At 45.5% G+C, this 130,963-nt stretch overlaps 1 pseudogene; it reads left to right on the plus strand.

Moving 5' to 3' along the window:
- Nucleotides 1-9,971: 9,971 nt before the first annotated feature.
- Nucleotides 9,972-97,612, plus strand: LOC113194596 (rho GTPase-activating protein 20-like; annotated as a pseudogene).
- Nucleotides 97,613-130,963: the final 33,351 nt, after the last annotated feature.

Consider the following 130,963-nt stretch of genomic DNA (forward strand, 5'->3'; position numbering starts at 1 on the left):
CCCTGAGGTTTTCCAAGTCTCCCAGTGATTTTTATGGACTCCCATCCAACCACTGGATGGCTCCCTTATGTAGTTCTTGGTCCCCCTCCCCGCCATAAACATTGTCTAGCAGTCAGGTCATTCTAGGAGACCCTTCCTCCCAGCCCCACTCCTGCTCTGCTTTCCTCACAACACCTGTCACGGTTTGATGACACTTTCTTTTTTATTATTTGTCCTTTGTCTCCCCCCAAAATGCACATGCTCCACTTCGGAGTCTCTGATGTCTGCTTGCTCACAGTTGTACCTGGGGACAGAGGGCAGAACAGGTGCCCAAGGAAGGGACAATAATAGGTCCATCTTGTGGCCAGAGCTAGCAAGCTCAAGAGATGTGCAAAAGAGACCTGAAGGCAGAACACACCCTAAAGGGGAGCACAACGCCCATGCCTGCTTTCTTTTTTTTTTAAATTTTGATTTAAGCAATAATTTGATTTGATTCAATCTGTTCATTCATAGAAATCACAAAGACAAAGAACAAACACACAGATGCACCCACAGATGCACACACACACACATGAATACACGTAAACACACAGATTCAGAAGCACCCAGACACATACAGACATATTCAAAGGGCCTGAATTGCCATCAGGCCTCCACCTCTTTCCTCTGTGGGTAGAGGCTCCACCAGGCCAGGCACAGCATCTTTTGATGACATGTTGCCCCATCCAAGACCAGAGATGGTTCTGGGCTTTTTTTGTCCTCAGGCTGAATCCCCAATAAACGGCTGATGGTTCCAGGAGTTCCAGCTGGTTCCAGGAGTTGTGGATTCAGCAGAGAGGGTGATGCATTCTGTGAGGAGTCTACACTATATTGTCCAGGGAAGATTGAGAGTGATATTTAGATAGAAACTTGCACATTTGAGTAGAATGCCATACCAGGAAATATGTCAGTGGTGCTCCAGGTAGACCCAAGTGCAAGGTCCCTGGACATGGTCAGCCTGACACTTGGGGAAGTGCAGGGGCCCTGGTGACTAGAGCTGAGTGAGGGACCTGGGGCTGGGAAAGAGGACAGGGCAGGGGTAGTCTGTGGGGTGATGGTAACCCTTGTGAGGCCTGCAAGTGGCTGCCAGATGGTGGGTTGTGTCTGGAGCATGATGGGCCTTTGGAGAGTGGTGACAGAGGGCACCTGGGCTCAGGAGAGGCAGATGCCTGTCTACTGTGCTGGGGAGGTGACCTGGGTGGGAGGTGGCTTGAAGGTGGAATAAGCAGTGGACTTGGGAGAGCAGATGCGTGGAGGAGCAGACTTGGATGCTGGAGTCGGGGGGTGGGGGATGAATCATCTCCAGGAAGGATGCAGAGGAGAAGACCAGAGGCTGAAAACACCCTACCCCCCGTCAGGCCAGGAGGTACAGGAGTCTGTGTGGGGATTCAGGAAGCCCAAGAAGCCCCAAAGGTGTTCCTGGAAGGGCCAGAAGCAGTGCTGGTTTCATGGGCAGAGGAAGGAGAGACCAGTGGTCTGGAGGAGGCCATGTGGAGGTCACCTGGTCTTTGTCAGATGATCCTGGAACAGCTTGGGGGTACAGTTGGAACGGGCCCTGAGAGGGGCCAGGAGCCTTGTGATGTTGGGAGGAAAAGTGATTTTCTCTGATCTGTGGTACTGGGAGGCCTGGGGCAGGTGAGCAGGCCTGGAGACTATGATTTGCTTTCAGATATAAGTATCCTTGTCCTTGAAAACAAAGAAGGAGGTATGGGGGAGATCCACCATCCAGGTGCACAAGGATGACATCTCTGTTGGGTTCAGGGGAAGAGTCCTTTAAGGATGTGAATTTCCCTTACAAAAGGGTAACTTCTATTCTTATTCTCAGAACTTTTTTGGTGGCTCCTGTTTCTCAAACTAGTTCAACATAATCCTATGCTAAGCAGGCAAAAAAATTTGGGGCACATATTCTGGTCGCCATAGTCATATTTGTGGACATATTCTGGTCTCCTACTATCATAATTGAAGACATATTTTGGTCTCCTAAATGTGGAAGGGAGCAGAGAAACAGTAGAGGCTGGGGACAAGAGCAAGATGACCTTCCAGTTACTCACAGGGTCAGGGGCCCTGGACACCTCTGGGGCTCTCCCAAGGAAGGTCTGAGAGGACACAACTCCTTCACACATCTCGAAGTCAGCTCATGCCAAGGGAATCTACCCTAGGAGAACTGGGCTGGGTATGCTCAGCTGCTGCCCTGCAGAGATGGAGGAGGGGGGTCAGGTTTGCAGTGGTGGGTGCAGGTGTGTTGAGAATCCATTGGGAAGTTCTGTGACAGGGCCAGAAGACACACTTCCCAGAGAACTGGGAAGGAAGAGGAACTTTCCAGGCAGAGGTTATGGGAGGGGCTCAGGTGCAGAGGAGAGCCTTGAGGTCCTGTCACCTGGGTGGCTGGAAACTGTGGCATTGAGGAGTCATCTACACGATCTTTCCCCCCTAGTTGATTGCTCTTTTGAGTCTGGGTTGAAGCAGGACTCCTGGGAGGAGCGGGTAATCCCTGAGCCCCTGGTTTGCAAAGTCCCCACTGGTTTGGCTAAGGGACCAACGCCTCAAGAAAAAGGCTGCTCACAGGTAGACAGATGGCAACGGGGAGTGCAGAGCAATTAGTATTCTGCAAGAAGAGAGAAGGAAGCACACGTGTGAGCAGGCCTGTTGGGGCACCGGAACAGAACTGCAGAATCCATGTGATCGTTGTTTAGTAAGTGGGCATTGATGTACAAGAGTGGGAAGGGATTGGGCATGGAGTGTGGGGTGCATGGTGGGCAAGCACAGAAGGAACTGGAAGAGAAAGCCCTCCTGGATCAGAGGCCAGGGGCCTGCAGTCCGCAAGCAGGTGCAGCTCTGTTTATCCCTGTTCCCTGGGTATCCTCAGGTCTCGCTGAGGGATTAGCTGCAGGATGGCAAGCTTCTACCTACTTGGCCAGGGAACATTCCAGAGGGCCCAGGACTCCTTCTTGGGTTGGTAGAGGGGTACAGTACAGTCTGAGAGATGAGACAGTCCCCTGTGCCTTCCACACTGGCAAGCTGGCATGGCCCAGCCGTCGGGTGTGGAGAGGGAGGCTGCTGGGCTCAGAGCTGCACTGGCACCTCTGCATCCTCACATGAGCTCTGAGGCCCCCTCAGGATACTCACCATGAGCTCTGAGGCTCTGGAGCTGCTCACCCCAGGCAGCTCTGCTCAGACTGTTCTGGGGACTTGGGGTGGTGCAGGGGCCCGGACTAGGTGGAGAGGCAGCAGGTGGTGTCACCTCTGTTGAGCATCCAGATGTTGTTCCAGGTACTTTACAGAGTGTGTGACTTACTCCTTGTCTGAAACATGACTATACCCCCATCTCAACCTCCCACCTGGCTTCGGGGTGCTGGTGGGGAAGTGGGGAAGTGGGTGGTAGTGGAGAAGATGCCATTGTTATGGGGGAACCACTACAGAAAACACTGTTAAGTCCAAATTCAAATCAATGAGAGCTTTATTTACCTGGCCAGAGACTGTCACCCACCCATAGAGACTGAAGCTCTGTGGGAGAACAGCAGTTTCGTGGCCTGTGTCCTGGGAACTTAAAGATGAAAACCACAACTCAGGGGCTTTCCTTAGTGTCATGCAAGCAAGCCAATCATAGAAGTTAAGACAGCAATTAACACAGCAACTCACAATTGCATCTTGGGTTTGAGCAGGTGGTTAGCAGGGACAAGAATCTACTTCAAAGTCTTGGTCACCAAGACCACCATATCCTGGGTTGAGTACACTTTGTGGGGTACAAAGTACAGAAAACAATATAAGAAAACAGCTTTCATTTCAGTTTATCAGAAACAGCACTTATAACAGTTTTTTTAATAGAAGGCCTGTCTATGACAGTTCTTGCTTTATAATAGTCTTATCTCACATGTCAAAATCTTGTATCTATAATCTATATTTTTTTTTACTATTTTCTATTACCTATCACTTATACTCTTATTGATTGTATTTATCAGTTCACACCACAACAGCCATCAAGAGAAAGGGAGCTGGATAGGAGCTGGGCCCTCTGGGCTGAGTTGGGAGGAATCTGGGGGCTGGCTGGGGAGCATCCTGTGGACCCTCACAGATGTCACTGGCAAGCCTCCTTGTTTGTTATCTGGGCCGTTCGTCCCCCAACCACTGCCTAAGAGTCCTAGGAAAGTAGAACTTGGCTTTAAGAAAAAGCAGCAGATCAAGAAACAGGCAAATAGAACAATTAAAAAGCTGGTTTTTACTTTGTACACTTTATATCCTTCAACTTGGTGATTTAATTTCTGTGATACATGGAATACTCACAAAAAGTGACCCACTTTGTACCGTAAGGAAAATGTCAAGAAATTCTAAAAGGCAGATGATCTACGTCTGCCCCTGAAGCTGCGCATAAACACGGGAACACACTCGTGTAATCTAGTGTGCTCAAGGAACACACTGCAGGATGACAAAACCCAATGTTAAGCTTTAGAAATATCTCTATGTGGAAGAATGAATCCGACATTATTACCCTATGTGCGTATATGGTTATGTGACCTGTGTAACTCTACATCGTGCAACCAGATGAATGAGAAGTTATACTCCGTTTATGTATGATGTGTCAAAATGCATTCTACTGTCATGTATGAGTAATTAGAACAAATAAAAACAAAAAGAAATACCTCTACTTGGAAATTAATATCACAAATAAAGACACTCATACATAATTTGGGGGGTTATAAAGGAAACCAAAAGGGAAATTATGGACTATTTAAAAATGAATGCAAATGAGCACAATACCTATTAAAACCTGGAGCCTGCCACCAAAGTGGCCCTCAGAGGAAGCCGAGCGCAACTGCACTTATTAGAAGTGCTAATGATTGAAAATAGGTGAACTCAGCTTTCAGGCTGAGAAATGAGAAAAGGAGCAATAAAAGAAGCCCAGATGAAGGCGAGCATTTACACGGAACAGACAAAAAATGAATTGAAGGGAAACAAGCCGTGGTGGTTTGATTAATAAAGTGAATACTTCTCAGAAATGACCAGTGAATCTCTATGTGAGATTAAACGCTTGGTGGGATTAAGAAAAGAGAAGGCAAAAAAAAAAAAAAATTAGTGCTGGAGGAATGAGAAAAGAATTTGACCAGACACCAGACAGGCAGAAAAGTCAAAATCCTTTATAGACAAACAGAGATATGAAAAATTGTGGTATATATGTGTAATAAAAATTATAATGCATTCCACTGTCATTTATTTTTTTAAATCAATAAAAAAAAGAAAAAGAAAAGACAAGACACCCTAGACTTTTGTATTTGATGATGCAGAGGAAATCGGTGCTTTGAAAGAACATTCAGATCACTAGCATGCGTTCAAGAAGTAGTGGAGAGTAGAGCGAGGGCACCCCTCAGAAGAAACTGGAAGGGACTAAACTTGGATCCCTGGACCAGAAGCAGTTCCACCTGTTGTGTCAGACAGAAATTGTGTATGTTAAGAAATTGTCCCAAAGAGAAAGGGGGAAGTAGAGAATGTAATTTCAAGAACTCTGGTGACTGCTGTTGCCCGGATGAGAAGCCATGAAGGCCTTTTGTGGTTCACAGACTAAAGAAGAAAGCATCTGACATCGTGCCTTAGAACCCATGAACAGCAGGCTGTCACCTTCTCTCTTACTGGGGCATCTGCTGGAAACCTGAGCCTCCTTACACTCTGCTAACAGAGACTGAGGTACAACCTGGGCATGTCATTGTCCTCCAGGAAATTTTCCTTCAGGAAACTGCCCACAGCTTCTGGTCCAGGGATGCAAGTCTAGTCTCTTCCAATTTCTCCTTTCCTTCATCAGGTCTCTTGGCTGCACCTGCTCACCTGTCTTGGTAACCGGATATCTGATGATCCCATCTCCTCATCCTCCTTGTCTCTCCCCTCTGGGAACTTAGTGGCTTCTCCTTGGCACCCTTGCTGGTCTTTGCACCTCCTTCCAACCTCCTGACCTGGGCCGATTGGCTCAGTCCCAGACCTTCACTCCCCCAAGCTGACTCCTGGGGTCCTTGTCAGTGTGATCCATGCACTGACAACCCCACACTGATGTCTCACAGCCTGGGCTCTCCCCAGAGCTCCAGAGCTCTGCTTGGAAAAACTGATAAGAACCTTGAACCCACGACTCCCAAATTGAAATTTTCCCCAGCACTGCTCCTCTGTAGATTCTGCTAATCTGTGAGTTGCTTAGGCTCCACATTGTGGAATCATCCTTGACATGTTAACATGAATTTTCAAAATGTGTCCCAAATCAGCATTTCCTACCACCCTCTCTCACCTGAATTCCTACAGCAGCTCTGAGCTGGCCTCTTGGTTTCCCACCGCCCTACATCCCCAGGGTCCCCACCTTCTGTTTTCCACCCCAGCATCTTGTTAAGACAAATAGAGCAGGTTGTTTTTCCTGCTCTAAGACTTTTAACTTCCTTCTCAGAATGAAGTCTAGGACTATGGCCACCAACACTGTCCAGGTCCCATATTTCTCTGCCCAGCCTTGAACGTCCCTCCCTCTACTACCAGGAAAGCAGCCCCACTTCAGGGCCTTTAGGATCCCCCTCTGCCTAGAGCAGTCTGTCTGCCCCCTTTCTTCCCCCAGATCTCAATTGCAAATGCCACCTCCCTGGTGCCAGCCCCACCCACAGGGCCCTCTCTGTCCCTCACCACTATAACCTTATCACCAGTAGACACTGCTCTGGATTTTGTGGTTTTATTTACATGCTACATATTTATCTGTATATTTATCTTCATTGTATCTAACTAAGTGGGAGCATAGAGGAGACAGACTTCATGGGTCTCCCAGCATCCCTGAATCTACCTTGAGAGAGCAGCTCACATCAGCCAGGCCCCAGAGGTGGACCCCACGATAGAGCATTTTTGATCCTTTTCATGGAGGGAAGGCATAATCTTATACAATAAATGATGTGCTAAATTTCATGAAAGAACCACCTTCTCTTTAATGGGAAAATAAATTGAGAGGACTATGGAGCAGCAGGCAGGGATTCACAGAGGCCTAAGCTGGGGTAAGGGAAGGGTGTCTTATGCTTTAGACATCCAATCTACAGGATGAGTGATAAAAATGAGTGATTAAAACTGTTACCAACCATGGGTTCTTGGATCCAGAGTCGTAGAAACAAATAGTGGACCTGGGGAGACACAGCTAAAGCTTTATTAAGGACATCTGCCTGAGCTGGAAGAAGACAGCACAGGAGGACAGAGACCCCAGGCTGACCCAAGCAGGAGCAAATGTACAGAGCTTTTATGGCATCTACGGGGGGCGGGGGCAGGACCTGGTCTCTTGATGTAGCCACAGGTGGAGGTGGGCCTGTCCCACCTGTGCTGTTCTTTATCATACCTCCTTAGGCCTCGAGTGTCTGGTCACTGATCACTACCTGGGTGTGTGTGTGTCACTGTGCTAGCAAGGTCCAGGTGACTGCTCTATGGCCCCTAATACCTGGAGTGGCCCTTATCATCTGGGACAGTCTCTGATACTGTTATTTTCTGAATAGTGCAGACCCTGCTTTGTCTGGGTTCAGCGGGGGTTTCTGCTGACCACATAGTCTTGGAGGGCTGGGCTGAATTTCCCTGGCACGTTATCTCACTCCTGTGACTTAGAGATGGTCGCCTTTTAACTACTGATTTTTTAATATGGCTATTAGGCCGTGAGGCCAAGAGTTGGCTTGGCTTCTTATTTCCTCTGAGATCCCTCCTAGGTCCTGTTTTTCATGGGGTCTTTGTGTCAATACCACAGGTCAGGGGTTATAAAAACATGCTCACTGGTGGGTTAACCAAATTGCCCTCTGCAAGCCAAAATGGTGTCACGAAGCAGAAAATCACCCACAACCCATAATCACAGGGCAGGAGAGCATCAACAGACCACTTTGGTGAGTTTAGTCATGGGGACCTTGCCGCCTCAGTGCAGGAATGAGGTCCCTGCCCCTGTACAGAGCAGGTTGCCTGGCCCGTGATGCATGCCAGCAGCTCCTTGAAGAGCAAAGCTGGAGTCTCGGGAATTTCAAGGAATATGTTACCCTCATTCCTGAATCCACCATTGACTCCCACAGCTGGCTCCAGCGAGCCATAGATGAAACTCGCCAATTCATGGCATTAGCCCTGAAAGACAAGGGGGAGGACTTGGGCTTTAGGGTCCACACTGTTTTCTGGGAAGTGGCTGGACATCAGACTGGTCTCTGCTCTGGGCAGAGTGACCTTCCCCTTGAATGTGCCTCTGCCTTGTGCTCTCTGCATCCACACTGTGGATGCTTTTCTTCATCCTCCTAGACTAACTTGCCTCCTCTCCTACCCTGGACCCCTCCACCACTGTGCTCTGCAGTTTCCTTCTCCATTGTAACCTGGGCAGGCTTCCCCTGCCCCAGCTGCTGCAGCCCTGCCTGGTGCCCTGTGCCCGGCACCACCCTGCAGGTACTCAGCCATGGGCATCCAAAGAACTGATGGTGGGAAAATCAAAGGACACTGACGCCTGTTTATCCTGTGCTCATTCATTGTTGGTCACCTGTTCTCTGTTAGGGACAGAGGGAAATAAGGACATGATCCAATGTGCTCAAACATTCTACAGCTGGAATAACTCAAGACTTGAACCAAGAAGTTACTCATAGCAAAGACCAAACTTACAAAATGCTCTTCTTGTGAGACCTCAGCTTGGGGCAGGAGAGGTCAGGGCTGGGACGGCAGCACCTGGAGGTAGGATATAGGCCAACCCTTGGGAGCCAGAGCTGTGGGGAGGGAAGAGATGCCTGGTGGTGATGACCTTCTGGAGGATGCCCAGGAGGGGAGTAATCAGTGACCTTTACAAACAAGGGAATGGACAGAGGCTGCCCAGCTAGGTGAGATCTCCCCACTAAGAACCATCATAGACGACAGCAGCCCAAAGGTGAATCCTGGTAGTATAGGGCAGCAGCAAGTTGAGTGTGACCCAGAGCACTGTGCTGGGAATGGAACCCAGGGCCTCACACATGCAAGGCAAGTGCTCTACCACCGAGCTGCATCTCCAGCCTTTGTGACCGTTTTGTGTAAATAAACACAAACCCCTTCCATGCTGCACTAGAGTCAGGGCTGGGGTCTGATGTGAACTGACCACTTGCTGTTCACTGTGTGTGTTCTTGTAGCTCTTTTTGCAGCATTAGCATTAGGGGATTCCATGGTGTATCTGGGGTCATTGGTCACCAACGGCTTGGCAATGCTGGAAAGAGCCACATTGGGAAGCATAGGATTGGGGATGGGACACCAACCTATGGCCTCATTGGTGGATTTTCCATCTTCCTGTGGGTTTAGCATATTGGGACCCATCCTAAACCTCTGAGGGCCTTCCCTGGGCCCTGCTGAGACAGGCCGGAGAACCCCCATGCTGCAGGGCCTATGAAGAGATCCTTAGTTGGGCATAGGGCTCTGGGCCTCCATTCAGCAGGGGAGATGGGCAAGTGGGACTAGACCAGACAAGAGGGGAGCCAGAGGCTACCTCCACCTCCTGGCCAGGGCTCACCCCAGAGTCAGCCTCAGGGATACAGTCCCTGTGCTGGGCTTAAAGCTTTTTGAACAAGGAGCCTGAATCCCCACTGCAGTGACCGGTCAGGGCTTCCCAACATGCTGAAGGGACAGGTGGGGTGAGACGAAGGGACAAGGGTGAAGTACTGAGGGCCTGGGTAAGATGTGGCCACGTGGGTGAGTAGGGTTGAGGAAGGCCATGGTCAGCAGGGAGCCCAGCTGCACCCCTCACCAGCTAAGTGACCTTGATTATAAATCTCAGCCTCAGGTCCTCCAGAGAGGAGCTGTCCTTGTCTCACTTGTCATAAGACAAAAGTGGCTGCCAGCCCCAACTGCACATGAAAAAAGCGAGGTGTCCCCTGGTCAACTGCGTGGCTCATCTGTGGCTTTCACTGGGCCACGTCTTCTGCCACATGATGCCATGACTGGGTTGGGCTTTCCTGAGCAGGGATGATGCTGTTGCCCTAGGGACCATGGGAGGTGGCAGCATAGACCGGAAGCACCCTGAACACTGTGGGACCAATGAGTAGGTGAGTGCCCAGTAGCTTGGGGCTGCTGCTTGCTCTGCTTCCCACATGTGGCTCTGCTAAGCAGAGTTCAGGTGCCTCAATAATGCATAAGCATGTTCAGACTTCTGCCAAACTCCAGGTCCTGGACTAGGAGCCAGGCCACAGGGAACCCTGTGCCTGCCTCATAGCGGGGAAGTGCTGGCCTCTGGGAAAGAAGACAGGTAGATGCAGAACTGAGAACTGAGATTTTGGAGTATTGCTTCAGGACAGCTGGAGTTGTCCAGAGGCCATGGCCCCTCAGCACAGAAGGACCTAGGTGAGGACATAGTTGGAGATGTTATTTACAGTCTCTCTTTCCTTCAGGTAGATCAAGATTCTGGTGTCCTTGGGTGCTCACTAACTAGCATATAGAATGCAAAGGTTGATGAGATTTATAAAATAAAATACTCTCATCTCCCTGTTGCCAGTGACATCATTCTGTCTTCCTCAGTACAGGGGAGTTCTTTCACAGGAGGCATTTTGTAAAATTAAAAGGCATTTGCCAAACATTATTTTTAGCATGAATGCCATCTATGGACTTGGTGATCAGAGATGATAATGTGAATGTTAGACAAATAAGACTGAATATTTAGAAGCAAATGCAAAATTGGAGTAAGAGAATAAATTATAGGGAAATGTATTCAAGGCCTCAGATTTCTGGGTCTGGAGCAAAAGTCTTGGATTGACACCATGTGACATGGAGGGTGTTGAGGAACGGCTCAGCATTCAGACTCCCTTTGCCCTCAGAGTGGCTGTGCTGAGGGTAGGTAGGGGTGTAGGGTGGGTACTGTTCAGGCTCACATCTGCCCCATGTCCTTCTCTGCAAATCATAATAATTGCACTTTTCCTCCACCCCCCGATTGGGGGCAGCCCATGCACCTGCCCTTGGTTCCTCTGGACCCTCTTGCCGTTCTATATTCTATAAATACCAGGCTCTGCCCCAGCCCTGGGGAGTCATGGACAGAGGGTCTCCTGACAGGACACTTTCCAGGGAGGACACATACCTTCAGGGTTCCCTAGTGAGGGTCACATGTCCCAACAAGAAAACATGCTTTTGCTAACTTTACCATGGGTAACAGCAGCTGCAGGACAGGGATGTCACGCTCCTCCTGCACTGGCAGATCTGGAAGAGAGACAGAACCTCCCTGGCATCTGTGTCTGATTGCAAAGGTAGTGGCAGGTGAACACACACTGTCACTTGTCACCAAGCCAAGAGGCCTCAGAGCTGAACAGCATATTATAGACGCCTCATTGCTGCTAGCTGAGAGGAGAAGGGGCCCTGGAGCTGACGTGGTGGTAGAGGCAGGTGTGAAGAGATTGCAAACAGCAGCCTCAGGTAACCTTCCTGTTGGAAAGCAGGCCGAACTGTTATTCAGGATCTCATGGCCATTGCCTGGCTTGCCTAGTATGGCTTACGGCTTTGCTGAAAGGCAACATTGCCTTTTACAAATGGGCTTTTGTCACAACTCTGTGTGAGGTTCAGGGATAGAACTTCGAGGCCCTATAGGCAAGAACCCAGGTCGTGCCTGGGTAGAGCTAATTCTCTGACCCTGTATCTGCCCTAATCCTCCTGCTGGTCTGGTGGGTGTCACGGGAACCATCACTGAGCTCCAGGCTCCACAGCCCTGGTGCAGCCCAGCCCCAGGGGGACTGTGTGCCAGCCTTGTCCTTTGCCTGTGCTCCACCTGCGTGGAGTCCTGTGGCCAGATTTCTTGTCAACAGATCAATCAAGTCAATTCCTCTTTGTCAACATCCAGGCTCCCTGTCCAAGTCTTCCTGGGCAGAGGCTGCAGCCACTCTCTCTGCTCACTCCAGCTGACTGCTCCCTGGACAGCTGCCTGACCCTTTGGGTTCATGGTGATCGTGGCTCAGATCTGCACCCATCAGCATATCCTTGCTGGTCTGGTGACAGACTTGGAAGGAGGATTAGCCCTCTGCGTCTGTCCCAAATGGCCAGTGGCTTAAATGACTCTGAAAGTCAGTGCTCCTCATTCCTGTTCCTCTCCAAAAGCTTAAATACAAGTGTGGGGCAGATGGTGAGACTCCTGTTGGGCGGGGGGGGGGGGGCAGATCACTCTTGGTTTTACTATGTCCCTTGATTCTCTTGGGTAGCACTGCATGGACCCCAGCAGAGAGGGGCTCCTGAGATGACCACCCTGAGCTCCACAGAAAGCCCATGGTGTGATGACCTCTCTCCTGTTCCTCTAGGCAGAGCGTAAAGAAGTTTACTGTCCCCTTAGAGGACCTGATCATTGTCTACATTAGTGCCAAGGCCATCTGTGTGCTTGATTTTCTCAGTGGGACCCCTGGACAGGGCTTCAGGGTGCAGGTTCTCCTTACCTACCCCTCAGGTGACCCAAGGGGGTGGCCCTGACTACTGTGTCTAGAATGGGTGTTGTGTTGACCCTCCCTGGAGAGCAAATTTCCGACTCCTGGCTCTGCCTCCCTCCTCTCTCTCTATGGCATTGTCCCCCATTTGTTGCGACCTCTACACTGATTAGCCCTGGGGACAGGGCCGAGGCTGACGAGTCTGCAGAGGCCTGTCAGGCAAAGGGAAAGTGGGGTTCTGGGTGGGGTAGGGGATTAGGCCACACAGCAGAACAGCTGATCTTCCTAGAGAGCTCTGGTTCATTCTTGGGGTGGGGGGCAGGCAGCAGCTAACAGGTCAGTTCCTGCCAGAGGCCACAGGAGGAAGCTGCCCTCTAATCCTCCAATGCCAGTGGTTTGGGCAGGGCCACGAGGGTTGCACAGAAAGCCCAAAACCCCGACCCAGCAGGCCCTGGGTTCTGGGAGAGAAGCCCACGCCCAGCCCAGGTATGCGTTGGAGGTGTGCCAGGGAAACAAAGGCGTAGCCTGGCACAGAGATGAGGTCAGCATAGGAATGGGATGGGGCAGAAGCAGGTGTGGAGAGGGGCCACTGCAGGGTGCTCTGCTCTTTGCTGCAGCTGCCAGTGGCCCCCCTTCCTTTGCTGATGTGCTGTGCCTACTCCTCAGGTGCCGGCCATTTGTGCTGCTGTTTCAGGTGTTGAAACCACATTTTGGGGGGGGGGGTCCTTTATCCCTTTTCTAGTGAGGGGAGAGACAGCAAAGAAAGGGATGGACAGCCCAAGTGCCAGGGTCCATACGCACATGGGGATCCATGCAGCTCAGAAACAGGGGCTGCTGGGAGACTTCCCCCTGGGCAGGAAGGAAGGGCCTTCCCAGGAGGGGAAGGAGGAGCCGAGCCCGTGGGGCTGCTGTGTTCAAGGGAACGTCCCAAGAAGAGGATGCAGTGGGGTGAGGAGAGGTGGACAGCGACAGAGAGGCTCAGGTCTGGGTTTCTGGCTCTGAGGAAGATGTGGCTGCCCTGTGCGGAGCTTCCTCAGCCTGGGAGGTGGCAGGGGAAGGTTGGAAGAGAGTGAGGACCAGGGGTGGTCGCTCTGGCCAGGACAGTGGGGACAGTTGGATGAACTTGGCAGGACAAGGTTTCCTTGGACTGGTTTACATTGGGAAGCTGAGGACACAGTCCAGTCACCCTTCCTGTCTCCAATACTGGGACACAGAGCCCTCTGATAAAGTCTGTCTTCCTAGATCAGAGTCTAGTCTGAGTCCCTCAAACAGAAGGCCCCATGCTAGTTTTGGAGTAGATTAAATCCCATCCTCTTGCCCTGAGTAACCCAAGGGCTGGCTGCTCAGGGTGCCACAGCCTCCACCCAGTAGCAACAAAGTCAGCTTTTTACAGGAGAAGAGTTCAATTCTGTAAGTGGTTTCCTGAAGACATCCCCAGAGGCCCATGCCCCGCTCTCCGCTGCTGCAGAGGCCCTCCTGCATGCTGCCCCAGTCCTGGCCAAACCTCATCAATGGAGTCCGGGTCCACTGAGTCTGGGCCCACAGCCTGACTCCTCTGCTTGCAGGGTCTGCTCCTTTCTCACCCTCTGCAATGTACTTACCTTTTCTCTATGGAGACCTTCCCCATTTCAGAAGCCCCTCCTGGTAGTCCAGTTGCCCCTCTGAGAACCCCCAGCACCTGCACAGCCGAGAGGGCTCTCTTGAGCTCCCCTCCCACTGATTTGCACCAGCATGTGACACAAATGGGATCCTTTTCCAAACAAGGGCCCAGATTGGGCACAAGCCAGGCTGCCCTGCCGTATGGAAGTATAGTGGGGTGGGGAGATGGAGAGACCCTGGCTCAGCCTTCTGGCAGAGTAGCAGCTTCTGATAGAGGTCCCTGACATGTCATCACTGGCCCCAAGGCCCTGGGGTGCTAGAATTGGATAGTTTAATAAAGTTAGTGGTGCTGGGGTGCTCAGAGGGGCAACTGGACTACAGGTGGTGGTTCACGCCTATAATCCCAGTGGCTTAGGAAGCTCAGGCAGGAGGTTCGAGAGTTCAAAGCCAGCCTCAGCAAAAGCGAGGCATTAAGCAACTCAATGAAACCCTGTCTCTAAATAAAATACAAAATAGGGCTGAGGATGTGGCTTAATGATCAAGTGCCCCTGAGTTCAATCCCCTGTACAAAACAAAACAAAACAAAACAAAACAAAAGTTAGTGAATTGAAAGCTAGGGGTGGGTAAGAACTGTCCCTCAGTGGCCATGATAACAGTGTCCTAGACTGAGAGGCCCCAGAGCACAGCCTGAGGAGGAGAGGCCTGGGCAGGCCAGCTGCGGGAGGCCTCACTCTATCCTCTATACCCTGAGGATTTGCTACATGCAGAGTTGTACCTCCACCTCATCTCTGGGCTCAGGGTCCTGCTGGGGACCAGGCCCAGGACTCAGGGAAGGTGGAGACACAGCCAGGGCCATGGTAAGGGCAGGAGGTGAATCTGCCCAACATGGCCGGGCAGAGGCAGGTGGAGACAGGGCCTCGTTGGGACATGGCACCTTCAGGGAGGGGTGTATCCGCCTCCTCCAAGCTCTGGCACCTGAAGAAGGGGCACGTCCTCTGCCACCCATCCCTGGGCAGTCAAGGCTTCCAGAAAGAGTCATTCAGTCCATGTAAATTCACCAAGGACACTAAGGGCCAGATTTCTCCTCAATGGGTTTGCTCCTCCCTCCTCTTAGGGGGTCCCAGCACAGCAGACCCTGCCCAGTGGTGCCGGGTTTCTATTCTCGAGACTAAAAGGCTCAGGGGTCACTCCAGTTGAACTAGGCTGACTGGGCTGCGCAAAATAACCGCACAAGAGACACAAATACCTTTTTGTTTGGGGTCGCAGTGACGGCTCCTCTGACCTTAAGGGTCCACAGGAAGAAAGAGAGCAAGAGCACTCGCTGACCACTTTTATTGAGGAGAAACTATTCAAATGAGGCAAGGGGTCAGGTTTCAGGGAGCTGAGTCTATCTTCATGATGTCCACTGTCAGCAGGTTGACTGACACCTGGGTAGGCCACACCCAAGGGCACAGTAAGAGGAGGGGACACACACAAGGCACTTCCATGGAAGATTCTATCCTAAACAGGGCAAGGGGTTATATTACAAAGGAACAGGTCAACGTAGCTTCACCCATGGGGCTGCAGCAAGACACACTCAGGCATGAGACACCGACCCTCGAACCCAAGAAGGGTGGGGAAAGCTCTGCCACATTTCTGTGACTGAGCGCCTCAGCACCCAGCTGGGTTGTGACTCAGTCACGTGTAAGGTTGGTCTCTCACACAGTGGCAAAACCACCTCCCTCTGTCAGGAGGCCCTTGAGGGTGGGGACCATCTCACCCACTTGTGTCCTCCAGCATGGCCCAGGGTGCAGCCTACAGCTGGGCATCAGTGAGGACACTGGCTCTGTCCTCTTGTGTTTCCCAGGCTGCCCCCTCATCCACCTTGAGTGAGGGTCTCTGTGCTGCTCCTGCCTCTATGTGTATATTCTTCGTGTGTCTCCTGCCTCCTCCCTTTTCTCATTGAGGCCCAGCTAATGTGGCCTCTATTTCCAACACAAGAGCACTTTTTGGGAAATAGAAATGACTTCTTGTCCCAACCAAATAAGACCACAAACAGTCCAACATTACCACTTCCTGCTGTTGTGGCCCCACTGGGACAAAGTCTGCAGGAACAGCCAAGGCTGGTGTCCTGGAGGCCAGGGGAGGCCACTGTAGGAAGGTCGCTGGAAGCTGTCAGGAGTCTGTCTGAGAGGAGCCTGCAGTGGCTACAGTTAAGATATATATATATATATATATATATATATATATATATATATATATATATATATATATAACTGGGGATTGACCCCCTAGGGATTGACATGTTAGGCAAATGCTTTACCACTGAGCCACATCCCCAGACCCTTTAAAAAATTCCACTTTCACCAGGTGCAGTGACACTTGCCTATAATCCCAGTGGCTTGGGAGGCTGAGACAGGAGGATCAAAAGTTCAAAGTCAGCCTCAGCAATGGCAAGGCACTAAGCAACTCATTGAGAACCTGTTTCTAAATGAAAATACAAAATAGGGCTGGGGATGTGGTTCTGTGGTTGAGTGCCCCTAAGTTCAATCCCCAGTACCAAAAATAAAAATAAAAATCTACTTTTGAGACAGGGTCTCACTAAGCTGCTGAGACTGGCCTCTCAGCAAGTGCCATTCTCCTGTCTCAGTCTCCAGAGTTGCTGGGATTACAGGTCTGTGCCATTGCACCTGGCTAAATCACAGTTTCTAACTTCCAGCTGCACTTGGGGCTGCTGCTGACATTCCTACCGGAATGAGTGTTCACTGTCTTAATTACCTCTGGATGAAGGGTCCTGTCAGCATGAATATAATATTCCTGACAGTGGCTTTCAGTCACGGGGATGACAATTTCCACCTATGAAACCTCAGTACACAGAATCTGGCAATGGAGGATATGTACCCTCAGCTGTCACTGCCAGCTCAGGTCTCAGGATTTGATCCTGCATACCCCACCCCCTGATGCTCCTGGAATCCCCCTGTCAAGGGTCCAGACAGACAGACTGCTGTGAGAGAGTTGGGTGGGCATGCTGGGACTGGGATTAAGTGTTCACTGATCACTTGCTGAACCAAAATGGGACACGACTGGTGTGGGCAGAGTGGGATCCATCCATGGATGTCAGAATTGAGCTGACCTGGCTTCCTGCAGGAGGAGCACCTGGCTGCCCCTAAAAGTGCAAGAAGGTTTTAAGAATAAGGAACAGGGTGGGGGTCATGTGTTGGGGGTATCTAGTAGCCACAGGATCTTGGGCAGGACCACCTTGTGATGACGCCCTGAGGAGGGAGGGAGAAGTGTGGTTGCCGTAGACCTCAGCTAGAGGCATTGCTGGAGGCCATGGAGCATCCCCTAGGCCTCCCCGGGCCATCACTCAGGCCTGCCGAAGGCTTGCTTGGCTCCCCTGGGGTGGCCTGATGCTACCGGAGACCCCTAATTGTCTATGAGGTGAACCAAAATGCCTGGTTCCTATCTTGAAGATGCCTGGGCGCTGAGCCCCATTGTTCAAGGTCTGCTTTCATCTCTGGTGCGCCCAGGTGGACTGGCCTGTTAGGATCACACACATGTGTGCACATTCCTCGGGCATATTCAGTGTGCAGCGGAGCAAAGCATAGCTGCCTTGGCTACAGACAGAATTCTAAGCACGTGTGGACTCTCCAGAGTTTGCAGGCTTCTTCCTCCCCTTCGGTTGCCTGCTCTGGTCCACGGATGGCATGCTGGTTTCCTATCTCCAGCCTCTGTACATGTCTTTTTCCTGAGAGAGCCTGGGCGTGGCTGGCACTGCTCAATCCACATTTGGGGCTGTCACAATGGATAGATGAACGGAGTTGGGGAGTAATAACTGGAAGCAACCTGCTGCCTGGCCTGATGTAACCTCCCACTGTGCACTCCCATCTGGCCTACCTACCTGTATGTAGTTGCCCACAGTCCTGCTCCCACCTGTCTCCCTGCAGGACTGAAGCAAACAGGATCCCTACTCCCTTGCAGTTATGGGACATTTGTTTAATATCTGGAGCAACCTGGTCAATAGTCTAGGCACCTGTGCCCAAGACAACCTCACCCTGTCCTGGGGAGGCCTTGAGCCTTTTCCAGGACAGGGTAGTTTCTTGGATTCAGAGGAGCCCCTGATGCCATGTGTCCTGATGGCTTTGGCTGTAAGAGGCATTATCCTCAGAGCTGACCAGTCACCTGACTATTCAGAATCTGAAAAGGTGGCCAGCTCTGTGGTGCTGGTTGTGAGGCTGAGTTGCTGTAGGGCCATGGAGATCTGTTCAATCTTTCCTCCTACTGTCTTAAAAGGATTTTGAACATGAACCTTTGCACAATGTAAGGAGGATGCTTATTGTATCTTCCTGCCTGACAAGAGGGACTCCCAGGAGTCTCCAGGCAGGATGTTTTCATTGCTGCTCCCCTGTGCACTAAGACCACTCCTCTCCATGGCAGCAGCAGAATGTTACCAAGGACTGGCCTTTCGATACCTGATATGCTAGAGTTGAGATACAGGGTCCAACAGAGGGCTTTAGGGCAGAGAGTATAGGTGTGCAGGTGGACATCTGAGCTTGTAGGCATATGTACATGTGTGCACACACCTATATACATGTGTACAGATATATGCTCATGCATGAATGCACACAGTGTCATGTATGTATGTACACAGGCAGAAGTAACCTATGAGCCTCCATGCCTATATTGCAGAAATAGGAAGATATGTACACTTGCACATGTGTGCACTTTTGTATACATATACCTTGTGTTTGCCACACAGGTATGTACTTGTGTACACACATCCACATAGCCACACTCGGCAGGTCTTGAGTGTGCACAAAGGCTAGGGCCAGCAGGAAACATGTATCATAGGCAGAACTGGGGACTGATCCAGAACTTGCATGGGGTACCATGTAAAAGACAGGAATTAAACAGGCTCCCCATCTCCAGAATGCCCCAGCTGCTCATATCAGCTGGATTTCCTTGCAGCTTTCTCTCTGGGTGGGAACCGACCCTGGAGACCTGGGCCTCCAACCTTACCCCACCTCCTTCTCCAACATCCTTACTTGCAATAAAGTCCTATGGCTTGCTTCCACCTGAGTTTCTCCTTGGAACAAGGAGCCGGAGAAAAGCATGCCCTGTGTTAGCACCTGAAGGCTGAGGTGGAACTGTGAGTCTTGAGCTGAAGCCTGGGGCTTGGATACATCAAGGTACAAATCCAGGGAGACTGAGCTCCTAGGATGGAGGACATCATCCAGCAGCCAAGGCCCAGGTGCTGTAAGTCGTGGATGTCAGCCTCTCTGAAGACCCCCTGCCTCTCTCCATGGCCTGGAGGCTCCTCTTGGAGTATCCAAGTGGCAGGTGGTGCCCAGAGTGAGGGAAGTACAGGGAGGCTTGAATCCTCTCCTTGAACCCTCCAGGGAACCCTTCAGGGTGAGGTAGCTGGAGAGTCCAGGCCTTTTCTGATGCAAACTTTACTTGCATCCCCAACTTACACTTGAATGCCTATTCCTCAGGGAACTGGGACCTATGGCAGCCAGATGCTGGTCATTCACTCCCCAGCCCCTCCCTGTGATGCATTCCTTGGAACATGAGGGAGGATGCCAGTATCCAAGGGACTCAGCCCTGTGAGGTTGCTTCTCACCTCTTGCCTTGAGGAGCAGGGAGCTGGGGGGGGGTGGTCATCGTGGGCACTGGCTTCCAGCTGGCATAGATGGCATGAGGCCCATGGGGGCATCTGAAGAAGGTCCCACATAGCACTGCCAGGCAGAGAGTGCAGGGCCCAATGCCCAGAAAAGACCAGGCAAAGCTATTAGGCCTGGAATATGTTTCCAGCTTCCCCCCACTCAAAAAAAAAAAAAAAAAAAAGGCAGAAACTTTCTCTAGGCCAAGGATAAATTGGCTAAGGACAAATGCAGCGTGATGATCATTCATCATCGCCAGCCTGGAGAGGACCTGGGAGCCCGTTCTGGCCTGCGACTCAAGGTCAGAAGCCTCTGCTTCCCTCATTATTTCTATTTTTAACAATTGCATTCAGGCCTCCTGCAAAAATAGCAAGAGGTGAGACCATTTCAAACACTAGCATGCTCACTTTTTGTCAGAAAACCACGGGATGCAGGAAAAACTGGCCAGGATTTGAGCAGCATGGCACTGCATCCTTCCCTGCACAGTTAAAACACACCCTTAGTGATGCTCCAATCTGTTACCCAAAGAGTAGACTGAGGCCAGAGGCCATTTGGTAAGCAAGCCCCAGAACAGATGTCCTGGTCCCTCTAAAGTGCAGGGCTGGGGGCCAGGAATGGAGGCCTGGCTGCAGAACCAGGTTGACAATGCGGTTTTGGGCCCCACCAGGCAAAGAACCCTCCAGGGCAGAGCCACTGTCCAATGGCTGGCCAACTTCTTGCCCACCAAATGCAGGGGATGTGCCTCCAAGCAGCTCTGAGAGCTGGGCACTGCCCACCATCCCTCACAAAGAAGTTAGCACATGTCCCTTTGGGAGGTAGCTGAGGAAGGTGGATGCACTTGAAAGTCTCCTTTGTGCACACAAATGCACACATGCGTGTATGCATATGTGTATGAATGTGTGTGTATACATATGTATTCAAGTGCATTTGCACACATGCTAGCACATCTATGCATGAATGTATACATGTGTGTGCATTTAAGAGTATGTGCTGATGTGTGTGAATGCACATGTATTCAAGTGCATGTGAGCAAGTGTGAGTGCATGTGTGTGCACACACTCATTCTCAAGGCCAAAGGAACCACTTCTTTGAGAGTGTCAGGAGGTTCCAGCAGCAAAATGCTTCCCGTAGCTGGGGGTTTGGGCACTGGCCCCCTCTCAAGTCTGAGTCACTCTGGGATGGCAAGATTCTTGCCTGTGTGGCTGTTGGTGTTGCTGAGCAGGTCACACTCTTGAGTGATGGGTGTGTCCATGTGGCTAGGCCTATGTTCACCTGTGAACCTGGAACCCCCAGCATCCTTCTGCCCAGGAACCATGCCCCACAGCTCACTGACTCCCTGTCAGACTCTCTAGGATTGGGAGGCCCAATTCAGCTGGGGAGAAGTTTCCCTCATGGGGTGTTGCTCTCATTGCGGGCACAATGCTCTGAGGCCCTCGGGGTCCTTGGAGAAGGTCCGTCCTCTGCATGGGCAGTGTGGAGTTCCTGTTGGGCGTTGGCTGACCCTGAGACCACCTGCCTGGCTGGTCTCTGACCTGCTCTGTCAATGGGCATTTTTCTAACTGCCCACATCACCCTTCCCACCCAGTGGTAGAGCAGATGTGAGGAAGGGGCCTGGAATGGGCCATTTGGGAGCTTTTGCCAGTGCCTGTCTCCACATACCTGCTCCCGGGGCTGCTGTGAGGCCATGCAGGGTATAGCAAACCGTCATCATGTCAGTCAGGTGCTCCCCGTGAACAGTCAGCCACCCCCCAAGTGCACAGGTCCTCCTGAAAGGGCTGAGTCTGGAATCCTCCAAGTTTGCCTGGCCTGACTCCATGAGTCTCAGCCTTGCCACTAAAGGGAGGAAGCCAGACACAGGAGAAGGATTTTCTGTGGATCCCTTAAAGGAAAACCTTTACAAGAGACAAAATGCTTCTGTGGTGTGGCAATCAGGACAAGGAAAGTGGGGAGGCAGGTGAACAATGCCCAGAAAGAAGTGTCAAAGTAACCAAATTGTGAGTGTGTGGCACCTCAGATTTAACAAAAGCACATGTGTTTGCTAACACAGAGTTGGGCAAGGGTCCTGGTGGGCGGCTGGCCTGCGGGGGCCCAGGTGAGGACAGGCAGGCAGGCCCAGCTGGGAGGGAGCAGCTCGCAGCAGGGGTGAGCAGGTCTGCAGTCTCACTGGGCCACCAGCGCAGGCTCATGGTAATTAAAGAAACAGAGATCGATGGTGCTAACATTCTCCTAAGATGATGATGGAGAAACTAATTACCGAGAAAAAAAATTGAGATAATGAGGGTAGGGTGTGTGCGCATAAATATTTTTACCTTTTAATCACTCATGATTGGAAAAGCCGATGCTTGGGACTCGCATCTGGCGGGAAGATGCACAGCCTTTCTGCACCATCCTGGCCATTACTTAACCAGGGGGCTGACGGCAAGGAGCAACCATCCAAGGGTTCATTTTATGGCTCATTAAGCAAGCAAAGCAGACACCCATTTCTCCTTTTTGGCATTAAGGAGATTTTGAAACACATGCATTGCTAATGACGCTGGAATTAGCAAAGGTCAGAGCGAACATTAATGGAATTCTTAGAACATTAATGGAATTCTTATCCGCTCAGCCTAAGTGGATCCATTTCCTCCTCCTGGTAATGGTGGAGTGCTATTAAAAGCAAGCTGGAACCCACACAGTGAGGAAATGGCACCCCTGGCAGGAGGCACCCAACCTACTTAATGCACTGGCCCCCACCCTGGGCTCTCACCCTGGGCGTCCCTCTGGGAGGTGTGGGACAGACACTCTCTGTCCAGTCGGACATGGGCAGAACTGATGTTTTGGGGTTGGTTGGTTGTTTTTTGTGGTATTGGGGACTGAATCCAGGGGTACTTACCAATAAGCCACATCCCCAGCCTTTTTAAATTTTTTTTTTTAATTTTGAGACAGGGCCTTGCTAAGTTGCTTAGGGTCTCATTTAATTGATGAGGCTGGCTTTAAATTCATGATCCTCCTGCCTCAACCTCCCCAATTGCTGGGATTACAGGTGTGCCACTGTGCCCAGACTGACTTGAGATTTTTATCCCCAAGAGCCCCCCTTAGATCTTTCTCCCAGGGCTTCCCTGAGGCAGGGGTGGCTCAAGCCCATCTCCCTTTGGAATAAGTTTTATATACTGTTTCATTTGCTTTTTGAATTCTGAGAACCTGTAAATAAAATTGAGCAAACATGAAAACAAAGCTTCTGGGGAGTTGCCAAGGGTGTGGGCTGAGCTGCCCTAACTGAGTCAGACCTTGGATGCCAGGACATCCCTGTAGCTCTGTGGGATCCTGAACCCCTTAGGGTCCCTGCACTTGGGAAATCCCAGCCGTGACTATGGATGGGCTTGGCCCAACCCTGAGACCCATGTGAGCTTCCTCCAAGTAGACACTGGTTGGAAGGGCAGCTTGATGCCCAGCACCTTCTCCCAATATGAAAAGCCCTGTGCTGCTAGAGATTGGACCTGCTGCTGGACAGTCCAAGGCCACAGCCAGCCTGGCATCTCCAGGATGTCCACCTCTACCCTCCGCAGCAGCTGCCCCGTGGTCAGGGCTTGGTTGGTACTGCTGGCTGAGCTCCTCCACTCATCACTGCCAATTCAGGACCAACCAGAGGAAGTGACACTCTCCCAGAGCCTGGCACACAGGGTGACTGCCTGGCTCAGTGCCTCCTTGTCTCCTTTGCTAGCCACAGCCAGCGCTGCCCTCCCACTGCAGAGCTCCCCAGTGCCCTAGGGGGTGCTGACCCTGAGCTATAGCAGCCTCCAAACAAACAGCCTCCAGCTAGGTTCACTTGGGCCTTCGTTCACTGCCCAGGGCCCCAAATACCAGGCCGAAAAGGATGAAGGGTGCGTGTTTAGATTTGACAAAGCACTCAGAAGTGCACTCAACCAGGACAAAGCAAATCCTCTTCTGTTTGCCTTTTCTCATGGGATGTCCTGAGACTGCTGTCCAGGCGAAGCTCATAGTACGAGGTGTGAGGGCTACAGTGCCCACTGTCCTTGTGGGCAAATGACATTTGGCTACAGAGTGTGCTGAAGGTGCAAACCTGGTAGGAAGATTGTCAGAACCATAGGAAGCTCATTTTAAAACTGTAAGTTATTATGAGTGACCAAACAAAAACAGAGCCATTCTCACATGGTACTTATCGGAACACGGATGTAATTTTGGCCAAGCCTCAGCACCTCCCACTGAGTTCACCCAAACACTGCACCCTGCAGACAGTCCTTGGCCTCCTTCAGCTGTGTGTGTGTGTGTGTGTGTGTGTGTGTGTGTGTGTAGGGGATGTGTCCTCCACAGTCCACTTCTGATGATGGCAACTCCTCATAGGCCTGGGGAAAGAGGCTGCTAAAACTGTACCTTTCTCCAGGTCTTTCTCTGCCACGAAGGGGCAGCGAGGGCACAACTCTCCGGAGAGCTTCAGGGGTACTTCAGGGCTGGGAGAGAACAATAGCACACTAATGTTGACCTGAGACCACTTCTGGGTCCCCATTGTGGCTGCCTGTGCACTTGGATACTCCAGCTGATGGGGGAGCCCCAGTCCAGTAGGAGCTGCAAGACAGATCCTCAGGAGCAGGGGCTGTGAACAGAGGGGGCCCCTCCCCAGAGGCTCCCGCTAAACCCATGCTGCTCAGAGACCCAGCCTCTGCTCCAGTGCAGCAGCAGCCCCAAGGAAGGGGCTGTGAGCCCTGCCCCCACTACCTTATTAGTGACTGGGTAAGGTGGGCCTTTTAGGCTGCCCAACCTGAGACATGGAGTAGATGGGGTCAGTTTTTAAGCCATGGTAGTCACAGGGTTTGGAATGAGCAAATCGCCATCACTAGGGGACTGAGGCAAAGTCCTCATGCAGAGCACAAGTTTTCACAGAGCTGGGACAGCCACATGTGGGGAACCCTTTTGTCACCCTGCTGTGAGACTGGTTGGCAGAGGTGGTCTGGCATGGTGTGGTCCTCCTGTCTCTGTCCCTGTAGCTCCTCAAGGACCCACCAGGATCCCATACATCCATGTACCCACCTAAGGCAGGTCCCATGGACCCCCAGGTGATGCCAGGTGTTCTCAGCACCAGACCATAGGTGTCCCACAGAGGTGACAGGCGGTGACAGCTCCTGGTCTCTAGTGAGCCCGGTGCTTGGATGTGGACAGGGAAGGGTGAAGCTGCTCCAGGGCAGACCTCCTTGCCCAGCTGAGTGCCTGGCCCTTCTCCAACTCCCATGTCCCTCTGGCCCCTTTGGTACTCTCTTCCTCATTGTTTCCTTGGGAAGCACGTGGCACTTGCTCCTTCCCTATCTCCATTATTGAAATGGTCCCACCCCCAGTGTGCAGATGCCATGCTCCAGAACAAACCTGCTACAGCTGCTTGGCATCCCAGCCTCCTGTCTCCCAGAGCCAGGCTGAGGGGGCCCTGTGGGCTCCTGGGGAAACCACCAGTGGGACAAACCCTGTGGGTGATAGGCACATAACGCAGCAGCCCATAGGGGGCAGCCCATAGGTGGCCCCCCATTCGAACCTGCCCTCTGTGAGTGAGGCAGAGATGGGTCAGAGGCACGGCACACTTGCTTATGGCCAGAAGCAATATTTGGTCCTCTCTGCAGCTCCTCAGAGGAGTGGATCCTGTCTGGGGTATGAGGGAGAGTCTGACTACGGGCTAAAGCTTCAGATGACCCTAGTCTGCTAGAGTCTTGAAGTTGAGAATTCCCCACAAACGAACCTCAGTCGGAGAAACCTGCCGTCACCATATACCTGAAAAGGAAGCAATTTCCTCTAGAAGATCCACTTTTTAAGACCATGTGTTATGCTCGATAAAAAAACTAATAATATGTTATGCTCGAATTCGGGACCCCCCCCAAAGACCACCAGAGACCAAGATGGATGTAAGCAGCAAAGAGGTGTTTATTGCAAGCTAGCTCGGTCCTCCGCGCGCACAGCAACTGGTGATGCTGAGAGGCCCCGAGCCCAGGGTTTGCAGCAGTTTTATACACTCTTTGGGGAAGGTAGGGACTTCACACACATCATAGCATCTCTTAGCAAATCATCACACACCTCGGGAAAATCATAAAACAACTCTAAAACATGACTAGCACAGTCACTGGTGGGAACAAGTTGGGTAGGGCTGATGGGTTAGTACAAGAGGGGGATTTGTTTGAACTGATTGGTTTAGGCCACGAGGGGAGTATGTGCTGAACTACATGGTTTCCCAGCATGTTATCAACCACCATAAACTACTGGGAGGGACATCTGGCATCCCAGGTATTTCCCTGTCTCATGCTGATTGGTGGCTGCTAGGGGGTTGCTATGGGTCCCCACCTAGCCTAACTGAGTCAGGGGCACCTGGGCACCTGGGCAGCAGATCTCTCCTGTTATTTGTAGATAAACAACTCATCAGGGTGGGTGTGTGCCTAGGAGTGCTCTGTGGGTCTTTCCAAGGACAAGGGTCATGCCCCCTTCCTTGGACAGGCTTTGCTCTGAGGTAGAGGCTGTTTTTTCACATGGATTTATCAGAGGCTAATGAAGAACCAACTTCTCAATTTATGGATCAAACTCTTCACTGATCGAAGTTTCACTCTGGGGACCCAGATCTTCCGGAAAAGGCTGTCCAGAGTCAGAAAGACATTGTCAACCTCAAGGTTAGGGACACATGTTTGCCAGGAAAGCCCTGCATTGGTATTGCAGCAGCATCTGCTCAGAGGATGCAGGGGACCTGCACACTTAAATTTTTGCAGATGGATCCACCTTCCAGAAGGACCAGACTAAAAACAGCTGGCAGACGTGTCACTCTGTAGATGCACCCCTGGTGTGATGTGCACCCCTGCACCCTAAGAAGCTTGCTTTTCTATCACATGGGCTGGATGGGAATGAAACAAGAAGCCCAGGGAGTACAGCCCCCACTCCCAATGCTAACAGGAGGGGTTCTGCTCCCGTAGCAGGGGCCAGCTCCCATCATGGGCGGGTCTAGGGCCACTGCTGCTGCTGCAGAGCAGAGGTCTCCACCAGTGTTTCTCCTTCAGCATTGACGTGGAAATTCCCTCTGACCTTTCTCTAGGGTATAAGCTGAGCTTCCCCACAGGGGGCCAACGAAAAGGCAACTGAGAGAGATGTCCCTGTGCTGGTGCCCATTAGGAGTACCCACACGATTCCAAAGTGTGCTCTGCTCTGCGTTTAAGCTCTTTGTTGCCTTGATCACTACGATTTCTTCTTCATCAATCTGTAAGTGGGGACCAGAAGCTTCTTATTTTTTACTTTGCAGATAAAATGTTGTTCGGTGGTCCTTGCCTGGTAGTGGCCCAGTTCCATCTGCCCTGCATGTCCTTGGTGGGAGGTGCTGGTCTCACCTCTGGAATGCTCATTCCCAAGTCCCCCGCAAGGAGTCGTTCAAGCCCGACGTGGATGTGAACACATGAAGGACTACATGTTCAGACCCCTGCGTCTTCAAAGCAGCTGGGGCCACAGGGACCTGAGTGTGACACCAGGGCTTGCCCACCAAGGTCCAGCAGGTCCTGGAACAGCCCTTGATCTGAGAAAGCAGGCTGAGGCCCTCCCATGCACAAATTCATCTGTTATCCTGGGTAGAGGGCAGCTGCTGCTCTGGGGCAGCTGCTGCTCTGAGAAGGTCCAATCAGCTCCCGGCCCCAGGGGGTCACTGGCTCTGGAAGGACTGAGCCTGGAACAATGGTGCAGCCTGGTTGCTACTCTCAGAGCCAGCAGGAGGGGAACTCTGAGCGGGCAGGAGGGGAGGGAGGCCCTGCTAACTGCTTGGCTCTGCACATCCACCTGTCTTTGTAAGCCAATCTTTATTATGCCTTAACTTTTGTCTGGCTTAGTTTCGCTTTGGTTTTTATTGCTTTGGAACCAAAAGAATATCTGGAATCTGGAGCTTTGATGGGCAAGGTGACTTACCCAAGGTCACCAGAGAGGGGCAGGCACCCCGCCCCCACCCCCACCCCCACCCCCCAGGAACTCCAGCAGTCCTGATCACTCATCTAATGCTTTTTGCTCTCCAATGGGTTCACAGAGGGGCTTGTTATGCAGATTGCAGGGCCTGCCAGCAGGGATTCCAAGCAGTAGGTTTGGGCAGGAGGGACTCCTGTCCTCTGCTCACCGCACCTCCATTTCTTGTGTGCCCTTTTTGTATTGGGCACTGGGAAGCTTATGGGCATTTAAGTGGTCCACGCTGGCAGCTGAATAAGAACCCAGGAGAAAGGTTCATTCTGCAGGAATTTCCTCAGGCTGCATTAGCTTTCTTCCTCTCTTTTCCCCTCCCTTAGACCCCTCCAGTCTGTTCCTTGTTTAGTAACTTGGGCATCTCTGTAGGGGCTTTCAAGGGGCCAGTTTGGGGTGAGGAGGGCACCAGCACTGACTAGCACGGTTCTGTTTATACCTGGAAGTGGGCAGTTCTGATGATGGAGACTTTGCCATTTGAACTCTTTCTGTAGAAAAGTGAAACAAATAGTCATTAATAATAAATCATTAAAAGATAATTGTCACTGGCTGGCGCGGTGGGGCATGCCTCTAATCCCAGTGGCTCAGGAGGCTGAGACAGCAGGATCTCGAGTTCAAAGCCAGCCTCAGCAAAACCAAGGCGCTAAGCAACTCAGTGACACCCCTGTCTCTAAATAAAAAGTACAAAATAGGGTTGGGGATGGGGCTCAGTGGGGTTGAGTGAGCCCGAGTTCAACCGTAAATACTCCCCCTAAAATAAATAAATAAATAAACAAACAACAAATAAATAAATAAATAAAAGTTAATTGTCTCCATATCTGCTGGATAACACAGAATGACCACAGTGCTTCACGAATGACATAGCTTCATACAGAACTTCAGAACTCTCAGTTTGAGGGGATTTTAAAGACACAGACCAGTTTGGTGGGTGGCCTCAGAAGGAAGAGGTCAGCCACTGACCTCATGGAGTACCCACCTCCCGGACATGCCCAGCTCTGCTCTGCCCAGCAACCCTTGATGAGCTGACTTCTCCCCCTCACCCCTCCAACTGCTGGCACAGCAGCCCTGTCCCCCAGCCTGTACCTTCCAGAAATGTTCAGCTGCCCTTCAAGTCAGCCTTCCCTGCTCGGTTGGTTTGATCTGGCCTGTCTGGCCTTTTTTTTTTCCTTCAGAACCTCTCAGCATGGGGTTCCCACAGTACTCAGCCTTTGGACCCCTCCTCCTCCCAGGGCCTCTTCCGCTCTGCAGCCATGACAGGGCGCAACTTCTTCATTTAGCACCAGAGAAGCCTCCCGTGATCCCTGGCTCTGCCCACTGCCTGTGCTGTCTCCCCTGGGTTATGCAATGCACCGTGGTCCTCTGAAATCCGTCCCCAGCCTGTTCTGCAGCTTCCCCTCTGCAGGGAAGAGTGACTTCACTTTTTCCAGACCCCTCTTTCTGATGACTCACATCACTCTGTCTGAGGCACATCAACCAGCTCTCTGCCTCCAAGTTTCTTATCTGGGCAGAGCCCCTGTCTTCCTTGCTTTCTACCTCCTCTGCCCTTGCCCTGGTCTGTCTCCATCCTGGCAGGCCACCTCTCTCAGGGAAAAATCCAAAGGAAAGAAGTTTGTGAAATGGCAAAATCTTGTGACAAAGATTCAGATGCCAGGTGCATCTTCCACTCCTCCTTTCTCTTTAGTGATGGATCTCCTGGCTTTCAGGTGGGCATACACAGTCACCTGAATTACAGACATGTTTCTCAGCCCTGGCAGTTGCCAAGGTGGGCAACTAAGTTATGGATGATGACCCACAATAAGCAGGAATGTTGTACAAGAGTTTCTGAAACCTCCTTTCAAGCTGGGGAGTGGCCAGATGTGAGAGCTGGAGTTCCAGCAGCCACTTTGCAAGGAAGAGTTGGGGCCATGATTGGGAAGGGAGGAATGGAGGGACAGAGCTGTGTGTTTCCCACTGTGGTGCCAGCCTCAGCTTTCTGTACCAGAAGGCAATGCTCTGTGTTGTTTTAACCACTGCTGTTTTGGGTTTCTGTTTGTGCAGATGAACTAATCATAAGGAATACTGAACCACACTGACCAGCTTGCTGGATTACAAGGCAGTTTCTCCTCAGCATAATGACCTACTGCCTGCAGCAGCATCTGTTTATGTCCATCCCGTGGTGGCATCTCCATGCCCAGGCTGCTCCATCAGGACTGCGATGACTCCCACCCACACTGGCACACTCAGGAGCAGCTCTGGCATGCCCTGTAAACACATGGCGTCTGTCTCTGGTTCTTAGAATCATCCCAATCCCACTGACCTGAGAGAGGGCATAATTATTCTCACCTTATGAGTAATGCAATTCAACACCTGGCCATCACCTGGGGGTGCCTGGGAAGCTGCAGTCTGCACTCACCTACTTCCAGCTCTTCCAGGTCGCCTATCATTCAGGGAGGGATGCAGAGGCTTCAGGGATGCCTGGAAGAGGGAGAGGTGGCTGCCTCCTGGCTGGGTCTGTGGGAGGCCCCCTCAATGCAGCAGCATGTGGTGCTTGTTGCCCAGCAGCCTGCTGAGGAGGGTTTGTGGGCCAGTGGGGGGTGGCTGCATGTAGTCACTCGTGGGGGTCACTATTGTGCATCTAGCACTATATGACCTGGCTTTGGCTGTGGCCACTGGAGCCCAAGTCTGTGTGATGTCAGTACCCACCTAGGGACACATTTGACATTAATGAGGCCCTGAGCTGCATGAGGGAGAGCTCCACCCAGGCCAGATGGGAGCTGGTGGGCATCAAATGCCACAGCATTGGCCCAGTCTGGCCACCAGCCTTGTTCTGCAAATGCAGCAGGGCTCCCAATGACAGAAAGCCCTGCATGAAAGGCAGGTCCAGTAGGTCCCAAAGTACTGGCCCCAGGATGCCAGGGAGAAAGCAAAGTGGCTAAGAGAACCTGGGCTCTGAGGCCAACTTACAGCCCAGGGCTTGGCTCTCTGGTTGACTTTATGGCACAGGGTTGGGCTCTCAGGCTGACCTAATGCACAGGGGCACCTCTCAAGCTGACCTTACAGACAATTGTCCATTTCTGTGTCCAAGTAGCTAAGTAGCTGACCGTGACCCATGATCAACTGCTCACTGAGAGTTAGGCTTTGTTGGAGTTCACAGGCTGGTCCATCGTCATCCGTCACAGTGATAGCTTCAGATAGATAGGTTGCAAGTATCTGGTCCTGGAAACACCCCCACCCCCCAGTAATGTTTATTTTTTTCTTTAAAAAACAGGGAAAAAAAGAAAAAAAGCAATGCTGAGAGCTGGAAGGGAATATGCTTGGTCACACTGACAGGACTTGAAGGGTGGCCCACTTCAAAGAAAGAACAAGACTGAAATTATTACAAAATTAAAAGTAACAAATATATATATATATTTTTTTTTAAAAAAAATACAACAACAACAACAATCAGAAAGCTGTCCCCTCCTTTCTTGTAGTGACTGCAGCTGGCAGTGGGGCCTTCTGGGTCAATCAGAGAGGAGGCTGCCCTCATCCTGTTTCTGGCTTCCCCACAGACCCTCATCTGCAGTCGCCCATCTGGTGTCCACCCATCAGGGCCTGCCAAGTACAAACACAGGCCTCCATCCAGAAGCAAATCACTCTTGCACCTCAAGGTTCAAGTTCTCACCTCTGCAAAGGGGGCCTCTGAGGGAGGGGACCGCCTGGACCTGGTATGTGCAGGGGGAGGCCACTGCGCCTGTGTCCTGGGTAGGGTCAGGCTTCTGCCACTCTCAGGAGTGCCTGGAGCCAGGCTCCCAGCTCCAACAGGCCTGCAGTTCCAGCAATTTCTCAATCCATTGCAGTGTTGAGTGGCTTTCAGCTCTGAAAGTGCTCTGTGGGCCAGGAGAGGGGCAGGTACAAGCAGGGAGGGCAGCAGTCACAGAGCTGAGGCCTGGAGAATCAGCAGGATGAAGACAGGTCTGGAGCAGTACCAGAGACTGCTGGAAAGGAGACACGGTGTGTATGTCTCCTTGCGACCTCAGTCATTCAACTTTCCGAGGTGTCAAAAGCAGGGAGTGAGGCTGATTTCTTCCAATAGCAATGAGCCTTCCTGAAAGAAGAGCCCAGAACAGGCCCAGAGCAGTAATGAGGATACTAGTGACAGACCCTTCCCATCACTCCTCATCGGCACTGAAGCTGGGTCCAGAAAGCCAAGTAGATGGCAGTAGATGGTAGTCACCTCTCCCTGTTTCCAGGGGCTTCTGGAGTATGGAGCAACCCGGAAGGAGGGAGCTGTTGGAGCCCTTCATGAACCAAAGCCAATGCCCTGTACCTGCCAGGAGGGCAGGTCCTCTCTTCCCAGGCAAGGAAGGTTTAGTCTGTGGGGTTTTAGTTTGAGAAGGTTCAAATACACTTAAGCCTCAGTTTTTACTTGAAAAGAACACAGCTGCAAGCCTCTAGCTGTAGGCACAGGGACTTTTCCCAATTCAAAGACCTCTTTTTTTTTTAATGTTTATTTTTTAGGTGTAGATGGACACAACACAATGCCTTTATTTTTATGTGGTGCTGAGGATCGAATCCAGTCCCGCCCATGCTAGGGGAGTGCTCTACCGCTGAGCCACAATCCCAGCCCCTCAAAGACCTCTTAGTGTGTTAAGTTCCCAGGTTAACCCAGGAATCAGGCAGGTGGCTGAAAAGCCCAGGACTCCACCCCTGCCCCCTATAATGTCTCTTCAAGATGGACCAGAGAGTTCAAACTCACTTTAACACAACCCCAGGAAAGATAAGGCACTCAGTTACGAGAAGATCAGTCTCTCAGTTACGAAAAAATCAGTCTCTTAGTGACAGCTGCACATCTCAAGGGCAGGCATTTGGAGACTTGACCACCCAGAAAAACTATTGACTCTGATGTCCAGAAAATGCCACTTGGTGCATCAGCAAAAGACCTCCCCTGAGGCAAAAGGATGCCAAGTGACCTGGGTGGTGATTTGATAGGGAAGGTGGATCTCACTTGGTGTGCACTTGGCCAGGGTGGTTAGTTGACTGCTGAGAACAGAATCTTCTGTCCAAGTGCCAGTTTTGGCCCAAAGCTTCAGAAACAAAGTCACTCAATGTGCAGTTTTCAGGTTAATTGTACTTTTAAAATAAGAGGCTTGGTTTTATCAATGGCTTCCTGGTTGCCTCTGTGTATGTAAATGATGCCTGGCGGTCTCCAGGGTATGTTGTGTGACCTACAAGACGGTCAGTGCCTCAGCCCTCTGGGTCTTTGCAGGTGCTGACCTGCCTGCAGGGCTTCTGGGAGGGTCCAATCTTCTAGGTGACATCTAAGGTCAATAATTTGTCACAATTATGAAAAGAGTTAAACACAACCACTGAAAATCCCCCCAACTTTGTAAATCAGGGTGTATCATGAATTCAAGAAATCTCCTTAGAAACCAATTGGATGAATAATTAATAGCTGAATTTTGCATAACTGCAGATACAAAAACTGCCAGTTTTGGGCATAATATGGAATAAAGATTTACTCATGGGGTAAAAATAGTATAAGGATATACTGTGCTGGTAAACATTTAGCAGCAGAATCTCAGGGACAAAATGTATGTATGCAAGTCCCTTTTTTTATAAGTTCCACATAACCAGCTGATTCTTCTTATGTTTCCTGCAGACTCCTGAATCTGTTGGGAGCCTTGGCTGTTTGCAGGATGGGTGGTTCCCACAAACACCGGGAGATGTACTCACTTACCAGTTTCATAAATGGGTAAGACAGAGACAAAACAGAAAGGGAAATCGGCCTGGTGTCTTCTTTGGTGAATTGTGGTCCCATAGACTTGGAATCTGCCAGAGATTTGCTCTGGCACTTCTGACCCCAGAATTGTAAGAAGTAGACTTCTGTTGTTTATAAGTCCAAGGCATTTTGTTACAGCAGCCCAAACAGACTGACACACTTTTATCAGAAAGATTAAAACAAGAGCAATTATAAACCGCCAGAAATAAAAATGTCTTAGTATAAATATGAAAAAAAAATCCTAAATGTGCCATGACTTCTGAGAAATAACAGAGTTTTTACAAAAACAAAAACCTCTTGCTGGGTATGTCTCTTCAGATGGCTGTGGGGAGATGCTTGCTGTCCTGGCAGAGGGCGTGGCCTGTTGCACATTCTTCTTACAGATGTGGACTGATGGAGATGGCTACAGGACCACAGTCATAGCTTATCAGCTATACAAAATGAAAAAATCATCTGATGGGATTTGGAGGGAGGGAGGGGAGTGAGCTCCCATTATAGAGCAGGGACCATAAGAAAAACTTAGAAATGGATAGAACAAGATAGGCATGTTGATTTTAAGTTACAAAGGACAGCAATAGACAAATTGCTGTACCCCTAGCACTGAAGCCACTGGACATGTGAGGGGAAGACAGCCGAGTCCCCATCTCTTGGGCTGCTTCAGTGCAGATGTCTGCACATTTCTGTCTGCTCACCCCTCTGTGGTTCTCTCTTTCCTGGTGGCTATACTTCTCATTTATTGGTCTCCTATTTCCCAAGACCCTCTTATGATGAGGCACGGTAAAATAGCATTTCTTTATTAAAATCCATTTATCCCAAAGCTTTTAGGCAGTGTTATAAATATTGGTTTAAAACATTAGCTAGGGATTATTGATAAAATATAAAGTAGAAAATGTTTCCCAAGGAGGTTTCATCTAAAAATACACTGGTTTCCACTCTCACCTTGTCTTAGTGGAGCTCAGAGGAGGGGACTCTGGAACCTGTGTCAAGACGAAGGTCATTTTCTTGTGTCTCTTCTACAGTATTCCCAGGAATTATTCAATAGGTTTTTAAAAAATCTGTAAGACAGTGTGCAGTTGTCTAAAAATAAATAAGCCTATAAGCAGGCTTCCCAGTTGGGAAAAAACTATGCATAAATAATTCAGATAAGCTGGTTCTGAAGGTGTGCTGCCCACTGGGCACCTGGGGCCTGGCCATTGAGTGGATATTGAAAAGCTGTGCTGAAGGATTCTGTGGATGTCCTGTCTGTGTGTTGCCCCCTTACCCTTTGAGAGGCTGCCGACTCCCCAGAACAGTGAGTGGTTGAGGAAGCAGGAGTCCTTCTGCCCAGGGCCATTGAGTTACAGATGACAGATAGGCTTGATCTGTCACATGCCCTTGATTTCATTCTCTATTTGCAACAGTGGAAATTCCATAACAACATTGTCAAATACTCCAATATTGTAATTGATTCTAATTGGCCAATAAAATCTTAGTGTACTATAAATCTTGATTAGCCAAAACCGCTATGGCTATAATTGCCAATTATTAAGAGAGATGGGCCAAGTAGAAATATAATAAAAACCCAAATTATAATACACATTCCAGCAGCATTCTGGGTTTGGTACCTATCTAGATTGGTCAAACATTGCCCACCCTATAGTGCAGGACGAGTTTAAATGTCCCCAACCTCTTCTCCTGGGCCCAGCCTGTTCATTCTCATTTTAAACACTGGGCTATTGGCTTGGCCATGATTCCTTGACCTGTATTTGCTGTCATTCATGAATATCTCACTCCTGCCCCATGAAAGGTTGCAGACTCCCTGTTTGGGTAACAAGTGGGTCAGGACTCTTCCGTGTCTTCCTAACCAGTTCTTGACCTTGGCCGGTTCAATCCAGGTTCAGCAGGAATCCTGCTGGGCCACTCTCCTGAACATCTTGCACCCCTAACATCTGATCCAACGCCTCACCCACCTGCATTAAACCCTGTTTACCAGAACCCCCATATTTCCTGTCAGTGACCCCCACTACAGCTATAACCTCACTTACTGCAGGAGCCACTGAGGCTCTGCTTGAGGAATGTCAGCGTCACCATCTTCAACAGCATCTGAGTATTTTTATTTTCTTAACAGAGATTTCCTTAATAGGACCCCCCTCCCACTGCCCATGCACCCCAAGTCACAGACCCCACATCTCAAGAAATACAATGAGTGAGGGCTAGTCTGTTGGGAGAGGGGTTTGGGAGATTTGGACAGTTCCAGGTAATCCCCTAAGCTCACCTGCTACATACAAAGCCCTGTGGCCTTCTCTAGTCTCTCCATGAGGAGGTCTCTGCCTGTCCTTCTCTGGCCCTGCCTCCCACCCAGCCTAGCCTCCAGAAGGTGACAAATGTGTCAAGATACTGACCCCTTGGCCTGGGAGCAGGGCCACAGGGGTAAATTCCCATGTACCCCAGCTTACTCTGTGCACTTTCCTCTGCCACCAGCCCAACAGCTGGGTTGAAGCCCCCAGGACCTGTTTCCCCATCTGCAAGTGAACAGGACCCCTTAGGGCCCTTCTGTTGTGACCCTGCCAGTGAGCTGTCCCTTGGTAACTGCTGCATCCTTCAGGAAACTCTTCCCCTCCTCCCTGCCTCTCCCCAATTTTTCCCCTTACCATATCATGTTCTCTCACCCCTGACCTCCTGCATCCCTTCTCCCAGATCCCCAGAGCCCTGCACAGCTCAGTCTGGGAGGCAGTCAACCTGGACATGCAGGACATCCCTTGTCACCCTGGACCCCAGTCATCCTGAACAGCTCTGGCTCAGGCTGGCACCCTGACAACCCAAACAGCGCAGGCGCGCAGGGTTTGCTGTTTGTGGCTTTTGCACTGCACGAACAATGGGTGCTGCCAGGTCCAGAAGGGGAGGGGAGTGAAAAGGTTAAAGTGCTTGAGGACATAGGGGGACTCGGAGCATTTATTTATTTGTGGCATTGGGGATTTAACCCAGGGGCATCTTACCACTTAACCACAGTTCCACCCATTTTTATTTTATTATTATTGGTTTTTATTTGGAGACAGGGTCTCGCTGAGTTGCTTAGGGCTTCAATAAGTTGCTGAGGCTGGCCTTGACCTTGTGACCTCCTGTTTCAGCCTCTGAGTCTCCGGGATTACAGATGAGTGCCTGGCTCCGGGTATTTATTTTAAAACGTAATTTAGTGGCTTCCGTGTGAAAGACGAGAACCGTGCAGAACACAAAGGACCCAACCCCACTGCACCATATCCTTGGGTGTAACACGCTGCGGTCCCCACACACGCAGAGAGGTGGGCCCAGGGCAGTGTAGAGAGCGGTGGTGGTGCCCCCGCGCACGCGCAGAGCGATGTGGTCCGAGAGGCGGGGCGCGGCGGCTCCAGCGCAAGCGCAGTAAACTGTCCGCTCAGGCAAGGCGGGCGAGGTGTGAGTCCTGCACCCTCCTCTGGTGCACAGCGCACCTCTCTCGGCGGCCGGTTCCAGGACTCCCTGTTTTGTTTTGGTGCTGCAGCCCAGGCGCGCGCTGCAGCCCTCCTGGCCAAGTCTTGGATGATGAACGTCGAGCCTCCCCCCCCCCCCCAGAGGCTTCAGCTTTCATCCCACGCGTATCTTAGAGGGTGGTGGTCAGTCTGGAGTTCCTGTACCTTTTAGGGACGTGAAGAGGTTGTTGTGGGACTGCAGAAAACCCAGCTACCCCGAGCTCAGACTTCCAGATAGCTGGTGCACATGACCCTTGATCTCTCAAACTGGGGAAAGTCACCATGTCTCAAGGACTGTCTCATAGACATAGTATTTTTACATTTCTCTGGGGCCCATGGGTGAGAATTTGGGAAAAGGAAGCTTGGTGTAGGAAAGAGAGGAGGGGGCTGGCGCGATACCTGCTCCTGCAGCTGGCCTGGGACGGGATAGGATGACTACAGGTCCTGTGAGCACTGACCACAGGTCAGCATCCACATGACTGAGCTATGGTCACTGGGCCCCTTTGGCTCATACTGAACTTTTGTGCAAAATAAAGCCCTGGCCTGGATGAATGGGCAGAACCCAAGTGTCACAGCAGGCAGCAGGGTAAGCAGGGAAGAGCCTCCTCTGGCCTCAAGGGTAGACTCTGTAGGGTGCTTATGACAGAACAGGCTGACTTTACCCTTTGGCAGCTTGTATTTTAGGGGCGACCCAGTAAGTGAATTAAACAGATTCACATTGTCATCTCAGGTCCTGCTAGACACACTAGGAAGAAAGCAAGAAATTGAGGAGTGAGCCACTTACACACACAGGTCAGGGAGAGGCCTGAAGACAGGCTGAGGCTGTAGCTACAAGCAAAGCTGCAAACCAGCTTCACACAGTGGTAGGTGTTAACATTTTAATCTCATTTTGATTTGAGTTTATCCTGTTTTTTTTTTTTTTTTTTTTCTTTTTCATTTTCTGACATTTGTAGGGCATTGAGCATGTTTCTGGGGTGGGTTGGGGAGATCAGAATCTGCTGCACCATATATATCTTTGGTGCAGCAGAAATATATATATATATATATATATATATATATATATATATATATATATATATATCTGTGTGTATAGAAATATATATATATTTCTTGGCTGGCTTCTTCTCACTTCTACCCTACAGTCTCCCACCTATGAGGCGGCCTTGCCCAACAGCTTCTCACCTCTCAAGCCAACAGGCTACCAGGTGGGAATGTAGCAGCTGAGGAGCTCCATGTTCCTTTAAGAACTTGTTGATGAAATTGTCAAAGCCAAACTCTCAAAGAGTCAGTTCAAATAGGGTGGGCAGGGAAGTAGGTGGTATGGGAACACAGGGAGAAATGTTCTGGAGTGTACTGTTTGGAAAAGATGCCAGGTGACCCTTCCCAGGTGAAGGAGGAGGTGACAGTGGCTTTCAGATAATGGGCCCCAGGCTTCTGTTCCCTGCTGCCCTCTGCCCTCTGATCTTGGGATTTCTCTAGGGAGGGCTGGGACCACCTGCAGATGGTGGAGGCCTGCATGTCTGGAAAAGGAAAGGAGACTGGCCCTGGTCACTAGGTGTAGGCTGCAAGATGCTGTAGCTGAGAGCCCTGTATTGGACATTGACTGGAAGAGTCTACTCTTCCAGTAGCACATCCCTAGATGTCCCGTGGAAAGTCTGGGGCTGTTGACACCTATGGGTCCAGGAAGCCCCTCCTCTGGAAGCAGCAGCTGGAGGAGCAGAGAAATCGTTGCTTTCTCTGCCTCAGGGTTCTGAAGGTTGGGCAATTTCTCTATTTTGGGCAACTCTCCAGGATATTTACACAGTCTGTACTTCAGCTACAATTCTAACCAGAGAAACCCTTACTCTAGAGCGAATTTTAAAGCAACTTAATTTGCTCTTACCCTGATGTCCCATATCATTTATCTTGGCTTTCCCAAAACCATCTTGCCTTTGCCTTGAGACTGACATGTGACTGGCTTGCACAAAGTTCCTGTCCACAGGAAAAATGACAGGTAGCGTGGACAGGTCTGAGAGCAGACATACCTGCCTCTCATTTGATTACATCTTGACCAATGGAATCCACAGGAGAAGCATGTGGCTAGCCAGCCTGACTGGCTTGTGTTGAGCTCTTGGGGACCCAAACTTTGCAAGTTGGTGTATACATAAGAACACAACAGAGGTATCACTTCTAGCATTCTGCCACAGTTTCCAGTCTCTGAATAACACTTTCAGGCACATAAGGTTGGGTGGTTGCAGGGTTGGAAGGGATGATGGCTACAGAGTTGCCTCTCATCTGCCTCTGTTTGCAAGGCGGGGACGCACCTGTGTGGTACCTTTTGGTGTGGTACCTCTTGGTGTGGTAATGAGGTAGAAGGACTTGGTTAAAGACACAGGTTAAAGTCAACCAAGGGAAAGGCTCTTAGGGCAGAACATGACAGGGTTCCATCAGGGAACTTCTGGTTGTCCTCTCCGTGGATGGCACCACTTTACCAGCATCAGTGTACAACAGGAGTCTTGCTGTCTAGCACCTATGTTGGGGCACCAGCCTGCCCCAGCCCTTCTGGAGGTGAAGCTGAACCTTTGGCACTCACAGCCACACCCTGAGTCATGTGTTAGATTTCCTGGTGTGGTCCAGAGGCCCAGGCAGACACAGTGCTGCAGGATGGCATCCAAGGGCTGAGCCATCACCTCTTGGGGCAGCTTCTTTACTTTACTCACACAGGAATGCTTTCTTTTTTCCTTTCAAAAATGGAATCACACAGTGCACTTTGTCTTGTAATTTATATTAAAAAACAAAACAAATCTGGATATCTTGGTCTGTGGAGGTATTTTCTTTCTTCATCATCTTTATGAATTCATAGCATGACAAGGGTACAAGGCATGACATTATTTACTTTGGTCCACCCAGTTCCTACCCTCACTCTTGGATTCTTACTCTGGCCACTGGTGAGCAGCTTTCTGGGAGTGGAATCTGGAGACTGGAGTGTGGATGTGGGTTGCACCTCATCTGGTGGAGATCCTGGTGTGAGGGTTGGTGCCAGGGTGACATGAAAGTTGGTGCAAGAATGACATGAGTATCCAGGGGTGGTGGCACATGCTTGCAATTCTAGTGGCTTGGGAGGCTGAGGTAGGAGAACTGCAAGTTCAAAGCCAGCCTCATCAACTTAATGAGGCTGGGGATGTGGCTTAGTGGTTAAGTGTCCCTGGGTTCAATCCTTAGTACCAAAAAAAAAAAAAAAAAAAGACCTGTAAGAGGCACCAGGAGGGAAGGGGGATGAAAGGGAACTCCCACAGGGGATCTGTGCACTCCTGTGCCTTACCTGTCCCTGTCCCTCAGTGGCTGAGGGTTATAGCCTCCCCAGCAGCTCAGCCCCCAGGAGCCTAGGGAAGGGGGCACGTTCAGAAGCTGTACATAGGGCAGGAGAATCTGCAGGATGGTAAATGGATGCTCTGAAATGCAGACAGTGCACCAGAGGACCCCAAAGCCATGGTGTCCAGAGGTGCCATGTTTGACACCTAGACCAAGCAGAGGTGTGGGGTCAGCCGACCCAGATCAGGCAGAAGTTGCAGCCTGAATGTCACTATCTGCTGTTGCACTCACTCAGTGTGACTCCCAGCATCCAGGCAAGGACCAGTTGGGGTGGTTTCTCCCTAGTCATTGCCATATAGGCTCAGAGTTTGCCCTCATTCCTTAGATCTCAGCCCTCTTAAGGCACAGGCTGGTGGCTGGAGGGATCTTGGCCAATGGAAAGAGACTGGCAGAAATTTGCCTGCCCTCCTGTCATCTCCACGAAAGGCAGTGGCCTCCTGAAACCCTTCACGAGCCTCCATCTAGCTCTTTATTTATAGTCTATGGCCAGCTCAGAAGAATAAAACAAAGCAAAATAAAAATAAGCCATCACTGTGTTTATTTTCCTTTCTTGCCTTTCCACTGCCCTTCCTCTTGCTCCCACTTCCCTGAAATTGCAGGCCCCAGCCTCCCTGCAGAGCATTTGTTTTGGGAACACTTACCAAGCCCTAGCAGTGGGATGTACATCCAGCATTACACGTGGAAAAGTTAACAAGCTTAGTGCGTGACATAGTGGAGGACTTGGGCAGCAGATGGAGCAGCCCCGTGGGCTCACAGGCATGTGTTGCCACCCACTGCAGGGGCACAGTACTGGGATGATCACCTGTTTGCTGGTTTGTGCAGAGAAGAGAGCATGTGCGCTTGACTTCATAACATTTTTCCCATGTGTCTGAAAGTCCTTGGAGAAAAGGCACAGTGGGGGCTCCACCAAGACATCTCCAATTCCGCATTCAGCTCCAGTTCTGTGGGCAGATCTAGGCCTTCAGGGGACAACCCCTGGTAATTGGATGTCTGACAGGAAGGAAAACCTTTAACCAAGGTGGTGGCCATGGGATGGACCTGCCCAGAAATGGTTCCCTGGGGGGGTGGGGTTCAAGTAGATGGGTTCTGGGATTTTGCCACCTGGGCCAGGGAGCAGTGCCCTGCCAGGGTCTCGTGTGGCTAGTCTCTGTTCTAGATGAAACCAAAGATGAACCCCTGGGCCTCCGTGATCCTGAGATGAGCAAGAGCTGGCTGCTCAGAGCTCTCCCTTCTTTGAGCACAGAACCCTCCCAGCTGGCTGTGGAGCCAAGTTTGGTCACCTGAGTGGAGGAAACTTGTACCAGAGTTTCACCTGAGTGTCAGACCCTACAGAGACAGAGTTTGGGGCTCAGTTGTTCTTAAGGCTCCCTCTGCTATGGGGAGTTGGTTTTCTGTTGCCAAAAACACAGTATCAGAGGCTGAGTGAGTTTTCACAAAAAGTAGTTTAATTTGGCTTATTATGATTCTGGAGGTCCAAGGTTGAGGGGTGTATGGTGACCACATCCTTGTGAGCAGAGTCCAAAGTGGGCCAGGGCATCACATGACAAGAGGCAGGATGTGTGTGTGTGTGTGTGTTCTCATGTATGTGTGTACATGTGTGTCCACATGTAGGTGCACACAGGTGTGCCTGGATGCACATGTGCATGCATACATGTATATGCTATCATGTATGTGCACTTGTGCCCCCAAGCATGTGTACTTGTGTGTCCTCACATATGTGTATGCATGTGTGTATTTGTCTGTGTGTGCACATGTGTGTCTTCTGGTCTCTCCCTCTTCATAGTCCACCAGGATTCAGTCATGGGGGTTCTACCTGATGACCTTCCTGAATTCTAACCACCTCCTAAAGCCCCACCTCCAAATAGTTAAACTGAGTTTCTACCTTGTCACACCTCATAGTGGGGATTAGATTTGATCACAGGGATTCTGGAGACACTCAGATGACATCTAAGCCACGGCAGAGTCACTGCCTCGTGGTGTTCCATGCTGTTCCCTCCCCTTCCTGTTCAAACACTTGAAATTTTAAAAATATATAAAGAACCAACAAAAAGGACACCAGCTAGCCCGCAGCACAGGAAGCAGGGACACTGGTGAGTAATCACTGAAGCCACAGGGTGTTTCCAGAGCGAGCACAGAGCAGAGGCCAGAGTGGGTCCAGAGCCAGGAGGGGAGGCTCTTGCCCACTCCACAGAGGCCTGGGGTCACCCGGGGATGCTGTCTGGGAGAGTTTTATGAGGCTGTCATGGTGGGTCCTTTTCCATCTTGCTGCACCCTGCAGGGACCAAGATCCCAGGACTTACACCATGGCTGTTCCTTGAGGGTGTGAACAAAGCTTCCTAGGGTACAAAGCCTGGGACAAGGAAGGAGGTGGCTGTGGTGTATGTGACTGGAAGGTCACAAGGCCACTCAACTAGGAGGCCAGGCAGGGAGGCAGGGGCTTGCCCTCAACCCAGAGAGCCTCCCTAACAGAAAGCCTGTTTAGCACTGGCACTGTGCTGGGATCCTGCACATCTGCCAACCTCCTAATGTGGAACTAGGGGTGCTGTATCAGCTGCCACCCCTTATTGTGACAAGGACAGCCATTGCTTTGCTGTTGGCCAACCCCAGGGTGGGGCTTGTGTGATGCACATGCCTGACCCCACCTCTGGCCACCGCAGCATGACAAGAAAGGCAGTCCACTTGCTTTTATCCCTAATGCAGTGCTGTCCTTTGCTCTGATTGGAGGAGCTCTGGGCACATTCTACGTGATTAGCTAATTTTAAAACTGTGGCAGGCAAAGGGAAGAGCATAATTAACATGGCTACAATTGGATCCAGTTAAGGCCATATTCTGAAAATGGACCACCAGACTTGCTATTTCTCGCAGGGAGTCCACAGCTGCAGTCCCTGCCTAGCGGGGGTTCTCAGCGCTGTCCCTTTGTCTGTAGTGTGCTGAGGCTAGGGGTGACACTGACACATAGTAGAGTTGAGAAAATTGAGAAATTGTCTGGTGACTCACCCAAGGGCCTTGGAAACTCTCCAGTGAGTTTCACTTCCTCCCCTCCTCCCTAGTCTAGACGCAGCAGCAGCGTAGGTGGATCTCACTTTTCCCCGCTTGGAGAGGCAGTGGGCAGGGGCTCCTGCCTGTTGGGGCTCCTGCCTGCAGTTTTGGGGAGAAGGTATCCACTATCCCTTTGAGCTGCTAGCTGGGCCTCATGGGACTCCCGAGAATATGGTTCTTAATTCCCTTCAGACACCATGGAATTTCTGCTCTACTCTCCCCTTTCTGGCAGCTAAGGAGTCCTTGACTTCTGCTGACTTTGTCCTTTACTCACTGTGGCAATGATCCATAGAAACGTTAATGATTTATTAACAACTAGATGAAGCACAGGCATGTGTGATGCTCCTGCTTACCAGGCAGTGCTGGGTCCCAGCTCCACCATCTTCTGGGTCTCCGCCCTGGGCCAGGGTGGGGACCCATAGGACCTGTACTCTGCAGATGAACACCTGGAAGTTCCAGGGCTCAGGGAACAGAGGTGACGCCAGTGCTTCCACAACCTCCAACACCCAGCATCTGTACTTGCCCACTGATTCTTGTCTTTACCTTCTCCATTTTCCTTGCATCTATTTATCTATACAGCTTTCTGGAACTCCAGTTTACAGACCACACATTTCACCCTGTGGAGCTCATGTTTCAGTGGCTTTGTGTCCTGAGTTGTGTGACCACACGACTGTTTCAGGGCACTGGTCACCACCAAGAGAAGCCTCAGAGTTGGGCAGAGGGTGCCTAGGGAGACCAATCCTGTTGGCTCCCAAAGAGCTTTGCTGTCCGTTGGATTTGTGCCACATCCTTGGGTCCACCAAGCTCTTATCACATACTTAGCCACCTAAGTTGGTGGTTTCCACAAGTAGGCATTTGAGGACAAGAGTGTGGGATTGGGCCCTTTCTGAAGTGGCCCTGCTGTTTCCATGCAGCACGTGATACCTCCATAATGCACTCTGATCCAGGGATGTCCAGAGTCAAATTGGTAGGAAAATAGTTTTCAAAGTCTGAAGGAAGGTGAAGGAAACTTAATTGTTTCAAAAATCCCATCTCTGAAATCCCTGCAAATTAGCACAACTTTAAAAAAGAGGAGGTGGTGAGGGTTGGGGGAGACAGCAGCCAGTTAGTGAGAGAAATGGTGGAAAATGTGAGGTCAGAGGGGGCAATCTCCCCCCAGCTTCCCTGGTGCCTGTCAGGGTTGGGGGTCACAGTCTCCCCAGCCTCCACTCTTAGCATAAGGAAGCTGTTCCCAATTTCAAATGGGAGGGAGGCCCCTAAACTCTGCTTCACTGCCTCTTGTGCCTTTGCTCAGGCTTAGAGGAAACACTGAGAAATCCAGGCCTGTGGTGGTCACTGATAATGCAGCGGTCCCTGGAGTGAAGAAGAAAATGAAGAACCTGCTGAAGCCCACTCTCCTGAGACCAGGCAGCCCACTAGACACTGAACAGGTAGATAGATGCCACCTGCCTCGGTCACAATCAGCCTGATCCTTGGGTAGAGCAAAGCACAGCTGAGGCCCCAGGGACAGCAGTGGGTCACTCATGCCATTGAGAGACTCACCCCAGATGGTGATGGTTTGAGGTTCTCTGGGGGAGGAGGATATTCATAAGTATGAGCAGGTAGAATAGAAAAGACCTCCCCCGTGACATGCCATCTCCTTCTGGACAGTGACTGGAAGTTGTTTCCCTCCTTGGCAGGGCCTCAGGGTGGAATGGATGCTCAGAGCATTCCTTTCTTGGGATTGGTCTTTATCCTGGCAAACGGCCCAGTTCTTGTGTGTCTGATGGTGACCAGGTGTCCTCCTCCAGGGCCCCATTCTCACTGGCAGCTGCCTCTATTGCTCTTATTTGATCTGTGTCCAGTAGATGCCTACAAGGTGGGCCTTTCTCTAAGAGATCCCAGACTGGTAAGGGCTCAGGTGTGTGACCAGGTGAGACACAGAGGAGGCTGCGTAGCAAAGCTTATGACATGACTGAGGCAGTTTGTTGCCCACACCGATCTAGAGTGAAGAGGGCGGCATGCCTCGCAGGCCATCAGAAGGGGGAAGTCTCTGGACAAAAGTCTCAGCCAGTAGAGGGGACCTGTGAGAGCAGCCTTTACTGGGGTCTGGAGCATCATCCGCAAAGATTCCTGTAAGCAGTTGTATCTAATTGGTGAGTTCAGAGTGATCAGGCAGAGGTACTCTGGAATCTTGCTGCCACTGAGGTCCCTGGTATAGCCAGCCCAGCAGGTGATCCCAGCTAAACCATTGGAGGGGCCACCAGGACCGACTGACCACAACTCCTGGAATGAGGAAGTTTGATTTGTGCTCAGACCCAGTGCGAGGCTACATGAAATGTAAAACATTCACCAAGACGTGGCAGCCCTGCTAATGGGGAGCCTCTGGGGGAGGTGGCAGACTGAGAACACATTAAAGTCTGGGGGTGTGAAATTGCTGCACACAAATAATCTGCCAACAGCTGCCTCGAATAACCTTTCTGTTGGAGATTGTGCTGGGTTGTCATTCAAGATTTCATGGCTGTTCTCTGGCTGGCTCCATGTGGCTTACAGCTTTGTAGAAAAGCAACAGTTGCCTTTTACAAAGGACAGATGGCTTTCATCACACCTCCGTGTGAACCTGGGCCCTGCCTGTGGGAACCCAGGTGGTCCTGGGCAGAGCTGCTCCTCTGACCTGAATGGAGAACCTGTCCTCACTCTAATTCTCCTGCTGATCCAGTGGCCATCACGGGAGCCATTGCTGAGCCCCAGGGTCCACAGCCCTGATGCAGGCTAGCCTCAGGGGGACTATGCTGGCCTTGTCCTGCCTGTGCTGGCTCCATAGGCACCTGCCGGCATGTTCAAACCTCGCTCTCCAGGTCAGGGTTTGTCTTTTATTTTCTAAGCCCCCAAATCAAGCCCTGAAAGTTAGGGGTGAAAGCTCTAAATCTTGCTCTGGACATGTCCAGCTGCACAGGCTGGCAGGACTGGCCCCAGATGCCCTCCTACAGAAATGGCTGCTTGTCTGCTGTGGCTCACACCAGTGGGGCTCAGGTCAGTCCCAGTCCTGAGCTGACCATCTTACAGGTTTACAAATAAGGGGTTTATCTTTTAATTTTGAATTTTGGCCAAAACAAAAGTTCCCTGTTTTTAGAATAGGCTCTGCTCTGCTCAGAAAATTTAAGAAAGATGGGTACAAGACAGCCTGGACTATTTGGGTGACATCGAAATAATTCAAGAAAAGGAGCCAGGGGAGGGTCTGACCAGGATGATCACCCAGGCCAGTCCCAGGGACAGGATGACCCACAGAAGAGAGGCTAGCAGAGCCTCCTCAGGCATCAGCTGTTGCATGGCAGTAGGGGCAGCCCAGGGTGACCCCAGGGTGGAGAGGATTGTGGGGTTCAGGGGTCAGGGAGATGGGAGAGGTCATAGAGGTGGGGTGGGTTTTTGTGGAGGTGGGGTGTGGGTCATGGAGAGGGGAAGGGTCCTAGAGATGGGGAGGGGTCAGGGAGGTAGGTGGGGGTCTGGGGAGACCTGTAGGACTGTGTCTGTGGAGGGAAGGTGTGAGTCACACCCTCAAGGGAACATAGTTCTGTGGATGAGGCCCACAGACTGGCAGTGAGGTGAATTGTTGGGTACCTAGTGTACTCTGGTAGGTGCTGGGGAGGAGGGGCTCTAGTCTGGTGTTGTTCCCAGTGCTTGTGAGTTATGTGTGCAGAGAGGGTCTCCTTAGCCACTCAGCCTGAGCCTCTGCAGGACTCTATTTGCATGACACCTCTCCCTGTTATAGTTTAGATATAAGGTATCCCCCAAAAGCTCATATATGAGACAATACAAGAAAGTTCAAAGGTGAAATGATTGGGTTATGAGAGCTTTAATCAAATCAGTGCATTAATCCACTTGAATGGGTTAACTGGGTGGCAACTGTGGCCAGGTAGGGTATGGTTGGAGGAGGTGGGTCATTGTGGGCATGCCTTTGAGGTATATAAATTTTTTTTGTGGTGAGGAGTCTCTCTTTCTCTCTACTTCTTGATTGTCTTGCCCTGATTTTTGCTTTCCTCTTCCACGATGCCATGATGCTCTGCCTCATCTTGGGTCTAGATCAATGGAATCAGCTGTCTATGGACTGAGACCTCTAAAACTGTGAGCCCCGAATAAACTTTTCCTCTAAAATAGTTTTTGTCAGGTCTTTTGGTCACAGGAGCAAACAAGCTGACTAAAATATTGTCCCTTAGGGCACAGCCTGTGACATGTCACTGCCCCCTTAGAGGATCTAACTTTGGTCCATACCGGCGCTAAGGCTCCTACAGCACCATCTGGGGGCTTAATTTTCTCAGGAGATCTCCAATGGATCCTGGAGGGGATCCCTAGACAGGATGCAGGTGCTGGGTTCCCTTTAGGAAGTCCTTTCACCAATCCCTTAGATGACTTGAGCAGTGCTTTGACATATCCCTGGAAAAGTGCAGCTGCTTTCTTTCCTGGTCTGCGTTCTCCTTCTGTCTCACATCTGGTTTCCACCTTCAGTGCAAATGTCTTGGTGGAATCTAGGAGGTCTGACGACAGGTGCAAGAGGAGCAAATGTTGGGAAGAGAGCCACTTCCAGTAGAAGGAAGGGGTGTGTTGGAGCATCTATGTGAGTTGCACAGGTGCACACACACGTGTCTTGTTCATGTATGCAAGAGTGTCTGTGTAAACTTGTGTGTGCATGTGTTAAGTGCACAGGTTTGTCTGTGTAAAAGTGTATGAGTGCATTCATGTGAGTGTGTATATGTAAGTGTGTGCAATATGAGCACAGATGTGCATGTGTGTGTGCACATGTATGTGCATATGTGTGGGGATGGGTGATCTATAGATCTGGGTGCAGGGGAGTGCATGCATGTGCACGTGTGGGGTGGGATGGGGTCATCTTCAGGTTCTGGGGATCAGGAGAGTGTGTGCATATGTGTGGGTGATTTGTCTGCAGGGCCTGGAGGGCAGGGAAATGCATGTGTGTGGATGTGTGTGCATTTGTGTGTGCGTGGGTGGGATGGGGCATCTGCAGGTCTTGGGAGCAGGAGAGAATGCAGCTGGGGCAGAGGGTGTCCTCATCACATCCCACAGCAGGTGCTGGGACCTCGTGATTCTGCACCTGGCAGGATCCACCTGTGTTTTAAGCCCTATGAAGAGCTCACTCTATTCCAAGGCCTTAGAATAAATTTCCCCTTATTTCTGCAGAACCTAAGGTGCTGAGGGCAGCTTGTTCTTTTCGATGTAGTTCAGACAAGCGCCGTACCTTGCTCATGTGTGATTCTGGTGAGGTGTGGCTTCTACTCGATGGCTGTGTGGAGAGTGTGGGAGCCAGCTGCAGTGCAGGGTGGGTGGGGGGCTTCACACACTGGTGCAGCACACACTTGTGTGTGTAGACAGAGCAAGGCCCAGGAGGGAGGTTTCAGCCACTGTTTTCATCCAACAATAGTCACTTCTTGTTCATCCATGAGATACGGGGCATTTGTTCAGGAGCCCAGGAGACACCGAGCCTGTGATCTCTGAGACTTTTGTTGTGCCAGGGAGATGGACAATAAGCAGCATAAACCAGGCATTGGTGGTGGGGAACCACAGAGGGCATTGGTTGTGAGACAGCATCTCCAGAAGATGGGGTGGTTCACTAGTCTCTCTCAGGCTGATGCTGGAGCTGAGAACTGAATGTCCAAAAAATTGGGGAGAAAAATGGTCCTCAGAACAGCATGGGCAGCATCCAACAGAGTAGAGCCACCTGGGGAGAAAAGAAAGAAGTGTAGCTTGGTATGCCATCTAGGTCTGGGCAGGCTGAGTTCCAAACAGGGAAGCAGGAGTGTGAAGCAAGGGGATTGATGTCCACAGGGCCCCCTCCCTGTCCGGAGCAGATTTTCAGGTGGAAGCTAGGGAGCTAGAGTGGGAAGCCCAGCTCAGAACAGGAGGAGGAACCAAAAGGGCCCACTGATGCTCCTGATGGTGGGGGTGTGCAGGAAAGAGCTCTGGGCTGAGCCCCTCAAGGATTCCTCAAGATCTGGGAGACAAGGATGGTATGCTCTGCAGGAACTGGCTGTTGCTCTAGGTCCTGTGGTGTGTATGTCCTCTGTTGTTCACAGAACTAGCTGTTGAGGGGGCATCCCATGAAGGCACCTACCTGTCACCTGTATGCCTTCCAGGTCTCAGTGACATGGCTGCTCAGAAGATTCCAGTAGAGAATACCTCATCCTTCTTCCCTTTCTGCTTGCTCCATTCTTGTGTGTGCTCAACAGTCAACATCTGAGCACTATCTGTGTCCTGGCACTAACTAGGTGTTGCTAATGTGAGTGCAAATCCACCTGTGTGCAACAGTCCAGTGAGAGAGAGCAGCTGGGAAGGAACTTGGCTGTCATTTGGCTCTTACAGGGTAAACGACTGGGGGTGTGAGATCATGTCCCAGGCATTGGTCTTCTTCCTGCACTGTTGGAGTGAGGCAAGGTGGGCTGGCAGGTCCCTGGGCTCTGGGCAGGGTGGGCACTGCCCTGTGGCTTTTTCTGGAAGTGACTGATTGAAAATGGAACCTGGCATGGTTGTAGCGGACCTTTTTAGCACTGAGCTTGTTCTACAGGGGGACCTGCCAGTAGTCGTTCAATGAATTAGGAATGAGTGATTGTAGATGCTCCTTTCTCAGTCTCAGAGACAGGAAACATCTAGAATGACTGTCAGACAAGGGCCAGACAGACTGGAAGGGCAGGAGCAGGCTCCTCAACACTGTGTGCCCCAGCCAGGAAGCTGTGTCTTCAAGGAGAGGTTGGACTTTGATGTCGCCTAACCAGCAGCCATATGTGGGGTGGGGGTGAGATGTGGAGTGGCCCCAGCCTGCTGTCCCATCGGTAAAAGGGACAGGGACATCTGCCCCACAAGCTGATGTCCTGGCATCTACATCATGACGGCATCTGAACTGGTGGGGCTGGGAAGAGTTACCACTCAGCCCCACTCACCTCCCCGCTGCCCCCACAGTTGGGGTGGACCATTGGACAGCTGCATGTGGTGTTGTGTGTGGGGGTGGGGAACAACACTGTCAACTTTCCACAGACATCGAGGATGCACTCAGGGCTTGCACTGGGACAGGAAGGGAGCAGCAGGGTCTACACCCAGCCTGTATGCCCCCTCCCTGGCCCAATTCCAATGGCACTGATGGTCTATTTCTTTCCTGTCCTTCAGTGGCTCTGCTCCAGGGGCTCAGGCTGAACCCCAAGGGAAGAAGGCCATGAATGGCTTGAGAAGGAGAACCCAGCCCCCAGGCCACTGACCCCAATCTGCTGATGGGTTCAGGAATGCATCCCTAAAATACTGGAAATGAAGAAATATATGAACTATAGGCAGAGATCTCTCCCCACCCTGGTGTCTGACCTCAGGTGACAGGAGTGCACAGGAGGGCAGGAACACCAGTCAAGGAGAGGTTGGACTTTGAAGACAGGAACAGAGGCATCTGTACACATTGCCCACAGGGTCCCCATTTACAGCTCTTGCCCCTTGCGCCTCTCCAGTACTCCCCCAGCCTACAGCACCCTGCCCTCTGCTGCATCCAAGCCTGGCGTGCCAAAGCCCCAGCTGTGGAAGCTCAAGACAGGGCTCCTGGTGTCCTGGCATTTTAGGACCCTGCCTCCCCTTTCCAATGACCACTGTTAGCATCTCATCCTCTCTGATGGGTCAGTCCAGAGGCCTAGGAAAGGGCGGCCCTGCATCTGAACTGGCGGGGCCCTGCAGTGTCTGGGAGCTCTCTCCCAAGCAGTAAGATCCCTGGGGCGCTGGACAAGGAGAGTGGTGGCCACTGCTTAGCAGGAAACCCAAGTGGAGGAGGGTTGCAAGACTGACCCCAGAGGCCATAGGAGTTCAGCAGAGATGGCAGCTAGGAGATGAGCCTGGCATTGGGAAGGAGCTGGGGGCAGACAGGGCAAAGCAGGAGAGAAGAAGGCTTGCTTTGTTTTTTCCTGGGGACAATGAAAGAAGGAAGGGAGAGGGCCGATGGAGAAAAGTAGGTGGTGAGGGGAGAACAGGAAGCCTAAAGGGAGTGGCTGGCCACATGTCTTTCCCCCCTGCCCCATCTGTGTCTCCCCATCTCTCCTTCTATCTCTGTCTCTGTCTGCCTGTCTCTCCCCTCTCCCTCGGTTTCTTAGTCTCTCTTTTCTCTCTGCCTCAATCTCTCCTTTTCTTTCTGTCTCCCTCCTATCCTGTCTCTCTGCCCCACTCTGCTCCCCACCCCTTTCACTCTCTTTCTGGTGGATAGTCCCCATCTCTCATCTGGTGACTGCATGGCTGTTCAGGGTTCTTCCCTGCTGCAGCCAAGCCCTCTTGAACACAACATCCTGTTTCTTTTGTTCTTCCCCATGAAGCCACCATGACCTTTGTTGGAGATGAAGCACACATTTCTTCCAAGTTGACTCAAAGGGTGCAGGGTTCATGCTCAAGGCAGTTCTAAAACTGGATGGGTAATTGCTGGTTCTGTTTCCTGCAATGATTTTGAAAGATCATGCCACAAATCACTCCCCCGCAGAAAACAACTACACATCTGTACATAATGCAGAAAAGAGCCCCCTGAGAGCACTGGGAAGTGCATGTAGCAGCCCCAGGTCCTGTGGGCCCACCCCTGGGAGAAGGGAGTTGCTGAGGTGCATTCCTGAACTCCGAGGCTCTTAGCTTAGGGCTTTGCAGTGGGGGCATGCAGGAGGGATCTGGGCCTTCCAGGGAACCACAGCCTTTAGGGCTGGAGGGTAGGAAGTCGAAACTGGGGAAGGTGTGGTCACCACAGTGGGAGCTTCCAGAAGGAAGAAGGGAAGGAGAGTCTTCAAATTGCACACCCATCCTCTCACTGGTCCTGGACCACATCCGCCGGAACTGAGGGCAGCCTCACATGACAGGGGATTTGAGCCCGGCCTGGAGCTGGCCCAGAGCAGGTTTGTAGCTGGAGTGCAGCCAAGACTGTTCTTCCACCCCAGGGGAAACATCAGCAGTGAGTACAAAGCCGGAATCCAGAAGCTCCACAATACCACAGTCGTCAGACCCAGGACTCAACTCACAGTTACTCAACATGCAAAAAGCTGACTAAGGGGAGCATGCTCTTAAGAGGATACCAACGGAGACAGATCCCATGACTGCCCAGATGTTGCAACCAGAAGTTAAGAATTTCATGTCTGTATTGAAACTGGGTTATTAGGTGCAGAGATATTTAGTGTCACTCTCTTGATTACCTGGCCCCTTACATGGAGCTGTCAAATGAGTTTCTTTATGCCTAGTCGTACTCAGTGCTCTGTGATCTACCATATGGAATCCTCCTGTAGCCACTCTAGATTTCCTTCACTAGTGCTAACACAGCATCTCTTTCAATCCATTTACTTGTAATTCATTCTCAAATTGATATTGAAAAGGAGGTATAGACAGCATTTATTTGGGTCTTAATGCTTAGCCAACCTGACTGTTTTTGAATTAGATCATGAATTAGGCCAGTGGTTTACGCATTTTCATCTAATACTATTACTGATAATGGTTGAGTTCAATTTACCATCTTGTTTTTTGGTGTTTATTTGTTCAACTACCTGGAGTGTCCCTGTTCCTCTGAGTCTGTCTTCATTTAGATTATTTGAGTTATTTTATCAAACAATTTAATTACATTGATTGGCACATAGCAGAATGCTTGTAGAGTATGGGTTTACATGTGCACGCATTCACACATCAGAATCCATAGTACGCAGATTTAACTAATTACAGTCATTCTTTAAGTAATATCACATAATTTCATGACAGTTTATGAGCATATGATAGTACATTTCCATTCCCACCCCTGAGTTTGTGTCACCTCTGGCAAGGAATTAACATATGTATGTGACAGGCATATATAGCATTGCTCTCCAAACTATTGCTTGAATAAAGTTTCAATATGGAATCATTTTTTTTTGGCATGGATGAATTTAAATTCTCTTAATGCTGGTAGCTGGGATGATGAATTCATGTTATAACTTTAACTTATCTGTGTACTGTATATGGTATAGTTGTGCTAGGGCATTGGTTTCTAAAAGAATAAGGAAACACAAAAATGAATTATGAGAAAAGGGGCTGATGGAAAGATGTTTACAGGTGAGGGCAGTGGTAAAGGCTGCATTTGGCACATGTAGTACCTCTTCAGAAAGTCCTAGGACAATGGGCCAAATATCAACTGACCTAACCCTAAACCTAGGCTTTACCCTAAATCAATGCCTAGCCCTAATCCTAATCTTAAAGCTAAACTGGCACCTGAGCTATTGTTCATCTTCCACTTTCTCTCTCCCTGGAGGATCGTAACAGAGCAGGTAGTTAAGTTCTCCAATCTCATTCTTTTCCAGATTTGTTTTGGCTGTTCAAACTATGTTGTTCACCCAAACAGATTTTAGAATCAGCATGTTAATCTGTACCAAAAATGTGTTGGAAGTCTAATTGTGATTGTGTTTGATCTAAAGATCAATTTGGGACTGCGAGTGGGAGGAGGGAATCTGCAGAGGACAGAACTTTCTGGGGGGGGGCGTTGAAGATCCCATGTCTAGATGGGATGGATGGCCCCCCACTTGTGCCTTGAAGATATGGGCAGATCCTCATGCAGGAGCCCTGGACTTGAGGGGGCCACAATCCCTTCTCAAACTTCTGATGTGTCTCAGGACAAAATCCCATCATCTACTCACATGGATGGGATCGCTGGACATGACCTTGTGAGGGTGGCATGGTGTAGCCATGTGCCTGAGCACAGAGGAGCCTCATGAGTTCATTTGAGTCTGGGGCATGGCAGGGAATCACAAGTTGCAAGAAGGGAGGTGTTGCTGAAAACAGCCGGGCTGGGTTGGCTTCTCACTGCTGGGGCTGGTGTTTCTCACCTGGGAAGAGTAGAGGTCTGGCTCATAGGAATGCCTCGTGCTTCCCCTGTCTCCACAGGAGCACCAATGATGTATGGTTCTTGGCCAAGGCACCTGCAGTGAGGCGCCTGGGGCAGGTGTTGTCACAGTGGTGGGTCATGCTGCACCTGTCTCACTTGCCTGCTCTGGTGGTCCAAGCTGGATGGACATGCCCCTGGTTCTCAGTTGTGGCCCCAATGTGCCATTTCTTCCACTGAAATTTGATTTTACTGAGAGCTGAGATCACAGGAGAGAGTAATTGTTTAGATACATGGCTGTGTCAGGTTAATTTAAAATCAGCTTTGAGTCAAGGTACTTCAAACATTTCATAAACTATACTTTTTTTTTTGGTACCAGGGATTGAACTCAGGGACCCTCAACCACTGAGCTGCATCCCCCCAGCACTATTTTGTATTTTATTTAGAGACAGGGTCTCACTGAGTTTCTTAGTGCCTTGCTTTTATGGAGACTGGCTTTGAACTAGCAATCCTCCTGTCTCAGCCTCCTGAGCTGCTAGGATTATAGGTGTTCATCACTTCGCCTGGCTAAACTATTCTTAACTAGCAGTTTCAATACTTGTTCTGCATGATACTCAGCCATACAATCCCTTCTTGGATTCTGTGCATGGTGGTCACTTCCTGGGTGTCCTTGCCATGGTGAGCTGTGCTTGGGTCTCTTGTGCAAGTGTGTGCATGCCACATATGTGCATGCCCATGTGTGTGCACCCATGTGTGTATGTGTGTGTGCATGTGCAGGAGAAGGCGCTGTCCCCTGTGTGAGAAATAGAAAGTCTGGTGGTCCATATTCAGAAAACAGTAGTTGGCCTTAAATGCAAAATTACTTGGGGTGTAGAAAAAGCAGCAGGAGGGGAGAGCAGAGTGGAGAGTTACAAGGGGGTAATACTGGGGTGTGAAACAGGAGGTGAGAGGGAGGAGCCCGCCTGACCAACAAAGATTAACTGCAGTATATTCCATGATGCACTCAAGCCAAGAAGTCCTTCCCACCCCAAGAGAGCAAAGGAAAGTGGGGACAACTAAAGGTGCATGCCTTTAAATAACCCAACAGGAGAAGGTAAAACCTAGGTGATGTTCAGGAAGATTGTGCCCCCCCGTAGTGCTCAGCCAATGACCCCTCCTGCCTCAAAGAAGGAATTTAAATAATTAAATAACTTCCATGTGGCACATTCATGAGTTGGAGGATTCACCCATTGCTGTCGGGGATGACCTACTGTTGGTATCAAGGGGTGGCACAGAAGGACATACTCCCCAGGTTTCCTGAGTGCTAATGAGAAGACACATCTCAATGCAGTTTGTCCCTTTCCTCATCCACCGGTTCAGTCTATCTGAGGAATTTCCAGGGCCATCCTCTGTGTTGTTCGAGGGGGAACTTTCTGAAGGACAAACAGTGCTGGCTTATTTCATGAACCACCCCTCCAGATCCTGCAGCAGACCAGAGATCACCCACCCACAGACAAGAGGGCAACCAGGGAGGTGAGTGACTCCTCTCTCAGCCACTCCATGCCATCTGTCTGTTGCCAGGGTATCTGTCCTGGCTGCAGCTGTCCACTGTGCATTGTGTCCCTGGTCCTCTGTGAGGCATGCCCAGGTGGAGCTCCCTGCCACTGGCTCTGCTCATGCTACCTTCTCCAAAAAGACCTCCCATTGTCTCTTGACCCCTTCAATCTTGTCTTGGGGGGTTGGAGCCCGGAGACCCCTCTGAGTTGTGGTGTGTCCTGATCCATGGTGCATTCCTTTAAATAACCCAACAGGAGAAGGTAAAACCTAGGTGATGAGTGGTGAACCTTGCCCACTCCCCATCAGCTTCTCCACTTGTGCTAGGTGACAAGAAGAGGAGTCTTGTGGGGCTGGTTCTCCTGGAGAGCAAGTAGGCAGGGTTCCACAAGGCAGAAGTGACTGATCTTCCAGGGGGTGGGTCAGTGAGTGGGGTGGGTCCAGCTTTTTCTTCCTGTGGGCAGCAGAGGCACCCACTTGCTTGGCTGAAGACTAGAGCAGTGCCCAGTGGCTAGCTGGTCTCTGCAGTGGGTGCTGCACCATGTCCTCAGGGGTGTGTGTGGAGAGGCTGGTGGGTTCTGAGCAGCAGAGGGCCCCTCCTGCTGGGACTTCCCCATGAGCTTACAGTCAGCCTGCGGGGTTTGCAGGGAGCCCTGCCAGCTTCTCCATCCCCACACAACTTTGGTTGGAGTTATCAGGTTCTACAAGGACAAACAGCGGACCCTTGGGGCTGCGAGGTTTGCAGTGACACTCAGGGGTGAGGGTGGCAGGCTCTACCGAGTTCCTCTCTTCACCATCTCTTCTTCTCCCTAAGGTTCCAAAGGACACCAAATCCCAGGGATGTCTGAGTCCACGGTGGCCCTCTCATCTCTAATGGAGCACCGGGGTCCAGGCCTTGCTCCAGCATCTGAGATTCACAGGCTCAGTGCAGCAGGCAAGAGGGACCTGGAAAATGGGTGGACTGTGTATGACCACTTTGGCCACAGAGGCATGGAGAGGGCCAGATTCAGCAGTGCAAGCTTACTTTCCTACAAAAAGAAACCAAGGGCTTCCCCAGGGTCATCCCTGCCCCAAAATAGGGACCCAGAGGGAATCTGGTCTTGGCCTTCCAAGAGCCCGAGGAGAAGTAGCCTGTTCAAGCAACAGCATGGAGGCCCTGACCATAGGCCTCGTCCATTCAACTGGTGTCATTCAGAGATGCACGCAGGAGGATTTCATCTCAAATGCATCAAGTATCTCTTTACCCCTTTCTCTGCCACCCATATTTTTTCTGGAGTACTGAGGGGGAGACCAGAGGGTAGTACAGTCAGTATGCACCACATGGACACAGGAATGCAGTGATACCTCAGTTGGCAAGAGCCTGGTACCCTCTCCCTTGGCCTGCATCCAGTAAACCCAGCAGGTGGCTGTGATCTCAACCTAGGTTCTGTGGCTCTATGTGGTCCTCACTCTCCTTCCCTTCACCACCCAGAAAGGATGGCTCCATGCGAAATTTAGTGTCTCTAAAGATAAAGCACACAGTACATATATAATACAAAGATGGGTTCCATGTTTTCAAACATGGTTATCATTTTGTGGTAGTTATGTTATTTGTTACATTTAAACTTTTTTTTTTTAGATTTGCTAAAAATCACAAAATTTCATCAATTTTAAGCATCCCCTTCAGTGGTGATGAGTATGTTCACAAGGCCACACAATGAATCTCCAGCACTTTCTCTTATCTTGCAAAACTGAAGCTCTGCCCATCAAGGACTGATCCCCTCCCAGCCTTGTTACTCATGGCTTCACCTTTTGTCACTATGAACTTGAGCACATCAGGAACTTCCTGTGATAGAGCAAGAAGGGTGGTGTTTGTATTTTTGTGACAAGCTTATTTCATTTAGCCTAGTGTCCTCAAGGTTCATCCATGTAGTAGCATGTGTCAAAAATTTCACTTGTAAGGCTAAAGAATATTCTGTTGTGTGTGTGCATCCCATTTCTTAAAATCCATTCATCCATCCACAGACATTTAGATTGCTTCTACTTCTTGGCTAAAGTGTGAACACTTCTGTATAAAACATGGGTCTGCAAATAACTCTTCAAGATCCTGTCTTCAATTCTTTGGATATATACCCCAGAATGCTGTATTATACTGAAGTGAAATGAAATTTTCATTTCTGAAGTGATTTTTTTTTTCATTTCTGAAAAAAACATGACATTGTTTTTCATAGCAATAGAGTCTGCACCCTTTTATATTCTCACCAACAGTGCCAAGGTTTCCAATTTTTACACATTCTTACCACCATTCTCCCTCCCTTGTTTTTTCTCTCCCCCTCCCTTTTCCTTCTCTTTTATTTCCTTCCCTTCTTTCTTTACCTCACTTTTTATTGGTGGCCATCCTAATGGTTGTGAGTTGTTATCCTGTGGTTTTGATTGACATTTCTTTAATTATCAGTGATGTGAAACATCTTTTTAAGTGCTTGCTGCCCATTTCTACCTCCTTTGGAGAAATGTCTGTTCAAGTCTTTTGCCTACTTTTAATCAAGCTATTTATCTTTTTGTTGTAGAGTTGTAGTTCTTTATAAATTCCAGAGATTAATTCCTCACCAGATTATATATGCAAATATTTTCTTTGATTCTATAGGTCATCTCACTCAGTGGATCACTTACCCTGTTGAGCAGAAGTTTTTAAGTTTGATGTTGCCTACTTGTCTATTTTTAGTTTTGCTGCCCAGGCTTTTGGTGTCAGAGTAATCATTGACAAGCCAAAGTCATGAAGATTTTCTTGTATGTTTTCTTCCATAAGTTTTATAGTTTTAGGTCTTCTGCTTCACTTGAGCTAATTGCTGCATTGGTGTAAGGTGAGGGTGCACTTCCCTCCTTCAGTGGACATGCAGTTTCCTGACATCATTTGTGGAAGAGACTGTCCCTCTCTGCTATGAGGTCTTGGTGACCTTGAAACAGGCTGATTGGCATGTGCACTAGGGTTTTCTTCTGGGGTCTCTATTCCCCTCCCTTGCTTTCTCTCTATCTTTATATCAGTTTGGATCACTGCAGCTTTGTAATATTCTTCCTTTTTAAGGTGGCTTCTTTCTTGAAAGTTCATATGGATTTTAGGTTTGTGTTTCTATTTCTGCAAAGAAGGCTACTGGGAGTTTGATAAAGATTACATTGAGTCTGCAGACGGCTTTGTAGTGTGGACAGGGGAACAAAATTAAGCTTTCCAATCCATGAACAGAGGATGTCTTTCTATTTATTTATGCTTTCTTTAATTTCTTTCAGCAATCTTTTTTTAAACAGAGAGAGAGAGAATCTTTTTTTTTCTTTTGTAGATGGACACAACACAATGCCTTTATTTTTATGTGGTGCTGAGAATCGAACCCGGGTACTGCCCGTGCTAGGTGAGTGCTCTACCACTGAGCCATAATCCCAGCCCAGCAATTTTTTTGATTATTTATTTATTTATTTGGTACTGGGTATTGAACCCAGGGGCACTTAACCACTGAGCCACATCCCCAGTCCATTTTTATATTTTTATTTAGAGACAGGGTCTTGCTGAGTTGCTTAGGGCCTCACTAAGTTGCTGAAGCTGGCTTTGAACTCGCGATCCTCCTACTTACAGCCTCCAGTGCTGCTGGAATTACAGGCATAGGCCAACATACCTGGCTATTTTTTAAATTTTAAATTTTGTTTTCATTGCGTGTAAGGCTCTTTTGTTTCCTTGGTTAGATTTATTCCAAAGAACTTTATTCTTTTTCATGCTACTGCACATGAATTGCTTTCTTAATTCCCCTTTTCAGATTATTAGTGTATAGAAATAGAATTGATTTTTATGTATTGATTTTTGTATCTTGCTGTTACTTTGCTGAGTTTGTGACTTCTAACAGGTTTTGTTTTAATCCTGAGGGTTCTTTACTATAAGATCATATCATCTAAGAACCAAGGTAATTTTACCTTTTCCTTTCTAATTTAAATGCCCCCCCCCCCATAACTGCTCTGGTACAGTTTCTGGTATCATATTGAATAGCGTTTGCAAGAGTGAACACTGGTTCCCTTTTCTGATTTTAGAGGAAAAGCTCTCCATCTTTCACTATTGAATATAATGCCCGCTGGGACCTTTTGATTTCTCACCTTGTTTGTGTGGAGGTAATTTCTTTTCATTCCTACCTTGTTAAGTGGCTTTCCCCCTCCACTTTTATTTATTTATTTTTTTATATTATGAAAGGGTGTTGAATTTTGTCAAGTGTTTTTGTCTTTTTTCTTTTTTGCATAACCATGTGGTTTGGTGCTTCATCATGGTACTGTGATGCATTACCTTGGTTGATTTTCAGATGCTGAACTTCCGTTCTACTAATAAACACGACTCAGCCATGTTGTGTACGATTTTTAATGTGCCATTGAATTCTATTTGCTAGTATTTTTTAAAAGAATTTTTACATCAATATTCCTTAGTGAAATTGGTCTCTGGCTTTCCTTTCCTTTTTGATATTGATGTCAGGGTAATGTTGGAAGTAAAGCCTTCTTGGTTTTTCAGAAGAATTTGAGGAGGATAGTTATTGAAGTCTTTAAATGTTTTGTAGAGTTTTTCCAGTGAGGCCATTTGGTCCTGGCTTTTCAGTTTTGGGAGGTTTTTGATTACTGATTCAATATCCTTATGATGTATAGGTCTTTTCAAAAAAATTTTTTTAATTGACTTTATTTTTTTTAAATACACAACAACAGAATATATTACGATTCTTATTACACATATAGAGCAGAATTTTTCGTATCTTTGTATAAAGTATGTTCATACCAATTCATGTCTTTATACATGTACTTGTTTTTTTTTGCATTACAATTCTTATAACACATATATACCACAATTTTTCATATCCCTGTTTGTATATAAAGCAGGTTGACAGCCAATTCATGTCTTCCTACATGTACTTTGGATAATGATGTCCATCACATTCCACCATCCTTGCTACTCCCCTGCCCTTTCCCTCCCTCCCCTCTTCTCCTCTAGAATTCATCTATTCCTCCCATGTTCCCATGATTCAGTTTTGATAGGCTGCATGCTTCTAGGAATTCATCCATTTCTTCTAGATTACATAATTTGTCTGTGTATAACTGTTTATGGTGTTCTTTTGTAATCTTTTAAACAAAATTCTGAGGCATTGGTTATAATGTTTTCTCTTTCATTTTTGATTTTAGTTTATTCCTCTCTTTTTTCTTAATCTAAGTGTTTTTCAATTTTGTTGATATTTTCAAAAAGTCCACTCTTAGTTTTGTTGATTTTTTTCCCTATCATTTTTCTCTCTTCTCCTTTTAAAAATCTGCACTTATTCTTTATTGTTTCCTTTCTTCTGATAAATTTGGGTGTAGTTTTTTTCTTCTTTTTCTAGTTCCTTTAGGTATAAAGTTAGGTTATTCATTTGAGATCCATCTTATTATTCAACAAAATGTTTCCTTCGTAGTATTGTTTTTACTGCTTTAAGTATATTGTGCTTTTTGTTTTAAGTTATCTCAAAACATTTCTAGTTTCTCTTGTGATATCTTCTTTGACCTATTTGTTGTTCAAGAGCGTGTGTTTAACTTCCACACATTAGTGAATTTTATAATTCTCTTTCTGCTATTGATGCCTGGTTTCATTTAACTCTGGTCAGATAAGAAGCTTTACTTAATTTCAGTATTAAATTTGTTAATGTTTAGTGTCCTAATGTGTCTATCCTGGAGAATGTTCCCTGTGACCTCTGTAGGTGCCCTCTTTTGCTATTGGCTCCAAGTATGAATATTCATGGTATGTCTGCTAGGTCCATTGAGACTATAGTGTTGATTGAGCCCTCTGTTTCCTTACTGGTCTTCTGCCTGATTTTTCTATGCACTATTGAAAGTGGGTATTGAAGCCTCTTATAAGTACTACACTTCCCTCTATTTCTCTCTTCAGTTCTGTCAATGTTTGCTTTATATTTGGATCTCTGGTGGTAGGTGCATATGTATTTATAATGTTCAAGTCTTCAACCTTCTTTGTGTCTCATGACAGCTTTTAAAAGTCTATTTAGTCTGCTGTAAGTTGGGCTAGCCCTACTATTTTTTGGCTGTCATTTGCATGGAATATATTTCCTCATCATTTTACTTTTTTTTTCTTTTATTGATTTTATTTATTTATTTTTTAAAATACATGACAGCAGTGGAATGCATTACAATTCTTATTACACATATAGAGCACAATATTTGTATCTCTGTTTACAAAGTATGTTCATGCCAATTTATGCCTTTATACATGTGCTTTGTTTTTTTGCATTACAATTCTTAATACACATATACCATGATTTTTCATATATATGTTTGTATATAAATTATGTTGACACCCAGTTCAAGTCTTCATACATGTACTTTGTATAATGATGTCCATCACATTCCACCATCCTTGCTAATCCCCTGCCCCCTCCCACCCCTCTTCTCTATCTAGAATTAATCTAATCCTCCCATGCTCTCCCTCCCTACCCCACTATGAGATAGTCTCCTGAACAGACATTTCTCAGAAGAGGATACACAATCAATCAACAAATATATGAAAAAATGCTCATCATCTCTAGCAATCAGAGAAATGCAAATCAAAACTACTCTAAGATATCATCTCACCTCAGTCAGAATGGCAGCTACTATGAAGACAAACAACAATAAGTGTTGGCAAGGATGTGGGGAAAAAGGTACACTCATACATTGCTGATGGGACTGCAAATTGGTGCAGCCAAATTGGAAAGCAGTATGGAGATTCCTTGGAAACCTGGGAATGGAACCACCATTTGACCCAGCTATTCCTCTCCTTGGACTATACTCAAAGGGCTTAAAAACAGCATACTACAGGGACACAGCCACATCAATGTTTATAGCGGCACAATTCACAATAACTAAACTGTGGAGCCAAACTAGATGCCCTTCAATAGATGAGTGGATAAAAAATGTGGCATATCTACACAATGGAATTTTACTCAGCATTAAAAAAGAACCAAATCATGGCATTTGCAGGTAAATGGATGGTGTTGGAGAAGATAATGCTAAAGTGAAGTTAGCCAATCCCCAAAATACAAATGCAGAATGTTTTCTCTGATCATTGTACTTTTAACCTAGGATATTCTTAGATCTAAAGTGAGTCTCTTGCAGACAGCATGTGATTGGATCACGGAACAAAGATTTGTAATTATTTATGTTAATTTTAGCTCTTAAATTTTATCCATAATTAAAAATGGTTTATGTGTTATCATTGCAATATTACAGGATTCTATATTCATCTACATATTTACCTTTAGCAGAGAGATTTACTTTTTCATATGGTTTTGGTTTTCCTTAGTCGCTATTCACTTCAACCTTAAGTACTTCTTTAGCACTTCTAATAGGACAGACCTAGTGGTGAGGAAATCCCAGAGCTTTTATTTATCTCAGTAAGTTTTAATTTCTGGTTAATTTTTAAGGCAGTTTTACTGGATATAGTATTTTTGGTTGACAGTTGTATTCCTTCAGCATTTTGAATATATCCTGCCACATCTCTCTACGAGGGTTCTGCTGAAAAATCCTCTGACCATCTCATGGAGCTCCCTTGTCCATGAGGAGTTACATAACTTGTCCTGCTTTCAAGATTTTCTTTGTCTTTGACACCTGCAACTAAATTATGTCTCATTGTAGATTTTTTTTTTTTGGATTTAGAAATTGTATGTTCAGTTCTTTGCTCAAATTTGGGAAGTTTTCAGTTATTATTTCTTCCCCCAATCCTTTCTCTCTCCATTCTGAAACTCCCACAGAGTGTATACTGGTGCCTGAAGGCTTCTCACAAATCCCTTAGGCTTTCTTCATTTTCATTCCTTTTCCTTTTTGCTCCTCTTGATAACTTAAAATGATCTTTCTTTCTTTTATCATTGTCTGCTGTTGAACTCCTTAAACGATGTTTTTTTTTAATTACTGTGTTCTATGAAAAATAGAAAAAGATCAAAAGAAAAATAATCTAGGAAGAATAGAATGTCTGTTTTAAAGATAGTTTTCCCTATTTTATATACTTCTTATTTTGCTTGTGAATTATTTTCCTGAATTAACTTAGCTGTTGGCTCTCTTTTAGCTCCTTCACCATCTTTAAAATGGCTATTTTGTCAGTTAAATCATAGATCTGTTTCTTTAAGGTCCTTTATGGATATTTGGCTTGTTTCCTTGATGGTTTCATGTTTCCTGTTACTTTTGTTTGTCTTGTGAGTGACATTTATTGAGATCTGGACATTTCAAATAAATAGTCACCTTTGACAGGGAATGATTTCATATCAATAAGCCCTATTAAGAGATTCTGAGGACCTCTCAAATCTTTTCTGGGGATACATTTTTCCTCTGGGCTTGTATATGTCATTTCCCCATTAAATGTTCATCCCTGTTTCTTTTTCCTTATTCTTTTAAAAAAAGGTACCTGGGATTGGACTCAGGGGCACTTGGCCACCAAGCCACATCCCCAGCCCTATTTTGTATTTTATTTAGAGACAGGGTATCACCGAGTTGCTTAGTGCCTTGCTGTTGCTGAGGCTGGCTTTGAACTCGTGATTCTCCTGCCTCAGCCTCCAAAGCCACTGAGATTATAGATGTGCATCCATCCCTATTTCTTAAGGAGCTGCAATCCTGGTTTTCTCTGGTGTCTGCCTGTAACACTGCAGTCTGTGTGGTGCCATGACAAGCCATGGTATTTGCCTTTGTTCTCAGCGTCCCCCCCAACCCGATATCCAAACTATACTAGTCCTCATCAGTGCTCTGGGTTAGATGCAACAGACACCAGTCCAGTGGACAGACCCCCACAGAGGCAGGGCATCAGATGCATATTCTTCTTTTCTCATCCTTCTTGACAAAGAAGAGGAAAATTGTGTTCTTTTTTTTCTTTCTTTATTGTGGTTTGCTGTGCCAGGGAAGAGGGGCAGGGACACAAGTATACAAAATACAATAACTTTTCCTACTTTCTTTTGACTTTTCTCTTACACGGGATGCTGCATCCTCTTATTTGGATCCTGAAACTGTAACAAAGCCTATTTAGCCTTTATGGAATCTATATGGAATAAGGATTTGGGGCTCCCTAGTCCACCATCTTGCTTATGTTGTTCTACCCATTTCATTTTTGGACTAGGTTGATTTATAAATTAGAGCCCATTCATTGTAATATTCCAGTTAATTAGGAAGTATCATGATTTATTTACCTATTCTATGGATGAACCCACACTGATGGGACCAGGTTCTTATTTTTTGCCACACTTTGGGGTGCGAGAGAGTAATGTTCACATAACAAGACCATCCAGACATTGCAAGGCAGACAGACCAACTCCAAGTCACACAGCAAATGAATGACACCACAAGATGGGGTCCAAGGCAGCCATTCTTCCCACTTTCAGGAACCCAGAGCCCAGCCACTGTGGTTCCTCCAGGAATGTGCAAGGAGAAACAGTCTCCGGACCAGGTGAGAATTGACATGGGTTCAGAAGTACTGCTTTCTCTCAAAAGGCTGGATAAATTGTGCTTGCTTTGGCCACCTGACCTCACTCCTGTGTGTAAGTGTCTGTGCCTGTTTTTCCATCAGTAATAAACGAATTCTGTCTTTTAGGGCACCTTGTTAATCTGCCCAATCTAGTTGTGAGAACCCTGAAAGCATATGTTCATGCCAAGATGCTCAGAGAGCTGTGATAATGCAGGGAGTCTCCACTCGACTGTCCAGGCTCCCAGCTGAGTCTGAGGGGTGCAGGGCCCACAGCATTGCACTCATGAGGTATCAGGCTAATGCTTGGCCTAGACAATAAGCAGGAGTGAGGCCACAGGAGATCACAGTGTCGGCCGCTTCCAGCTGTGCCCAGGGCAGGCGTGAGAAGACTCTCTCTGGAACTGTGCCCACAGTGTGCTGGTTACTTGAGACATGTTCTGCTCTAAAAGCCCCAGGTTATTGGGTACTAGAAATCCATATGTGCTTTTGGTAACCTATTCCATTTTACTATTACATTTTAAATTTGAAAAATACCTCAAATGAAAATGGTGCCTACGTGGCTCGTCAAGTTCCAAGAACTAAACTGATGTGGATTTTCTGCTCCTCCTAGAGGATTAGGAGAGGGCCTTGCCTCCCCTCAAAGGACAAGGATCTGAGTGAAGGCTTTGCCTTTTCTTCCTCTTTCCATCCACAAATGTCAACATCAAATTACCCAAAGAATTACTACCCAGAGGTGGCTGACAATATCTTGGCATTTGTCCTGGCTCTAAGGAAACCAGTCCCAAACCTGGGCATGCACTGGGCCATGAAGCAAGTGGGCATCATGACGACTGAATGAACATTAGCATCTGTAGATGAAGAGAGCAGACTGAGTGGGCCTATCTGCTGCCAGCATTTCTACACTCAACTAAAATGCAGTTGTTGATGTACGTGAAGAAATAAACCCACAGATAAAGGGAATGGGGTTCCAGAGAGGCCGCAGTCACCAGTGGACTAGAGATTTTAGAAATGGACATGCTCATTGCAGAAGACAGAGTGTAGAGGCCCATGCAGAACATTCAGGGAGTCGTCTCTCTTAGAAGAGATACCGAGTGGGGTTTTGGGGCATCTGCCCCTCCAGACATGAGCAGGGCCTTGTGAGACCTGGTGTGCCTGTTTGAACATAGATACCTACTCTCAGGGGTGTGTGCCCAGCCTGTTCTCAGGATTACTTAGTCCAAGGGAGTGCAAAGCCATTACATTGTTCTCTTCCAGATTTTATAGATTATGAAAAAACTCATTCACACAGGTTCTAAGGGCCACACAGACTGCATGCTCTGATTTCAGGGCAAACAATCCAATCTCAAGACTCTAGGCCTTGACAGGTGCAAATTCCAACTACCCAAGCAGGCTTCCTTGCTGACCTGGTGGGGTTTCTAGCCAGGGCCCTTCTCTTGGAGCCGTTTAATCCCAGCTCTGACCATTGGAGGGTCCTGCTGGATGGCCAGAGACCTTCCCTGCCCTGGGGTCTGCCAATGAGAAGATCCTAAATACAATTAATTACCCTTTTGTACAAACTAATCTCCTTATTCCAGCACTTTCTGTCTGCATTAATGAAAGATCAGCGTTGGAAATGCTGTTTTTTTTTTTTTTAATGACTTCCATTATGCACCCTCTTGGTTGCAGCTCAGTTGGGTTTATCACGGTGGGGAAGCACCTGCCTCTGGGCTGTGCAGATAAACCACGTTCTCCCTCTCTTCATCCAGCAGTGAGCTGGGCAGGCAAAGGAATTAAAATGCACAACTTAATTGGATTTTCATAGTGTCCTGCTGGCTAACAGAGCTTCCCTGGCTTTATTATTATTCTCAAATGCCAGGTTTAACTCCAAGAGTGTGGCTTGGAGGTGGAAAGCATTTGCAGCAAATAGTTCATTAAGAGATACATCCAGCCTTGCACCTCCTCTGAGTGTGGAGTGGAGCTCTTTGGGGCTGGGGGTTGGGGGTGGTTCTACTAAGAACTGAGTGAATACCTGGGATTATTCTGTGGGCCAAGACTGGCCTTGGACCTTCCTCCTCTCCATGTTGTTCATTTTGGGGATTCAGAGTGGTGAGAAATCATGGTACCTGGGGTTTGTGTCTGACTATCTGCATGGCAACCATGTGTGGCAGGAGATTCTTTTGTTCCACCCAGGAGAGGATAGAAAGTTAGGAGACCAGGGAGATCAGGATATCCTGGCTAGAAGTGGTGGACGTGGACTTCAACCTGAGGCTGATTGACCACTGGGATCTGAGTCCTGGGACAGGTAGGCCTTGGGAGTTAATGATTGAATGGACTAGTTAGTGCCCGTGTTTGGGATCTTCCACCTAACATGGTAGTCAGGGTAGGCTGAGTGGGGCCTGGACCATGAGACTGTCCTGGGACAGCAGCAGGGGCCCCTCAAGGGTGAAAGCAGAGAAGTCAATCAGTTGCACTCACTGGTGGATGTCTGACCCCGCTGGAGCCTGGAGCAGGTGAGGGAGACCACACCTGTATGAGATAGGTATTCCAGCCTGGAACTCCCTCTCCTGCTCTTAAAACAGAGAAGGTTCTGGACCCAAATCCAAGGGTGCACTTCCTCAGAACTGAACTTGGGCTTGGGAGATGGATTCTGCCGCCAAAGGGAACAAGTACTCTGGGAGCAGATGTTCTATGTCCCCTTGCCATCTGCATCTGATCTCTGTTTGGAATATGGGTAGGTCTCCATATACCATGGGAAGGAGTCTTGTGGGGCCTGGAGCTGCACATGCTCACTTTGACAATGCCAACTCAGCCCATCTCACACACACCCATGCCCCACCACATCCACGTAGATGTGCACACACAAGCATGCAGACACATGCACACAGAAACATATACATGCACATACCCATGTGTACATGCACATTTAATATCCTCCCCGGCACAAAGCTCAGACACACATACATATTCACACACTCCACATACATGTGCATGCACAGACACAAACACATACACATAAACCACATATACATTCAACACCCATATGCACACACACACACACACATGCTCACCCATGCACACACACACACACACACATCCTTATACATGTGCACACAGAGACACATGCATACAGGTGAATATACTCAGATACACATGCACAGACACACACTCATGCCCACCCAGATTCAAAAACTCAGATGTGTGTACACAGGCACATGTAGACACATAGATGTACACACACAGATATATACAGACAACCATGATGCACACAGACACATAAGAATTTAATCATAAGACACAAGCTCACACACACGCATGAACACAGACACAGACACACAGGCACAAAAGCACTTGTGCAGGTCCGTGCTTCCCCTTTGGCTGGGTGCTCCCCTGTCTGCTCAGCCTTCTCAATGTAAGGACAACAGAAAAACCCTGAGTCCAGTGTCACTGACACAGCTGAGTGTGCAGTGTGCATACTCACAGCTCAACGCTTGTTCCTCAAAGTAGAGCAGACTAGAGTCCATGCCATGCTGAATCAATTCTGGGAATTCCACAGATTCCAGACATATGGCCTCCAAGGGTGGGCCTCTGGCTACAGCCACTGCCTTCTGGATGCCCTTTTCTCCTGTGGGTTCTCTTCCCACAGGAACAGGACAGTCCTGGGCATGGCAGATGGTTTCCATGTGGAAGAGAATGAGCCCTTGTCCCTTGTAACACATCAGGTCATCCACTGATGGGTGGAGGACTCTCAGGAGAGGCTTCCCTAAATGCTCTGCCTGGGAGATGCAGGCCGACCTGTGGCCTTAGGGTAGGCAGGCTTCCTACCCACACTACAATAATGCTAACCATGGAACAGAAGGTGGGAGAAATCTGGATCAAGGCCCAAGGAGGCCTGGTCCCCTTCTCCATGCCTCTTCTCCTGTCCCTACTGCCCTTCCCAGGAAGTCATCCAATTGGAGACTGGCAGGTGGGTGAGTCAGGCTCTGGTCTGTGTTGTGGGTGCCTGTGCTCCTGCCTGGGGGTGGCAGGGCAAGAGGAAGTGGCCTGTGAGTCAGAGGCCCCTGTGGGACACTGACCTCCCTGTGTCACCAAAGAAGCCTGAACAGGGAAGAGAAAATGGGACTATGGTTTCTGGTCCTGCGAGAGAGTGGATGCAGAGATACATAGAGACACACAGACACACCTGCTCAAACTCACTTAGGCATACAGATGCAGACACAGGCCCTCTGCTTATGGACTACACCTCTGGGTGGGTTGGCAGAACAGCTGCTGCACAACTGTTCTGCCACCAGCCATGCTGAACCTGCAGCTGACTACCTTTCTGGGTCTGTGACCTCTTAGATGTGGGAAGGAGGGTCCCCTGGAAGTTCCTCCATGGCTTGCTGACCATGAGGCATGGCTTCAAATCCTAAAATGCCATGTGAGGACCCTCTAAAAACCCCACTTAAGAATCAGAAGTGGATGGGATGTAGGCCAAGGAGTGTTTGCAGAGTCTGGGGATGAGAGAAGCCAGGACAGGGGAGGCAGGGAGGTGGGTGCCCAAGACAGGATGGGGGAGCAACCTGGGAAAGGCACAGCTGGTGCTGCAGAAGTGGGAGCTGTCTGATGGGGGTTGCTTTAAGGCAACAGGAGGCCTGGAGGGATTTTGTAAGATGGGCATTCTGTTAGCACAGATGGAGGACTGATTACAGCGCATCAGTGTCCCTCACTGAGCTGCTCTCTTGCCTACAGCCTGGAGGCCAGGGTAGAATCAAGGTCCCAAGGACTCTGCAGCCAATGACATGTGTGAAGTCTGTAAATATGATACCTGACATGGAAAGAGGCACTTTGTGAATGTGGATTGAGGCTGAGGATAGGGAATTGACCCTGGATTACTGAGGTGGGCCAGAGTCCACCTGACCAAAGAGGAAGTAATGGGAATTATTTAGCCCTGAATGTCGACAGCCCTGGATTTGGACAGGCAGAGGAGCAGACCTCCCTGAGAGTCTTCAGAGGAACCAGCCCGGTGACACCCTGATTTCAGCCCAGGGACACTCACTTCAGACTCCCCACCTGCTGAGCTGTGAGGGAATAACTGTGTGCTTTTAAACAGGTCTTTTTGCAGCCTGGGGCACAGGAGGATGGGCACGAATGAGGTGGTGACTTCCAGAGGGAGGTTTCATCCCCCATTTGACACCCGACCCCAGCATGTCCCTGCACGTGGGTCCACGAAGGGCCTCAGGGGCTACATCTTCTCTTCTTCCTGGTGTCAGTGGCACCTTCAGCTGAGACTGTGCCCAGTGTGAGAGAAACTGGGAATTGAGGCTGCTGTGCAGCCAGAAGCGTGTGCCTGGAAGCTCCCTGTCCCCTGTCACACAGCCGTTATCAGCTCTTAGTGTCTCCAGCACAGCCTTGGGTCCTTTTGCTCAATTCAATATAGAAGTCACAAAGAGGCAGCACCATCGGAACAGGGGTTTATGGGGCTTCTGCCAGAGCACAATGGGACCATGCACGGGTGAGGGCCTGACCCACTCTTGGGGGAAGCGAGCAGTAGAGCTTCTTCTGACAGCAGCTTGCACAGACGCACTGGCTGCAGCTGAGCACACTCAGGACCTCTGCAAGTGTACCTTTTGCTCTTGGCACCAGGACAATGCACACTGGCTTGTTCATATGCTGGGCCTCGTTGAACTTGGCTGGCAGAGGTGCTCATGGGGAATTCTGTGTTGTGAGGTAGTGGGAAGGTCTCTCTACATGCTTTAAAGGAAGCAGGGCTTTGATAACCTATCGTCAAAGATGGAGAACATGGCTGGGAATCAGTCCTTTCTTGTTCTGCCTCACAGACCCCAGTGCCTTTGGCTACCACCAATTCTTCTCCCCATCCTGGTGATCTTATGCCCCCAGGCTGGGGTGTCTCCTCCTGGATGGCTGATTCATGCCTGGCAGGGGCCTCCCAGGGGGTGCAGAGACCCATACTGAGAGCTACCTTCCAATTATTGGGGGAAAGTTGGTGGCAATTAATGAGGAGAACTCCCAGGTAGCACATGACTCTGAGCTCTGGGGGACAGGGAAGGTACCTGAATCATGACGGTCTCTGCAAAGCAGCTAGAGGGACTTTGAAAATGTATGTGGGCTGCAGTGGCCCCTGCTGGTGCCTCTCAAGAGGCAGCACCACAATGGGCATCCTCTGACCTTTTCTGGGGACTCTATCCTCCCCCAGGCCCACTAAAACTCTGTCCCAGGCAAGCCTCATGCAAGGCCTCTGATGGGAACATGCTAAATCATGGACAGACTCCTACCAAACTATTAGGAGACCCCTCTTTTCAGCTAAAAGAAAAGGCTAGGCATGACCAGGACAGCAAGCACTTTACAAACCTGGACACAGGGACCCTTGTCAGCCCTACCCAGAGGCCTGGATCTCTGGGATATGGAGACCATGTGAATTTGTCAGAAAACTCTCAATTGGTCAGAAGGCTCAGAAAGAAAAGGCGAGGGCAAAATCCTGCAGCCCTCTCTCTGACAGGCCATGTGGTGTTGGAGGGCTGAACCAGCACTCCGCCATCCCCAACATGGGACACTGTTGGTGGGTACTCTGGATTTCACTGTTTGCATTTGGGGGGAAATAAATATGCACTTGCCTCTTTTTATTCTTCAGCCTGTCAAATTTCCAGGTTTTAAGGAGTCTGCTGGCTGGTCCAGGCTAAAGAAAAGAACTCAGTGGGACATTGGCAGACCCCTGGGGAAATCTGTCTCTCCTGCCTGTGGCTTGGAGGGTCCCGTGGGAAGGAGTGATGGGGACCTTAAAATGGACACAGCTGATCTCCATGAGACCTGCTCTGCTGCCTGAAGGAAGCCGTGGAGGTCATACTTCTTTATAGGGTTTTGAGTCTGGGCTCAGAAAGGAGGTAGATAGTCCCCACCTTGGGGATCCAGGGATCTAAAGGACAGGCCAGGGGCCTATTCTTAGCAGAACCAGGCATGGGGCTTTGATGCTTTCCTGGTGGCCAATCTCTAAGTTTTCAGGTCATTCTGGGAGGTTCAGGTCGCAGGAGAAGCCAGGAGCCAGATGTTAGGATGAAGCCCAGTGGAGAGCCCAAAACACTTTTTTAAAAAAAATTTGGGGATATGTCAGGAGACTGGGGACATCTGACCAGCCCTGGACCAGCCCCAGGTCTGACATCTCAGCTAAGTGTAGTCTCTCATCCTGCTGGGCATGTGCAGTATCAGGAGGGTGGGGCTGGGCTCAGATCTTACCTGTGATATCTGGATCTAAGGCCTATACCTCTCCCAGTGGAGCACAGTCCCAGAGCCTTCAATTCCAGATTGGACGGAGATAGGGAAGGAGCAAAAAAACATAATAAAAGCGATCAGCAGCGGCTCAGTGGACTGTGTCAGATTCAGGGCTCAGCTCCAGTGGAAGGTGGTGGGCACTATTTTGGGATTAGCTCACATTTCCTCCTGGCCTTTCTCTCCCTTCTTCTTTGGGAAACAACACATCAGTGGAAATCAGGGATGAAGGGATCTTTGCTCCTGGTTTCTAAAAGCTTAGGCCTGGCAGGTAAAGTTGGGCACAGATTGGGCAGCGTGTGAGTGGTGGCAAGGGCTGCTTCAGACCCTGCCTGTCCGCCACGGGCTTCCTTCCTGCAGGCCAGTGGGTACCACAGGACATGGTGCTGTGTGTGTCCTAAGACACCAATGCCCCCCACACATGCTTCTGTCACATAGACCTGAATTCGCATATAGGCACCCACAGGATACATAGGCATGTGTTTATAACTGCCATGTGCTGACAGACATGTTCACACATGCAGACGTACACAGATGGGTGCCTGTATTTCTGGCTGGGACAGGAGGGTGGCATATGCTTCCGTCCTATGGATTCCGATGGTGCCCAGTACAGCCAGGCTGTGAAGTTAGTTAAGAAACGTCCCTCAGGCTTTGTGACTTTGCTCAGAACATGATTGGGCTGACTGTCACAGGGCAAAGGTCACTAAGGCAGAACAGGGCTTACCCTTTTGTATTGGGCTGACTTGGGCAGATGGGGCTCCAGCCCTTGGACTGGCAGGCCCACCCAAGGCTTCATGAGGGCATGGGGTCATTTCCTTGTGATAGTTACTCATGGGCCTTGTGGGAGGATACCACAGTCCAGGCATGGCCTGGCACAGTCAAGGCATGGCCTGAAGTCCAGAGTGGGGGTCTAGGGTCCATTCACCGGCATGTGATTCCCCATGTATGTTCCCTACACATTCCATGGGTGTTGACTGATGCCATTTGGTGTTTCATAATTGCTAAAAGGACACCAGGAAGGTGGTGGCTGTGACCCTCAGGACAGTGCCCACAGGCTCCTTGGCCTCAGTCAAAGGGTCTCTGAGCATTACCAAGGAGCTCTAGGTCTTCTAGATTTGGTTTGCTTGAGAGTCTGCATAAGTTCAGAGTTCATTTCTTGTTGAGTGCAAGAGTGGCAACAGGGAATCTCAAGTGGCCATCTCTGCAGGAAACCAAGGGCCCACTCTGCCCTTCACCTTTGCTGAGTCTTGCATTTGGAGTAGGCACCTGTTTCCTTGTTTTTCTGGGCCCAGAGAGATTCCCTTAGTCCCAACTACCAGTGCCTGCGGACACCATTCCTTTTCCAGATCCTTCGGGTCTGGACCCTGACTGTGAGTGGGGTGGCAAGGATGGGAAAGGGTCCCCACTTGTTACTCCAGTCACTAATGGGTCTAGACAGACTCCTTCTCATCACATGCCCAGGAGACAATATCCAAATATCCATTGCTCCCCAGCTCTGCAGACAACACCCTTGGCCTGGCTATATTGTGGTGAAAGAGAGTCACACCATAGTCTCCAGAGCTGTGGGGACAGCTAGGACCATCCTTAGGGCAAGGCTGCCAGCTTTCTCCCCCACCTACCCGGAGCTCAAATATCAGGGACATGTCATCTCCTCTGCTGTTGTTCTGTGAACAGTGATGTCAGAATCTTAAGAATGAAGTGGACATTTATTGACCTCTTACATATAAATTCTGAACAGCTGCCATCCCTCTGGTTTTCAGATTCAGTGTTGCCAGTGGAGGGCTGGTGCCATTCAGGGACCTTGCCATGTGGAGGCTGCAGAGCTAGGATACCCAATTGGGTAAGCCTGGCTCCCAGCCTCTGGGCTTTACCACTTGACTCAGTTTCATGGTCCCTGGGGATGCTGACTGAATCAAGAGTCCAGCTCTGTTGGAAGGGAGCCATCTGCTGGCAGCTGTGCCATAGGAAGGCAAGAAGTGACCGCTTGGTCAAGGAAGGTAGAACCCTCTGACCTTTTGCCTGCCTGGTGCAATGCAAGCTGGTGGGTTTGAGAGCTACTTCTAGTGCTTGAGTGTTCTGAAGGCAGCCACCCCTTGCACCTCAGAAGTAGGCAGACTGGCTTTGCTAAATAAAAACTTCTCCATACAAGGTGATGGCTTGACTGAGGCCTGTTCTCTTCGTTTCCTCAGAGGACTGCCTGGCCCCTTGCCATGGCATAAATTATGTCCCCACAATTCTCCATCATAAAACGAAGTCATTTACTGCAAGCAATTCATGATCATTCTGATCATGGGGTCTTCATGTATACCCAGAGCCCCAGTGCCCGGAGTAACTTCTGCAGATGGGGGAGGCTTGGCAAATCATTCTGAACATTGTGAATATAAATACCTAGGGAGGAGTGAAGAAATGGAGACACCTTCCATACTCTCTACTATCCCTTGTCTCCCTTAAAAACAACCCAGAAGGAATGAAGGGAGGGGCTTGACTTTCTTCTATCCCTGTCGCAGGGAGAAGATCAGCAGATGCTTCCGTCTGCAGGAGCTTGTGGTCCACACTAACTCTTATGATGCCTCCAGGGACCCACCTCATCCTGACTCCAGAACCAGGAATGGTAGCTATTGGGGATTGGTCATCTCTACACCAGAAGCTGCAGCTCTTACTTGCTCATATTGTAGAGATTTTTTTGTAAATATAAATATAACTAGCTCAGCAAAAATAAACAACTTGTTCCTAAGACGGCAGCAGGGTCATCTGGAAAGACGGAGCTGCTAGAGGCAGGAGCTGCCAGGGTTTCCAGACCATGGTCTCCAGCCTGGGCTCCTGCTCTCCCTAAGGGCACAGAAGCAAAGCCACTTTGCCTGGCCTCAGGACAGGCTGGATACCCTCAGGTTCTGAGTAGCATAGCTTCCCCAGAGCAGCTTCTCTGGAACTCTTGGGGTGACAGCTGGTGACTGCAGGAACAATGTACCACACACACAGCTGCAGAGGGGCCATTCCTGGTGGACGTGCTGCCCACCACTTCCCTCTCTGCCTTATCAACATGGCAAGTTTCTCTTGGACATTGTCCAGGCCCAGGCCTGTGTGGCTGGGGACACAGAATACTGGTAGAAAATCAAGTACATGAGCTCCTACAGGGGAGAGGCCTGCATCATGGAGGAGGCAAAGTCTGGGCACAACCAGTCAGGTGCCTGCTGACCAAAGCCCTCCCCAGAGCAGTTCCACACAAGCCAGGAAGTTCAGTGGCTCCAAGGACTAGCCCAGAACATGGAGAGCCTGTGAGCATGCATGTAAGGTGTGTGTATGCACGTGTGTGTGTGTGTGTGTGTGTGAAATGTGTATCCATGGTTGGGTGTGTTCTGTGTGGCTGTGTGATCGAGTGTGCCAATGCTGCACACTCACTCTATAGGACCCTGGAGGGTCAACATTAAGGTCTAATTCCAGACTGGCCATGTACCTCTCATCCTCTGTGAAAATGACTTAACCCAAGACTCCAGGGGGCTGTGGGGTGGGGGCAAAGCCTCATGTGATGAATGCCACTCAGCAGAGCTTCTATCCCTCTAGGCCACTTCTAAATTGGACTGAAAGCTATAAATTCAGCCCTGTGTTTTCTCTTGCCCTGGGTCCTCATCAATCAGTTGGTCCACAGTGTTTCTCTGAGAGCATGGCCCGGTTGGAGCTGGCTGGTGAGTGCATGTGCCACACACCTCTGCACCTGCTCCACCCTCTTCCCTGCGCCCTGCCTTCTCCCTGCTGATGCTTTTGAGCCCAGCCTGGGCCCCAGCCTCCATCTTAGACTGCATTTGCTTGGCCAGCATATTCCGCTTTCTCCTCTTGTCAGACTTTGCAGGTACTTATGCAAAATTAAGCCCTAGACAGCTCCTGGTCTGAAGGTACTGTCCAGCCTTCAGCCATAGTAGCCCTTGCTCTCTCCCCTTCTGTGCAGGAGTCCATGGGAAAGCTAGCTTCTTCCTATGCAGAGGGATGAAAAGCAGGAGAGCTCACTCCAGGCTCACTTGCCTCCTGGAGGCTGTGCCTAGCACATGCGTGAGGGGCAAACCCAGCTTCGGTCTTGGGCAGCACTTACATGGTTGCTGCAGAGGCTTTGCCTGAGCCTGAGAGGTAGGAATGTGTGTGGGCAGTTCCCAGCTGCCACTCTCAGGCTCTCCGCCAGGGTGGGTCCCCAGTCACACACGGGACACAAGGTGGAGCCAGGCCTTCCATGGGTGCACATCTGGGATAAAGGCCCAGAGACCTTGCGAGCCTCCTAGCTTCCCCTTCAGCTCCTGTAGAATGACCTTCAGGCTCTGGCAGATGATCTCCTGGGCTTGGGACCTTGAGCTGTCCTCCTGTGGGTCTGTGATGGGTGTTTGCAGGGTGCTGAGTGGGCATAGAAATCACAGGTATGTGGGTTTGTTTTATCCTTGAGGAGTCCAGGGTTGCTACATTGGCCACGGCGGTGTCCCTGAGCCCAGGACAGAGCTGTCAGCTCTCATCCAGGACCTCACATGTGTGAGTGGTGACATGCCAAGACCCTAGTGGAGACCTCTCCACTTTCTTCAAACTCTCAGCTGTCCCATCTCGGGCTGTGCCTTAAAAATGATCTCTTAGTGGTTTGGATGCTTTCTAGGTGTGAGTAACTGTATGTCTGATCAGCATAGACTTGGCAGGTGGACGACAGGCTGGGCCAGCTGCCCAGCTCTGCCAGGCTTGGCCTCCTTGCCTCCCATGATAGCAGAGAAGGGGGCATGTTGGAGTGGGGACTCCCCTGTTCTTTTTTTACATGGATAATGGTTGTTACAGATGTTGCCTCCTTTCTCAGTTCCTGGGGCAGGGGAGCTGAGTGCTCATCTTGGGCCGTCCATCAGGGCTGAGTGCACCTGGTGTGTGTGGGGGATTATAAGTGTCCCACGCTGCCCATTGCAAACTGCTGATTCTGGCCAAGCTGAGAGGCTTGAGGATGCCTGATGGGAAACTGGGCACAGGTGAAGTCTGCTGAGACCAATAACATTTCTTGGGGGTAGCTTCAGGATTTTCCTTCATGCTCCCATGTGTGGGGCATCACTGCCTAGTATTTTCTGTGAACTGGGTTCTCAAAATGGTACAAAGCAGACTTCCCCGCTCACCAGGGAGCTGCCAGACATGAAGGGTATCTTCAGCCTTCCTCTGGCTACACATACCTAGGCCCCCAGGCCCATCTCCCCATGTCTGAGACTGCACCCTGGCAGCTTCAGGGAGGGTTCTCCCATAAAGCAGATGCTCTGTTTCCTGCTAGGATAGAGAGGTGAGGTGAGGTGAGGAGTCCTGTCCCTAGAGACATCACAGGCCTCTGCCATATTCACTCTGATCCTTTGAAAATGGAATTGCCTGGACCTACCTCATAGGGGGGTGAGAAGATCCTTCCAAGTGTTCAGCGCCCTGCAGCTCCCAAGAAACTCCTGTCAGTCTGAGAGTGGCTGCCCCACAATCATACTTGTGCTCAGCCTGTGTCAAGAGCATCAGGATCCCCCTGGCACCTGCTGCCCTGGCATCTGACATCCCCTGCTCTCCTTGGCCACCTGGTGCCCTGTGCAGCCCTGTGCTCTCAGTCCTCTGCACCTTCTGTGTGCAGCCCATGGGATCCTCACTCCCCTTAGTTGATCTGTATCTTTATCACATTCCTTATAAGTCGGAGGATTAATTTGCCATGTGTCTTGCCCCCTAGAACATGCACTATGGGAGAGCATTGCTGGCTGCCTGGGCTAGGGTTACATCTGCTCCCTGGGAGATCGTAGACCTGTGGCAGACAAGCTGGTGAACAGACTGCTTGGTCACGGCCACGGTCTTGTCTGGGAAGACCTCTGCCCCATTGGAGAGGAGTTCCACTTCCTCTCACCTGGGGCAGGAGTTGGAGTTGCTGCCTCAGAGCCATGCTGGGGACTCTGGTGTCACCTGTGTATGTCACCAGACATTTCTCCTGAACCACTGCTGTCCTAAAGTGAGGTGCAGTCTTGTGGGACTCATGGCACAAACCCAGGCAGAGGCTCTCCAGGAAAGAGGAAAACATACTCCCTTCCTAAGAATTCTGGGGGTATTAGAATTTTATTAGCTTTTAATTGGACTCCAATTTTAAGCAAACTAATGAAATCACTCTTTAAAAAGCACTCTTTAAAAAAATTTTATTTATATGACAGTGGAATGCATTACAATTCTTATTGCACATATAGAGCACAATTTTTCATATCTCTTGTTGTATATGAATTATATTCACACCAATTCGTGTCTTTATACATGTACTTTGGATAATAATGATCATCACAATCCACCATCATTTCTAACCCCATGCCCCCTCCCTTCCCCTCCCACCCCTCTGCCCTAACTAGAGTTTGTCTATTCATCCCATGCTCCCTCTCCCTATCCCACTATGAATCAGCTTCTTTATATCAAAGAAACCATTCTGTATTTGTTTTTTTGGGATTGGCTAACTTCACTTAGCATTATCTTCTCTAACTCCATCTGTTTACCTGCAAAGGCCATGATTTTATTCTCTTTTATTGGTGAGTAATATTCCATTGTGTATCTATGCCACATTTTTTTTTTATCCATTCATCTATTGAAGGGCACCTAGGTTGGCTCCATAGTCTAGCTATCGTGAATTGTAAAAAGCACTCTTTAATATTTTTTTTTCTGGGCGTTTATTTCCATAAATTATGGAACTCAGCTCAGGAACTCATTTCCATGGAGCAGACCTCATGGAGGGGCTGAAAACCTCTGCACAGTTGCCCTCAGAACTGTGGTTCCTGGCACAGTTGATCCATGTCACCCGAAGCCCTTCATCCTGTGTCTTGTCCTGGGTGAAAACAGTCCTCAGCATCCTATGGCCAGACTGTATGGATGTGCAGTAAAGGCCTGGGGGTGGAGGACAGAGGGACCCTGTGTGTGCAGAGCCTGGAGGGAATGATCTCACCTGCTTCTATGAGTTGATTTAGAGTGAAAACTCTGTGTGGGGAGCTTAACCAGCTGTTTTGGAGTTCAGGACCGACCCACAGTGCCTTAGCGATGCAGATGAATAGAGCAAATTTAGTTTTGTAATTCCTGCTACCAAACAGTCTGCAGTGGACCAATCAATACCTGGACCCCTGACTTGAATGGAGATGACATTTAGGTTTTTGAGAGTCTTGGCTGCTGTTTTCCTTCCAGGTGTGACTGCCACAAAGGTTTCCATACCTGTCTTGGGCCTCCCGCAGAGCTTTGGGTCAGGTGGTGTCCCCAAGAGACAAAAACCCAAACAAAAGCAGGTGTGTCCAGCATGGTCATGCTGCCTCCACGTACTGTTTGGTTTTATGTGCATTAGTTTCACCTGCTAATCATCCTCTCTGGTGACAAACTAAAGGCTAACGCCTGCTTCCTTGGAGCCAGGCTGGGCTGACCAAGTTACAGGGCATCTCCCTGTTCCTCTGGTGCTGCTTTATCAAACCACGTTGGACTTAGAGACTTAAAACAACACAGGCTCACTCCCTTTTGATGCTGGAAGTCAAGGTCCAGGATGCACTCCACGGAGTCAGAACGAAGGTATCAGCAGGGCCGGCCCTTTTGGACCTGCTGGGCTCAGTCCTGGCCTCTTTGGGCTTCTGAATGCTGCAGGTTGTTGTCTTCAAAGCTGCTTCTCTGCTCCTCTTGTCCCCTCACCTCTTCTTTGCGCATCTTGCCTCCTTTGTAAAAACACCCACTTGGATAAGCACAGTGATCCCAAGCCTCAGGGTACTTATCTTAACCACATCCATAAAGGGCTTCTTGCATGCAAAGTGATACGCACCCAGGTTCTTTGATGGCGGACACTTTTGGAGGCCCAAATTTATCTGACCGTGCCCATATCTGGTGGGAATGCACCTTGGTATAATTCCTCTTCCTTGGACACAGGCTGGAGCCTGAGCCAAATGTCACTGCCTGGAGCAGGAACCCTCTTGCCCCCAAACTGCTGACCTGAGCACAGTGCCTGTGTGCTCAGAAAATGGGAAAGCTGGTCAGTGTGGCTGGATGAGGCTCTTGGGGCTGAAATGAAGGCTTAGCTGGGCTCAGAGCAGAACTGTTGGCCATCCTGCTAGGGAAGGGAACTGAGGCAGGGCTGGGAGGCCTGCCCAAGCCAGCAGAGGCACGGTGCCTTGGGCAGCTGACCTAAGCTGTTCTCTGATGCAGTGGGTCCAGGATAGGGTAGAGGCTTTGCCTTGCCCTTTCCTATACCTAGTTCCTTTCCCACCCATCTCCTCTCTTGGTGAGAATGGGCTGGAGCAGCAGCTGTCCAAGTAGTTGGCTTTGAGGTTTTCCAGGTGTACTCTTGGTGGGCACTTCCCAGCAGGGCTGCAACCCTGGGAGTCTGCAGCCATGAGGGGCTTCCCAGTGAATGTAGCCATAGGTTGCTTCCATCCTACAGGCTCCCAGAGGGTGTCCCCCTACTTCCAAGAGAGCTGCACATAAGCAGGGACTTCTCTCTGGACCACACACTTGGGATCCCAGCCTCCCATAGCCCTGGCTTCAGCCAGAGTCCTTTGTTCTCCACATGGGGTTCTGTGCCCCAAGATTCCTGGGGATGCCAACTCCTGCTCCTGGAATGGAGTCCTTCTTATGCACCCTCCTGCAATCCACACCCACAAGCCGAGTATCAGTGGCAAGGGAGCACCAAGACACTGGCTCCTCAGAAGTGGGCTTGGCAGGATATATGAAGAGGACAGAATGGCCAGAGAGGCCAGGGAAAAGGAACAGAGCAGAGAGGGAGTTCCTGGAAAGAAGCACGACTGACTCACTCTCCAATGACCCCGGAAGGCCCTGTGATTCTCCAGAAGGTCCAGCTCACCTGGGCATGGCAGATACTTCCTAATTTTTGTCAAGTGACCTGAAAGTTTGCATCATTGATCTAGCCAGGCCAGTCCGTATATGGAAACTTGCAGAAGGGCCAGAACATGTGCTTATTGCTTTTAAGGCTGGAGAGTTCTGTCATGTCTCCCCACTCTCTGACTCTTCTCTGCTTATTCTCCGGGAGAGGGATCTGTGGTTCCTGAGACCAATTAGCAGTGATTTGCATGGTGGCCGGATGTGTCCAGTCTGGTTAGAGCAGTTAGGGAGGGATGGGAGCCTGATACTGAGTCAAAGGGCCACTTGCTCAGCCTGGGCTTGGCTTCAACTCATGAAAAGGACCTCTAAGTGTATCTGGCCAATGGCTAGTCACAGAGTCTGCACCTCTGCTTCCTGAGGGACCCATAGTGGAAGGGTCTGCATAGAAATTCCCCAGGACTCTGCTCACTGCCCCTTCCTGAAGGGTCTTTCATGGAGGCTCGGGTGCCATGTGAAACCTTAAATGGGCCCTTTTGTCTGGAGCTTTGGAAAGAAATGACAGCATTCCTCGACTAGACATGGGACTTTAACATCTTTCCTTGCTAAACAAAACAGAGCCTGGTAGAGCTCTTCCCTGGGTTGATGCAACTTGTCATTGGTGAGACAGGCCATCAACACTGGGGTAGGGTCAGGGAGATAAAGGGGAAGAGCATCACTTTGTACAAAGGCAAAATAAGATAGAGCCCTTGCAGATGGCTCCTGGCATTTACCTTGCCTAGTCTCATGTCAGCCGCCACAGTCAACCTTCTGAACAGCTAGACTTAAAGAGAGTCTTTTGATTCTTCATTAAAAGAGTTGTCATAGAAAAATTTAATGGGAAAGTAGTTTTAAACCACCCATATCAAGAAGGAGTCTCCAGGGCTTGGGTGAGTGTGTGTTCTGCCTTTTAATTCTGTTCATTAGCAGGTTCTGCAGAGGCTGACTTTGAAAGCACTGGGAACCAGGAGCAGGAGAAGAGGAAGTGGGGAGGGGAGGAGTGAGAAGAGGGAGAGGAAGAGGAGGAGGGAGAAGAGGAGAGGGATGTGGAGGAGGGAGAGGAAGTGAAGAAGGGGAGGAGAAAGGGAGGAGAGGGGAGACAGTAGGAGAGAGAAGAGGATGGTGTAGGGGAGGAGAAAGGGAGGAGGGGAGGAGGTCAGAAGGAGGATGAAGAGGGGAATGATAGAAGGAGGATGGGGTAAGGGAGGTGGGTGAGATGGTGGCAGGCCAGGTGAGATGCTGGACCCAGGGCTGGCTTGGCCTGTCCTCTGCCTTAGAACTTGGTCTCCTGGCCTGTGAAGTGAGAAGGTACCCAAGCATCTGGCACACTCTCTGTCCAGATGTGCTCACTCCCTGATGAGGATCACTAAGATGGAGAAATGCAATGAATTTAAGAAACTTCCAAACTGCCTCCTAAGTGGTTACCTCACAGTGTCTCTTCCCAGCATATGTGAACACCCAGAGGCACCACAGAGCTCATTCTCGTGTGATGGCCATTGGGCCAGGGCGGGGGTGTTCTGCTGGGATTCCCTGCAGAATTGTTTTGGTCCCTTGCTGAAAGTCACTTGTGGGTCTGTTTGTCCTTTCTGGACTTGACGCTTCTCCAGTGCATCTATCTGGGGTTTCTGGTCAGACCTGCCTTGAACTCGGCAGCTTTACTTCACAACCAGTTTTGGCAAATGCCTCAGCTTTTCACCTGGAGGCTGTATCTGTTGTTAGGTCTTCGATGAATCTCTAAGTTATTTTGTCAATTTATGCAAAGAAGTTTGCTGGGATTTCATTGACTGACTACATCAATTTGAGTCCTTCATCTAAGATATTTCTCTTTATTGTGATTTTTCTCAGCAATGTTTTATAGCTTTTGATATAGACTTTTTTTGCAGATTTTGTTAAATTTATCTCCCAAGTTTTGATATTATTGTAAATTGTATTTTCAAGTTCACTTTATATATATGTGTGTGTGTGTGTATATACATATGTATATGAAATTTATATATATGTGTATTTGTGTGTATACTCATATAAATGTGTGTATATACACCTATACATATATACAGGTCTATACTTTTTTTTTGTGGTGCTGAGGATGGAACTCAGGGTGTCATGCATGCTAGACAAGTACTCTAAAACAGAGCTACATCCCTTAATTTCATTTTAAATCAATAATATGTAGAAGCAGAACTTATATATTGACTTGCTTTCCTGAATGTTGCAAAACTCACTTATTAGTTCAAGTTGTTTTCTTATAGATCCTTTAAGATTTCTATGTCATGTTACCTGAAAATAAAGATAATGTCATTCCTTCCTCCCTATATTTGTACCTTCTTCCTTTCCCGTGTCTCTTTGCACTGGCTGGAACCCCCAGTCCAATGTTTTTTTTTTTTTGTTTATGTTATAATAGTCTTTTTTTTAAATTTTTTATTGGTTGTTCAAAACCTTACAAAGCTCTTGACATATCATATTTCAAACATTAGTTTCAAGTGAGTTATGAACTCCCATTTTTACCCCAAATACAGATTGCAGAATCACATCTGTTACACATTCACATTTTTACATAATGCCATACTAGTGACTGTTGTATTCTGCTACCTTTCCTATCCTCTACTATCCCCTCCCCCATCTTCTCTTACTATCCCATCTACTGTAATTCATTTCTCTCCTTATTTTTCTTCCAATTCCCCTCACAACCTCTTTTATGTAATTTTTTGTTGAAGAGGTGAAATTGGAAACTAATCTTTCCCTCTCTCCCCACTTAGGAGAATTCAGTCTTTCACCATTTGTTTTAATGTGAGCTGTAGGAGAGAAGTCCGCTCTGTACTGCTCACCACTCAGCAGCATGAAGCACACACTGGTCCTCATCTGAAGCCACAGAACCAGTTGAGTGACTCCAGAGTGGCAAGAACAATGAGTCCATGAATGCATCGGTGATACCATGTGCTGTGAGAGGAGAAAGCAGCTTCCTGGACCCAGAGTCCAAGCCAGTGCCTGCTATAAGCTCTAACAGGGTGTCCAGAAAGCCTATCAATTTCCTCCCTCTGTCACTTTTCCACTTTATGATCCACTGAGACTAGGTGATGCCTTTCCTTAGTAAGACCATACAGTGAAGCATTTCCATAGGGCAATGATGGGCCAGAAGACTGGGCTGTGTGGGGAGGTGAATGATTCCTCATCTCACACTTAGCCTCCTGACTTGCAGTCTGCACTTGGCAGGAAAGCTGGCTGAGCTAACTTTTGATATGGTGGATGGAACAAGGTTCTTGGTTCACATACAGATCCACATGGCTGCATGGGGAGCCCAAGCCTGGCCTGGCTGGACACCCATTCTGAATAATGTGGATGAGTCCCACATGCCTTCTGCATCCTTCCCTCTCTTTACTTTCCAACCCTTCAATCCCTCAATCCCTCAATTCCACCACTCCCATCATGCACTGGCTTGAGGACACATATAGGGTGGAGCCTTCTGTTCCCTTGGATAACAGCTTGGAGCTCTGTTTGTGAGATCTTCATGATCATAGAAGAAAACAAATTTTTCAGTTTGTGGTTGGCTTGGGCACAGCCTTTGAGGGATTCCAGAAACCTCAAATCCATTTCATCTCAAGCCAAGTTAGGGGTCTTCTTACATTTGGTGGTTCTCCTCCAGACTCAAAAAAAAAAAAAATGAAAGCATTTGGAAACTGTAAACTTTGAAGATGCAGAAGAGCAAAAGGCACAGATGGGCTGTGTCATGTCCAAGTCACAGTCCAGGAGCATAAACATGTATGCAGAAAGGCAGGAGAAACCACGGATGGGGCTGCTTTTATCCCACGGAAGCTGGAAGCTGGCTTCCTGGAACATCTTTTCTCTCTCCCTTTGTGCCACTTGAGTGACCCAAGCTGAAGCCTCAGATGAATAAATGATTGACTGAGGCTTGACTGTCAAGCCTGACCAGGAAATAAGCATAAACAGGGTGCTTGTGTGGACACTGGTGCTTTGCATATGTGGGAAAAATTGACTTCCAGATGCCTCCAGGCCTTGCTCACCACGCACAGTGCTCTGTGGGGAGAAGAACACTCATCTCATGGGAGGGTTTTAGGCAGCACTGTTGATCACATGTGGAGCTCCTTGTGCAGTTTTGCTGAGAGGTCAGCAGAGGCAAATCCTTTCTGCTCATTACTGGTTTTGCAGAGCATCTCTGGATTAGAGATTACAGGAATGCTAATAGAGCCGCCTCTGTCTGAAATTCTGCAGGACGGTTTCCTGGATACTGACCTTCTCCTAGCTGGAGGACAGGGGCCTTCTGGAAACAGTGTTGCTGATGACTTCTGCAAGGGCCATGCGATTTCTGAGATGCAGAACCAACCTTGGAGCCTGGTAGGGTAGGGCAGGGGTGGGTAGCCTTGAAAACTTGGTGACAGCAATGTCTGTGGAGGGTTGGGGTGTGTACTGACCTTCAGGTGAGCTCAGACAGGACATTTTTTTCTGGAGTGTGTACCACCTGAGGAGGAAGGAGAGTGTTATGTGGGATGCCTATCCACAGGAAGTGAGGACTTCTAGCTCCCCCTGCAGGGTAGCTGGAAGTCCCTTCTGACAGGTAGATGTTCTTGGTTCATGTGACTTGTCCTCTCAGGACATGGGTAAAATGGTAAACACAAATGACAGTGGCTACTGGTGCTGGGTAGGATTTGTGTGCTCAGTGCTCAGCTCAGCTGCACTGGGGTTGGGAAGCTGACTTGTCCTGGGTGTCGAGAGAGTAGGATGCCCTGTGGCTGTCCCCCCCCCCCAGCAGCTACAGAGGTTAGGAGGGTCTCTGGACACCAGAGGCTCAGGGAAAGGAGGGGTCAGCATGGGCTAGGAGAGAGAGGGTGATCACTGGCCTTAGGAGCAGGCTGCGGAGCTCATCCTGAGCATCAGGATGCCCCACTGTCCTCAGTGTAGGTCAAATGTGTTGTCATAAGAAGTGACCCTCACAGGGTCGTCTCCTTGTTTAAATAAATTTAAGGTGGGATGATGAGAACTGAGGTAACTGGGGAGCACTCCACAGGTGTGGCAGGATATCCACATGGATGGAGAAGGAAAGACACGAGAGAACCCGCTGACAGAGAAACAGGCAGAACCCCGAGGCATAGAAGCACCTTCACCCAGCTCTCAGTGGCCCCTTGGAGGGGTGAATACAGACCCGACGTGCTCTGACCATGAGGTGGGGAAGCCATGATCACTGAGCAGTTGTAGAGACTCAGGAGTCAGGGGCCACTGGAAGGGCTTCAGGACAGGACGTGAGTCTGTCTCTGGCTCTGACTTGATCCTTCTGCTGACCACACAGTGTCCCAGCCCCAGATGTCCCTCCACCCCTGCAGACCCTGACCTTTCACCTGCCATGGCTTTCTTTAGCCCCTACGACCAAAATCTGCACACTCGGCCTTCCTTTCTACCACTTCCTTTCCCATGTGGCCCTCTGACCTGTACCTCCTCCCCATGGGTGGGGGATATCTTTTTCCTGGATTTCTTGTAAGAGGTTTTGTTGGGGGATTTTCTCTTTAGGGTTTTTTTCCTGAATGAGTCCTACATCTTCCCTGTCTCCTTCCAAGTCAAGGGGACAAACCAGGGGCTGGGTTTTCCTTCTCTCCTGGCAGGGTGTTGACTGTGAGTGTGTCAGTGCAGTGCAGAGATGTATCCAGGTTCAGGGTGAATGCTTTCAAGCACCTTCCCACTTACACAGGCTCTGGGTTCCCACTACTCAAGGATCCTCAGTGTCTCATGACCTCATGGGCTGCATGTCTTCACCCTGATGGCTTGGTTCCCATGGCTGCTTCCCCTTGCAGGCTAGACTGTTCCTCACAACTGTTCTGTCTGGTTACCTCTTGGCTGTGCAGGAGGATCCTATGTCAGTGAAGTTTCCCAAGCTTATTCTCACTTGGGCTCCAAGGGCAGCGAGGCCGTCAACAGCTCTGCCCTTATAACTTTCTGAGCTCTGGCTTCTTACAGCTAGAATGAAGTGTATAACACCACCACCTCCTGGGTTGCCACCAGGTGAAACTAGGTAGTGCCACAAGCCCTGGACCTCATCAGGCTGGAGACACTTTCCATTGCCACCTTTGTTTCTGATGGTGCTTTCCCTCTTGTAGGTGGCTGTCCCAGGCCCCTATATCCTGACCCTTCCCCACCAGAATCCTTTCAGCTTTTAGAAGCCGGTGATCGTGACTTCTTGCAATGAGTCCCTGTCACAGTATACGAATTCAACCTGTTGTGCTGTAACTCAAATCGACAACACATCCCAACCTTCCTGGATGTTAGCCTTCCAAACTATAGCTTCATGGAGCACAGCTCCAGCCTTGCTACATGTGGGCCTAGGAAGCCACTCAGGCTTTTCAGTCACCCAAAGTCACTTGCTGAGTGGGCTGTTTAGGCTTCCCCAGAGAAACAGAACTGGTGGAGTGTATAGAGGGAGACCACAGGGGATATCTGATGGGAATTGGCTCATGGGATTACGGAGGATGGACCATCCTGTGGTATGCTGTCTATACGCTGGAGAGCCAGGAAAGCTGGTGGTCTGACTCACTGGAGTTCAAAGGCCTGGGAAAAACGTCCATTGGCATGAGTCCTAGAGGCTGAGGGCAGGACAGGGTGGCTGGCCCCTCTATAAGGGAGAGAGTTACCCTTTTGCCTTTTTATCCTACCCAGCCCTCAGCAGATTGCATGGTGCCCACCCACATCAGGGAAGATGAATGGATCCTTTTTTACTTAGCCCACTGGTTTAATACTGATCTCTTTGGAAACATGATCAGGTCACAGTCAGAGATGATGTTCTGTCAGCTACCTTGATGTCCCTTAGCTCAGTTAAGCTGACATATATATCTGTCACTCCTGGCAGTGTGCTAGGGCCTGGGGATACAAGGGTAAGGCAGGCAGGGGCTTCCAGGCCTTGAGTCTGCTGTCCTGCCCAGCAGACGGACATCAGCAGAGGTTCAAAGATTTCAAAGGTAACAAATGGTATAGGGTGTTGGCAGCAAGTGCCCACCGGAGAGACCTTTCCTCACTGCAGATTGACCTGAGTCCTAAGGTAAATTCAAAGGAAAACTGCAGAATTGTGGATGATGATTCTCAGCTCCACCCACGTGGCCATGGGGCCACATTAGCTCCAAATAGGGAAGAAATAGGCTGAGTGTCAAGGAAATGAGGTCATCTGGAATGTGATTTCAAGTTTCTTTAGGGAATCATGAAAATCCACATTGAAAAACTCAGATTTTCCTTAAAGAGGACAGACACTGTAAACCACAGGATAGTAAAGAGCTCCGTCACAGAGAGGAATGTATAGGGCAGAAAGGTGCAGCAGGGTGTTTCTCTGGGAAGGAAGTTACAGCACTGGAGAGCAAAGTCAGAGTCGAGGGCCCTCTCTGCATCACATCATAGCTTCAAGGTGGCCTTGGTTAAGGAGCATCTTGGAGAGCCCAGAGCCCACATCCCACAGGAGTGTCACATACCCATAAGCCCTTGATCCCCCATCCTCCTGGGAGGTTCGCCCCAGACTCTCCATCCGCTGGTGAGCTCTGGTTGAAACCTGAATCTGCTAGCTCTTCCCAATGATGTCATATCCAGGAAGTATAAGAACCTACACTGTATCACACAGTTTAAGAAGTTTGACAACAGGCTTGTGTCAGAACCTGGCAGCATGGCAGAGAAGTGCCTGTGGAGAAGAGGGGCCTTTGAGAGGGAAGTGGGTCTGGCTACTGAACCTGGGAGGTCACAGCCCCACGCTCAGTTTCTGGTTACACCTGAAGCCCCTGTGCCTTGTCTTCCCTAGTGAGCATTCCGGCTGAGTGCTACCCATAGCACTGCTGATCCGTGATGGTCAAGACACATCCTACGCCCAGGGTACAGTGCTGCAGGGTTCAGGGGCAGGTATGGGAGGCAGCTGCCCCAGTGTCTGAGGAAGTAAGTCTTGGCAAACACCACACATCTGGTAACCCCTGCAGGAAGGTAGTCATGCTGGCACTTGGCCATGACAATACAAAATACCCTGCTTTTCCAATCACCTCTTCTGTTTCTTCAAATCAGAATTGCAGGGCTGACTAACTTCCGTGATTGTCACTAGGTCAGAGCACAGTGAGGATCCCAACTGCCAGGGTGGTGCTCTAGGAAGGGTAGGGGCTCTTAGAGATCAGGCAAGGGACAGAGCACTGACAATCTTGCTAATTAATTCAGGAAACAGTTATGAGTGCATGCAGACTGAACTTCATGAGGGAGACAGACTATGAGCAGCTAAATCGTGACAGTAGGTGGTAGATGTGGTCATAATAAGGTTTTTATAAAAAAGTAAAACAGAAAAGAGGGATGGGAATATGGAGGACAGGAAGAAAGTCCCACTGTACGCAGGAAGGCCTTGCTGAAGAGCTGAGCAACATAGAGCTAGGGCCAGTGAGGAGGCCCCTGACCAGTAGTGGGGGAGGCAGAGTAGCCACAGGAGACAAGCTGTGGACAGTGGAGCTGGAGAGGAGCAGACAGGCCAGGCAGAGCCCTGCCAGCCCCTTGGCAGAGTATAGATGCCTTGTGTGGGCTGCAGACAGATGTTAGTATTCTTTTGAAAGTTTTAGCAGAGCAAGTTTGGCAAATATTTGGGCAACAGATCCAAGCTCAGCTCTGCTGAACAGAAGTGTGACCTGAGTCACCAAGACAGAGTCAGACAAAGCCTCCAAAACTAGATGGGGCTCTGGGCCCAGGAGTGGGGAGGGGGACTCACTTCATGGCCCTAGCTGAGAACACAGACCCCGGTCTTCCTCACAGCAACTGTGGCTATTGTCCCCTCCCTGGAAGGACCTAATCAGACTTTTCAGGAGTTACTCAATCTGTTTCTGAACTGACATTAATCCCTCTGACTCCAAATGCTTGGGTGGCCTTCCAGTAAGGTTAGGGGACCTTGGAGGTCAGCAGAGGTACAGGGTTTTACTCAGGTCATCTCCCAGTGGCCCAAGTCATTGCTCAGACCCACCTTGTGATTTTTTTCAACAATTCCTAAATTAATGGAAATTGACTCCGGCAACTGGAAGAACTGTTACATTGATTCTCTGGTCCACAGAGGAAGGGCCACTACTTACAAAAGGGCAAGGAAAGCCACTAGAACTTTGCCTGCCTGTGAAAGTAGCAAACTGAATGTGACCCTGCATCCTGGGGGCCACAATGATTGCCGCCACTATCCAGGGCTACAGGAGGGAGTGGGGGTTCCCACTAAACATGCCCGAGAGGATTTTGCAGAGGAGAGATGGCCCTCAGAGCCAGAAGGATGCTGTAGAACTAATCAGGGGTGGAGAGGGGGACTTCAGCAGCCCATGCAGCTAGAGGTGGTTTGGTTATAAGAGAAATCAGCAGAACCTTGGAACTAGACTATGTCAGGTGTCACTCCTCAGAAGGAAGGGGTGTGGTACCTGGGCTGCCACAGGTGTTGTTCCTCAATGGGAAGAGTCTTGGCTCTTGGTTTTGGTTTAGAAATTCCCAGGGAGGCTTATGATTGACTATGTGTCACCAACTGTCCTTGGAGAGGGGGATGTTTACTTGAGTCACTGTTGTGGGCATGGGGTGAGATAAGGGATGGGTGCTAGACCATAGCTTTGTTGAACAGTAAATGCAAAAATGAAGAATCAAGTTCTGTATGATTTTAGAGCCTTCTTAGCCACTTTGCACATTAATGACCTGCTAAAAGAAACTTACAGGTCCTTAACTGACTGCCAGTGATCCTGTAAGCCCTTGCACGTGCTGTGTTGGTGCAGCAGAGTCAAGACACGCAGGCTGTACCAAGAATCAGGCCCTCCCGGAAGCAGCCTCCCCCACAGTCCATGCACTGCTGATTTTTCTCCTGATGCTAATTCTGCCTCCAGCGTGGCTAGCCGAGCCTTAGTGCTGAGGGATTCATGAGTGTGGGCTTTGGAAAGAATGCCAGTCAGCCTCCTGCACTAGCTAGGAGAGGAGGTTAAGGCCATTATAGATAGGGAAGTACCCAAGGACCAAGGTCCTGGGACCTCCGCTGCTGAGTCCTTGGCTCTACTTGAGAAATGGGGTGAGAGGAGAGCCCCTCCACAAGACCATTCTGTGATCTGTCTCTGGAGGTAGCCCTGGGATTGTTCCTCCCTCCTTCCCTGATCTAGTTTGTGAAAAGTTGTATGCCAAAAATCTGGGAACTGGCTGGAGGTCCAAGATTAGTCCAAAGGAGAGCAGCACTAGTTCAGGTCCTCAGAAGGGTGGATGCCTGCAAGGGTCAAGGCCTCATGCCAAATTGCCCTACAGAAACCTCTGTTCATGGCAGGCATGCCCTGGAGAGACTGCTTTGCTTCTCCTGGGTGGGGTCCTATGTTGTGTCCCATATTTTCATCTCAATACCCCTAAGCGATAACTAGAAGACTCCATGTGGCCAAGAGAGGCCACCTGGTAAACATGTGCTTTGCTGGGTTCCTAGGTAGGGACAAAGTAACCTTGTTTGTGTGCAGTTGTCACATGGTCATGGGTGGGGCAGGCCAGCTTGCATGTCTCTGGGGGACACTTCTGCACAGGAACACGGGTTGACAACCCTGATCTTTTGTTGGCTGTGTTATTCCACCTTGATGCAATCCAGATGTCTGTCGCATGTGGTTAGACATTATCAGGTAAGGGGAGAGCTGATGCTGGTTATGAGCTAGTATGAGCTGATAATTAGGGTTACTCTTTTTTCCCTGTTTCTCCAGTTTTTCTAATTTTACTACTGACTGGAAAAACTTCATGAAAAACCGGTTACAATGGGTCATCACAACCTCTGATTATCAACAGAAGGTCATCAGAAGGCCACTGTCCCTTCAGAAGGCAGCTCTGATCTCACCTTGCAGAAAGCCCCTGCCCTTCCTTCCAGACCCCACCTCACTCCTGGGCTCGCTCTCCTACACCCAGCCTGCTCCCTCATGACCTTTCTTCCTCATGTAACTGCATCTGTATTTGGGAATTATCCTGAAGTAGGACCTTAAGGGCAGGGGTGTCCCTGGGCTTTGCTCTCTGAAGTCCCCAAGACAAATCATCTGGCATAAAGTAAAGATTTGGCCACTGTCTTTGGTGGAGTGGACATTGCTGAAACTCCAGTGGTGAGTTGGGAAGACCTTAACCCTAACATATCCATGTCCTGCTCTTCAAACCCCATAAGTGTGTTGCTTTACATGGCAGAGAGGGTGTAGGGAGCAGATGGGAGAAGGCTACTCCTCAGATGACCTCCAGACAGGGAGGTGACCCTGGATTATTCAGTCTGGAAAAGCAAGACCACAGAACCTCCCCTGGAGTTTCTGTCCCTGCCCTGGGCTTTTTGGCTTCTGTGGGCCATGTGGGCCTTTTGACTTCTGGAAGCGTTCAATGAGCTTCTGCTGTTTTAAGCCACTAAGTGTGTGGTAACTTGTCCCGGAAGCAAGGACCAAAAATGGATACAAACGGTGACATTACAGGGCTTGGAGCTGCTTCCCCATGAAGCATCAGGCCCCACGCTCAGCCCATAGTACTCGAGGGACCCCAGAAAATGTGGATTTTGATGTTTCTCTCAAAGTTAGAAGAAAATGTGATAATGAATCTCAAATAAATCCAACTTGGATGGTTTCTTCTTTGTACAGCACAGTCAGATGTTACAAGTTATTATCTTTCAAGTGCAGGTTTAATATTTAATGATGTTTTTCTCAGATCATAAGTGTGTTTTCCACTAAGATTTAATAAGAGAGCTATTGTCACTACACCATTTTAAAATAACAGATTTGCCTCTTCTAAACCTGACTTCAAAAATGGGTGTGGTTACTAAAAGTGGTATGGAATTATAAAGAAAACTAAAGAACTGTACCCCTAAAATGTAATTTTTTGGATGATAATTCTGAATCATAAATATCAAGATCCATTTTTACTGGAACATATAATAAAAGGGGGGAAGATTTGAATCACTCCACCTTCATATTTATAAGCCACTGTTAAAAATTATGGTAATAGATGGGCTGGGATTGTGGCTCAAGTGGTAGAGTGCTCATCTAGCATATGTGAGGCACTGGGTTTAATTCTTGGCACCACATAAAAATAAAATAAAGATATGATATCCACTTGAAACTAAAAAATAAATATTTTAAAAAATTATGGTAATAGAGTGACATGACAACAAAGAATCTCTTAAAATGATCTGGGCATCTTAATTAGAGGTGAATGGCCTTCTGTTGTCCCCCATTAATATTTGACCATATGACACATAGTGAGAATTCAGTAATGGCCTCTTCAGATGACTGGGACATGTTTAATATATGTGTGCACAGAGAAGTGCTTGGTCCATCCCTGTTCCAGAAATGCTCAAAGAAGGGGGTAAATGGCCACATAATTAGGAAATGATAACTATAAGCTACCTCACCTTCCATATGAATAATATAAACATGATATATAAGTAACAAATTGTTGCCTTTATAAGACACATAGATAATATTCCTGATTTGGTTGTAGCAAGTTAAAATTGCCCAGTTGCAGATTTTCACCAGCCTCTCTCTATTCTGTAAGCAGGAAATGTTCAAGGGGCTAACCAACCTTGGTTACAGTGCTGAGACACTAACTTCTCTCTGCTTGCAGTTTACTGAGGGGAAAACAAGAACACAAGCCTGGCCTTGTTAATATCAACTCAAAAGCAATAGAGTGAGCTGGACATAATCAACTGTAAAAGACCAGGACCAAATTTAGTTTCCTGTAAGCTTTTAGTTAACAAATCCAAACACCAAATACTGGGTTATATCCTGGTTTTATGACATGACCCTGCCCATGATTCTGAGCAGAATGGGATCTTCAGGAAAAGATAATATACCGTGAACATGTTACTCAATGTACATCAGACATGGGGTGCAGCTCCAGCTTCCCAGAACTCAGTCATCACTTAGATGCTTTATCTCCTGAAATATATGAGAGGCATTCTATGGGGAATAGGGAGAAACACTAAACAACTTGATGCATTTCTGCCTCAGTACCACCGGAACATAATGTTCTCAAATTATAGGGATTTTGTTTTATAGACTTTTTTTTTATCTCAAGCACATCAAACATTGCTTCATATGTATGACAAACACATTAAGAATGATAGAATGAATATTGCCAGATTATGAGCCTCAGAGATATCTTGGGGCCTTTCCTTGAACTAGTTGTTTAAGGAAGGGGGGGGAAGGTTTAGTGTGGTTTACTGCCAGATCTTAATATGTTGTACTACTTTGCTAAACTGTATATGAAAAGGAGTTTTCAGCTCTAAAAGATTGTCCTTTACTTTTCCCACCATAATCCAGACCTCCAATATCTCCTGTTTTATTGTGAGATAGGAACTGGAGCAAATGTTCTATATGCAGAAATTAGTGGAGAGTTGGCCTAGATCTAACGTACTTCAAAGAACAGAAGATTTAACATTTCAAAGAATGTTTTCTAATTTCTCTACTACATATTTCCAATGACAATAATGATTTAAAAAAAATTTTATTTTTATCTGTTGAAGGATTTCCCATGAAATAGTCAGGAAATATTTTTTTTTCATCAGATCTCCATGATCATGGGTCTGAGTAATGATTCAAGGAAACAATGAAGAGAAGATAAATACAATTCAAAGGTGATTATTCTAATTGGCAATTCTCAAAAATACTTCTAGAATATTTACATTTTATAAACAAGTCTATTAAAATGATGAAAACGGTTAAAGTTATATCCATGTTAGAAGAGTTTAAAAATATCTTGCCGATGGATCAAAGACATTGAAATTAGACCAGAAACTATGAAACGCCTAGAAGAAAATGTAGAACCAACACTCCAGCTTTTAGGCTCAGGCAATGACTCTCTCAATAGGACTCTTGAAGCTCAGGAAATAATGCCAAACCATAGCAGATTTTTCATGAAACAACTTTTCCCTTTAAGGAGGCTAATAAGCAGGACTGACTCACATCACAGACTGATAAGAAAAGAGTTGTTTAAACACCCATCCTAAGAACTTTGGAATTAGATGAGCCAAAGTTAAATTCTCAGTCCCATCTCCTGCCAGATATACAATTTCCTCATCTAAGAATGGAGGTGATGATGATGCAGTTGTTGTTTGAAATTGCACTACTACTATATTTGACTGTTACGAACGGGTTTGGAGATATCATTTCCCTTTTGTCCCAACATTTCTCCTCCCTTTTATTCTCAGTTATTTCTCTAAGTTTTTGTGAATTTTGTTAAAATCAGGATTCATATATGAAATGTGCTTTGTGAAACAGGTTAAATGAAAGGTAACACTTTCATCTTTTCCTTTTTCATAGGCTTACTGCTTATACAATTTATGGTTAGAAATTGCTTATAGGATATTTGGGGAAGAAATTATTTCCCTCTTGGGAGAAGTTTTAGTAAGATATGACATAAAAGGGAACGACCCTGAGAGTAAATATTTACTTGTGTTTATTGATTTAAGAAAATCTTACCTCCAAGATAGCCCATTTCCTTGTGAACTGAAATGAATCATTTATACCTCAACAGGTATTTTTTTCGGCTGTATTAATAGTTAGAAACATTGTGATTATTTCATTCTTGAGAGTGGGAACTTGAACACTGTATATAAACAGAGCATTGAACTAACTGTATTTTGAAGACAACACAGAATATATTTTTGATAAGTAAAAATGCTTATCATAGTTTGATTTTTTTTTGACAGATATCTCTAGCTTCCAACTGAATAACTCCTCCTATGATAGCTTGGAAAATAGGATGATGTAGAATGGTCAGTGTAGCAGAAACAAGGATTTTATCTTAACCTTCAATGACTATGACCTTGGCCAGCTTCAGCTGGAAAATCTTTTAACCCTAAATGGTTTTGACTTAGATCACTCTAAACATGAAGACATTCAAATGAAAGAACCTCTTGAATCTAAGCTGGTGAATATTTCAATAAAGTACAGAAAGATCACACAGGGGAGAGATATGCCAGGGCTCCATCTGGCATTTGTAGACCCAGCTACCTGTCCACAGCTGTGGCAGATGCTCCAGAAACTTTGTGGCCGGTACCACTGATGCTCAGGAACCAACACTGACTCCTTAAACTCAAAACTTTCCTACATTAAGGAATTTTAGCAGAAAAAGTTATGTAAGTATAGTTGTAATGCTATTCTATCTCAAAATGATGAAGGTTATCTGAAGAAGAATTAAACCCTGAAGGAAATGAGTAAGACATGTTTAGTTACAGGCACTATGTCAACAAGGAAAATACCATTTAAATCAGATCATTAAGAATAAAAGCTTGTGGCTGGGGTTGTGGCTCAGTGGTAGAGCGCTTGCCTAGCTTGTGTGAGGCACTGGGTTTGATTCTCAGCACCACATACAAATAAATAAAATAAAGATCCATTGACAATTAAAAAATAAAATAAAAAAATAAAAGCTTGTCTGGTAATGAAGGAAATTGACACCTTTCAGTAAATCCAAGCAAGTGACCATTTCTGTGGTATCTTATAGTCATATGCATTACCAGTATCATTCCTAGAACTAACCCTTCAATGCAGATTTATCTGGATATTCCTTGCCAAACACAGCAGATACTCTCAAGAGTTCAAGGACACATTGGTGCTGCTCAGAGTCCACTTCAGGTGACCAAGACTGCACACTGAGCTATCTCAGGAGCACTCATTCAAAGAAACAATATAAAACCAGCTGTGAAGCTGGTCTCTTATGTAAAGAGGAAGATTGTCTCCAACGGCCTAAGTCTTAGCAAATCGAGGGAATAAAATTTATTTTATCCCATCAGAATAAAATAGAGTTTAGGCATGGGGATTGAGATGGGCAAAAGTAGTGACATGAATCAAAGCACTGAGGTTTTACCCTGAAACAAAATATTTGCCCAAGACCTGGCTATTCTAATTTATCTTTGCCAGGCTCATTAGTGAACTCCAAGGACAAGGCTTCTTCTCAGATTTCTGAACACTGTGTGTTCATATCCACTGACATATCCTCTATAGTGGATAGTATTTTTCAAGGTCGAAGTAAAAGGGAAGAGTTTTTCTGACTTTAGCAATTCTAACCTCATTTCTGGAATACCCAGTTCCTTAACAGGGCAGATCAGCAGCCACCAGATTATATAAAAAAATATACTATAGAGTGGCATTCACAAATGCATTCTGTAACTTTTTTACCCCAGAGAAATGGTGTGACCAGTTTGCAAAACTGGGCTCTCAAAAAGAGCACAAAGGCAGCCAGACAAAGGGAAAAAAATAGTTCTGTAACAGTTTTCTTAGTCAATTCCACATACTTCTGGTGTTCCTAAAGCCAGCCCACAGCAAGAGAGACAGAAAGATATGCTCCTAAAGGCGGCTGAAGGACTTAGAGCTGTACAGCTCCATGGTGAAGCTATTAGCCTTGTCAGGACTCAGAGAAACACTGTAGCTCTCCATTCAGGCTATTTGGAAGCAGATTCAAACTTTATATGAAATCCCACTGGAGAGGAGAATGGGGAAAGAAGGGTTCCTCTGGACCTGTGCCTTGGGCATGAGCCTTATCATCCAGCTCTGTAATTATGAAAAATGTGCACAGTCCAGATGCAGTGCCTGAAGTAGTGTGTAATGATGGGTACAGACATTAACCAAAGTTATTTTGCTGTAATAAGAATTGGATGTCTACAAGAACAGAAACTGGGCTAACAACAATATACAGACAGTATTATGACCCCTTTGTGGAAGGTATCTGAGACAGGTAGCATAAGGATAATTGTTGCAAATACTGGGGCAATTAAACAATTGTTTTGAGACTACTTGGCAAAACATAAATACTAAAGATTTTATCACCTAATATCTGTTAAGCCTTTCCTTATTAAATCATGAGATTTGTCCTGTCCTGGAATTTTAGGGATACACGAAGAGGGCTAGGGAAACATGTACAGACACTTGCCAACAAGTCTGTGAGGTCAGTGTTCTGAAAAACTCAGGATATCATAAATAAAGAATCAGAGCCCGAGAGCAAAGGGAATGGTACCAAAAATCTCTTCACATTGCATGGAGTGTTTAATAAGCAGACCAGAAAAAGGCCAATAATCAAAGAATTAAGAAGAAAAACTTGTGTGGAAGTGAAGTAAAGCATATAAAACCTTTCCTTGAATTTGAGCTAGTGTGCTCTAAGCAATTACTTGTAGGTGAATAGCTAAAATGAAGGGAGATGTATATCAATTTTTAGTACTATCCTTTCCAACTGACTGTCAAGGCCTGAGAATTTATTCCTAGGTGAAATGCAATGTATAAAATAAACTAATGGGGTCTTAGGCATCTAAAAACCATTAGTTTTTTGGGGGGCAAGAATATAGAAAAAAGTAAATTATAATGATTAGAGCAAACAGGGCCATGTCCTCAACAGATAGGTAACAACTTATAGTTAATACTATAATGTCTTAGAGAAAACATATTTTTATCCTATAACCCAAAATATAATCTTTTCTGTAGCATCTTATATCTTCACAGGATTACTGTAGGAACCAGTCCATTGATGTTGCTAGAGTGGAGACAACTTGAGTGATACAAGAGCGGTGAAGACCATGTATATTGGTTATTTTTTTTTTGGTGGTTGATTTGTTTTTCCAAGTAGTGTTGAATTGCTTTTCAAAGCCTCCAAAAAACAGACCTGGAGGAGAAAAATGAAAATTGTTTTAGTCAGCTTTTTTCCCCCTGCTGTGACAAAAGCAATTATAAAGGAGGAAAAATTTATTTGGGGGCTCATGGTTTCAGATGTCTTAGTCCAGAGATGACTAACTCCCTTGCTGTGGGCCCAAGATGAGGCAGGGTATCATAGCGGAAGGACGGGGAGGAGGAAAGAAGCTCAGAACATGATAATAAGGAAGGGGAGAGAGGGAAAGGGAGAGGGCGAGGGAGAGACAGACACAGACTGATAAGGTCGGCTCTTCAGGGACAAAATATATACCCCAATGGGACACCCCAGTGACTCACTTCTGTCAGCCACGCCCTTCCTGTCTACAGTTACCGCCCGGTTAATTTCTATCAGTGGATTAATGGACCGACTAGGTCAAACCTTTCATCACCCTGTCACTGCACCTCTAAACCCTCTTGCATGGTCTCATACATGAGCTTTTAAGGGACATCCCATATCTAAACCATAATAGAAGTGTTTGTTCATTTTAGTGCCCTTTCCAAAGACACCAGTGTACTAGGAACACACCCCAGATATGTAACTTTTACTATTAAGAAAGTGACCTCCTGATAGCATTCACTAGCTTCCCGCTGGGAAAAAGACTACAACCCAGTCTTTTCTCAGTTACACAAATATTGTTACCTATCCATGAGCGAAGTATGACATCTATTGGCTGAAATGCTTCTCTTCAGCCATGCCTCTCATGTTCAACTCAGCAAGGGAAAATATTACTTATAAATAATACTTTCCATAATGTTTTTAGATTGGCAGGTTATGAGAAGTCACAGAATAGAATACTCAACTAAATGGCTGCCTGTTTTCTCAGATGGTCTTTGGCTTTGGACTTTCTTACTTCCTGTTTTTTTTTTCCTATAGTTTTGACCCAAAGGACTTCTGAATGGTAGATGATTTAGATCCCATTAGTTTATTGTATATGCATGGACCTTTTTCCTCTGTCTGTTCTTAAAGCTTATGCCAGTATATCTCTTCACCTAGGAATAAATTATTAGGGTTTTCTAACTGGTGTGGATGAATAGCACCAAAAATTAATGTGCATCGTGCTTCATTTTAACTACTAATTTATAAGAAATAAAACAGGGCCCATGTGATCACTTTTAGCCCATTATCAAATAGACCTTTCTTCTACAAACTAGCTTATTCTAATTTTTTAAAAATCAATTTCCAGGAAACTGTCATATCAGATGTTCTTCCTTCATCCCAAAGTTGCAAGATAAATTTATAAGTTATGAAAAAGTATTCTCTTAAGACAGAAGTTATCTTATTTATTTATTTTAAAGTACTATTTTTTAGTTTTTTAGGTGGACACGATATCTTTATTTCATTTTTATGTGGTGCTGAGAATCGAACCCAGTGCCTCACACATGCTGGGCGAGAGCGCTATTACTTGAGCCACATCCCCAGCCCAAGACAGAAGTTATTTTAATGTTGGCTATGGGAGCTACCTGTCTCTGGGAGACATGACCCTGTTTGCTTTAATCATTATAATTAACTTATAGACTTTTTATCCAAAGTGTCTTCATGAACTGGCCATCTCAGTTGTGAAGTAGATTCATCTTAGAGCCAGCTACTTCCATATTATGTCACAGAATTGTCCATATGCATCTTTTGTGCTATAATCTATAAAGTCAATGGGGACACCCTTTACCTTTTGGGCATACTACTGTCAGAACTGCATGCTGTGAATGAAGCTGTTATGACTTGGAGTGTCTTTCTGAAAGAAATTATTCTCTACCTTCCGAAAATAAGAATTCTAGCCTTTTTTTCCTTTCATCTTGCCATGTAGAAAAATAATCTACCAAATTTGAACCATATGAAATTATTGCTAATCTTCTTTACGAAGTATTCCCATACTCTGTCTTCTCTTAGATACACTTATGAAGCTTTATGTGAATAGTTTGATGATATTGCTTTAAAGTACTATATGGTATGATTTAAAGACAGACTACAGGTAATTTTATTTCAGCAGTCAATAATATATTAATCTGATGCATTAAAATCCTTCAAGTTTGTATGATATAGATTGTAATGAATGCTATGTAATAAATGTGTATTTTCATACTTGCAGAAACTGCTGCTAACTTTTAAAGTTGCTTGGTTTTCAAGGACTGATAATAGGTATAAACTTCATGCTTTCTGTTACATAAAATGCCATTCTGCAGGATAAGAGTCCCACCACAAGAGCAATATTTACTGTGGTGAGTTGTTTTGGCCAATTTGTCTTGCATTGGGAATTTCATAGAGTATAGTTTATGTCAAATTGTAGCTTTCAGCATTTAGTCAAAAGTCACAGTCTTTCTAGAAAAAAGGTAGGGTTTGTTCTATAATACTTTTTTTCTGTGTGTTTTAATAGGTTATTTTGTTCCCTTATGCTTAAAGTCGTTTTCCTTTATTTGTTTTATTAATTTTAAAATTTGTTTTAATTAGTTATACATGACAGTAGAATGCATTTATGCACTTTGACATATCATACATAGATGGGATATAATTTATCATTTTTCTGAGTGTATATGTTCCAGAATCATATTGGTCATGTAGTCACATATATACATAAAGTAATAATGTCTGTTTCATTCTACTGTCTTTCCCACATCCTCTTCCCTCCCCTCCCTCCACTTCCCTCTACCTAATCTAAGGTAATGCTATTCTTCTCTAGTGCTCCCCGCCTTATTATGAATTAGCATATTAAAGAAAACGTTTGGCCTTTGTTTTTTTGGCTTATTTTGCTTAGGATGATATTCTCCAACTCCATCCATTAACTGGCAAATGCCATAATTTCACTCTTCTTTAAAGCTGAGTAATAGTCCACTGAGTATATATACCACATTTTATTTATCCATTCATCTATTGAAGGACACCTAGGTTGGTTTTATAGTTTAGCTATTGTGAATTGAGCTGCTGTAAACATTAACATGGCTGCATTACTGTAGTACACTGATTTTAAGTTCTTTGGGTATAAACTGAGGTGTTCTATAATTCTTTAAAGTCTTTTTTAAAAAAGAATTATCTTTTAGTCAGTGTTTTTCATTGAATTCCTAGAATAATATATAGTGTATGCTCTTAATAGCAAAAAAATTGCGAGTTCAATTTAACTGTATGAGGTTTTCTCATGATTTGAGTTTCAATAATTCTCATCATAGTACCCAGGGTCTTGATAAGTTGATCAGGGCCTTGCTAAGTTCTGAGGCTGGCTTTGAACTCACGATCTTACTGACAGCTTCCCGAGTCACTGGGATTGCAGGTGAAAAGAGCTCATTTTGATGCAAAGAAAAATTTCCCCGGGTGAGGGGCTCTGTTCACCTGGGAACTCCAGGACAACCATTGTTTCAGCATTTTTAAGGGCATGTGTCTATTTTACAAAACCAATTCCATTTCCTCACAACACCTAGGGCATCTTTTTTAAAAATCAACTCTTTTTAGTTATATGGACAGTAGAATTCATTATGATATAATTATACAAGCATGGAATATATCTTATTCTAGTTAGGACCCCATTCTTATGGATGTACATGATGGTGCGATTCACTATAAAATTCTTTCAGATTAATTTCACTGTCTTTTCTTTTCCTATTATCCTCCCTTCCATTTATCCCACTTTGTCTATTCTAATAAATATCTATTCTTCTCCTCTTGCCCCTTATTGTGGGTTAGCTTCCATATATCAGTGAAAATATTTGACCTTTGGTTTTGGGGGACTGTCTTATTTCACTTAGTGTGATAGTCTCCAGATCCATCCATTTATTTGCAAATGTCATAAAGTCATTCTTCTTTATGGCTGAATAATACTCCATTGGGCACATGTATCTTATTTTTTTATCCATTATCTGTTGAAGGGCATCTAATTGGTTCCATAGATTAACTATTGTGAATTGAGCTGCCATAAACATTGATGTGACTGCATCACTATAGTATGCTGATTTTAAATCTTTTGATATAAACTGAGGAGTGAGATAACTGGGTCAAATTGTGGTTACATTCCAAGTTTTATGAGGAATCTCCATACTGATCTCTAGAGTGGTTACACCAATTTGTAGTCCTATCAACCATGTTTAAGTGTAGCTTTTACCCCACATCCTTTCCAACATTTATGGTTACTTGTATTCTTGGTAATTGCCATTCTGACTGGAGTGAGATAAACTCTCAGTGTAGTTTTAATTTTAATTTTTCTAATTGCTAGAGATGTTAAATATTTTTCACTTGTTTGTTGATCATTCATACTTATTCTTCTGGGAAGTATCTGTTTATTTCCTTTGCTCATTTATTGATTACATTATTAATTTTTTTTTGCTGTTAAGTTTCTTGAGTTGTTTATGTATCCTGGAAATTAACACTCTAGGCAGCAAAGTCCCATCTGTAGGCTCTCTTTTTACATTCTTGATCGTTTCCTTTGCTGTGAAGAAACTTTTTAGTTTTATGGCATCCTATTTATTGATTTCTTTTTGCATTTTAGGGGTCTTGTTAAGAAGGAAATCTATAAGAAAGTATGAAGTTAAAGAGTTACTTTAAATGAAACATGGCTATAAATTATGTTTCATATGTGATTTATGATTTTAACAAGAATGCAATAAAGCCTGAGAAAATTCCTATCTTTAAAGTATACAAAGTAGACTTTATATTCATTTAAAAAGCATCTGAAAGTTGGTGAGGGAGACAAGATGGGAGATTAGCAGGAAGTGGCTTCTCTCACAGCTCTGATACAGTTTCAAGCAGTGTGAAAACTGCTTCTCTGTGTGGACATTTATACATTTACATATACATATTTGTTTACTGCTTTCTCATTTATAGCATTTATTGAAGGTAGTTATTTTTTCTTACTCTGTTTTATGAGCGTGAGGATTTTTGATTAGTAAATTTTGAATTTTTGATTTTGAATTGTCTGTATTACAACTCTCTTTCTCTTTGTTTCTAATTGTCTCTTTTCTCTTATTAAAAGCCAAACTCTATTGTTCTCTATTTTACTATTTCTTTAATTCTTTTACTTCTGTTTTTCTCCTCATCCTTCATAAACAAGACATCCTACATCTCCTATTCATCTGTCTTATTTACCTCTTAAAACTATAATCCTTTTTCTACCCCACATCTCTTCTTCTTTCCTCATAAAGAATTCTATGCTTAACTTATTCTAAGACTAATTAGTTTCTAAAATGTCAGACCCCACCACTAATGCTATAGTAACAAATAATACAGTGGAAGTTATCAACACCATTGTTTGATTTTATGACAGATAAAATTCATAATTACTGACTGTATTATTGGTAGAAATTGATGAGTCTACCATTTCTGTTTACTGTGTCAACTTTGTAATTGTCAAAATAGGAATGGACTATTTAATTTAGTGATATATATTGTATGCATAGTTGGTTGCAATTATTTGCCTGTCCTCTAATCTGTGAAATGTTGAAAAACTATCCGATCATTAAAAAGCTCCTAGAATGGAATTTCTACTGCTTCATATCCATTTGAATAGATGGGTAGACATATAAGCAACATGAAATAACAAGGGGACAAACCATCCTAAACAAACCAGAATGACTCAATAGCAGAATCCACCAAGACTGCAGAGGAAAAAATGTCAGAGAAGTAATTTAGAAAGTTTATAGTTAAACTGATCCAAAAGATAAAAGATTATATAAGGAGTTAAATCAGAGACAAGATACAAGAAGTGAAAAAGCACTTCAATAAGAAAATAAAAATTCTGAATAAGAATCAGTTGGAAATTCTTGAAGTAAAGGAACCAATAAACCAAATTAAAAATTCATTGAAAAGCATCACCAATAGACTAGACCATTTGGAAGACAGATTTTCAAGCAATGAAGACAAAAAACATAATCCTGAATGTAAAATTGATCATGGAGAAAAGATGTTAAAAAATCATGAACAGAATTTTCAAGAAATATGGAATAATATAAAAAAGCCAAATAGAAGATTAACAGAGTTCGATGAAGGCTCTGAAGTATAAACCAAAGGAATACACAATCTTTTCAGTGAAATAATAACAGAAAAATTTTCAAATCTTAAGAATGAAGTGGAAAATCAAATACAAAAAGCATACAGGATTCCAAATATACAAAATTACAACAGACACACTCCTAAGCACATTATTATGAAAATGCCTAACATACAGAATAAGGATATAATTTTTAAAGTGACTAGAAAAAAATGACTAATCACATTGAGAGGTACAAAATTCCAGATCTCAGTTTATTTTTCAACCCAGACCCCCAAATATAGGAGGTCTTGGATTAATATGTACCAAACTCTCTGAAATAAAATTTATACCAACCAAGAATAGCATATTCAGTAAAATTAAGCTTCAGATTTGAAGATGAGGCATAAACCTTCCACAATAAACAAGTTAAAAGAATTCCTAACAAGAAGGCCAGCATTACAACACATGATCAATAAAATAGTTCATGAAGAAGAAATGGAGAATACAAATGAAAACCAGCAGAAAGTGAAAATACACTAGAAGAATAGTATATTAAAGGAGAATGTAATTCAACTTAAAAACTAGAAATAAACCAAAATGGCAGGAAATAAAATCATCTCTCAATAATAACACTGAATGTTCATGGACTCAACTCTTCAATCAAAAGACATAGGCTGGCAAATTGGATTAAAAATAAGACCTAACAATATGCTGTCTCCAAGATTCTCACCTCATAGACAAAGACATACACAGACCATAGGTGACAGGATGGGAGAAAATGTATCATTCATAAACAAGCAGGGGTTTGAATTTTCATATCTGATACAGTGGACTTTGAGGCAAAGTTAATCAGAAGAGATAAAAAGGACATTTCATACTGCTTAAAGGAGTCATAAAAAAACAAGAAATTACAGATGTAAATATCTATGCCCCAAACAATGTAACATGTATGTACATCAAACAAACCCTTCTCAATATCAAGAATCAAATAGACCACAATGCAATAATATTAGGTGATGTTAACATGCCTCTCACATCACTAGACAGATCATGCAAACAAAAACTAAATAAAGAAGCTACAGAACTAAAAAAAATACAATTAATAACTTTGACTTAATGAACATATATAATATTTAATTCACCATTGATCAAATACACTTTATCCTCAGCTGCACATGGAACATTTTCAAAATAGACCATATTTTAGGACACAAAGCAACTCTTAGCAAATACAAAATAAAATAGAGATAATACCCTTCATTATATCAAATCTTAGTGGAATAAAATTAGAAATCAATGATAAGATAAAAAATAGAAATTACTCAATCACATAGAGACTAAATAATTTATTACTGAATGATTAACGGATAGCAGAAGTCAGGGATGAAATAAAAAATACTTACAGGTAAATGAGAATAATGATAAAACATGAAAATCTCTGTGGCACTATGAAGATGGTTCTAAGAGGAACATTCATAGAATTGAGATCATAGATTAACAAAACAGAAAGATACCAAATAAATAATCTAATATTAAATCTCAAGGCCCTAGGAAAAGAAGAACAAATCAACACCAAATCAGTAGATGACAGGAAATAATTAAAATCAGAGCCAAAATCAATGAAATTGAGATTTAAAAAATGTAAAAAACCAATGAGTCAGAATAGGACCAGCGACCCCGCGGCGCGGTAGCCAAGTAACCTCATTTGGAGTAGGGGCTGTGCAGAGCTGCCATCTGAGCAAGCAGGGCAGGCAGACCTTCGGCCCACTGGCAAGACAGGCCAGGTAGCTTGCAAGCGTGGTGGACACGTAGCACCGAGGCAGTCGCGTCACACTGGTTGGAGTGGGGGCGGAGCAGGGTTGCCGCCCAGGTCCGGAGGGGGCCCAGCGACCCGTTGGAGAGGTAGTCAGGTACCCCCATTGGGAGTGGGGGCTGTGCAGAACTGAGACCCACCAGCCTAGAGGCCTGCCAGCGTGGTACACACGTCACACCAATTGGAGTGGAGACCCAGCAGAGCCGCCACCCACATCCAGATCAGGACCAACGACCCCAGGGCGTGGTAGTTACGTTACCACAATTGGAGTGGGGGCAGAGCAGAGCCGCCACCCGTGCCCGCAGGGGGGGCAGACCTGCGACCGATCAGCGTGGTAGACAAACCACCCTAATTAGAGGAGGAGCACAGCCACTATCCGCCCTGCAAGGGAGGCTTCCCAACTATACAAGAGCAATATAAATAAATAGGGGGTAAATTTCAAAAACACAACAGTTGCATCAAGCAGAAAGAAACGCGAGCAGTATGAAAAGACAAGGAAAGAAAGGATCACAAGCAATGCAGGTCAACTCAACTTTAGAAGAGGTAATAGCTGCAACAGATGGAATGTCAGATAAAGAGTTGAGGATATATATGCTTCAGATGATCTGGAGTCTCAAGGAAGACATGAGACAGCAAAATCAGACAATGAAAGATCACATTGACAAACAAATCCAGGAAGTAAAAGATCAATTTCACAGGGAGATAGAGGTAATAAAAAACAAACAAATAGAAATCCTAGAAATGCAGGAAACAATAAACCAACTTAAAAGCTCAATTGAGAATACTACCAGCAGAGTAGATCACTTAGAAGAGAGAACATCAGACAATGAAGACAAAGTATTTCAACTGGAAAAGAACATAGACAGCTCAGCAAGTGTGCTAAGAAACCATGAGCAGAACATCCAAGAATTATGGGACAATATTAAAAGACCAAATTTAAGAGTCATTGGGATACAGGAAGGCACAGAGCTCCACACCAAAGGAATAAATAGGCTATTCAGTGAAATAATACGAGAAAACTTCCCAGACTTGAAGAATGAGACAGAATCCCAAATCCTAGAAGCCTATAGGACGCCGAATGTGCAAAATCATAAGAGATCCACACCTAGACACATTATAATGAAGATGTCCAACATACAGAATAAGGAGAGAATTTTAAAAGCTGCAAGAGAAAGAAAGCAGATTACATTTAGGGGTAAACCAATCAGGATAACAGCTGATCTCTCAACACAGACTCTGAAAGCTAGAAGATCCTGGAATAACATATTTCAAACACTGAAAGAAAATGGGTTCCAACCAAGAATCGTGTATCCGGCGAAATTAAGCTTCAGGATAGAAGATGAAATTAAAACCTTCCATGATAAACAAAAGTTAAAAGAATTCGCAGCTAGAAAACCATCTCTTCAAAAAATCCTTGGCAAGGGCTGGGGATGTGGCTCAAGCGGTAGCGCGCTCACCTGGCATGCGTGCGGCCCGGGTTCGATCCTCAGCACCACATACCAACAAAGATGTTGTGTCCGCCGAGAACTAAAAAATAAATATTAAAAAGATTCTCTCTCTCTCCTCTCTCACTCTCTCTTAAAAAAAAAATCCTTGGCAAAACATTACAGGAAGAGGAAATGGAAAATAACATTGAAAACCAACAATGGGAGGTAGGACAGTAAAGGGGGGAAAGTAGTCAAAGAGGATAACAAATCAGGTTTAGTAACATCAATAAACAAATATGGCTAGAAGAACAAACCATATCTCAATAATAACCCTAAATGTTAATGGCTTAAACTCACCAATTAAGAGACACAGGCTAGTAGAATGGATCACAAAACAAGACCCAACAATATGCTGCCTACAGGAGACGCATCTGATAGGAAAAGATATTCATAGACTGAAGGTGAAAGGTTGGGAAAAATCATACCACTCATATGGACTGCGGAAACAAGCAGGAGTGTCCATACTCATATCTAATAAAATAGATTTCAAGCCTAAGTTAATCAAAAGGGATAAAGAAGGACACTTCATACTGCTCAGGGGAACCATACACCAACAAGACATAACAATCATAAATATATATGCCCCAAACAACGGTGCTGCTATGTTCATCAAGCAAACTCTTCTCAAGTTCAAGAGTCTAATAGACCACCATACAATAATCATGGGAGATTTCAATACACCTCTCTCACCACTGGACAGATCTTCCAAACAAAAGTTAAATAAGGAAACTATAGAACTCAATAATACAATTAATAACTTAGACTTAATTGACATATATAGGCTATACCACCCAACATCAAGTAGCTACACTTTTTTCTCAGCAGCACATGGAACCTTCTCAAAAATAGACCATATATTATGTCACAGGGCAACTCTTAGACAATATAAAGGGGTAGAGATAATACCATGCATCTTATCTGATCATAATGGAATGAAACTGAAAATCAATGATAAAAGAAGGAAGGAAAAATCAAGCATCACCTGGAGAATGAACAATAGGTTGCTAAATGATCAATGGGTTTTAGAAGACATCAAGGAGGAAATTAAAAACTTCTTAGAGTTAAATGAAAACACAGACACAACATATCGGAATCTATGGGACACATTGAAAGCAGGTCTAAGAGGAAAATTCATTGCTTGGAGTTCATTCCTCAAAAAAAGAAAAAACCAACAAATAAATGATCTCATACTTCATCTCAAAATCCTAGAAAAAGAAGAGCAAAACAACAGCAAAAGAAGTAGAAGGCAAGAAATAATTAAAATCAGAGCTGAAATTATGAAATTGAAACAAAAGAAACAATTGAAAAAATCGACAAAACTAAAAGTTGGTTCTTTGAAAAAATAAATAAAATTGACAGACCATTAGCCATGCTAACGAAGAGAAGAAGAGAGAGAACCCAAATTACTAGCATACGGGATGAAAAAGGCAATACCACAACAGACACTTCAGAAATACAGATGATAATCAGAAATTATTTTGAATCCTTATACTCCAATAAAATAGAAGATAGTGAAGGCATAGATAAATTCCTTAAGTCTTATGATCTGCCCAGATTGAGTCAGGAGGATATAGACAACCTAAACAGACCAATAACAATTGAGGAAATAGAAGAAACCATCAAAAGATTACCAACTAAGAAAAGCCCAGGACTGGATGGGTATACAGCAGAGTTTTACAAAACCTTTAAAGAGGAACTAACACCAATACTTTTCAAGCTATTTCAGGAAATAGAAAAAGAGGGAGAACTTCCAAATTCATTCTACGAGGCCAACATCACCCTGATTCCGAAACCAGACAAAGACACTTCAAAGAAAGAAAACTACAGACCAATATCTCTAATGAACCTTGACGCAAAAATCCTCAATAAAATTCTGGCGAATCGGATTCAAATGCATATCAAAAAAATTATACACCATGATCAAGTAGGATTCATCCCTGGGATGCAAGGCTGGTTCAATATATGGAAATCAATAAATGTTATTCACCACATCAATAGACTTAAAAATAAGAACCATATGATCATCTCGATAGATGCAGAAAAAGCATTCGACAAAGTACAGAATCCCTTTATGTTCAAAACTCTAGAAAAATTAGGGATTACTGGATCATACCTCAACATTGTAAAAGCAATCTATGATAAGCCACAGGCCAGCATCATTCTGAATGGAGAAAAATTGAAGGCATTCCCACTAAGATCTGGTACAAGACAGGGATGCCCTCTCTCACCACTTCTGTTCAACATAGTCCTCGAAACACTGGCCAGAGCAATTAGACAGATGAAAGAAATTAAAGGCATAAAAATAGGAAAAGAAGAACTTAAATTATCACTGTTTGCAGATGATATGATTCTATACATAGCAGACCCAAAAGGGTCTACAAAGAAGCTATTAGAGCTAATAAATGAATTCAGCAAAGTGACAGGATATAAGATCAACATGCATAAATCAAAGGCATTCCTGTATATCAGCGACAAACCCTCTGAAATCGAAATGAGGACAACTACTCCATTCACAATATCCCCCCCAAAAATAAAATACTTGGGAATCAACCTAACATAAGAGGTGAAAGATTTATACAATGAAAATTACAGAACCCTAAAGAAAGATATAGAAGAAGACCTTAGAAGATGGAAAAATATACCCTGCTCATGGATAGGCAGAACTAACATCATCAAGATGGCGATATTACCAAAAGTTCTCTATAAGTTCAATGCAATGCCAATCAAAATCCCAACAGCATTTCTTGTAGAAATAGATAAGAGAATCATGAAATTCATATGGAATAATAAAAGACCCAGAATAGCAAAAACAATGCTAAGCAGGAAGTGTGAATCAGGCGGTATAGCGATACGACTTCAAACTATACTACAGAGCAATAGTAACAAAAACAGCATGGTACTGGTACCAAAACAGGCGGGTGGACCAATGGTACAGAATAGAGGACACAGTAACCAATCCACAAAACTACAACTATCTTATATTTGATAAAGGGGCTAAAAGCATGCAATGGAGGAAGGATAGCATCTTCAACAAATGGTTCTGGGAAAACTGGAAATCCATTTGCATCAAAATGAATCTGAATCCCTATCTCTTGCCATGCACAAAAGTTAACTCAAAATGGATCAAGGAGGTTGATATTAAAGCAGAGACACGGCATCTGATAGAAGAAAAAGTTGGTTATGATCTACATACTGTGGGATCGGGCTCCAAATTCCTCAATAGGACACCCATAGTGCAAGAGTTAACAACTAGAATCAACAAATGGGACTTACTCAAACTAAAAAGTTTTTTCTCAGCAAAAGAAACAATAAGAGAGATAAACAGGGAGCCTACATCCTGGGAACAAATCTTTACTCCACACACTTCAGATAGAGCCCTAATAACCAGAATATACAAAGAACTCAAAAAATTAGACAATAAGATAACAAATAACCCAATCAATAAATGGGCCAAGGACCTGAACAGACACTTCTCAGAGGAGGACATACAATCAATCAATAAGTACATGAAAAAATGCTCACCATCGCTCGCAGTCAGAGAAATGCAAATCAAAACTACCCTGAGATACCATCTCACTCCAGTAAGATTGGCAGCCATTAGGAACTCAAACAACAATAAGTGCTGGAGAGGATGCGGGGAAAAGGGCACTCTTGTTCATTGCTGGTGGGGCTGCAAATTGGTGCAGCCAATTTGGAAAGCAGTATGGAGATTTCTTGGAAAGCTGGGAATGGAACCACCATTTGACCCAGCTATTCCCCTTCTAGGTCTATTCCCAAAAGACCTAAAAAGAGCATGCTACAGGGACACTGCTACATCGATGTTCATAGCAGCATAATTCACTATAGCAAGATTGTGGAATCAGCCTAGATGCCCTTCAATAGATGAATGGATAAAAAAATGTGGCATTTATACACAATGGAGTATTACTCTGCATTAAAAAATGACAAAATCATAGAATTTGGAGGGAAATGGATGGCATTAGAGCAGATTATGCTAAGTGAAGCTAGTCAATCTTTAAAAAACAAATACCAAATGACTCCTTTGATATAAGGGGAGTAAACAAGGACAGGGTAGGGACGAAGAGCTTGAGAAGAAGATTTACATTAAACAGGGATGAGAGGTGGGAGGGAAAGGGAGTGAGAAGGGAAATCACATGGAAATGGAAGGCGATCCTCAGGGTTATACAAAAATGACATATAAGAGGAAAGGAGGGGTAAGACAAGATAATACAAATGGAAGAAATGATTTACAGTAGAAGGGGTAGAGAGAGAAAAGGGGAGGGGAGGAGAGGGGAGGGGGGATAGTAGAAAATAGGACAGACAGCAGAATACATCAGACACGAGAAAGGCAATATGTCAATCAATGGAAGGGTAACTGATGTGATACAGCAATCTGTATACGGGGTAAAATTGGGAGTTCATAACCCACTTGAATCAAACTGTGAAATATGATGTATTAAGAACTATGTAATATTTTGAACGACCAACAATAAAAAAAAGAAAAAAAAAAGAAAAAAAAACCCAATGAGTCAAAAAGCTGATTCTTAAAAAAAATCATCAAGATTGATACACCTTAAGCCAAGCTGAGAGGAAGAGAAAAAGGTGAATTATTAAAATCTGTGATGAAAATGGAAATATCCTCATTCCAGCCAGAATGGCAGCTATTATGAAGACAAACAACAACAAGTGTTGGCAAGGATGTGGGGAAAAAATACAGTCATACATTTTTGGTGGACTGCAAATTGGTGCAGCCAATTTAGAAAGCAGTATGGAGATTCCTTGGAAAACTGGGTATGGAACCATCATTTGACCCAGCTATTCCTCTCCTCAGACTATACCCAAAGGACTTAAAAACAGCATACTACAGGGACACAGCCATATCAATGTTTATAGCAGGATGAATGGATAAAAAATATGGCATATGTACACAATGGAATTTTACTCATCATTAAAAAAGAACAAAATCATGGCATTTGCAGGTAAATGGATGCCGTTGGAGAAGATAATGCTAAGTGAAGCCAGCCATTCCCCCCAAAAACCAAATACCAAATATTTTCTCTGATATAAGGAGGTTGACTCATAGTGGGATTGGGAGGGAGAGCATGGGAGGAATAGATGAACTCTAGTTAGGGCAGAGGGGTGGGAGGGAAAGGGAGGGGGCAGGGGATTAGCAAGGATGGTGGAATGTGATGGACATCATTATACAAAATACATGTATGAAGACTTGAATTGGGTGTTAACGTACTTTATACAAAAATTGTGGTATATATGTGTATTAAGAATTGTAATGCAAAAGTAAAAAGAATAGCGTTACCTTAGATTATATAGAGGAAAGTGAAAGTAGGGGAAGGCAGGGGATTTGGGGATAAGGAAGATAGTAGATTGATTTCTCACAATAGGCTCACTACTCAGGCTAGTGGTAGGGAGTGGCAGAGTCAGCAGACCCTGGGGAGCATAGCAATAATAAAAGAAGCCAAGTATATCTCTCTCAAGAAAAAAAAGAAAGATAGTAGATTGAAAGAGTCATTATTACTTTATATGTATATGCTACTGTATGACTAATGTGATTCTATAATCTGTACAATGAGAAAAATGAGAAATTATACCCCATCTATGTATGACATATCAAAGTATATAAGTGCATTCTACTGTCATGTATAACTAATTAAGACAAATAAAAAATTAAAAAAAGAAAATGGAAATACTATCACAGACACTACTGAAATCCAGAGGCTAATCAGAAGCTATTTTGAAAATATATACTCCAATAAGCTAGAAAATCTTGAAGACATTGATAAATTCCTAGGAACATATGACTTACCCTAACAGAACCAGGAGGATATAGAAAATTTAAACACATCAATTTCAATAAATGAGATTGAAGAAGCCATTAAAAGCCTACCAACTAAGAAAAGTCCAGGACAGAAGGATTTTCAGACAAGTTCTACCAAATCTCTAAAGAAGAACTAATACCAATCCTCCTCAACTTAGTCCATGAAATAGAAAAGGAGAACTCTTTCAAACTCTTTCTACTGTTACCCTGATACCAAAACTGAACAAAGACATATTAAGGGAAGAAAACTTCAATATCCTACATGAACATAGATACAAAAATTCTCAAAAAATGCTGCTAAATCACATACAAAAATACATTTAAAAGATAGTGCACCATGACCAAGTGCGTTGTATCCCAAGGATGCAAAATTGGTTCAACATGCGGAAATCAATAAATGTAATAATCTCATCAATATACCATAATTTTTCATATCTCTGTTTGTATATAAAGTATGTTGACACCCAATTCTTGTCTTCACACACGTACTTTGGATAATGATTGTGGTATATATGTGTAATAAGAATTGTAATGCATTCTGCTGTCATTGTTTTAATTAATAAAAATGTTGAAAACATATCCATACATATATACACAAGGAAAAAAATCACATCAATAGACTTAAAGATAAGAATCACATGATTATCTCATAGATGCAGATGAAGCATTTGACAAAATACAGCATCAACTTATAATTAAGCACTAGGAAAAATAGAGATAAAAAGATCATACCTCAAATTGTTAAAGCTATATATGAAAAACCAAGGCTGACATAATTCTAAATGGAGAAAAACTAAAACCATTCCTTTTAAAAACAGGAAGAAGACAGTGATGTTCATTTTCACCACTTCTATTGAACATAATCCTCAAATCTCTAGCCACAGCTATTAGGCAAAAGAATGAAATAAAAAGACTACAATTAGGGGAAAAAATAGCTCAAACTATCTGTATTTGCCAATGACATGATTCTGTATTTAGAAGACCCAAAAACTCCACCAGAAAATTTCTAGAACTCATAAATGAATTCAGTAAATTAGCAGGATACAAAAACTCACAAATCAATTGCACTTCTATACTCCAATGATGAATCAGCTAAAAGAGAAATTAAAAAAAAACCCCTACTTTGGGATTAATCTAACAAAAGAGATGAAAGGCTTCTACAATGAAAATTACAGAATGGTAAATAAAGAAATTGAAGAATTCCTTAGAAGATAGATAGGCAGAATTAATATTGTCAAAATGGTGATACTAAGAAAAGTGCTATACAGAGTCAATGCAAAATCCCATCAAAATTCCAATGACAATCTTCATGGAAATAGAAAAAGCAGTCATAACATTTATTTGAAAAAATAAGAGGCCCAGAGTAACCAAAGCAATCCTTAGTGAGAAAAGCGAAGCAAGAGGTATAACAATACCAGACCTAAAATTATACTGTAGGGTTACAGTAACTAAAACAGTATGGCATTGGCACCAAAAAGACAAGAAGATCAATGAAACATAATAGAAGACACAGAGACAAACCTACAAAAATACATACTAGACAAAGGTATTAATAACATACATTGGAGAAAAGGTAGTCTTTTCAACAAACAGGTGCTGGGAAAACTGGAAATTCATATGTAGTAGAATGAAATTTAAACCCTATCTCTTATCCTGCAGAAATCTCAGTTAAAGGAGGATCAAGGACCTAGGTGGTACCAGACACCCTGCATAACTAGAAAAAAAGTAGGTCCAACACTCCAGCATATCAGCTCAGGAACTGATTCCCTTCATAAGAAGTCTAAAGCACAAGAAGTCAAATCAATGATTAATAAATGGACTGGCATCAAACTAAAAAGCTTCTTCATAGCAAAAAAAAAAAAAAGATTGTGAAGAGAGAGCCTACAGAATGAGAGAAAATCTTGGTAACTTGCACCTCAGATAGAGCATTAATTTCCAGTATATATAAAGAACTCAAAAACTTAACACAACAAACAAACAAATATACAAAACACAAATAACCCAATCAAGTGGGGCAAAGGAAATGAACAGACACTTTTTCCAGAGGAGAAACATGAATGACCTGCAAATATATGAAAAAATGTTCAACATCTCTAGCAATTAGAGAAATGCTAATTAAAACTTTACTGAGATTTTATCTCACTTCAGTCAGAAGAGCAATTATCAGGAATAAAAGTAACAGTAAGTATTGGAGAGAATGTGGGAAAAAAGCTACACTCATACTTTGCTGATTGGAGTGTAAATTGGTGCAACCACTCTGGAAAGTAGTATGGAGATTCTTCAAAAAACTTGAAATGGAACCATCATTTGACCCAGTCATCCCACTCCTTGTTATATACCCAAAGGATTTAAACATCAGCATACTGTAGTGATGCAGCTACATCAATATTAATAGTAGCTCAATTTATAATAGCTAAACTATGGAACCAACCTAGATGCCCTCTGATAGATATAAACATTGAAATGTGGTATATATACACAATGGAGTATTACTCAACTCTAAAGAAGAATGACTTTATGGTATTTGCCAGCAAATGGATGGATATGGAGACTATAATACTAAGTGAAGAAAGGCAGTCCTAAAAAAACAAAGGTTGAATTTTTTTCTCTGATATGTGGAAGCTAACCCATCATAGTGGGGTTGTGAGGGGGAAGAATAGAGTGCAGTAGATTAGATAATAGGAAATGGAGGGAATGGATGAGGGATAGGCAAAGGAAAAACAGTGGAATGTATTCAAAATAATTCTCTCTGTTTTTAATATATGAGTAGATGTCAATGGGTGGGACCTGCGGTCCCACTCTGATTGTCTTCCTTCAATCATTCTTGGTAGTTTGAGGCTTTTGTCTCTTCAATTCTTTGTATTGGAGTAATGTTGGGGCTAATACTTGGTTAGATTATGTGTAGAGTGAGATTCTCTGTTGCTTGGTTGAGATGTGCATATTTCTAAGCTTCAGGATCTCTTTTCTTTGATCTTGAAGTTTCTCAATCTTTTTCTGTCCCCTCTTAGAGGGAATGGGATCCAGAAGTAGTTCTAATTTCAGCAACAGATGTGCAACTTTAAGATAGATGTTGGTGTCTATTTTGATATATGTAACACTAATTGCCACCTATATAGAAATGGTGGGGTCAGTATTTAATAAAGTACCAACAATAAAAACTCGTGCTTTTGACAGCAGGTATCTACTATGTCATCCATTATATCAATAGTCACTAGAACTTGAAAGAGGTAGAAAATAGTCTAATGGTTAATTTGATTTTTCTCTCTTCTATATTTTGTATTAATGTGTAGCTGAAGATTGAGTGTTATTAATTTGTTTGTAGAGCAAGGTACACTGTCTTTTGATTGAGTTTAGTTCAGCAGCAGAGTCTCTACCTTGAAAACTTGTAGTATCCCCATACATTCCCAGCACCTTACAGAAAAGGGAAAAATTAACAGTAGTAACAGTCAATGCAAACAATATGTAGCATTAAAATAAATATCCAGTTCCTACTATGACATTTACAACATTAATTACCACAAAAACAGGAATGGTGTGGTCAGCAATTGTGAGGGGTCAGCAATTGTAGGCAGTTAAAAAAAAGAACTAGATCTAACTTTAAAGAAAGAGCAGGTGTCAAATATGCCATCAACTGCAGCAATAACTGCATCAGCATTAATTGTGAGAACAGATCTAAAAAATGGTAAAATACAATTAATTAGGAGATAAGGAACATGCTAGGAAGGTAGAAAAGATTTTATAATTGCAAAATGTGAACAGAGAGAATGGAGAAGGGATGTTCTAGGTGATGATTATAATGAAGAAGAAGATAAAATAGGAGAAGGAAATAAAGGGTGAGAAGAAGAGAGAACAATAGAATTTGGCCCTTAGCAGAAGAAAAGACAGAAAAAGAAACAAACAACAAACTATAAAATAAAACCAAATTATGCTCACCCCCCAGAAGACAAGGCAAGGAAAAAGAACTATGTTAGTGCGCCCAATGCTCAGGCTGGAGTGGGAGGAGCCGCTGCCGCCACCTCAGCCCTGAGGAGCCCTCACCCTCCGCGCCTAGGTTGCCTCTCGGTCTCCACAGGCTCCACGCCAAGCGAGGTCCTCTGCTTCAACCCTGCCTGGCCCACCGCGTCCGCCCTGCCCTATCTCCGTCGCTGGCCTGTGGCTTCGCCGCCTTCCACGGGACAGGTGCTCAGAGCTGTGGAGGAAGCCCCTGCTCTGCCCTCCCTGCTGTGGCTGCTACTCCTGACTGCAGAGTTCTCCTGGAACTGGGGAAGGGGATGGGAGCAGGGTAGGCGGGCACTGACTAGCCAACCCCTCTGCAGATTCCCCATTCTGGCAATGATGCTCTGAGCCCAGTGCACCAGGCATTCACATCTATGGACCTGAACTGAACTGTAGAGCCTGCCTATGGGGGAAGGAGTAAACAGTAACTCAGCAGTCAAACAGAACAAAAAGAAACATGAGCAGCATGAAAAAGCAAGGAAGAAAAGGAGTACAAACAATGCAGGGCAGCCTAAATATTCAGGAGGATATAGAGTCATCAGAAAAATGGTCATATACAGAACTCAAGGAATACCTTAGATGGAATGGAACCTTAAAGAGGATACGAGACAGCAAATTTAAGCAGCGAAGGAACACATTGAGAGAGAATTACATAAACAGATAAAAGAAGAAGTTAAGCATCTTTATCAGGAGATAGAGATTATAAAAAAGAATCAAACAATAATCTTAGAAATGAAGGAAATTATAAACCAAATTAAAAACTCAAATGAGAGTATCACTAATAAAGTGGAGCAAGTAGAAGCCAGAATGTCAGATAATGAAGACAAAATATATCATCTTGAAAAGAGTCTAGCCAACTCAGATAGGCTGGTTAAAAATCATGAGAGAAACATCCAAGAGATATGTGATAACATAAAAAAAACAAATTTAAGAGTCATTGGCATAGAGGAAGGTATAGAGATTCAAACCAAGGGAATGAGTAACCTGCTAAATGAAATAATTACAGAAAACTTTCCAGAAATAAAAAAGGAAACAGATATGCAAATTGTAGATGCATACAGGACACGGAGCACACAAAATCACAGTAGACCAACGCCAAGACACATTGTTATGAAGATATCCAATATACAGAACAAAGAGAAAATATTAAAAGCTACAAGATAAAGGAGGCAGATTACATTCAGGGGTAAACCAATAAGGTTAACAACGGATTTTTTTATCACAGACGCTGAAAGCGAGAAGATCCTGGAACAATGTATTTCAAACACTGAAAGACAATGGATGCCAACCAAGAATTCTGTATCCAGCAAAATTAAGGTTCAGGTATGACAATGAAATAAAAATCTTTCATGATAAACAAAAGCTAAAAGAATTTTCATCCAGAAAACCAGCATTGCAAAGCATCTTGAGCAAAACACTACACGAGGAAGAAATGAAAAACAATAAACAAAGCCAACAGTGGGAAGTACCTCAGTAAAGACAGACGGCAGGGGGAAAGCTAATCATGGAGAAACAAACTAAATTAAAAAAAAAGAGATAAATAATCAAACATGGCTGGAAGTACAAACCATATATCAATAGTAACCCTAAACGTTAGTGGTTTAAACTCTCTAATAAAGCGACATAGGCTGGTAACATGGATTAAAAAAACAAATCCAACAATACGCTGCCTCCAGGAGACACATCTGACTGGAAAAGACATACACAGGCTGAAGGTGAAAGGTTGGAAAAAAAATACCACTCACACGGTCCTCGCAAGCAAGCAGGGGTGGCCATCCTCAGATCGAATAAAATTGACTTCAAGACTAAGTTAATCCAAAGGAATAAGGATGGACATTATATACTGTTAAAAGGAACCATTCACCAACAAGATATAACAATTATCAATATTTATGTACCAAAAAATGGTGCTGCGAAGTTCATAAAACAAATTCTCCTCAAGTTCAAGAATCAAATAGACCACAGCACAATAATTATGGGTGACTTCAACACACCTCTCTCACCATTGGACAGATCCTCCAAACAAAAGTTGAATGAATAAACTATAGAACTCAATATCACAATCAATAACCTAGACTTAACTGACATATATAGAATATATCAACCATCATCAAGTGGATATACTTTTTTCTCAGCAGCACATGGATCCTTCTCAAAAATAGACCATATATTATGCCATAGGGCAACCCTCAGTAAATATAGAGGGGTGGAGATAATACCATGCATTTTATCTGATCATAATGGAATGAAACTGGAAATCAATGATAAAAGAAGGAAGGGAAAATCCTATATCACATGGACAATGAACAATATGTTACTGAATGATCAAGGGGTTACAGAAGACATAAAGGAGGAAATAACAAAAATCTTAGAGATAAATGAAAATACAGACACAACATATCGGAATCTATGGGACACAATGAAAGTAGTTTTAAGAGGGAAATTCATCGCCTAGAGGTCATTCCTCAAAAAAGGGAAAAACCAACAAATAAATGAGCTCACACTTCATCTCAAAGCCCTAGAAAAGGAAGAGCAAAACAACAGCAAATGCAGCAGAAGGCAAGAAATAATTAAAATCAGAGCGGAAATCAACGAAATTGAAACAAAAGAAATTATTGAAAAAATTAACAAAACTAAAAGTTGGTTCTTCGAAAAAATAAATAAGATTGATAGACCCTTAGCCATGCTAATGAAGAGAAGAAGAGAGAGAACTCAAATTACTAACACACGGGATGAAAAAGGCAATATCACAACAGATGCTACAGAAATACAGAAGACAATTAGAAATTATTTTGAAAACCTATATTCCAATAAAATAGAAGATAGTGAAGACATCGATAAATTTCTTAAGACACATGATTTGCCCAGACTGAGTCAGGAGGATACACACAATTTAAACAGACCAATATCAATGGATGATATAGAAGAAGCAATCAAAAGACTACCAACCAAGAAAAGCCCAGGACCGGATGGGTATACAGTGGAGTTTTACAAAACCCTTAAAGAAGAATTAATACCAACACTTTTCAAGTTATTTCAGGAAATAGAAGAAGAGGGAGCTCTTCCAAATTCATTCTATGAGGCCAACATCACCCTGATTCTGAAACCAGACAAAGACACCTCAAAGAAAGAAAACTACAGACCAATATCTCTGATGAACCTAGTCGCAAAAATCCTCAATAAAATTCTGGCGAATCGGATACAAAGGCACATCAAAAAAATTGTGCACCATGATCAAGTAGGATTCATCCCTGGGATGCAAGGATGGTTCAATATACAGAAATCAATAAATGTTATTCACCACATCAATAGACTTAAAGATAAGAACCATATGATCATCTCGATAGACGCAGAAAAAGCATTCAACAAAGTACAGCATCCCTTTATGTTCAAAACATTAGAAAAACTAGGGATAACAGGAACTTACCTTGACATTGTAAAAGCTATCTATGCTAAGCCTCAGGCTAGCATCATTCTGATTGGACAAAAATTGAAGGCATTCCCTCTAAAATCTGGAACAAGACAGGGATGCCCTCTCTCACCACTTCTATTCAATATAGTTCTCGAAACACTGACCAGAGCAATTAGACAAACGAAAGAAATTAAAGGCATAAAAATCGGAAAAGAAGAACTTAAATTATCACTATTTGCGGATGACATTATTCTATACCTAGAAGACCCAAAAGGGTCTATAAAAAACTACTAGAACTAATAAATGAACTCAGCAAAGTGGCAGGATATAAAATCAACACGCATAAATCAAAGGCATTTCTGTATATCAGCGACAAAACTTCTGAAACGGAAATGAGGAAAAACACTCCATTCACAATATCCTCAAAAAAAAAAATACTTGGAAATCAACCTAACAAAAGAGGTGAAAGATTTATACAATGAAAACTACAGAACCCTAAAGAGAGAAATAGAAGAAGATCTTAGAAGATGGAAAAATATACCCTGTTCATGGATAGGCAGAACTAACATCATCAAAATGGTGATATTACCAAAAGTTCTCTATAGGTTTAATGCAATGCCAATCAAAATCCCAACGGCATTTCTTGTAGAAATAGATAAAGCAATCATGAAATTCGTATGGAAAAAATAAAGACCCAGAATAGCAAAACCAAATCTAAGCAGGAAGTGTGAATCAGGCGGTATAGTGATACCAGATTTCAAACTATATTACAGAGCAATAGTAAAAAAAACAGCATGGTACTGGTACCAAAACAGGCAAGTGGACCAATGGTACAGAATAGAGGACACAGAGACTAATCCACAAAGTTACAACTATCTTATATTTGATAAAGGGGCTAAAAGCATGCAATGGAGGCAGGATAGCATCTTCAACAAATGGTGTTGGGAAAACTGGAAATCCATATGCAACAAAATGAAACTGAATCCCCTCCTCTCACCATGCACAAAAGTTAACTCAAAATGGATCAAGGACCTTGATATCAAATCAGACACTCTGTGTCTGATAGAAGAAAAAGTTGGCTCCGATCTACATATTGTGGGGTCGGGCTCCAAATTCCTTAATAGGACACCCATAGCACAAGAGTTAATAGCAAGAATCAACAAATGGGACTTACTTAAACTAAAAAGTTTTTTCACAGCAAGAGAAACAATAAGAGAGGTAAATAGGGAGCCTACATCATGGGAACAAATTTTTACTCCTCACACTTCAGATAGAGCCCTAATATCCAGAGTATACAAAGAACTCAAAAAATTAGACAATAAGATAACAAATAACCCAATCAATAAATGGGCCAAAGACCTAAACAGACACTTCTCAGAGGAGGACATACAATCAATCAACAAGTACATGAAAAAATGCTCACCATCTCTAGCAGTCAGAGAAATGCAAATCAAAACCACCCTAAGATATCATCTCACTCCAGTTAGATTGGCAGCCATTATGGAGTCAAACAAGAAGTGCTGGAGAGGATGTGGGGAAAAGGGTACTCTTGTACATTGCTGGTGGGACTGAAAACTAGTGCGGCCAATTTGGAAAGCAGTATGGAGATTCCTGGGAAAGCTGGGAATGGAACCACCATTTGACCCTGCTAGTGCCCTTCTCGGACTATTCCCTGAAGATCTTAAAAGAGCATACTACAGGGATACTGCCACATCTATGTTCATAGCAGCACAATTCACAATAGCTAAACTGTGGAACCAACCCAGATGCCCTTCAATGGATGAATGAATTAAAAAAATGTGGCATCTATACACCATGGAGTATTACGCAGCACTAAAAAATGACAAAATCATGGAATTCGCAGGGAAATGGATGGCACTAGAGCAGATTATGCTTAGTGAAGCTAGCCAATCCCTAAAAAACAAATACCAAATATCTTGTTTGATATAATGAGAGAAACTAAGAATAGAGCAGGGAGGATGAGCAGGAAGAAAAGATTAACATTAAACAGAGACATGAGGTGGGAGGGAAAGGGAGAGAAAAGGGGAATTGCCTGGAAATGGAGGGAGACCCTCATTGTTATACAAAATTACATATAAGAGGTTGTGAGGGGAATGGGAAAATAAACAAGGAGAGAAATGAATTATAGTAGATGGGGTAGAGAGAGAAGATGGGAAGGGAGGGGAGGGGGGATAGTAGAGGATAGGAAAGGTAGCAGAATACAACAGTTACTAGTATGGCATTATGTAAAAATGTGGATGTATAACCGATGTGATTCTGCAATCTGTATTTGGGGTAAAAATGGGAGTTCATAACTCACTTGAAGCTAATGTATGAAATATGATATGTCAAGAGCTTTGTAAGGTTTTGAACAACCAATTAAAAAAAAGAACTATGTTAAAAACATTCTAAAAATGAGAAAAATAGAAACAAATATGTATATGCATCATGTCCCTGAATCAATAGCATAGCAATTATTCAGAGAGAGGGAGGGGAGGGAGGGAGAATTCTTAAAGAAAAATGATGAATCACCCCCACTGAGGTGGTCAAAATAATTTACTAGAATGGATGGTCACTGACCATACCCAACAGTCTTTCTTTCTGTTTCTTCTCAAGCTATTTACTAGAGAGCAAATGCTGGGGGTTGTTAACCCCTTCCTGTTTTGGTGTTGCTCTCTGTGTTGCCGGTTGGAGTGTCCTATAAATGAAGTTGTTTGAAATAATCCTCAGCTTCTCTTCTTGCCAGTATAATGTGGGATATATTAGGAAGTACTGTTAGTTGGAGTTTTGTTCATACAGAGAAAAATCAATAAATTCTCAGGATAAAGCTTCTGCAGAGTTCTATGTGGGGAGTTCCAGAAGTTGGAGCTTAGATCTCTAATCAGGCCCCAGGGGCTCTGTTGGGTGTTGTCTGCTCTGGAGAAATTAGACCAATACATCCCTTAGGGTCTAGCAGTGGCTTATCTCTGATGGGAGTCTGTATCTCAGGAGCCTCCCAAGTATTCCACTCAAAGTGAAGAAATTTCTCATTGAATCTTGGTTTGAATTTCATCAGAGCTTTAGAATATGTCAAATATTCTTTGGCTTTGGATGCCTCCAGATGTCCTGTGGCAGAGGAGCCATTCCCTAGTTGCTATGGAGTTCAGACCAGCCAGTTCTCATTTGTCAACCCAGAGGTCTGAGGCTGCTTGTTCAGAGGGTGTGATGGAAAACTTTTATTTCTTCATCAATTTTGAAGGATAGCATTTTTTGGACATAGCAATCTGGCTGACATTTTTTTATTTTAGAGCTTGGAATACTCTTTTAAAATTTTCTTTATTCTAATTTGTTATATATGACAGCAGAGTACATTTAAATTCATAGTATGCATATAGAGCACAATTTTTCATGTTTCTGGTTGTACACAAAGTAGAGTCACACCATTCATATCTTCATACATGTACTTGGGGTAAATATGTCCATCTTATTCCACCATCTTTCCTATACCCTTGCCCCCTCCCTTCCTCTCCCTCCCCTTTGCCCCATCTAAAGCTCCTCCATTCCTCCCATGCTCACCCCCACCATTCCCATTGTGGATCAGCATCCACATATCAAAGAAAACACTTGTCATTTTTTTGTGTGTGATTGACTTACTTCACTTAGTATAATATTCTCCAACTTCATCCATTTACCTGAAAATAAATGATTTTATTCTCTTTTAATGTTGAGTAAGATTCCATTATGTATATATACCACAGTTTCTTTATCCATTAATCTACTGAAAGGCATCTAGATTGGTTCCATGATTTAGCTATTGTGAATTGTACTGCTATAAACATTGATGTGGCTGCATTACTATAATATGATGTTTTTAAGTTCTTTGGGTATAAATGGAGGAGTGGGATAGCTAGGCCAAATAGTGGTTTCATTCCAAGTTTTCCAAGGAATCTCCATACTGCTTTCCATATTGGTTGCACCAATTTGCAGTCCCACCAGCAATGTATAGTGTGACTCTTCCTTCACATCCTCTTCAACACTTACTGACATTTGTCTTCTTAATAGTTGCCATTCTGATATCACCCTCTGAGAAGTGTCTGTTCAGTTCCTTGGTCCATTTATTTATTGTGTTATTTGTTTTTTTTGGTGTTAAGATTTTTGAGTTTTTTAAAATATATCCTAGAGATTAGTGCTCTGTCTGATGTGCGTGTGGTAAAAATTTGCTCCCATGCTGTAGGCTCTCTATTCACCTCATTGATTGTTTCTTTTGCAGAGAAGAAGCTTTTTAATTTGATTCCATCCCATTTATTTTTTCTTGATTTTATTTCTTGTCCTATAGAGGTCTTATTAAGAAAGTTGGGGCCTAATCTGACATGATGAAGGTTTGGGCTTACTTTTTTCTTCTATTAGGTGCAGGGTCTCTGGTTTAATTCCTAGGTCCTTGATCCACTTTGAGTTGAGTTTTGGGTATGGTGAGAGATAGAGGCTTAATTTAATTGTGTTCCATATGGATTTCCAATTTACCCAGTACTTATGTTGAAGAGGCTATCCTTTCTCCAGTATATATTTTTGGCACTTTTGTCTAATATGAGATAACTGTATTTGTGTGGGTTTGTTTCTGTGTTTTCTATGCTGGACCATTGGTCATTGAATCTATTTTGGTGCCAATACCATGCTGTTTTTGTTACTATTGCTCTGTAGTGTAGTTTAAGGTCTGATATAGTGATGCCAGCTGCTTCACTCTGCTGTTAAGGATATCTTTGGCTATTCTGGGTCTCTTATTTCTCCAGATGATTTTCATGATTGCGTTTTCAATTTCTATGAGGAATGTTATTGGGATTTTTATTGGAATTGCATTAAATCTGTGTAGTGCTTTTTTGTAGTATGGTCATTTTGTCAATATTAATTTTGCCCATCCAAGAACAAGGGAGATCTTTCCATTTTCTAGGGTTTTCTTTAATTTCTTTCTTTAGCATACTGTAATTTTCTTTGTAGAGTTCTTTCACCTCTTCATTAAGTTGATTCCCAAGTATTTTATGTTTTTAAGGCCATTGTAAATGGGGTAGTTGTCTTAGTTTCTCTTTCAGAGGATTTGTCACTGATGTACATAAATGCCTTTGATTTTATGACCTGCTACTTTGCTGAATTCATTTATTAGTTCTAGAAGTTTTCTGGTGGAATTTTTTGGGTCTTCTAGGTATAGAATCATATATTGGCAAATAGTACTAACTTGAGTTTTTCTTTTCTTATCACTATCCCTTTTAATTTGTTTTATCTGTCTAATTGCTCTGGCTAATGTTTAAAAACCTATGTTAAATAGAAGTGGTGAAAGAGGGCATCCCTGTCTTGTTCCAGTTTTTAGAGGAAATGCCTTTAATTTTTCTCTATTTAGAATGATGTTGCCCTTGGGATTAGCATAGATAGCTTTTACAGTGTTGAGATATGTTCCTATTATCCCTAGTTTTTCTAGTGTTTTGAACATGGATTGGTGCTGTATTTTGTGGAATGCATTTTCCTGCATCTATTGAGATGATCATATGATTCTTTAAGTCTACTGATGTGATGAATTATATGTATTGATTTCCATATGTTGAACCAAACTTCCATCCCTGGGATGAACCCCTACTTGATTGTGGTGCACTATCTTTTTGATATGTTTTGTATTCAATTTGTCAAAATATTATTGAGAATTTTTTGCATCTATGTTCATCAGAGATATTAGTCTGAGGTTTTCTTTCTTTGATGTGTCTGGTTTTGGAATCAGGGTGATATTGGCCTCACAGAATAAATTTGGAAGGGTTCTCTCTTTTTCTATTTCATGGAATAATTTGATGAGTATTTGGTATTAGTTCTTCTTTAAGGGTCTTGTAGAACTAAGCAATGTATCCATGTGGTCCTGGGCTTTTCTTGGCTGGTAGGCTTCTAATGGTGTCTTCTATTTCCTTGCTTGAAATTAATCTGTTTAATTTGTGTATATCATCCTGATTTAGTCTTGGAAAATCATGTAACTCAAGAAATTTGCTAATGCCTTTGATACTTTCTATTTTATTGGAATACAGGTTTTCAAAATAATTTTAATTATCTTCTGTATTTCTGTAATGTCCATTGTGATATTTCCTTTTACATCATAAATGTTAGCAATTTGAGTTTTCTCTCTCTTTTCTTTGTTAGCATGGCTAAGGGTTTATAAGTTTTGTTTACCTTTTTAAAGAGCCAACTTTTCATTTTGTCAATTTTTTCAAATTTTTTTGTATCAATTTCATTGATTTCAGTTTTGATTTTAATTATTTATTGTGTCCTACTGCTTTTGGTGTTGATTTGTTCTTCTTTCTCTAGGGCTTTTAGATTAAATGTTAGGTCATTTATTGACTTTTTATTCTTTTAAGAGATGAACTCCATGCAATGAACTTTCATCTTAGTACTGCCTTCATAGTGTCCCAGAGATTTAGACATGTTGTATCAGTGTTCTTATTTACCTGTAAGAATTTTTAAATCTCCTCTTTGCTGTCTTTTGCAACTCATTGTTCATTCAGTAGCATATTATTTAGTCTCCAGGTGTTGGAGTAGCTTCTAGTTTTTATTTTATCATTGATTTGAAATTTTATTCCCTTACGATCTGATAGAATTCAGGGTAGAATCTCTATTTTTCGTATTTGCTAAGAGTTGCTTTGTGGCATAATATATGGTCTATTTTAGAGAAGAATCCATGTGCTCCTGAGAAAAAAGTGTATTCACTTGTTGAAGGATGAAATATTCTATATATGTTTGTTAAGCCTAAGTTATTGATTGTATTATTAATTTCTATAGTTTCTTTGTTTAGTTTTTGTTTGCAAGATCTATCCAATGCTGAAAGAGGTGTGTGAAAGTCACCCAGAATTATTGTGTTGTGGTCTATTTGACTCTTGAACTTGAGAAGAGTTTGTCTGATGAATGTAGATACTCCATTGTTTGGGGCATATATATTTATAATTGTTATGTCCTGTTGATGTATGCTTCCCTTAAGCAGTAGGAAATGTCCTTCTTTATCCCTTTTGATTAACTTTTGCTTGAAATCTACTTTATTTGATTTGAAGATGGGAACCCCTGCTTGTTTCCACAGTCCATGAGAGTGGTATGTTTTTTCCCCAACCTTTCACTTTTTCAGTCTGTGGATGCCTTTTCCTATGAGATGAGTCTCTTGGAGGCAGTATATTGTTGGGTCTTTTTTGTTTTGTTTTGTTTTTCAAACCCAATCTGCCTGTCTATGTCAATGTCTATTGATTGGTGTGCTTATGCCATTATGGAGACATGATTTGTATTCCTGGTCATATTTGTTTATTTTTGGTATTTAACTTGACTTGGTTTGTCCTTTGATTAGTATTTTCTTTAGTATAACACCTTCCTTTGCTGATTTTTATTGTTGTTTCCTTTTCATGGAATATTTTGCTCAGGATGTTCTTTAATACAGGCTTTCTACTTGTAAATTCTTTTAACTTTTGTTTATCATGGAAGGTTTTTATTTTGTTCTGTGTACTAGACATTTTAATGCAATATTACAATATGTCTTGGAGTGGATCTTTTTGATCTTCTCATTTGAGGTTTTGAAAACTCCTGTACTTGTATTTAAAACTCATTCCGAAGGTTTAGAATTTTTTTCTGATATTATTTCACTAAAATGTTATGCATGTTTTTAACAAACATATGTTCTTCTACACTAAAATGAGCTAAAGTGTTGGTATTAAAGAAGGGGAGTTGCTATTATATTATATAGGGCACAAAGTCAAAGAGAAAGATGAAGCAGAATAAAAAGAGAAAGACAAGAAAATGAGATAAAATATTCAGGAAAAGAAAGGGAGACAGAATATAAAATAATGAGTAGACAAAAAATAGGGTAGAAGTATAGGAAATAGTAAAAAGAAAAGATGCAATAAGTAGATCCAATTAATATGATACTTCTGATAACAATGACAAATAAGCATCCCCCACTAAAATTAAAAACCAAAACAGCCCATACAGACAAAAAACAAGAAAATAAAGAACAAAGCAGAACAAAAAATAAGTTAAAAATATAAACAGAAAAAATAAACCTAAAACAAAAACCTAAACAACAAATCAGAAAAAACCCTCCATAGAACCAAAAAGGCATAGCACAAACACACTAAAACAAAACAAAAACCAGGGAGAAGGGGAAAGAGAGTAGACTGGAGAGAAAATAGGAAGGAGAGAGAAACAAGGGACAGATTATAATAAAAATGAGGAACAATAGCATAACCATCTCTAATTAACACATTATAACATTACAGATGAAAGTAATTAATAATGGATTAAAAAATAATTTTCAACACTGTGAGGGAATCTGTTTATACACAAAGTTATAAATGTGAAATAAGAAAAGCTAATGTTAATAAGTCACAAGTTATTCATTACTGATGTTTCTGAGATGGAGTGAGTTCTTAGTGAGACTCCGAAGTCAGAATTACACCTGATATTCGGAGGTATAGTAGATATTCAAGCCTCCACAGCATAATCTCTGAGTGTCTCTGCATGTTGCCAAAGCAACTGTAATGTCCCTCTCAGAAATGTGTTTATTATTTGATCTTTATAAATCATATTTCTGCTTCAAATGCTTCACTACAATCAAGGTTTTTTTTTTTTGTCTTCTATGTCAATCTCCACCTGCCTGTTTGTGGCATGATATTATGTGACTTCAGAGTGTCTTCAGCCTTGTTGCCTGCACTTTCCCAGACTGGAGGCCTGCATGGGCTCTCTCTCATCCAGCTAGGAGGTCCATGGAACAGGGTAGAGGAGAGTGTGGCTGCGGAGTCACTAATAAGACCTCCGGAGACCAAGTTGGAAGCAGGTCTGATTTTATTGCACAATTACCATGTATACATACTTGGGTGGTAGCTAAGCAGATTATAGGCAGCCACCAATACAATTTCTTGCCAACTGTCCTTGTAACAACCCATAGAGGATCTGGCCATGGAAAAAGCGCAGGGACTGAAACACTTGGCCTCATGCCCAGGGCTGTGCCTACGGGGTAAGCGGTTTGCTGCTCATGTGCCTAGCATGAGGGGAATGGTTTGCCACTCAGATGCCCTTAACATATGCCATGTATGCAGTATTCCATGCATTTGTCTCCACGGAGGACTGGCTTTTTATTCTGAGTAGAATATCTCGTCTCAGTAGCTAACTGCAAATAATATCCTCCTCCTTTCTTGGGAGTGGTTCTGCTGAGACTGAGAGACTTACATCATTAGATCTCCTTAGCTGCTGTGGGTGCCCCACCCTTCTCCTGAAGAGGGGGTCAGGGGTTGAGGTTAGGTATTCCCAAAGACATTAAGGGGTAAATCCCAGTGGGCACTAAGGGCTTGCCTGTGCCCCCAGTGCTAACAACAGTTATCTTTCAGTCATCCTTATTCCTATTCCTACTTAGACAACATGGCACCAAAAGCCCCATGCAGCTACAGTATAGTACTTTACACTTCTTTGGGGCTTCAGTATAAATCTGAGAATCTCCAGAGCTTTATTTCCACTTTCACTTTGGTGGTTGTCTTGGTGTGGGCATAACTTTTAATCTCTGCTCTTGCAGCAGGTGTCCTGTGATAGGTGGTTATGAAAGTCCTGCACTGTGAATTGCTGTGAGTGCAGTGGTTGGCATGTATCCATGCCATCTAACGAATAGGAGCTGTCTCTCCACCCTTCTCCTGCATAACCAATATGGCTGTGAAGATTCCATGAGAAATTCCCCTGCTCATGCTCTGGACACTAAACTGTGGCAGACTGTGGCTAGTGTGCATGGGACCATGTGACACTCAACCACACATTTCTAGAGTTCTGCCTTGAGCACATCAGT

Source organism: Urocitellus parryii, chromosome 9 (genome assembly GCF_045843805.1).
Source record: "Urocitellus parryii isolate mUroPar1 chromosome 9, mUroPar1.hap1, whole genome shotgun sequence".
Taxonomy (NCBI): domain Eukaryota; kingdom Metazoa; phylum Chordata; class Mammalia; order Rodentia; family Sciuridae; genus Urocitellus; species Urocitellus parryii.